At 39.8% G+C, this 123,265-nt stretch overlaps 2 protein-coding genes across 2 annotated transcripts; one reads left to right on the top strand and one right to left on the bottom strand.

The window, feature by feature from the left end:
- Positions 1 to 9,354: 9,354 nt before the first annotated feature.
- SPATA7 (spermatogenesis associated 7) lies at positions 9,355 to 45,025 on the bottom strand (the record flags this gene model as incomplete). The annotated part of the gene is made up of 13 exons (XM_082283470.1): positions 9,355 to 9,743; positions 9,882 to 9,972; positions 10,332 to 10,389; positions 11,754 to 11,831; positions 13,579 to 13,632; positions 14,544 to 14,614; positions 15,063 to 15,129; positions 16,205 to 16,671; positions 23,556 to 23,680; positions 31,860 to 31,907; positions 32,787 to 32,879; positions 33,498 to 33,578; positions 44,836 to 45,025. 13 exons carry the CDS (start codon positions 45,023 to 45,025, stop codon positions 9,355 to 9,357), a joined length of 1,812 nt encoding a protein of 603 aa, XP_082139596.1.
- Positions 45,026 to 63,361: 18,336 nt separating this feature from the next.
- Positions 63,362 to 120,259, top strand: KCNK10 (potassium two pore domain channel subfamily K member 10; the record flags this gene model as incomplete). Its single annotated transcript, XM_082284430.1, has 7 exons — positions 63,362 to 63,413; positions 86,289 to 86,617; positions 96,745 to 96,862; positions 99,484 to 99,644; positions 114,261 to 114,447; positions 117,610 to 117,752; positions 119,648 to 120,259. The coding sequence occupies 7 exons, from the start codon at positions 63,362 to 63,364 to the stop codon at positions 120,257 to 120,259; spliced, it is 1,602 nt and encodes a 533-aa protein (XP_082140556.1).
- Positions 120,260 to 123,265: the final 3,006 nt, after the last annotated feature.

The following is a 123,265-nucleotide window of genomic DNA, read 5'->3' as shown; positions in this document are numbered from 1 at the left end:
CAACTAGCACTGAAGCTATTTTCATTTTAGAATTGGCATTGAGTTAAAAAGGGAGGTGATGCAACCACTTGCTGTACACACCTGATACAGCATGAGGTTTTGTGAGGTGAATACAAGAATTGCACACTGGACATTATAGTTTCACACTGGGCAATTGCATTTCCCTTGTCTTTGCTAAACATCTAGAACACTGTCCACCTAACTACATCTGAAACAATCAGGCTTTTAACTAAAATTTTGTCTTCTAGGTGCACTCAGTTTGAAGGCATTAATCAGCTTAAGGTAAGACAGTTACATACCCTAGATACAGCTGTACTTGTCTGATCTGTTCCCAAGTCCTGGGGAATGTCCTGTGCGATGTTCAGTGTAAGCAAAGCTCTTTTATTAGATATGGCTTCAAAATAAGAAGAGGAAAAGGGGACTGCCAGGGACCCGACGCTCGTGGTAAAGCATTCAGCAGTTTTGATTAGACTTACTATTTATACTGGTTTTAGACCTCAGGCAAAGGTATCTTCAGAAACCCAAATTTCCTCTAAATCCAAATGATTTTAAACTGTAGCTGGTATTTTCCAGCCCCTCTAAAATCCACTTTAGAGACTTCTGGTGGCCAGAGTTGGCTGACAGGGTAGCAACTTGATGCTTGGATTTGGCACATCTGGCTAGAAGCTTTCTTGGGTAAGAGCTCCAGGACTTTGGTACACAAAAAACTTATGGGAGCTGATGAGAGAAGTTTCTAGCTTGACCAGCCCCTAAAGTAGGTCTTGCTCAGCTGTTAGGGCTGTTTAAATGTGGAATGGCTATGGATAGATGAAGGTTACATGAAACTCAGCAATGCTTGGTACCTAGCTGGAAGTTTTACATGTACACAGCTGCTCTGTTTAGGATCAGATGGTGATTTTCTTACACCCGTTCCTTTTCCCTGAGGGATAAATGACAGCATATGAATGTGTGTTCTTCCTCTCCACCATTTTTATGAGCATCCCCTGGATGCTGGACTCTGTATGAAGACAAGCTGCCCAGTGCCACAGAAGCACTGCCAGTTTGCCTCCTGCAGCTGAGGACTGCCTGTGAAGGATCAGACAATTTGTGAGTATGTTGGGAATGTCACGCAGGTCCTGGCAGGAGAATGGTACTGCAGGAGAGGTGGAGGTGAGTGAGGACTGGGGGCTAGGTGGATGCTTGTGAGCTCTAAGGAGGTTATGTCGTATCACTGTGTATCCCATTGTCTCACTCTGGCTCTTGCAAGTTTAAACTTCTGCTCCTGGCTTGTGTTTGAGGGATGGCAGTTCTGTGGCTCCAGTGGAACATAATGCTTAGGAAAATGGTGGTTCTGATACTTCAAATCTAGTTCAGATGTTATTACAATTTAAATTAGCCTAATTAATTAAAGCCAAGTGTAAGTAGGATACAAATGAGCCTGGGACTATTTTGTCACAAAACTTCTTTATCTTTCAGAGGTGCGCAGGGTTGAAGACGTTTTGTAACATTTGACTTCCTGGCGTTCTTTGGGAGCTTTTCTAAAGTATGGATTTCAGGGCACATGCCTGGTTTTGGCCTCTCCACTTGCATAATGACAACACAGATGTGGGAGCTGGAAGGGGTAGAGCTTACAAGAATGCTGTCCCTTTTCTGATCAATCACAGCTCCCAAACTGATTTGCATGACAGTCTTTCAGATGGACACCTAAGCTGAAACCATACATCTGTCATTCCCAACATAGCAAATGTTTTGCTGCTCTGCTTATTCTGTGGATTTAAAATTTCAGCTATAATAAACAAAACAACCAGAAAAGACTTGGAGAGCTTGCAGATGAGTTTCAGGCTGTTATTATTAGCCATTTCTAGGATGACAATCATGTGCCTTACGTAAGTTTAGAAGGACATGAAATCCTTCCACAAGCAGTCCCCAGATTATCATACCAGAGGCAAATGAAGAGTTTTTCACTGATGTTAAGTACCTATGAAGAAAGACTTTGTCAAGCCTGGCTAATACTGATAATCATTGATTTGAAGGAACCGCACACTTTTTGTGTGCATGTGTAGATCTGATTTCTTCTGTCTGCATCTGTGCTATTCACAACTGATTGATGCTGAGAATGTCTTTTCATTGACAAAGTCTTTAGCAAAAGACTTGAGAAAATTAGAAGATTGTTTTTAGTTTGATAATGTGGAAGATAAGTATTCTAGCACATTTATCAGGGTTTACTGAATTTCCTGCATCATAGCAGTAAAGAAATAAATTGTTGTGAAGTGACTGTCTCTCACCCTCCAGAAACAGCAAGTGCTCACCCATATTTGAAAAATTTGAGTTGTCTCCTGAAGACCAGGAACTGTAGGTCTCCAACACTTTCAATTCCATTGTTTGCCGAATGTTTACTTCTTCCCTAAATTAGGAGAAGCAATTTAAGTTGCAACTATAATCTTAGAAATTGTTAGAATTATATATAATCTTAGAAATAGTTCTGCCTCAGTTTTCCTGTTTAAGTCATGCTTTCACTGATGCACTAAAAATACGATATTGTTTTTATTTTTCTAATCCTGTGGTCCTGCAAGCTCTCTTGCAAGGTCTCTTGCAGAAGTAGGCCAGGTCTGATAATCAGCAGAACTGATTAGATTTTCTTCGGCATGACTTTTGGCTTGAAAAAGAATTTTTCTATAGAGAAGAATCAAGTCTATCAAGAGTTGGGATTCGATACAGTTCCTGACAGCAGCTCCAGAAGGATTAAGGAGAAGATCACATGCAGCGCAGTGGCTCAGCCGGTCTGAGACAGCTGGCCTGCTGATCCCACTCGATATCCCCCTGCAATACTGGGGCCAAGGACTTGTTCCTTCCAGAGTGCCCATAGGTGGCTTTTGCTTCCTCTGTCCTGCTGGATGGCTCTTTCAGCCTTATCTGAAAATGTTCCCTACCACATTCTGTAGACAGACTGTGACCCTTGCTGGAGCTCATGGGTTTCTGTCTGAATTAGAAAATCTGTTGTCTGCTTCATAAGGAGAGGGGAAACATTGCAGTATGTTTGTAGTCATGATCAAAATGTAATTAGGAAAGAGGAGGAAAGTGCAATTGTCCACCAAAACCAGAAAGAAATAGAGATGGTTGATGAAGGATTTGTCTTCTTCCCAAGTTCCTCTTACGTTTTAAAGGGCAGAAGGAATTGTTCCATAGCCATCTCAACCAGAACAGCAACAGGAATCCAAATGACAGCTATCAGATGCTGTAGCTTTGATGCACTGCAAAAAAACCCAATCTACCCAAACTATGGAGCACTGCTGAGTGTATGCACTCCCTGCAGTCAGAGTAAATTTAGTGTCATGGTGTTAGGAGGGCTGCCATGCACTTTCAGTGCATTTATGCCATCAAGCTGGAAGTAAGATGTTCCATTTGAGCCTGTTTTCAGGTCAAAAGATCAGCCTTATCCCTCTGCACAGTGCTGATATTTAAATAATGAAAATAAGCAGAACTAAGGGCAATGGACATTCTGGAAATGCTGCACAAATACTACAGGTTGAATTTCCTGATACCTGGGAAGGTAACGTTGGCCACCAGCTGGCCTGTCCTACCACTCACCTGCCCCTCAGCTTTGTTACTGGAGCGTGCCTGAGGCTGCACCATGGGTGTTTTATGGCAGGGCTGTGCTCTCACCTGCCAGCTGCTTCCTCAGGTGAAGGGATGAACAAGGAGCTGGCTGGGGAGATGTGCCCAAGAATGCTTTGGGGAGATCTGATAGCACCATAAAGTGAACTGAACAGAGACTCTGAGATGTTCAAATAGTGAGGAAGAGCCATGGAGAAAACACATCCTATGGAAAGCCACAGCAAGGGCCATTAAAGACTGATGTTTAGGCTGGAACTCCCTGTGTAAGGCTAAAAACTCTCAGGGTGGGAGGGGAGTAGCCATTATGCAAGCTTGTGTCTGGGGAGGGGAAAACCAAGATGAAAGCTTCACTACCTCCTCTTTCTCTTACAATCCACTGTTACTTTAGACGGTTGTGCCCAGCTTTTGGGAAGCCTCATAGCCAGATTTCAAACCTGTGCTATCTGTGTCATCTCTGGTCTCACTTGTGTCAAACGTTGGGAAAAAGCACGGTGCTAAATGCCTCTGAGCTGAATTTCTGATTGGAGAGGCTATACCTCTGAGGTCCTGCAAGGAATTCTCAGGCTGACAGGAGAGCTGATGGCCTTTCATATCTTGCTTCACTTCTTTGGCATGTGAGCATGCTTATGAGTGAGAGAAATGGATACTGGGAAGAGCTGGGGTCATCTCATAGTTGTGTTACTCATCTGGAACCAGGCTCTGGCTGCTGTGAGATGTAAGGTATGCTGCAGCCCTCACACAGATACTGTAAGGGGAGTCCTACAGGCTCGCTGAATTCTTGGGGTAACTGCAGAGAGCTCTGCACCTCGTGCTACAGATCATGCTGCCTGTCCTCTACAAGAATGGGAAAGCACAGCTCTGCTGCCTGACAGGCTGAGGCTGTGTTCAAGTTTCTCAAGTTTCAGAGGCCTCCCTACTCCATTTATGTAGCCTTTCCTTGCCCTTCCCAAGGTCTGATTTCATTCCCCCAATGTGGTAGGGCTGGAAGGACTTCAGGGAAACCTGTGTGTGCTGAAGCCTGTGATCTACAAGAGCAGCAAGGGCACAGCAGCAGCAGCCTGTGTTGGTGCCCTGTGGGCATGTCTGGCATTCCTCCAGCTCAAAACGTGGTGTTGGGTTGAGGACCCACACTTTTTGCAGGCCAGTGTCGTGGTTTCAAAGATGAATGCAAGTGAAGTTTTGTGTGTTGTCACCTGGCTGTCAGGCACACCTCCCACCCTTTACTAGAATTTGCTTAGTGGGTGAGCTCAAAGGTACCATTAGGAGCCCAGCTGCTCTGGAGACTTTCTACAGAGAACAAGAAGTCCCATGCACAGCAGCCACTTCATCCTTAATTTTGGTACCCTTCACTTGAATTAACAATTCTTGTTGCTACTCATCAACTGCCTGACACCCTGGGGTCCTCCTAAGCTTTCTCTGAGGTGACTGAAATGGAAATGAGCTTTGGGTGCTCCACAGCTCAGCTGATGATTTGTCATGCCAGTGGTAGCTGCCGATTCTTCTTTTCCCTTCCCAGTGATGCTTTATCCCTGTGACATGCTCAGCTTCCGCTGGCCCACGACCTGCTACAGGTTTTGAAACTGGATCCCTTGACTGGCTGTGACCCGTGCTGGGGCAATGGCTGGGGCAGATTAATTTACTGCTCACCTGTTTGCGTATCACTTGCTTTACGACTTGGAATAGAAACTGAATGTGGTTGTTTCTGAATGAAGCAGATTTCACTAAAGGAAACAGTAAGATTGGACTGCTCATATGTGGCGTGGTTGTTTTGGAGAGAGAAATGATTTTTGTTAAAACCACTGGTTGCTGTTCTGTTCCTTGTAATCTGTTTCCATACCAGGTGTCAGCTCTTGAGAACAGCAGGGTAAGTGCCTGGGAAGTGCCAGAGGAAAAAAGGCTGATGGCTTTAGAGACATCACACAGCTGCAGTGCCCGCACTTGCTTATCCATGTATGCTCCTGTCTTGGGTGGTCACAATTTATAGAGGGATACTGGACTTTCCCATAGCTTTCTGAAGTAGACCTTGAGTTCCAATTTTGTGGATTTTTTTCCTTCTGCATAAACTTTTAGGTCTCAAATACAAGTGCTATGATACAAAGCTGGAAAAATTGAGGGAGCTCCAAAATATGTTTGAAGGCCAATGTTAGTAAGTGGCACCTAAATCTCTACTCTGCACCTGTGTTCTACCCAACAATAGGTCTCACCTATGGAGAAGATGGTATCAGTAACAATTTCCTTTTTGCCAGTCCTTTCTTCCTATATTCTCTTTAACATTCATTTTCCATTGCTATTTCTCCTTACCCCAGGCTGTGGCCCAGAGCTGCTGCCTCTCCCAGGTGCTCAGACACAGGAACAGTAGCTGTGCACTAAAGGGCATTATTAGAATGTCTTGTTGGCTAGGCACTGTGCTGTCACCACAATGGAACAGCCTGCATTACAGGCTACAAATTAAACTCCTGCGCTTAATTTTTATTTATGCTGATGTTCTAGATCTCTTACTCATAATCCTTGCATAAATCATTGCTGAGGAAAAAAGTAGCCCTTTTTTCCCCACTGATGGAGCCATTTGTACTTGAATCATGAAATGCTGTCAGTTGAGCTGCATCATTCTTAAAACTTCTGTTGCATAGCTATAAAGGACATGAAAGTGTACAGAAATGCAGAGAAACAAGATCTCGAAGTCATTCTGCAGCTAAGCCTAAGTGAAAACTCTGTAGGGGCTCTGTAGACACTGGGTGGATCAAAGATAAAATGGCTAGATGGTGGTTGTTTTCTGGTCAGCCCTAAGAGCTGTAAGCACCTTTTTCTTTCATCCCATTAATCTTTACTTCAAATGACTGAAAGTCCCACTTCGCTTTGTAAATAAACAGAATCCTACCTTTGGAAAAAAGAGCAACGATGCCAAAACTGTAGCTTTAAAGATAAGAGGCTGTTTTGTTACAAAGTAACACTAGCAGGCTTTTGTCCATTTGAAGAAAACATTGATGTTATGATGTATTCTCATTGCCCACATGAATCTGGGCAGAAAAAAAGTCTTTATGTTGCAGACCACAGCCGCTGGCTGCTCCTAAGTTTGTTACATCTGAAGGACTCAGAACAGTAATGGTGTGTGACTGCCTTCTTCTGCTACTGCTTGTGCCAAGACTCAAGTCTAACACGAAGTAAAACGTGGTGAGATAAAAAAATCCAAACCCAACCAAAACCCTCAGAAACAAAACGTCAAAACTTGCAGTGTTGATTAATCTTATCAGTGATGTGCGTCAGGCTTGCATATCAAGGTCTTTAAACAACTTATGTTTTAAGCACCATCTTAAATGTGAATAGAAGAGAGAATGTCTTAAGCCCTGAATTTGCTTTTGGATCTGCAGATAAACTGATCTTATACAGATAACATTTATCTAGAATGTTTTTTCCCCACCATCTGATAGGAGTGGCTGTACAATGAGAGAAATCAGTTCTGTGGACTAGACTGACTGCTCCAGCTGCTGGATACTGGGGTGTGTGATTCTCTGGTTCTTTACCACACATTTCACTGTGGATCCAATAAATGTTCACACTTACGGTTTAGGCAGACAGGTACTTTCTTTGTGAAAGGTCTGTTTTAATGAATTTACTTCCTCTTTTAAGTTGCATCTACCCAGAAAAAAATGTCACTGATGTTGAGACAGTTCATCAACAGGAAATATGGTCAAGGAGCTATTTTTATTTATTTTTGTGTTACTCATATTACAGGAAATGAGTATGTCATTACTTGTGCCTTTCTGTGAGGTTCACTGCTGTGGTATTTTCTTACAGTATTTTTTCATTTACAGAATTTGAATGTGGAATTCTCATTAATCTTTGATCAGACTCATGTTGACAAGAAGCCAAAGTTTGCTGAGTGACGTTTGCTGATGTACAAGTCACAAGTGTAGAGACAGGTAGGGAAAAAACCCCCTAAATTCCCATTATTGACCAAGAATGGAGAAATTGGAGGGCCCCAAGAGTGGGTGAAGTCCTGTCTGAGGAGCAAAAAGGCTTTATACTTGGATACATCTAACCGTGCTCTTCAGCTTTCTAACCAGTCCCTCTGTGTCAGAATTCTTCCTAAAGTACGAACAACAGTTTCCTAGGGCATCCCCTTCTGTTCAGCTCTCCGCGGTAAGGAATACAGAGGGAGTTTCCTTGGGGATGGGAGAAGACCTGTGATCACTTGTGATTGAGGACAAACCCTCTGCACTGTACTGACTCAGCCCTGTGGCCAGATCTTTTCAACAAGACAGGCTCTGATGGGGGGGATGCAGAAGTCCTCACATTATCTCACCTGCTTTGCAGTGAGACAGAGCACTCATGCTGCAGGCCAGATGTACAAGGCAGCCAGCTGAGTGTGGCAGATGAAAGGCTGGTGCCCATCTGCCCAGCCACATGTACATGCCTAACATGAACTCCGGTGCTGTCATTGTCAACAAGTGCAATTTATTATTGTGGAAAAGGCACCCAGGAAGGTGCCTTTTCCTTTCTTTGAGAATTATGTTCTGCACTGCAGTGCTGTGATTGTGCCAGATATGTTGTTTTGCTCTGACTGGCTTCCTCTAGATGCTTTTTGACATTTCTTTTGTCCAAAAGTTTATGCTTCACAAGTGAAGCAGTGGTCTGTATCTGCAGGAGCTACTTGAAGCTGCAATGGGTCACCTGGCCGACAGAGTCACAGTCTTTGGTCAATGCTCACGAGGCACAGGGGAGGTGGGTGGTGGCAGCTGTTATGTATGAACTGGTACAACCTGGGCTTGTCCTTGGAGGAAGAAGGTTAAAAACTGATCCTAGGAGATATTAGGGGACAGGCTTTATCCAGTTCCTAAGACTTCTCCTAGTTCCTCACCTACAGCAAAATGGTATGACTTGCCAGTCTTTCCTCAGAACCTGCTGAGCTCATTCTGCAGTAACTGGAATGTCAGGCAATAGCTGTACTCTGATTAAACAATGAAATTGGGGTTGATTTTGTGCAATGCATGTCCTAACTTCCATTTAAACTTTAACCAGAAAATACATCACCTCTTCTCCATTTGCTGTACAAGGTGCCTGATGTGTCTTCTACTAGATAGTCCTAGCCATCAGTGAGCAACTCAATCCTTTTCCAAAACCAAAGCCTGATGCAGAATGCTATGCTGTGGTTGTCATCAGTACAAGAAATTGAACTTAGTGGTCTCACTCAGTTAAGAACTGAAAATAAAGTACTGCAGTCATTAATCAATGTAGAACTCTTAAATGTTAGTTTTGTTCTTGTGAAATAATTTGATTTTTCATTTGTGGGCTTCTGTGAGTGGCAACACAGTGGAACTGTTTGTCCGTTCTGGAAGAGGACATTTTTTGATGTTAAATTGATGTTGTTTAATTCTTGCAGACTACAAAATCTCAGATCTTTATAGCAGGACCACAACTGCACTATCAATTAATTTATTTAAAACAATAAATATTGCATAATTTATTATGACATCTTTTAAAAATATAAAACTAATTTTAATATTCTCAAGTTTGTTTCAAGTTATACAATTATAGGCAAAATATACAAAATTCTTCTGATAACTGACCCATTATCCTTTAAGGTCTAATTTACACAGAGATTAATTAATGCCCAATTAATAGTATCCTGCTACAGAGATCTTAGCAGTATTTAAACAGAAATAATTGAAAATAAACTGAACCATTTACTACTAGTTGACAAATCGCAGTTCACCACAGAAGGAGCTCTATCCCTGTGTAACAGGTAAGTTTTGGTTACTATTATGAAGAGTTACGTGAAATGTGAAGGGTGCCTGCAAAGTTTTCTTTCAGTTCATCAAGTTCCTTATTGACTTCCAAATCACTGTCACAAGCAATCAAGTTTGAAGCTGCCTCACATGTGGGTGAAGTGTCTGGGTGTTCTTCAAATTCCACACCACAGAAATCAGACTCTGTCCCAGCATCCATCATTTCTGTGGTATCTTCTGAAAAGTCCTCCCTGCTCTGTGTCTCCCTTGACCTTTCGCTGAATGACAGTGATTCACATTTGTTTGGTTCCTGTAATGACAAGTTGATGCTCTCAAGGAATTCTTCACTTTTTGTAGCTTTCCTCAGCCTGTGACCTTTACTGGTAAACTCGAGCTCTTCTATCGTATCAGACTCCTCCAGATCTGAGGCTTCCCGGCTTGCCTGGATCAGCTCTGTCTCGCTGTCCAGGCCTGCATGGATCAGCTCTGTGTCACTGTCCTGGCCTTCATGGATTAGCTCTGTGTCACTGTCCTGGCCTTCATGGATTAGCTCTGTGTCACTGTCCCGGTCTTCATGGATTAGCTCTGTGTCGCTGTCCTGGCTGCAGCCGAGGTCTGATTTCAGCACATCCAACATCTGGCGCATTTTGCCCTAAGGGGTGAAGGAAGAAAGGAGTGACACTTCTCTGGCCCCATGGCACCTGAGCACTGCTCAGACTCAGGGCTTGACTCTGACAGAAGGAAAAGGACGCTGCTTGCAATCAAGTGACTAAATTAAACACTGAGTATCACCAAACTGAATTGACTGTTGTCCATTTGCTGTCACTGTACCGGTGACTCCTGATCTGCCACAATCCATGAGACTGCAAATCTCATTTATGGAGAGAGAGGCTCCCCACTAAGTATTCTGGTTACCTTTACCCTCAAATATTCAGTGCATTTGCCCTGCTCTTTGGAAACATCACCTAAATCATATGCAGAGAGAGAGATGATTATAAGGGCAGCACACACCTCATCCAAGCGGTTCTTATTTTCTTCTATATAGCACTCAAACAGTTGATCCAGAACCCTACAAATAAAAAACCAAATTATTTCACAGGAGAAAACCCAACTTTTACCAGAGCTACATAAAGCAATGACTGTAGTTTTTAATTTTAATTTCTTAGCTGAATGGCACCTCTAAGACTGTTTCAGCTACACTGTAACAAAGAGGGCTACCTGTAGTCAGCAACCCACTGGACACGTGCTCAGCAGGCAGACCTGGCTTTGGGCAGCACATGGCAACCATGGGGTGACTTGTAGCACAACTATGTGTGTGTTTGTTCTGTTGGGCCTATATGCTGGGAGAAATCAGCAATTCAGAGGTGATTCTACTGGCATGCTGAAGTATGCAAAATCTCTTGGATGCACCATAGTGGCTGCTATACACAAGAATAAAGAGAAGGAATAAAATCCAGCTTCAGTAAAAAAAAAATCCAGGGAAAAGTCCTCAGTCCTAAGAGCTCTCTTCCATTGCTTAGGCATAATGAGAAAAAAAATTCTGCAGAGAATATGTTCTGTGACAACTGAAGTACACAGTCACTGGAACAGTGAAAAGTCAAGTGAATTTAACCTATCTTACCTGAAAAATTATTAAAAAAAAGTGCAAGAAGGGTTCTAATGGAAGACAACATTACTGTAAAAAAGAGCCAGAAGGAGACCGCTCTCAAAATTTTTAAAGTTTTTTTTACTTGGTGTACTTAGTATTCTCATTGACAGCCTTGACATAAGAAGAAAAAAATCAGAGGGCACAGAATTGGAAAAACAGCTGGAAATATTATCAACACAAGCAAGATCAGAATATTAAGAAATTAGACTGTCTTGAATGGGAAATTACAAAAATGGGTTAAGAGTCTGTATATATATAGAAATACTGCAAGTTTTTTTGCATAAATTGAGAGTTCTTTATTAGAAAGAACCAGTATGGTATTGGAAAAAAGAAACCTGATTTAGCAGCTGGTGAACCTTTATCTGAAAGAGGATGTAATCCTGGCAACCTATGCTGAAAACTGAATTCATACTGGAAGAAGGACAGAAGGGAGATGAAGGACCTGTTGTGTGAAAGATTAGTAACGCGGTTTATTTAGCAAAACAGATGTGGCAGAGTAAAATGAGTTCTTCTTTAGCATTATTCCATCTAGGGTTCCAGGTCAGTTTCTAACAGAAGCTTTTGTCTCATGGTACACAGCAGCAGATCAAAGTAAATGACCCACAGGTATGTCCTAGTTCCCCTTTCTTACATAAATCAAAAAGGAGGAGGAAACGAAACAAAAGCAAGGGCTAACTGTGTATACGAGTATATAAAGAAATTATTACTAATCACTGCTTCCCTTTCTTATGGAGTCCAGGGCTTTCTGACATAGCACTATAAAATTGAAAACAACTGTAACCTACCTGTTAGAAAATAACCCAAGTCGAAGAATTTCATTTGTTACATCTTCAATGAAAGTTAAATATAAAAGCTCCTCTTCTCTGCAGGGAGAATAGAAACCCCAATGTTAAATGCTTTACCATAGAAACATATATGACACACTGTAGTAGGTCTAATCACCTTCATGGGAACAGCCATTAAGATTTTATAGTTCTTGTATCAGTGGTTATTTTTCATAACGGGTAAGTCTAGCAGGACAAACTAAGACTTTCATTCAATCTAGATAATAATAAAAGACGGCAAAATATCAGACTGTTATAAAGGTGGTCATGGTACTTTGTCTTTATGCTAACTTTCTGTTGTGGTATAAATTAGCACAGAGATCGCAAATGAATCTTGGAGCACGTTCAGAACTGCTTTGCACTCAAAGAAGAAAGGGGAGTTAACTGGGAAGAAAGTGTACAACTGCAGTTTGATGCTCTGGGTAGAGGCTTCCAAAGGAGCTTCTAGAGAATCTGACTGCAGCTGAAAATTGCTAGTCCTAAATGGAAGCTGAGAAGAGTTTAACTGCTTATTTGGCAGCATCCACTCATTTCAACACATCTATCTCCTTGATGTACAAAATCTTGTTAGTGTGAGACGTCACTTTCACCTCTTATCTCTACTTTAATACCTCTAAAAGAGTTGTTGATGCCAAATACTCTAAATCGGACACTCTCCAAAAGTCTGGAGTTCTCCTTGAAAGACAACAATAGAGAAAACCCCAAAATATTTCAGTCCTGTTTTTCTTTCATAGTGATGCCTTTTCCTGGTCTTAAAATCAAGAGTCAAACACGGTTAGAAGGGGAAAAGGGATTTTACCTTGGTATTTATTTTAAGGATCCTTAGGTGCACATGTCCAGGTCATGCGAATTGAAATGCACCCCACCGAAATGCCCACCCCAAAAGATCGGGTATAACATTATAGGTTTTACTAATTAGCATATGTATCAAAGATTCCCCAATGAGAGGCTCAAGTGAGCCCCCCTCCCCAAGGAACCTTCCCCTGGATGGTTCTATCTTAGTTTACAGAATGTGTTCTGGAGAGGACCTTGGGGTCTGGGGCACACTGATCCCTAGCTACAAAGCTTCTAAAATGTTTAGTCTCTCAGCTTGACAAACAAGTCCAAGAATGTAGGCAAAAAGCACTGAGAATACAGAAGTTGCAAAAAAGGTATAACAGGGGTATAAAAGGCAAAAAAATCTTCATGGCATCAATAGCATCTTTTTAAGTCTTCCAAAGCATCCATTCAAATTCTATTGAGTCATTCTCCAGTCTTAATAAACAGAAAATAAAAAATGGAATACAACTTGCATGACTTTCATTACATGAAATTTGTTACCGTGCGTAAAGATTGTAATTTTGGTTTCTTCTATAGTCAAGGAAGTTATCTACAGCTGGTATTTGAGACCTCTATTATAAGCCCTAAGTTGGGGAAAGACAAGCCTGTCCTAAAGCACAAAGAATTGAATGACTTTCCCAAGGCCACTTGATGAAGCGTTAGTAATGTTTCTGATTATAACTCAAAACTCTTCTAATTATCATCAAATTTCAGTGCAGAAATGTGGTAAGAATGCCCTTCAGTTTGGTGTTTCATTTGCCAATATTTGATTCAGATTACAGACCTAAAAAGAAATGGAAACAAACTATAGGCACTGTACAATCTTCTGAAGTTATAATGAATTTTCTTCATTTTTAGATTCACATAAATTTTTTTAAGTATTGTATGTTTCACGTTCATCAGTTTTGAGGAAAGCTTTCTAATTTGATGTTGTTAATGAGTAGAAAAATGGTTTAAGCATACTTACTCGGCCTCAGCAGTCCTCCTTGGTGAACACTTCTGAGGATGCCGTGATGTCTCTCTAATCAGAAAATCAGAGGGCAAGAAAAAGAACAACATTCTAAACCCCTTTTATACTACCTGGCATGTAATTTTCTTCTGGAGCCACAGTGTGCCATTATACCATTCCTTTTGCGAAAAAGGCTATCATAACACCCCTGAACCCTGCTCCAGCAGCAAAATCCCCTGCTTGCACTGAAACCTGAAAGACTATGGTTCAAGAACATTACACCACCTCACTTGACACAGTGCTCAGAAGACCTTGGTGCTACTTAGGTGGTATTCAATCTCTGCTATCCATTAGAGTGCTTTTTCAACTCGGAGTACATTTTTCTCCTCAGATAAAAATGCCTTTGTATGAAAAGGCCAGAGAGCAAATCAGCGACTCATGCATGACACTTAGGTCAGCAATGAGGAGAATCAGCTCGGAGCCTGTGGGTTCTGGCCTGATTTCCAACACTGCTCTTGTATTGTAGCAATCTCAGTATTAAGTTTTCAGAAAAAGATGTGGGAAATGCTCCTGGTTTACAATTCTCACATACCACAGATTCGAAAGGCTGGATGCCTGGAGACACTAAGGGGAAGTACTGATTGGAATACCAATGTGCTGTTAGTTAGAGTACTATATAGTCTGTGAGCCCCAATGTACAGAACTAACAACGGTAATAATGCATCATCGCTCTCATTTCTGACAAAAATACTGATATATTCCAGAGCTCTTTTTTCTTAATTGGCTTCCCAGTGGAACTTATCACAAGCAAATAATGAATTTTGAAGTTGGGAAAGGCCATTGATGTAAAAAACCAAACCTAACATAAGTCCTGTGAGAAGAGACTTAAAAAGTGAAATGGCAGGGAAGACTTATGGCCTAAGGACCAGCTGTATAGAAAGAATGGGCATTTCAAATATTTCCTCCTGCTGTAAATCAGTCACCTTAGGATGGAGTATTGACAACCATCTATTCCTCTCTCAGGCTCATCCAGAGTATATCTTTTAGCTTCAGCCTACAATACAGAGATAAAAATCTTTATTATCAGTGCAAATACACATAAAATTTTTCCATTAAAATTAATCTATTAACTCTCTGTGATTAAGCCCTAGAAATTTTATGTCTTTTCTGAGAACTCTGGGTAAACAGACAAAAGGGACACCTTCTTCTGCTGAAAAGTCATGTACCAGTTATCTGTGGCCTCAGAAGATATTTGATAGTGCACTTACAGAAACAAAACCAAAAAAAATTAAAGAGATCTCTTTATGTACCTCAGAATTTTTTATTTATTGTTTTCACTCGTGTTCTGAAACTCTCTCCTCTTTGGAATGAATTCATGTCATGGCAATAGAGAAAAGAAAACCTAAATCAGCTGTTCACTGCTGTGGCAGTGATGAAGTGTATTACCCCACCATGATGGCAATGGGTGTGGGAAGAGTACCCACTGATAGATATATTATTACCTTTGATGGGATCTTCTGGTGTTCACACATAACTTTTCTCACATACACTTTGTCTGCAGATGGAAAGCTACAAAATTTAGAGAAGTATTAGTTTTCCAAGTAGACTACTTTCAATATATGCAGGATGAGAAAACCAGTTCCACTGTGGAAATTTCTCATCGGTCTGAACAGAACATAGTACCGAACAGTTCAGAAAATTTCTGCCAGAGTTAGGTTCATATAATATCACTAAGTTATAGTTTGTTTTGAAGGATGACCCTAGTCATATACAGGTGATCCAAATTAATTACTTAGCTGCATATTAACAGGGGATAACTAAATTATCTGAAATAATTGTTCAGAATTAAGAACAGAGATGATCCTAAAATTAAAAGTGCACCAGGAAAACAGATGACCCACAGCCAGAAAGTCAACAGTTGCAATACAGAGCCAAAGCTATCATAATTCTAGTCTTAGGAAATTCCCAATTTGTCCTATGAAAAAACTGGAGTTGGACATGCAGGCATGGAGGACACAAAAGGGAGAAGATTTCTCTTTACAAGGTAGTATCACTAAAAACAAAACTAAATCAGAATTGTTCAATTTGCTGAGAAGTTCTATGCAAGAGAAGGACCCTAATTTTGTTTAAAATATTTTATACGGGGTATATCTGAAGGTATTTAAATTCAAGTGATAAAAAAACAATGAAGAGCTGCATTTAAGAGTTAAAAACGGATCTTTGCATGATGTATTCATTAACAAACTGGAAAGTATCAGACTCCAGGGGCAACAGTGGGGAACTACTTGCATGCTCTTACCGGTTAATTCTTTAAGAGATGGAACTATACACCAGAGATAGCATAGGGAAGACAGAGGGAATGATTATCACCAGCAGATGTGAGATTCCACAGTTTGAATTTAGCGGCACTTCAATCTGTATAGATTAAACTAGTTGTTCCAGAAAGAGGACAGTAAAATACTCCAGTGAAAAAAAGGAAAATCACATTCTGTTCTAGCTTTTGCTAAGGTTTATCTAGAATAACTTCAGAATAATTACTCTGGTTTCATACAACTGTAATGAGAGCAAAACATGTTCCTTTTATGAAGATACTGTTATGATAACTAAATTCCAGAGTTACAAAATAAAGTTTCAATCTCTGTACCTGATCATATCAGTCTGTGTTTGAGCTTCCACACGCTGCTTGAGGCGATTTTTCTTCTTCCTTCGAGCAGGAGTATAATACCTGTACTCTGTCAGGAGAGATTTAGCATTTGATATTAAGGTGCGTGGAGTAAAAGGTTTTCGGCTCTTGGTAAAGTATTCAGAGTGCCTCTCTAGAAGATCCCCGCTGCTCACTTTGGGGTTGTTTCCTTGACACCTCTGGGAACAACCAACGCTCACAAAATTATCAATGGAGTGACTGCATGAAAGTCCAGAGTGTTTACTTGGTGGCCTTGACGTACAGACACATGAGTGAGATGCCCTGGATGTATTCCGAGAACACTTTCTGGCATGTTTAACTGGACTGGAGCGAACTGAGCCATGTCCGCCAAAAGGAGATGGTGCTCTTGATAGGTACTCTGCTTGCCCAGCACACGGGAAGAGACTGTCTTCTACTTCCAAGAAACTCTAGAAAAAAATAAAACAAATTTGATTGCTTTGCAAATTACCTACTTTGCTCATGATGGTACTCCCAGCTACTACTGTTACCAACTTGGAGGTATTTTCTATGTAAAAACTTTCAATTTTTGTAAGATCAAACCGGTTTCACAGCAGCCTCAGTGCTAACAGATTTTAAAATCTAGTCACAGCAAATAAGAGAGTAATAAGCAAATGGTTTGCTTCAGTAGCAAAACATTGGTACTCTGTTACAGAATTTTGATGGCTACATCAAACCAAGAGTTTAATCAATACATTTTTAGAAGTCAAGGAATCATTGCACTGAGGCAAATTATTTTACCTGGATATGCCCTGTTCTTACCACCTGGGCAAGTGAAGGATTAGCCATAATTATCCCATGCTTAAAAATTCAACATTATTCCTGAATTGTATTATGACACTGTGGCAAAGGCATGTAAGACAAAAACACAACTAAATCTAAGAGACATCTTAAGGTGGGGTTTTTGGTTGGTTTGGCCATTTGTTTGTTTGTTTTGTTAAATTCGAAAGAACAATTAAATAGAAATTTTATTTCCGTCATAGAGAGAGCCTTGAAAAATTTGCAGTTTCAAAGCATTAATACCTGGACAGGGTATGCACACTAGTAAATGTGCTTTACAATGTGTTTTAAACACCTTACAAAAACAGTTGTTTTATGTGCTTTTCCTACCTAGGATACAGCCACCTACCAAATATTCTGTCAGTCAGTGAAAATTATGTATGACATTTTACCATCTCCAAGGGCGGGCATACTGCAGAACTGGAAGATTAAACCAAAAGCCTATCAGCAAACAAAATTTTGTATAAACCAACTTATTTCATCCACACATATAACTGTGAAATTCAAGTTCTCTTACACACAACTGCATGATGGAGAAGACACGACTCCCATTGTGTGTACTCAAACTATCTAGCACCACAACACTCAGAGACAATGCTTACAGAGCAACAGTGAGGGAGACAAGCTGAGGATAGTGTTATTCTGGAAAATCTCTCTGCTGTACCACACAATCAGCAGGGCAAAGTAACAGCTAAAATATAACAAGTGAGAAAACCCAATTAAAAAACAACAGCTAACTTTCTAAAATTATTATCATACTTTCCTAACACTGGGACAGTTCATATAGGTCCACATCATCAGCAACAAAGTGCTGTAGGATTTAAGAAAATGTATACAAGTAGAGGTGTTTCCTAAGAAGAAAATTCAATTTCTAAGGCTATCTTCAGTTTTTAACAAACTCGAAGTTTAGTTCAGATAGGCTAACACAGAAATTAACTTGTTCATGTACCTCCACCACCTGAACAAAGAACAGGAAGATAAGGAGACACCAGTACAGACCACAAGCTCTGCAGTGACAAAAGGAAGAAAAGGAAGGTGATTTCTGTATGTGTTTCATTCATCTCTATTATGCTTCTATCACACAAGTAAAAATGTGAGCAGAAGCATTACATTACTGAAGTTACTGAAGGAACATCTGCCCTATGGGAAGCCTCAGAAAGAGTGGATCCAGTATAGTATGACTTCATACATATGCTGTGACATGCATTTATTTATAACATACAACCATAATGCCAGTTGAGAAGATTCACAGATTCACCAAGTAGCTTATCCTGATCTCACAATTAATCTATGTGCAAACTACTTTGAGAGACTAACTCTGAAACACAGATCCAGTGCATTTCCAATGGTGCTTCATTGCCTGAGCACAATATAAACCTGGAGAAAATCCTCAAGAATATCTCACTTTCTGAAAATAATCAGCTGATTAAGATACGAATTGAAGGCTAGATGTGTGATTTTCCCCACCACGAAGTGACAATGGACTGAATGCCAACAGAAGTCACAAAAACAACTGTAAAATAAAGTGCCTGTGGGGATTTTGCAAGATAATCAATATTTGTCCTGAGACTTCTGAGATTTCCTACTGGGGGGTGTAAAGAGAGAGAAAAAAAAACAATGATCAAAATCGGAAATCTTTATACATTTACTGAAAATTCATGACATTGTAACCTACTAATAGATAGTGTACCTTGTAAATATACACAGATTTTCTATTATACCACTCAACCCTAATAAAGGTGTTTTTAAAAATTCTGAGCAATAGACTCTTAGCGTTTAAATGCTGCATTTTCTCGTAACACTGCTACTGTTATTGCTTAGAATAGATACAATTTCATTTTTTTTCCTTTCTAACACAGTATTTTAAATTAAAGCTCAATTATGATGAATATACATTTTGCAGTATGCAGTAAATGCTATTTAGAGGAATATTAAAAACGCAGCTATTTTACCATGAAAATTAAGTCACAGATCACACTGCTGTCATACCATGTATTTCCTTCAACAACAATTTTCTCTCACATCAGTAAGACCTATCTACACTATTCTGGTACCCCAAAATAACCAGAGTTGCTGGTGCCTAATACAAAGAGGTATTTTTCAGTTAGCTGAGGCAAAATAAGCTCTTCTTGATGGTGTCTCACATGAGTCAACTTTATTTTACTACTACAGCATAATTAAATGCTGAACTGATAACATGCAGTCACAAAGCCAAACAAATGCCTGTGTTAGCAAGCAGTATAATGAGGCTTACCAGTGTGATTGTTTGCATATAAAGTAGTTGCAGTGGTAGCTCAGCACTACAGAAAACTGATAAGACTGGAAAGTTTCAGAATCCACCTATACAGATGTTTTGAAAAGCTAATTCCATACCCTTCAGTCTATATTATAAGCAGCTTAATTCTTGTAAATACTTTACTCTCAGTGACTAAATCAGTTCATTGAACTGCAATATAAATCAGATTGTAGAAGCATTTGTGAGCATATCATGACTGGTTCCCTGCATTATGCAAAATAATTCAGAAAAGATATGAAGTTACATTAACCAATTATTTATCTACACCTCATGAAAGTGACATGTTCTGCTCCTCAGAAGCAGATGAGTTGATCCTAAAATAAGACAAAGGCACAAGGTTGATATGGCAATATCCTAAGTTCAAGCACTCTTTATATATGAGGAAGCTTAGGGCAGTTCTTCTCTTCTCCTTCTCAAATATTTCGTAAGTAGAACAGACCAAGTAGCTCTCTGGTGACTAGAGAGAACTGCAACCCTAAGCTGCATCTGTGTCAGCTGTGAGATGTACTCATTCAAGTGCTGAGAAAAGAATGTCTTTCAAAGCCCTTATCCTGAGGCAAAACTTTACTACTCAAACAGGAAAGAAGTACAGCCACCAAGTAGATGAAGAAACAGTATCATGAACAAGGAACTATGTTGGACACTTCAAAAAGATTTTAAGGAGTGTCAGAGAATGCAGTTTGTCTGCAATTTGTCACTTGTGAACTTCCAGAAAATTATCTGTACACCTGCATTGCAAGGAAACTGTAAGCAAGTATGCTCACATTCTTCTCTCGTCTGTTATCTGTAAAATCATCAGATGTTTAAGTAGGAAACACACAAAAACCCAGACAAAAACATGCCTACAAATATACAACAGCACACATTAAAATAGATTTAAAATGTATTTATTCTTCAAATAAAATTTTAAAAATTCCATGGTAGTATCTCAGCTTTAAATATTACAACTATCAAGAACTATAATGTAATTTGAAGTAAAAAATCTGGACTTGTATCTTGCTTACCAATATATGTTCCTATTCTGTTGATTCAACCAAGTATAATCTGTTTTCAAAGATACAAATCTACTCAATGATAGATTTCAGCAACCCCCTTAAAAAGTTTCATGAAGTATGTATTTATGCTTCAATTTTATTAGTCATAAAACTGGGGTAAACTGAATAGTACTGTGCAGCAAGCTTGTAGAAAGAGGACCTCTAAATTTTCATGGACTCTGTGGAAAAGAAAATTCAGTAAAAACACATCAAAGCATACTGCTGTCATCTGACGGGCAAAAGTAGTAACACAGAGAAAGAATCCAGATTTCTCTGTAAGCTACTTTCTAGGAGAAGTTTAGTTTCCCAGCTTGAAAGCCACAAAAGTATCAGCTGCCCTATAAAAACCAAACTTTGAAAAGAAAGGTTGCTAAATACCTTTTCACATAAAAGGTCCAAGGCAGCTCTCACTGGGGTCACTGAAGTTACAGTAAGATTAATTTAATCTTGAAATTAACTTGTTCTTGTATGAAAAGGTCTTCCAATAGAATAGTTCATCTACCATCAGAAAATGAGATCAAAGAGATGCTTTATGAACTGCACTGTCAGGATACAGGAGCTGCCATTTTGCAATAAATGCATATGATTCTTTTAACTTGAGACGGCCACTTAAATATTGCTCTAAGTCAGCTGAGCGCCTGCCCTCTCTGTCTGGACAGACCAAAGGTCTTCTATAGGAAGTGACAAGCTGCCATTAGAGAAAATTCATACAAGTATGTGAACAAATTTGACCCTCTATGAATATATTAAGTTTCTATACATCACTATTTTTCAAAATTATGTTCCTGTTACACTCTTTCATTTTGTGCATGTGTGTGTGTGGGTATCAATTCTATAATGTGGTAGGTTCCAACTTTCCTTGAATACTGTGATGTTATTAATAAGGGGTATTACTGAATGTGCATTAATTCAAACTGAAGCAGCCGGGATGGGGTCTGTGGCTCAGACCCAGGAAGCCGTGACAGCTCCAGAGAGAGTGTCCCGCAAGGAACAGTCCCCCAGAGGTCTGCGGCGATCCCTCGGCCGCCGGGGTGCCTTTGCAGGGGGTGCCTGTCTCAGCAGGCTGTCAGCTCTTCAGTGATTCAGCAAGAGTGATTTCAGCTCTTGTGCTGCGAGGCAAACCCCAGGCCGGAGCACGAGGAGACAGACGAGAGGCCCGTACAGCAGTTCCGCATGGGGCAGCTTTATTAGCCTGCTTTATAGCCCGCACCCTGCGAAGGGAGGCCAGGGACGAGCTCTCTGATCCCACAGGGGCAGAGGGCTAGATCTTAGAGGGATACAGGAGTGGGTGTGAGGGGGTAAAAGCCAGTAGGTTACAAAGGATCTGTATAGGTCTCCAAGAGGATCATGGGTCTGTGTCCTCTCTCGCCATAACTGAAAGGTGGCTGCCTTTTCCAAGGGGATTCTGCTGGGAAGTTGTGCAATCTCCCTATTTAAGCAGGCCTCCCTCAAGGGTAGAGGCTGGGCATACCCTACATCAAACAACCAGCACAGCAGGTGATTGTCACTATGAAGCCTGAAAGGAAATCATAATATTCCTAATAAAAACAACTTTCTTTGACGCTCAGAAGATTCTTCTGCTTTGTTTAGTCACTGACATCTCCCATTATGACAGAACTAATTTAAGCACAATACATGTTCAGACTGGTGGTATTGTAAGAGTATAATAAATCTTTAAATATAAAGCATTTGAGTAGGCATTTCAAACAGCCACACGTGTGCTGCACACAAAATTAACAAGAGACTAGAACCAGTTAATGGTGTTTCCCAATCTATATTTCATATGCACAAGCAGATGGCCATAACTTTCATTCTTCAGAAAAAAAAGTATCTCAAAAAACAGGCTGAAAGGGATCTTGAAATGTCAAGGCAACAGCATACTTCAAATAACTAGAAGAGAAATTTAACCTCCTATGAAGCAGCCTTCCAGACTTTTGGCATGCATTAATTTATTTTAAAAAGTTCATTAGCAGCCAGAAATGCCTATAATAGGATTACTTGAACATGAGATATGAAATACCAAGTGCTGTTCAAATCAGAGATCTTAGTCATGGCCAGCTCAATTCAGGTAGAATTTCAGAAAATCTTATTTTGAAAAATGAAGGAAAAAAGCCACAGTCTGTTATAATGCATCCTTCCATTTTAAAGCTGGGAGTTCATGCAGTAGTTAGAGACACATGTTACTTTTTCATTGCAAAATTGTTTTGCAATGAAACAATTCAAGGAACTTTGCCTGCCCCAAGTTTTCAAAAAATAATACGGAAGGACAAAAATAGTATTAATAAAAAATAAAATTTAGATTTTAAATATCACATTTACTCCCTTTTCTTATTCATGCCTGTGCTTTCATCCATAACTAAGAGCCATGTATTGAATTTCGAGGCATTATTTCTCTGCACTGCAATAAGGTCACACTCAGGCTGCCTGCTGCAAAAATCAGTCACAGGGAAAGAAACTGATGATGTTTGCTGTACTACTTGGAAATGTCCTCCAGCTTTACAGATATTTCAACAATGTATGAAACTTATGCTGTTAGAATCACAGAGTTAAATCATTATTCTGTTTTAAGCTGCAATTGCTCATTTACAGCGATGAACAAGAATGTAATTTATTGGGCTATTTACATATTTATTTATTAGTTAGAAATACACATCACATATCTTGATGAATATCCAGCCAAACTAAGTGAGCCTATGCATATAAGCAGAATACATATATACAGAATGGTATATTTGGGTTTAAGCACTATTTTTGCTTTCAAGAAATGCAACTGAAGGGTGTAGTACACTGTTAGATACGAAATGTATTACCAAATAGAACTTTTCATTACGAAAAAAATGGAAGATTCCTGATTCTTCTGCTCGGAAGAGTAGAGGTAACAGAGTTCTGCCTTAGGAAATTGTGCAAAGCTCCAGAGTGACAGGACAGGAATTTCAGCTGAAGTGAAAGCAAGAGAACTCAAGGGTAATTAGAGCTTGTATTTACTGCAAGCACTCTTCATCCAGATACCTGACATCTTTGTCAGAAGGTCAAGACATGCATTCGGTGTTGGGGACATGCCAGGAAGACCCTTGTCTACTTTCTGCTGCTTGAAAGATGCCTCACTGCTTCACAGCAGTGATCAGCTGTTACTATGGGAGGCAAGTATATGATAGTATCTACTAAACAAAATTAAAATACATACCTTTCTAAAAGAGGATGGCAGCAGCCTTCCGCTGCTGGATCGGGAGACAGTTTCACAGATACTCATTTTCTCTTCACACCTGGCTATCTTCTTTTTCAGTTTCTCTCTTCTTTGCTGGTCAGCAACTTAGGGAAGAGACAAAATTGGTCAGATCCAAACTGAAATATTCTTTTTTTCCCTGAGTGATTTGAAAACACTGTTGTGGTTTTCAATTGCTCAGTAAAGTCAGACAATTGAGATACATCCTACTTCCAACACACAGCAGTTACAAAATTTATGCCTACTCTTACAAGAAAAATTATTAATAGCTGAAGCTGAGCCTTAACTTTCCTGAAATTTTCTTACCTCATGACAAACACCAGCATACAGGACTTCCGGTACAAGAACACAAGATCAGTATTGCTAACACAGCATTTTGCTCAAAAACTTACAAGCTTGCTATCAGTTTTTTACAGGTAGAATTCTTTCGACTGTACTTTCATCCAGGATTTCAGAAAAAACCCTGTGTTTATTGTTAACAAATTTGACGTGTAAAAAAATCCACGCTAACAGTATGGAGCCTCCCAAATACAGAAATCCAGGGCAAAACAAGCAAGTTTACATCAAGAACACAAAAAAATGAAGGTCAACTCTGAGAGGGCTACTGTCAGATCAGGAGTGGGGAATTTTTATCAGTCCACACTGGCCTGCAGTCCAAGACCTCATCTGCAGTGCAAAAAGATGAGTCAGGTATTTATGTCATGAGATAAAGAAGCCCAAAAGATGGGTAAATTTTCTGTGTATGAGTTTGCCATCAGTCACCTAAATCTTACATAGTACAGTCCAAAGTTTTTGGATACTGTAAACAGCCAGGTTCAACAGATGAAATACAGAATCATTTAGGTTGGAAAAAGCCTTCAAGATCGAGTCCAACCTTTGACCAATCACCACCTCACCGACTAAACCACAGCACTAAGTGCCACATCGAGTGGCATCTTGAGCACTTCCAGAGATGGTGACTCCACCACCTTCCTGGGCAGGCCATTCCTATGCTTGACAACCCTTTCCATGGAGAAATTCTTCCTGATGTCCAACCTAAATCTCCCCTGGCACAGCTTAAGAGTGTGTCCTCTTGTCCTGTCGCTGGTTGCCTGGCAGAAGAGGCTGACCATCACCTGTCTACAGTCTCCTTTCAGGCAGTTGTAGAGAGTGATAAAGTCCCCCCTGAGCCTCCTTTTCTCCAGGCTAAACAACCCAAGCTCCCTCAGCCACTCCTCACAGGACTTGTGCTTCAGACCCCTCACCAGCCTTACTGCCCTTCTCTGGATCCACTCCAGCGCCTCAATGTCTTCCTTGAAGTGACAGGCCCAGAACTGGACACAGTACCCAAAGTCCACAAAGTTGAAAAATCCAAATGAGGCTGATGAAAAACATTAATAATTTCATTTCCAAATGGGGAAAAATAAGCAAGCACACTTTTGAAGTCTGTATACTAAATGTAAATTTTCTCATTTACTTAACGCAGATCCAAGTGTATGAATCATCTGTTCCATAGAGACAAAGGCCTTTGAGGATTTCTTCTCTGGTTTCATGATATATTTATATCATACTCTGGTAGACCCCAATCTGCACATGCACTACTATATTTAATGCATGGAAATGTTAAAAACTTCAGGGATTGGTGTGGTTCATTCTTCTACACAGCTGAGACCTACAGCAATCTGAGAACATTTAATCAACCTTTAAAATGCACTCGTCTGTGTACATGTACTCTATATACATGTTAATCTCCACAAAATAAGTAAGTGTATTCATTACTTTAAACATTTTAGTTCCCTTTTAAGATAAAAATTAATCTTTCAGATGCAAAATCTTTGCTCTCATTGCTCAGGAAAATCCCTCTTTCTCTTTCTTTCAATTCTTACAACTGATGAGGAAAATACAGAGTAATTTCTTTTATGGTTGCTGATTTATCCATCATATGCTATTAGAGTACTTCCAATATGAAACTGCTTATATTATTGGGAAAATATTAGCTGAATTTAACAAATGCTACCTTATACAACTCTGAATTAAAAATACACATTCTAACAGAATGATAAAATATACTGTACTGTTAAATAATTAAACCACAATGTTTTTCTTTTTATACTGAGTTACTGTGTCTGTTCTAAATTACCATTATTTCTAATTGTGTTTGTCTTAAAAGTTACAGAAAAGCACTCAAAAATGAGCTGCAGGTTAGACGTTTTATATGTTTGAGATAAATAATTATTCCGGGCCAATACAGCGTGTCTGTGTGTGCACATGCATGGAGGCTGTAAAAAGTGACATCTTGCCTACTGCTCAGGTAAAATGGTGATGGCTGATGTGTACTCGTAGCGGGTTGGGTTTGTAACCGGGGAAAAAACCCCAGTAATATACACATCTTACTGCCAAATTATGAATTTTTGGGCTAGATCTGTATGATTAGGAAAAGCTAGGAATTAGCAAAAGCTAGGAATTGTGAAACCAGCAAAGTAAGAGATAGAGAAATCCTTCTCAAAAAGAGTTAATGTGGATGTAAACAGACAGCTGGAGGTGAGCTTGAGGCAGTCAGCAAGTAACACAAAGGCAGAAACAGGCACGCAGACCTACCTCCCCTTACTTCACATGTCCTTTACCCATGCAAGGACTGGAGAATCCAGTCTTGCCCTTTGACTCCAGCCAGATAGAAAATTTGCCTGGAACTTTTAGGCATTAATTACAATACTACAACTGAGAGGAGCTGAAGAAACTTAAGGGTGTCATACATAACCGCTTGTGTTGCAGTGTGAATATATTAAACACAGAAAGAATGAGACCAGCATTCAAGAGACAGGCAATTTTAGAAGGGAGATTTAGCTTTTAATTGAAAACATTGCTCACTGTTTAAGGTATCTTCTGCTTCAAATCCATTACAGATACAGCTTTTTTAGCTTTCAGAGAGGGTCATAAACTAAATTTGAAAAAAGTGCCCTTGGCATACAGTCATAGACTAGTGGGAAGTAAACACAAAATGCATTTGTTAACAAATACTTATAATAGTTTCACTGCAAGTAGCTTTCACTTGAACATTGGCTCCAGGAACATGTCACATACGTAGAGTTAAATACAGAAAAAAAAGTACATCATAGTAAGTATCTTGTGACAAATAAATGCAAAAAGAAAACCTCTGGGTTACTTTTCATCTCCTTAAAAGGGGAAAACAAAATGTTAAGGAATAAAATAAGCCTGTAGATCCAAATAATAAGTCCCTTTAAAAGCCTTATTAGAGACTGAGATTAATTGTATCTCATTAACCACTGTGCTCAAAACCACACAGATTTATAGTATAGTAAGAGAAGATGTACTAGAATATAAGCAAATTAGTGATTCTGTAGATCAGATAAATTCAGTCTGTGAATAGATTCCATAACTTATTGCGTCCACTCCATGAATCCATCTTCTTGATTTTGTTGTCAGTGAAAGGATGCACAAAGACCATAAATTTCAGATGTTAAACTGTAGCACTCCTCATAAAGAAACTCCTATAAAACACTGATCTATCTGTTACAGAAGGAACACTTTTGCCTAAGCAAATACTCTTTGCAGAGTACACCACACTTCAAAGTAGTGATCACTTTATTTCCCTTTTAGAACACTCTCTCTATAGGCATAATTCTTTTTTCCTGAAATCTAGACAGCACTAGCATTTCAAGACATACTTAGAGTTATAAAACACGTCATAAATCTTGAAGAAACAAACTAATCATACATATCACAGTCCTAGTCAGCTTGAAAGCTCTGCACTTAGAAGGACAGTATGATCTGGAATGCCAGTGGTTGTCCTTTGCTCTGAATTTCCGATTGCTAAATTTATCATGTGTCACATCACGGAACAACTGGCAGTTAACCTTCAAGTTATTTCATTTCTGATGTAAATAATCAATGCAGACGATGAAATATTAGGTTAGATTTAAACTGAGTTCAGTGTGCAGAACAGTATCTCAAAGGAATTATCTAACACTCAGCATTTCCCTACTGTGTTTTTATTTAAGCTATTTTTGCAAACACACTTCCAGTTATTAATTCCCTTTTGAATTCTTTTTAGATAAATCATACAAACATCATCTCAGCTGAGCTTGAAGTGCCTGCAGTGACCATAACTAAAGTGTCCAGTATATCAGCTGGTGATATTACTTCTTCTGCAAGCAAGCTCTTCCTTCTCCAAGAATTTTTACCAGCTCTAGTAAAAATTACTAGTTTTCTAGCTCTACACAAATCCCCAGTACACCATGATTTAAGCACCCTGGGTGACATTTCATCAAATGTAAACTGAATTTTGCCATTGGCTGTAAGTCTAAATCTAAATGCCTTAACACAGAAATTTTTATTTTCATAACTCCAAGAGATGATTTTGCAGTCCTTCTTCACATCTGGTATCAGTAGCACGGTTTCATCAAATAAGGGAGGAACCACCGTAAAAAAAGGATGACAAAGTATTTACCAAGGGCTTGATACTAAAGCCTTTCTTGTCTCAAATGGAAAGATATGCCTCTATGAGGGTATGTACTTCAGAAATGTGAGACTACTTGGCAAAGCTACTAATGGCAAAATTTGGTCATTGCTAAGGCTTGGAAATAAAGCCCAACAATGAGACAAGAATCCTTCAAAAGCATTTCACAAGAGGCTAGAAGCACTGGATATCCTAAATCCCTCCACCACTGATGCTCATATGGGGTCCTTATCCAGTAGACACCTCCTATATACTTCTGTCAGCCATATGAAGAACACAGCAGCCTGCCAGCACTTACTGCACAGAACCTGTGGAACGCTGAACCAACCCCGAAGGAAATGTCTAAGCCTGCTCAGGTAAATCTCTATTTGTGTACCCTAGGTCCACTGGGCTTCTAGGTGGCCTTGGGCAGTGATTTTTGTTTCAAGGTACCACTGGGGTAGCCCCCAAGGACAATTTAGACATACTGTACTGAGATAATACTGAAAATAAGTGGAATGCATAATTTTATTCTTATTCTCTGGTATGCTATGGCTGTTTTGTAATCCTGAGTAATGGTGGACAATTGTATAAAAACAACAGTCCTCCCCATCAGCAGAGAGATGGTAAAGCTGGGTAAATTAGATTAAAAATCAGGGACACATTTTCAATAATAATGATCAATAACTACTGAAACATCTACAAAAGGAAATTATGTTTTCTCTATTTCTTGACCTTTACAAGTCAAGACTGCAGGCTTTTCTTGTTTATGTGTTTTATTTGCCACATTCAGTATGGATGTTAAATTCCATATTAGCATAACTGGATGGAACTTTTGGTCTGCTCAACTCATGATGTCAGACTATATGTTCTAAAGTCTTTTCACAACTACAAGCTGTAAAAAATGTATTTTTGATGTGCATATCTAAAATTAATTACCTCTTATAAAAAAACCCAACACCTTTCCAAAGACATACTTCAACTCTGAAAACACAGGCATTAGAATTACCTGAGTGCTTGAATTTAAAGGGCTTATATTAGTTGCTTATAACTTCCATTTTCAGAAATACATACTTAAGGACAAGATATAACAGAAAAAAATAGGGAAATTTTGGGACAGCTTTTCATTGATCTCTGCTTTTTCATAGTCTGAAACGTAGATATGTGTTTACAGGAAAAATTAAGATTTAAATACAGAATTACGTAACAATATGTATTTCTTGATATTTTTGCTTGACCTTAATCCTTTTAAAGAGTAGAAAACCAACACTACTATCACTCTGAATTGTTGCTTCTCCCTATCTCTCACTGCCTTCCCTCCAAGAATTCATGTTCCATCAGGCTAAAACAGATCTGTGGCAGGTAACTTCTCAGAATATTTGTTTTCCTTCTTCTCCGCCTGCCCCAGTATCAAGGAGACCTGCATTCCCAAGCACACTAATCACTGGGTTCAAGCTGTACTATCAATATGCTTTGTGGAAAAACCTCTAAACATATGGGTTGAAAAGTTAGTACTGTTAGAAACCAGGCATGTGTAGCAGCAGCTGTCTTACTTGGCACAGCCTTTGTCAAGTTTTCTGGCACAAGTTTCACAACCGCAGAATTCTAATGGCCACTGGTATCAATCAACATGCTTGGACTAATTCTGAACATAGAAGTTTCACATTTCAAGATGTTTCACATTTTAACAACTATTTTAAGTCAGTAAGTCTGATCTAATACACGGGAACATGCTCACTGCTAGCCCAGGGCCATGGCACCTTGCCTGCTTTGCTGCCAGCTAAGATACCAGGAAAAGAACAGTGGAAACTAAATCCACTTAAGGACAGAACACATTCAGTTGGCCAGGGAGAATGCCAACTACAGTATCATGTTTAATTCTTAAACACTAATGACTGACTCGTGGCAACAACCCCAATGGGAAATACTCACCTGCTATTCTAACAGTACATGAAGCACATTTTCAGGGGATGTTTTTAACTCTATCTGCAGGAATTCTGTTTTGTAACTCTATGCTATTAATAAATCTTATAATTTTAAACTAAATTTACCCCCCTACCCAAAGCTTGAAATAGAGGGGGAACAAAAACCTTATTTGGAATTCAATAAAGATTAAGACAAAGAACACAAAAAGAAAAAAGTAATAATATGCTTCAGTTGAAGCAATGAGAGACAGAGAACTATGATGAGAATAAAGGCGCAAACCTCTCATCCTCAGCGACACTATACAGATACTGCTGATATTCAACTATATTGAAGTTAAAACTGTGCCTGTATAAATCCTGTGTCTCATCTTCAGCAAGAAAGAAGAAATTGTTTTGAAAATATTCTAAAATCCTTTTCCCATTACTTTTCTCCCTCAGCACATTTTCAACGTTCTTACTGTCTGAGCTATTGGCTGTCATCTCCACATAATCTGTTTCACAAAAGGCAGAGGAAGAAAAATGATTCTCCAGTGAATTACCAGAGACTCTACAAATGGTACCTTGCACTGAGCTTAAAACCTGAACATGTAACACTTGGTTGCATGACTATTACAGAACAGAAATCTGTATTTCTTGTTGAATAATGCATAGAACTGCAGGGAAAAAAAGGCAACCACTGTAATTTTAGGTATGAAAAAAAATTGAAATAATTTTTAATTTCACTCTAAAAATCTAGAATTTATAAGGATAGTGCAGAAACGGAACAAGGTATGCCTGGGTAGTCTTAACTTTAAATACCACGAAGTCAGTGAGACCAATAATGATGAATTTGAAAGCAGGTGTTTCCCATGGAATTACCTCTTTGATAACTGCAAAAATTTCAGCCTGCACAGCAGAGTTTCTTATCTGTTTGTAAAGGAATCTCAGTCAGATGGAACAGCATATAAAGGAAATCCTGAGGCAGCTTAACTCAGTCTCAAGTCTTTATGCTGAAGCACTGAAAAAAGTGCTCATGAAATTAAATCTTTCTGTCAAAAGGATGACTGATTTCCTAGTTATTCTGGTAATTTTACAAGGTAGTATGACTTTGTTTTGACTGAATTTGATACTAACCACAAAGTATTCTGTCCTTAAAAGATTTAACTTTCCATCCTAAAAGAAGAATTCAATTTTCTCCAGTACCTCAGTAGTTGTAACTGAATATAAAATGGGAGAACAAGGAACTTTTTCTAACTGCATTGAAGACAGATAGATAACAGAAATACACTTTGTTATTTTAACAAACAGCTGCTATTTATCCCCTTTGACTTATATATTTATTTAGTATTTCATAAATCAATTATTTTAAAGTACTGCACTTTGGCTTAACACTATGAAGAGGGGCTACAGTGCTCATATCTTTTAGCAGTGTTAAGAAATGAGACAACTTGCAGAAAAGTAACTGCAGTTTAATCCAGGCTGTGGGGCTGTGTGCTTGTGTCTAGCTCTGTTTTCTGCAAAATGGAACAAGAAGCTTCAGCCCCAGTCCCCAGGTGCCTACCCTCCTAAAATTCCTCTTTTACCTGTTCTTTTACTTGTTCTCTTCTTGTGAGTTCAAGCTTACATCCTCTCATACAATAGGAGAAAATTCACCCAGCTGCATGCGTGAAAAGGATCCTAAGCAAATGAATTGTCATGCTAAGCACAGCTAATCATTGACAGCCCAGATCCATCTCTCCAGCATTCCATTTGCTGCAGATTCCTACAAGTAGCTGAAGAATAATATGAAAGCTGAATAAACAAGCAGATACATGAATGTTCAATTACGGGTTATGTGCTATTGTTACTCTTCTATGCTGGCTCTTTTGTTTTGCTAAGTTAGTTTTACAGAAGCATTTGCAGAATCAACATAAAACAAAGACTTACACTTGATGCTGGTCAACCTACTTTTGGGCACTGAACAGTCTACAGCTGCTGAAAATAAGAAAAACACCAAATGTCAGTGATTCAGAATTTACTTAGTGTATGTGATATCTAGAAAAATGTAGTAATAAACCAACACAGAACAAAGACTAATTTAATTCTTCTCTATTTTAAAACATGCTAGTTACTGTGTACTTAAAGTATTAGGTTGATACTAATACAGTCACAGGATTGTGAGATAAAGCTGTTTGGATAAAATACATACTTAAAGGAAGAATCATCACTTAAATGAAGACTCCTTTCAAAAGGTTTACCTGCATACCTGAGGATACTGAGTATGCTACATGAGAGATAACATTGTGAGTACTGTATTTTTGAGTATGGACTCTGGCAGTAACATGATTTTCCCAGTTGTGAACACACAGGGCAATTTTCAAAGTCCTTAGAACTCACTACTACTATTCATTGAAAGATGAAAAAAAAAAAGAAATTCTTGAAATAAATATAAAAAATAAAAAAGACATAGTGGTCTGAGTTCAACTAGAAATGTTCTGCCTTCATTCTTAAAATAATTTCTGTATGTTTTCTCTTATGACTATCACGATGACTTTCAGTTCAGCCTATTATTTCATAACGCATTATTTCATCAAAAGCAGAATGAAGCCAATACAGCACAAAGTGCTCTAAAATTAAGGCAGGATCTTTGGTAACACTTAAGGAAAATGTTTTCCTACCGAACTTCCCATCTCAGTAATACAAAAGTATTATTAAGTAGCAGCCACATCTCCTTGTCGACACCAGTTTGGGTTAGAAAAAGGAACAATAGTAACCTTCCTACAATCCAGTTCATTCCTTCTTGGTATGAGCCTATTCTGAGAGACTGACCTAAATCGAGGGGGACACAGTTCATTCATACATGCACATTTTTACCTTTGGCTGAAAGGATTCTGTTATAATGAAACACCATGTGATCTCTGATCAGGTATTGGCCAGTTAGACTTCGAGAGGAGTCAATGCAGAAAGCTGTAAGATTAAAATATACCTGAACGTTAGAGAGGCAAATAAAAGAATACTATATTTTAAACAGTTATTAACTGCAATTCAAAATCACAAACTTTGGAACAGTGTTTGCTTAACTTCTTTGCTCAAAGGCAGTTTTTTTACCAGCTACTATTACATTAAATCATCCTGCCTCCTTTTTTTTCCCCAATGAGCCATTAACACAATAAATAGCTACAAAAGTGGCTGAAATTGGACTATGAAAATGTTAACATAGAAACTTCCCATTTCTTCACTCTATGTTCTTCTGAAAAAAAAAGGTATCTGAGGTGTCAGTATGGCACAGAAGTATACACTAGCCCATGTAAACCACTGACTGTAAAGGATGTATGTTACAGCTAATACAGATGGGACACCTTTATGTATTTATCTTGCTATCAATTTGTAGCCAGCAGTACAGTCAAGGCAAAACTTATTCCTTAAAAGTATTTTCAGTAATGCATACTAAATGTAGGTACTATTAAACTTCTCCAAACAAAAGCTCAATGCAAAAGTTTTTATTAAAACATTTTAATCATAAAATCAATGAATTCACATAAAAGGAACCAGGCTGACCTTCTGGTTAAAGTACATGTTACTTACCATTACTCTTAGTACTTAAGTGTCCTTTAAACGGACTTGCTGGACCACATCTGGGAATGACAACAGGTGAGTATCCACTTGCTTTAACAAAACATCAAACAAAAACCCAAAGTTAGAAAAAAAATACCCCCACATATTTTTACAGACAAGATAAAGTCTTTCTCCAAAGAATTCATGAATGGTTCTAGTCGATCTTTTTCAAAATCTTATTCAGTCATTTTATTATCGCTGAATTACATGTGTAGTTAAATAACAATCTAAACACCAAGATACAATGAGAGTGCTCTCAGTGGTTCACGGAGTTAAACAGCAGAACAGAGCATCAGAACATGCACTGCATGTTGCACAAGACAGTTAATCTGGTGTCTTAAATTTTAATTAGTAGAGATTGCAGCAAAACGAATCATTCATTTAACAATGTTTTAACATTATTTCTCCAAAGACCTTATAAAAAAGCCATACTGTACTAAATTTTTAATAACTAGGACTAGTATAGGAAGCCATAAAAAGTATCATAAGAAAAAAAAGAAAATGAAAATCATTATCCTGTTGTGAAATGACACTAAATCTGGATCAATAGATTCAATCTCTTTTCTTACAAAGCATAAATACCAGGGCAATCTTGAATTACTTTCGTACTTTGAAAAGCCAGCCTTTATACAGTACAGGCTTCTGTGGATTTACAGTATTAGAGGTGGTGTTTGCAATAACAGTGCTCTCACTTCTTTTGCTCTGAAGTTGCCAGACCAGCAGTTGAAAAGGGACAAGGAAAAAAAAGAAAAAACTACAGATTTTTTCAACACTATCCTGCAACTGTTTTAACTTTATACTGTTACCTTTAAAGCCAAAGGACAACATTCCTGCTCATCTGTATCAATTGCAAATGGCTCATTCCCCTCACAGTACAATCCTTCCTTATCTCTATTTGTGATTTAAACATACATAGGGACAAAACAGTGACAATTTTTAAAAAAAATACTAAAATTCCAAACATACAGTAAGAATTTAAGAGATTAGTTAGATTCAGAATGTTTCTACAATGACTGCAAACCTTTGCCAATAAAGGCTTTCTTTCCTGTTAAAGTATTACATTCTCTACCATACACTGTTACATACAAGTGGTATTCACAGTCTAGCTGGATCCACCCCGAAACCTGTGGCTTCCTGAATTTACAATATTCATGTGTTGGAAGAATGCAAGTCTTTGGGAGGACCCGAATGTTAGAGTATAAAATTCAGTTGATAGAATTTTCTCCTAATGATAAAACCTCCCATGCAAATACCTGCAATCTAAATTACAGCAGACATCTGAGAATCAGAAGTGTTTCAGTCATAGTTGCTGTAATAATCTAAATATTTCACTGTTTTCTGTGCTTCAGAGCTAGGCTATAATTCCAGAGGGAAGCACGTCTGGTATTGTTAGGTAAATGCTTACAATGCCACCTCCAACTCACCCTTATGTGACAGAATTCTAGAAAGGTAAGCATGATCACCTTAAAACAAAGAGAGACATTGCTCTAACTACAACTGATTCTCTTCAAGTAAGCTAAATGACTTTGTCCCGGGTTAAACACCATCAGGGACACTCAGAAAACTGTTGCTTTTACTGTCTTCAGCTGGAGACACAACTGTTCAGCACTGCAGAAGACCAGACTTTGAAATGGTCACTTGCTTTGCATCACCAGCAGATGGCACAGTGGAAATTCTACCGGAAAAACTACTGTCTGCTGGTTCTGTCCTTTACATTTAACTTGTATCCGGCTTGCGGGAAAGGAGAAGGGAGGAAAAAACAAGTATTTCATAGGCAAGAAAAACTGTCAGAAAGCACCAGGAGGGACAACTTAAAAATATTTCTTTGCCCTCTATTTTGACTATGGACATGTAGACAGCACAGAAATCACTCCAAATCCACACAGAAAACCCCAACTGACAAAAGTTCCAAAGGCACTACAAACACAACACCATTTGTCAAGATGCCACAGCTTTTGATCAGGCACTTTTGTTCCCTGCACTGTGTTCCCAAATCCCAGCTTCTCCTGCATGTTCTAACTTCTGTGCCAGCAAGGAAAATTTTCAAGTCCCCAGTCCAGAGGGATTTGCAACCCCACCCCTACTAAATGCAAGATAACACATACGAACATGTTGTAATAGAACAGACTCATCAGATTTTAGGATACCCTTGAAATGCCAGGGTTACAGCCCCACTAGTACCTGGGCTCCTTGAAAACTTTCACATCATTAACAAATAACATTTTCTTGCTGTTTAGAATATTTCCTTGTGGGTAAAAGTTTATGCTGAACAGATTTTTTAGTATCTGGTTGGATTCTAAGTGTGCTCTAGCCTGGCAAACTACATTTTCTTACAGCTTCAATTAAATGCTAGTCTTGTGATGAAGAGATAAAGCAGAACTTGTGATGAAAGCTTTTCCTATGGTCTTCCTGTGGTATCCCATGGTGCTTGCTCCTACACTCTCAATCTCAGGCTAAAAAAATGTGACTCAAATGTCTCTGTAACGTGTTCATCACTGAGTGTATTTGAGGCTCTCTCTTTGAACCAGCTGTTTCCACAAAACACGTAGAAAATTTGTCAAAGAAACCAATTTGGCTAAAATAATGCTTAGCACTATTGAAACAGAGATGGCAACAAATAATAACCGATTACAGGTTGTTTCACATACATGTTCCTTCAAATATACCTCTTCTACACTGAGGTCAACTTAAAATACCCTCCCCATACCTTCAGTCTCAAACTGCTCTATAAAATGCCAAATATTTATAATGAAGAAGCATGTCGCTAATGTCAGAGAAGAAACTGGAAGATTTGATATGTGCAGGCTACTTCTACCCTACTGAAGTAAGGTAGAAAGTGTTAATGGTCAAATGTTTCACAACTATAATTTCAGGTTGTCTTTTGACTTGAATGGGTATTTATTTGGATTCAGGCTGTGTTTTCAAAGTTATTTGCACAACAGCACAAACAAACTGAAGGCTTAGATATGTGAAGAGAATTTTAAAGGAGAAGGTGGGATTGTCAGTAATTTACATCTAATCGAATATAAACCAAACAATGGGGGGATAACTAAAAAAAAATCTTTGATATATGATACATGTAACTATCTGATCTAAATATAAATTTCCTTATAGATGTAAGCGGACTGTCCATACTGAATATAAAATCAAGATTCTCACACTAAGTGTTCTCCTAAAGTACAGAGAGCAAAAAAATCAAAACTTCTAAAAATTTATTTGATCTTTAGTTCCTTCTGTGACATTAAGCAACAATGAAGACAAAAAATAAAAAAAGCTTTCTCTAAAATTTTTTCCAGCTGGTATCTAACATCAGTAATAACTACATTATTCCAAAGAGAATTTAAAGATATTTTGTTTAAATTATATTTTTAATTTAAAATACATCCTATCTTAATTTCTAATTTAACAGTATTAAAATAATAAGAAATTGGTGGCTTACTTTTTTCCTGGTTGTTAGTGGATAGGCAGAATTTATGGAAATTATTTTTCTACAAAGCCATTTCAGATTTGGAACATGAATATGTACCAATCTTTCATTACCATGCTCTCCCAGAAAAGATTTTAAACACAAGTATTAGACTTACTGTTTTTATAACAAGCATGTACTTCAGTCATAGCAAAGAAAAATTAAATAAATAAATACATCTATCATGCTACCCTTATCCACCAAGACTTGCTACTTAAAAGATAATCCATAAAAAATACAGAGACCTTAGGCGGGATATTGGATACAGGCATCTAAATCTAGCACTACAAGACATAAAAGCTTCACTTAACTGTGCAGAGACATGTGAACACTGTAATTTCCAAAGGGCAGCTCCCAGACCTTAGCCTGGGTTCAAACAACCCTCAGCCCCAGATGGATTTAGACCTCAGGTCTCCCCAGCTGTTCCAGAGGAATATGCTCATCATTCTGCCAAGACATTAACCCTTTTGTGCAGTGGCTCCAGGACTCTTGCATTCCCAGCTCTATAGTGACCTCCTCTCAGCTGGCAATGCAGAAAGCACCTCTGTCTCTAACAGACTAGAACTACACCATTTGCATGGGATTTGATCCCTCTGAGCCTGATAAGGACCTAAGCTGACAAATCCTTTGCAAACACTCTAGCCAATACAGTGATTTATAAAGGCTTGGTATTCTTGCTTCTTTCACTGCCAACCCATCTTCTTTTTTCCTTCCCTAATATCTCAATGCTCTAAACCAGAAATAGTTAAAGGAACATCTTTGTCCAAGCGGATAATTCAGGCAACAACATGCAGAAGGTTTGTGCTGTGAATTTCATACAAGTCAAGGATGTCTACCACTACTACCCTTATTCTACCAACCAGTTTTATGATCTTTTCAGTGGGCTTCCTCCAATGAATTCACTCTTCTAACTCTACACAACTAACAGTACACTACAGCACTAATGCTGTACACATGCTGAGGAAAGAACAAAAGCAGTTTAAATAATCTCTGTGAAATCCCAAATGACTTTGAGCAGTGATGGAAGCTCCTTTAAGGATCTAATCTAATATGTCTGACAAGACCATACTTAAAGGAATTACATTATGACCCTAAATACATGTTCCTCTCCTTTTGGTACTATGAGAATTTTTAAATGAGAGTATCCATTAATTCTTTATGCTACAAAAAATTGTTGTATATATGAATATAACACAGAAATATACAGAGTAAAGACTGATATCTCAGAGTACATTAAAAGATTAACCTGGTTAAGAAAGTCCATATTGGATTTAAACTTAATTTATTTAAATAAGAAACTAATTTTTCTACTTTTAACTATTTTCCCTTCATATTAGCATGATACACTTAATAAAAACAAAAAAAAATTCTTCTATTAGTAATACTACTAACAAAGTCTGCTTTCCTAGTCCTGTAGCTTACATCTTTGTACCATCCCCCTAAACTCCTTTCAGTGTCCCCAGTTTGCTGCCTTTTCCTTACCTGTGGTCATTCCTCCCCTCAAACACCCCCTACTTGCTCAGCTGTGGCTGACGAGGTGCTATAGAACTACAGTTGATCATCTACTTTAAGCTTCTTTGGTCGCTTATCCTTGGCTGCCTAGTTCTTAACCTCTACTTATGTATCTGGGAATGAACACAGAACACAATGAGTTTCTTTAAAAAATGTGTATTAATTTGTTGGGTTTTCTCCTACCCAGCCACTAGGTAATACTAATGCTCCTAGTTGTTACTCACAGGTAGGTGAAGTTGGCAAATAGATGCAGAATCAGATAGAAGAAAAGGCCAGCAGAGAGCAGACTCCTTCTTGAGGAGAACAGGTTAAAACACTGCAAGTGTCCACTACTTTTCTCCAGCATCTATGCAATCACGAGACACCTTCAAACATGGCTTTAGATTTAGCCACTTACTGAATGCAGACAGCATTCCATTTTATTTGAAAGTTACAGTGAGGCAAAACGAGCATGTCACTAACACACCTGTATTTTCCTTCCTGTTCATGAAAGTGAAACAGAAGCCTCTTGGACCCCTTTCTGGTTTCACTGATAACAGAACTCCTATCAATTCTGCAAGTATAAAGTCTTACATGTGAAGCCAGCTTTAAAAGAATCACAGTTGATTTGTTAATAAACAGCAGAATCCACCAGCAGAAAGAATAGTCATTATTATATTTTCTGAAGCAAACCTCAATGAATAGAGCCAAGACATCACACTACCTTAATTTTGAAATAAAGTCCCAAATGTTCCATCCGAATTTTGCATGGGATCATTTGTGTCAGAGGCAAAATATGATGACAAGGATACACCCCCTGACATGCACTACACATAACTTTCTAAGCCATTAATTAGATGGGTGCTATTTATACACTTACTATGCTGGATTATACAAAAGCTCTTCTTTACACATACTCTCAATGCCTAAGAGTTAGGTCTCTCAGACATTTAGAATTAATAATCTTACAGTATTCGGTATAAATTAAAACCATGCAACCAAAATTGTATTTCAGTTTCAAGAGTCAAACCCTCCTCTGAAAAATTTAAGAAATCTAATGAAATAGAACAGTAGCCTTGAGTCATATTTGATGAAATCATTCTTTAAAAATATTTGTTAAAATTTTTCTAGCTACAAGCTTCAGCAAGGGAAGTTTTGGATGCAAGCTATTGCTCTATTCATACTCCAAAAGCAGAAACAAACAGCTGTGTGTATCAGTAGCACATTTTGTGATATGAACTGCAGGCAGAAGCAAATGAATTTACATCAGTTTGCTACAACTACCTGAAAGGAGGCTGTGATTAGGTGGGTGTTAGACTCTTCTCTCAGGTAACAAGTGACAGGATGAGAGGAAATAGCCTTGTAGTGGTTTGGTCCAAAATACTCATTACTGTTTACCTTCTGTGAGATAAGAATTAGGAGAAACGCAAAGCAGGCACCAAACTTGAAAGAATATAAAGAAGTTTATTAACAGACCTAAAAGAAGAAAAAAAAATACCACACCTTCAGAACTCTTCTCCTCCCCCCACCTTTCTCCCTTCTCCCAGTGACAATGTAAAAAGACAACCCTTGAGATGTTCAGTCTGTTTATCACTTCCATAATAACCTTGTTCAGTCCATTTAGGGAGAGGAGTCTCTCTTGCCCCTGCTATGAAAACATTATCACAACGAGACAGCCGCCCGGGTTGGTTCTCTGCTTGCATGTGAGTCCCTTCCCCCGACTTGCAGCTTTTCCCACAGCTGCTTTCAAGGGTCCACTCTTGAAATTACTGGGGTAAAATTTTAAGGTTGAGCCGTTCAGAAACAAAAGTTCTCTTCACCCATCTCTGGGAGCATTTCATCTCTAAGAACAGAGGCCCTTCTTCCCTGGGAGCAAAGGGTCTTCCTCATCTTCAGCTTTAGGACTATCTCTGGGAGCATCTCTAGAACTGAGGTTTTCTCCTTTTCCATTTGGAGCAAAAGTCCTCATCACTTCCATCTCTCCCTGTTCAAACTTCTCATGAAATTACAGCTGCTTCAGCATCTGCCTATCTCAGCGCAGGGGCTTTTGCTCACAAGTTGAACGCTCCACCCCCTGTTGGGGTGGCTCAGCCTGCTCTCAGGCTGAAACCATCAAATGTCAGTCACCAGAAGAGATCACTGAGGTCTAGGTTACCTCCCCCTGGGTGGCTCCCAATCCTAAATTACCTCCCCCTGTTCCAGAAAGTTCTCCCTTTTGTAGTTATTAATTGGTTCCCTGTTATGACTCCTGCCTCCCTGTTTTCCCCATTTATTCTGAAAAATTATATCTTCCCCTCTGCTTGTACCCCACTGGTTGTTTTCCCTTTCCCTGCCTTACTCCACCCCCCCATAAAGGGGGCTAGCCCGCGTCTCCTCGGGGCTTTTGCTGGTCCCTGGTCCTTCCTGCAAATAAACCTGTTGGAACTCACACCAGAAGCCCCTCCCGCCTTCTTTGCCTCCGGGGTAACGCCAGCCTGATCATCGGCTGCCCGACGTGCTTCCTCTGAGGAGGAGCCAGCGCATGCACCCATCCCACGCTGATTCCACTGAGCCGTGCAGCGAGGGCGCTGTGGAGGCCAACGCTGCGTCCCCTCTGCCCGAGGGCACGCCCGGGCTTGTGCTGACAAGCCCCCGGTTGCATTAACCCCCCACGCCTTCACGAAATTACAACGGCTACTCTGATAGATCATAGCTTTACAACAGAATTTTAGCTTTAAGCATCTCCTCTTTCTTCTCCCTCAGGTTTGCAGCTCTTCACAGCACTAAAAGGGTTAATCTCACCCAGGCCTTGCAGCTGGAATGTCACTTATCGCTGTTGGCCACATGATCTCTGCCGGACAGCGGTGCAGCTTCAGCTGAATCTTGGCTGCACTGGAGAGGGGGAGCCGAGCCGCTCCGGCTGCCCACAGCAGGGCTGGGCGGGGGTTCCGTGGGTGGAACAGGGCCCATCGGCTCCAGGATGGCCGTGGCCTGCTGGCCCCCGCAAGGGGCCCGCAGACACCTGTCCCAGCACCAGAAACGAGACAGAGAGGCTCTGCCCTGGGGTTTGTGTATTCTTTAGTGTGGATCACAGAGGTGGTCACAACTTTAAGTGGCTTAGAGAATTGTCCATATTCAAACTGGGCAGCTGATAGGTTCTGTCAGGTCACAGAGGAAGCTGTAAGCACCCCTTGCAAGAACATCACTTCTGGGACTATGCTTGCTAACCCATGACACGCCTCAAGTTTTGCCAGGGGAGGTTTAGATTACATATTTCGAATTTTTTTTCATGGAAAAGGTAGCAAAGCACTGGAACTGATTGTCTGAAGAAGCTGTGGAGTCACCATCCCTGGTAGTATTCAAATAATGTGTAGATACGACACCAGAGGACACGTTTTAATGGTGAACATGGTGGTGGTGCTGGTTGATGGTTGGACTTGAACATAAAGGTATTTTCCAACCTTAAGAACTATATGATCACTGGCTTGGGCAGAGCCTCTAGAATTAGCAGTGGCACCAGCAGTTTCTGATTTTCTAGAAGGGTCTGTGAGGGATGGTGTTCTAGAAGTGACTGTATGCTGCTACTCAGTAATATGTGAACAACAACCAATTTTCATTACACAGATTGGAAACTTCTGTCTTAAAAGTTGCCATGTTGTACCAACTCCGCTGTGGGAATGGTGCTATCACTCAAGGGTGATAGAACACGAGCACACCCTACACAACAAATGCATGTGCTGGCTTCTACTGCTACACGAAACTCTATATTACATCACCCTATGAACATGAAGTCTGAAAGTGTTTCAATATCTACTGTCAAACTGGTCAAGAGATAAAACATATTTATACCTAAGTGTATAGACACACTTTACATAGATTCTTCTACATATACGGAAAAAACTCTCTAGCTAGTATAATCTGCACCTACGAAGATGTCCCCTCCCTCATCCACCTGCTCCTATTTCTACCTGGAAAGACATTATCAAAACTCTAATGCACAGCCAGCCCCACCCAAAATGGAGAGCAAAGAAACCCTGACCCACTGTGCTTCAGAGTTCAGAGAAAGCTGCAGGACATAATCTGGAGCAAAGAGCCTACTAGCGTTAATGGTCTGAACACTGTTTACTGTAACAGGTATTTCTCCTGAAGCATGCAAGAAATCTTCAATAAAATGGGAGCAGTTAGGCATTTAAGTCATTATACAAATTTAATTTATTTGCTGAATGGAGACAGGATTTTAAGCGCATTAAGTGACTAAAACTCACTTAATAGACTATTTGACTAATGGTTAAATTAAGGATAGGTTTTAAGAGATTTACTGAGTGAACATTTTAATTTGGTAAAAAGTTAAGAACAGTGATTAACATTTCTCAATTTCAGTTAAAATTATTACGTTTCAAATAAAACTTCTAAACGCCCTTCCTTCTTTGAAGATATAACTAGATTATTTTTCATCTTTCTTATTGGTCAAAGAAAACTTCAGCTTCTGAAAACAGAACTGGTGCTACCAAACTAGTAATTTAGTAAACTTAATAAGCTGTTTGTTCAAGTGGCAAAAGAACGAATAAAACCCCTGTAGTTCACAAGTCTCTGTGTTAACACCCTTTCAGCTCTAGTCAGATTAATGCAAGGACTAGTACTTAATGCAAGGACTTCCTACAATGCAGGAAAAAATCTATATAAGATGGTGTTGTCTGCAAACATGTTAAGCATTTTAATTTTCTTTTAAAATCCTGGAAGCCTGTGCAAACTGCCTAAACCTAATAGCAGCCTCCATGCAGCAGTAATGATGAGCTCCCCATTGCTGTAAGGTAAAAGTGGCACAAATGTGTGTCACTGATTAACAGTAAGTGCACGATGCTGTTAGGTATTGCTGTTCAGGTACATGTTCCCACTGGCTGTGGGAATTAAACAGCCCAATGCAGAAGACTGGATTTAAACAACAAAACTGGTTTAAAATTACAGTATTCAGATTATTTGAGGTCATACTATAAATCTGTGAGTATATTAACTGACTCCTGAAATTACTACAGTAAATAACTTCGAAACTTATATCTGGAATAAGGGAAAAACATAACGGATTAATTCTTCAACATTTCTAAGGGGGGGTTAAAAAATCTCAGCCTTATTTGAACTTTGACAAGACTACATGCAAATCCTATATACTCCAATATATTTTTTTAAAAAATTGTATTTGCTCACTGTCCTTACTAGAAAAAACAAGCCCTGATAAAAAACAAGTATAAAATTTTGGTTCTTTCTCTATGATGAGGCTAAGTCTGAACAAGAAACTCTGCATGGCATGCAACCAGGACATGGAATAGGGTATCTCACCTCCTCTGTATTAACGTTTTAGATACAACTCTTTTGAGAAACCATAAATATGATGTGCTCTCCCCCTTTCATGAACTGCAAGCAACCCAATGGCTGCTCTGCCAAGTTTGCTCAGGCACACAGATTTCCAGCTCAGCTCAGTGTATTAGTCTCTCTGCCTGTGCTAATCCTTGCTCTCAGTAGAATCCTTCCTGCGTGCCTGAGAACTCACGCACTGGGCTGTTCAGTCACACACTTCTGCCTCCATTGTAACCTCCTATGCAGACAAGCAATGGCTTCCCAATTTAACAGACACACAGTAATTTTTCCCTACTTTTGAACTTTCTTTTTTTGTTAAACATTAGTCAGTCAAACAAAGCTTGCTACAAGCTGAATGAAATTTAGATCCTGCATCCTATTTATTCTCATTTTATGGTCAACAGACGATCAGCATGCTTTCTGATTGTCTGTAAAAATATTTTGACAACCATAAGAATTGTCAGAAAAAGGATGTATTTGTCATAGAACTGCCTTCACACTATGTAAGACAGCATAAAAATTGGGTGCACAAGATACTAGTTTTTGCTCTGAATTTCATATTCCTACGTAATATTAGAATTTATGTTCGAACTATACTTTGATATCAGACATCTTCTGAAGTGGCATCTGTCACTGTCTCCAAAGATTGGAAACGACACCGAGATGCAACACAACAGCATGTTATCTCAAACGGCTCAGACCTTATGCAGCTCTATGTGATCTTGACATTACAGTGCAGCACTGAATAATTCCTACCATTGTTTTACATTATGCATGTAATCCAGTTCATATCTAAAAATATTTTGGATACTTTCCACGAGCCACAGTTGGCTTATGCAAGCATTTTTGCATGTTTATGCCTCTTTTTGTCAGGAAGAACAAATGCCCCGAGGACTGTTCAGAGCAACAGGGCACCAGGCCACGGATGGTTAAATGTGGGTAAGTTATCACTTTATGAGACCTTTAAGACTTTTGAGTCTTTTCTTTTTCAACTACACTTGCATTAAAATCCCACCAAACCGAAACACTTGTATCTACAGCCAAACGCCATGGGATGTTGTACACACAGGGTACAATCCATAATAATCCATGAATAACAGTTCTGGAGAAAACGAAATCTGATTAAGAAAAAAGCTGGCACAGAAATCGGCCTCGCAAACGCGGCGGCCGATGCCGGCAGCTTGAAGCGCTGCTCGCAGCAGCACTCCATGCCACTACAATAAGGAGGCACCGTGCGATGACGGCTCTAGGACAGACAATTCCAGGCCCCGGCTCTCGGAGGATTACAGCCCGTCACGGGCTGTACGCGTCCCCTTTCACAGCCGCGGCACTCGGCCCTTTCCACGGCCGTCCCACCGCCCCGCTCGCTCCCCACGCGGGGCGGCCGGGCCGGCACAGCTCGGGGCGGCCGCGTGCGACAGGAGCGAGGCGCGATCCCCCCGAGCGCCGCAGCCGGAGCCACGGCGGCTCGGGCGGCCCCCTGCCCTGCAGGCTCCCTGCCGGCTCCTCGCCATCACCACACGCCAGCGGGGAAAGAGGAGGCGCCGCCTGCCTCCAGCCCCGGCCGAGACGGGCCGCGCCCCACACTCCCACGGCCGGCAGGGAGGAGGGAGGCCGGAAGGCAGCGCATCCCGCGGGCCGGCAGCCCCCGCCCCGCCGCGGCCAGCGCTCCCCGCTCCTCCCGGAGCCACCACCGAGTCCCCCGCACCTTGGCTCCGCCTGCCGCCGTTCTCCATCTTCAGCCCCATGATCCCGGCCGGGCCCGAAGAGGCGGCGCCGGCCGGCGCCCGGCTTGGCGGCTGCGGCGGTTCGTCCCGCGCTGCGGGGGGGGCGGGGCGCGGGCCGGGCCCGCCGGGCCCCGCCTTGGCCGCCGCGGCGTTGCCATGGCGGCGGGAGCGCGGCGGGAGCGCGGCGGGAGCGCGGAGGCCTCGCCGCGGGCGGTGCCCGCAGCCGCAGCCCGGGCAGGCGGAGGGGCGGGGCCGCATTGCAGCCCGAGAAGGTTTTGTGCCTCTCGGTGAACAGGCCCTCATTATCTAAGCCTTTTTCTTGTAGACTTGACGGGAAACTGAAGAATAATGAATGCCCCGGAGAAACTTACGGCAAAGTGCTCATATTTCAGGGAACGAGGGACAAAGCGAGAGCCTAGAACGTTCCCAGTGCGTTACACTGAAGAAATTAATTCTCAATGTCTTTGAAAATGAACAGCACCTTAGAAATGAACCACAAAATAAAGTTTTGAAAAGCAGCCTTTGATCCCACCACTGGTTAATGTATGCGCGCCGATGTGCTGGATTGAACTTTCTGAAGAAGCCATAGGATTTATTTACATTTTGTCTGACAGGTTGCTATTTTCCTTAATGTGAAATCTTTGAGGGCTTTTGTACTTTTTGTGTGAAGATTTTTCTCACAGACCGGCCAGGGGTACTGCCGTCCCCTCCATAGCCTGACACGTCACAAGTGGTCCCAGATGGAGGGACGTTCCCCTTCAGTATCTAGAAATGAGTATTAATTACAGGCTAAATACAGTATTTTATGTGATTTACTATGCTTCCTTACATGCTAGGAAAATTAATTTGAATGTAGTTCAAAATCATAGCAAAATCAAGGGAATGTTATTTGAAAACAACTTTTCTCCCATATTTCTGCCTCAGTCAATGCTCCCTCTTGGTCACACAAACATACATGCTGGATGAAACCAGTAGTTTATCTACCCCAGTACTTTGTGTAGACTCTACAAATACTTCAAAAAGCTTTTCAGTAGTATTCTGACTGTTGAATGTTGTGATGTCCCTTTTAATTTTAGATATACACGTTAACTACATGAAGCACTCCTTGGATGTGGCCTTAGTTTCTGTGCTTCATGTTGTAGTGATCATTTTGGCAGTCTAAATCTGTTTTCTGTAAAATCATCCTTAAATGTAGTTGTTGTCAAATTTGCCTGGGAGTGGTCAGGGAAGGAATATATGCCTTGGAAACTCATCGGTCCTCCATCCTCTGGTGGTCCTCTGTCCTTTTGACTGCTTTTCATATAAAAGCATCAGTTGCGGTGGCATTTCAACTACGTCAACCATAAGGTCACAAACACCTCATCTTCTTGTCAAAGCAAAGTAATTTGATAGCATTTTGTCATTTTCTCTTATGTCTCTTGGATCTGAGGTCAATGTCTTGGAAAGTATCTGCCCAGAAAAATCTACAAAACCAAGAAACCACAATCCCAGTATTTGGGTGTGGTGGGTATTTTTTCTTGTGTGTGTTTGTTTGTTTGTTTTAAATTTTGTTTTGTCTTATTTGGGTTTGATTTGTTTTGTTTATTTGTTTTTGTTGTTTTTTCTCTGAAGCAGATTGTGTGTGAAATTAGAGATTTGGGGAAAGGGCTTTAGGAAATTAGTTACCATCATTCTTGTGTTTCAGGGTCTCTGGTTTATACTTTGATACAATTCAGGTCGTTAAATCTGTAGATTTTAGAGGCAGAGATAGTCTTTAAACAGTTTCCATTTCAGATACCTGAAGATACTGGAGAGAATGAAAATAAGTGTGCAAGATTCTCACCTCTACATGGTTGGCTGTAATACTCTCTCCTACAGAGATCATGTCACAGAAAACACTTGTCTCTGTTTGCTTTTTCCTTTAAAAAAAAAAGCTCTTATAGTCACATTTGTATACTTTTTCAAGACTTTTTTTTGTTTGTTTCTTTATCTGAATTCTGAATATCAGGTTCTCAAATTCTCAGTTTGTAGTACTCAACATACAGTGTTAGGCTGTTCCGTACAAACCCATAGGACAGATTTCTCACAGTCTCTTCTTTATTGTTCCTATACTTTTTTCCACTATGTAGATAATTAAAACACACAAATGTAAGCATTTTTAGAAATATTCCCCTGGTTTCTAGGCAACGCTGAGGGAATGTAGAGATTTCCACTTGTTCCTTCTCAGTCATCAGTCACATCATTGTAGAGGTGTCCTGTCTCTGAAATTTTTGACCACAAGTGGCAACACATACCAAAGCTTTGTGTATTTCTAATTGGTCTCACTCACGGGCCTTAGACCTTTGGTGGCCTTTGGCCCCATTTGGTCTGTGAGAGTATATATATTCTGAGTGGAATTAAAAAGTAACCCAGATGTATAATGGTGCTCACATTAAGTCCCACAACATGCACTAAACTAAACTAAAAAAAAGGCCTTAACAAAAATTGAATCACTCCTGGACTTTGATCCACTCATACAAATGCAGAAATAAGTTACACAGATCACTGCAGAGATCTTACCATTGTTGAAGAAGCAGTAACGTCAAAACCTTTAACATTTGTCCTTTCCCAATTTGAAAAGAGGAAACACGGCAATCACTGTTGCTGTCTACCTTTTTCAGCAGGCATTTCCCCCTTTTCCTTAGAATGCCTTACAACAGAATATGGTTTTAAAATGCACCTTCACCGGGAGGGAAGGAAAGCAGCAGGAATATGAGAATCACATTTGCAAGTGTAGGTGGGCATCTGTCCTCACCCTGGCATGGACTGAGGGAATAATTGCCTTCTTGTCTACTATCTCTGTCCTCTGTATCCTCCAATGTAGATACCTAACTGCTGTGAAAATGTACATTTCATAGTATTCAGCAACAAACCAACACAGAGAAAAATATTTCCAAAAGAAAAGGAAATACCCCATAAGATGTCCACTTTCTTTTGCATGGTTAGCCCAGACAGGAGAAGTTTGCTTTCCTCTGAAAAAGACTGTGTGTCTGGCAGGACCTCAAATGTTACCTGCTCACTTGGGACAGAGATCTGTTCATAATGCCAGGACTTTGCTTTTGTAAGATTTTGCTTTCTTGGAAAAAATAGTTTGTGTGTACCCTGAAAAATTAAAATCTGCAGTCCTTTGGAAAGTCTTCGCCTCTTTCTTCTTTCATGCTTCTTTTCCTTACAGCAGTCAAATGAGCATATGTATGCAGGCAGGAAACAGCCCAACAACCAGATCTGCACACCCTATTCACAGAGTATTCTAGAAAAGTCTTAAATTCATCACAATATGTACTCGATCATGGAAATAAATCTCCTGGGTTTACCTTAGTATTTATTTGGCATAAGTTCCCTATCTCAGTGCAGATTGTCACCTGCCTGTGGCTTGGTGTGACAGTGTTCCAAATCCCTTGTTGCAGCTTGCGGAGGGTTGTCACTGAGTTGCAGCAATTCCCACCTGGTGCATTCAGACCAGCAACCTTGCAGTCTGTTCCCCTACAACTATTGGGAAATAAAAACATTTACCTGAAAGATTAGAGGACACGGCATCTTCTAAATGCATTTAAACAGGCTGACTGATCAGTTTTCTTTTGCTACTTAGGAAATTCTTTTGTTGAACCAATGGAAGTAGCTCTCAGACAGCTGGCGTGAGGGGAAGAAAAAGACTTAATAGCTGCTAAAATATGTTGTTTGCTTGTTTTCATTTGTTTTGGTTTTTTTTAAAGGATTACTTTTCCAGGAGGGATGGTAGGTTCTTTTCTGCCTTATTTGCTGCATGTTCTTTGGTCGTATGGTTCTTCAAGTTATTTAAAGTCATGTACAGTCTTGAAATATCATTGCAGCTTTCTAAATGATGGAGAGTTATGTGTTTTGGCAGGGTTGCAGACTCCTTCTCTTTCTTCATCACAATGCATTTAGTTGTTTTGTTATTGTCTGTATGGCAGAAGTAGTCATAGATTTTTGTAAAGCTAGGGCTCCAGTGGGAAAGATGATACAGAAAAATTTCAGAGGAGATGATCCATATCTTAAACACTGTAGTTTTTAATACCTTGTAATTTAGAATGCAATAAGGGAGCTAGCCTAAAATAAAAGGGAATGTGATAAGGAAGATGAGGGCAAACATAGGAATATATAAGAATATAAAGTTTCTGTGAACACAATATTAAACTTCCATAAAATGTATCAGTTTAGAAGAAAAAGTCTCCCTTGCAGCATATATAGAATAACTACTACAAAAACCCCTTCAGAAAGCTGCTGTGCAGATGTACGCTATATAACTAATCATTCTCTTTAGATCTATACAGAGTTTTATAATGCGTCTATCCTGTGATACAAGATTATTTTTAGATGTGTCAAGTAAGAAACCTGTGTAAATTGTATGAGATGTTATTCTCAGATGTAATGCAATATCTAGTAGCTGGGGTGACTCAATATTTGCTTATATTTCTCCTTATAGCGTGTCATTTTCTGTTTATCTACTGTTCCCATGAAAGTTTGCAGACAGAAGGCTTGTAGGTGAAAAGCTGTCCTTTAGTAGGGCTGACTGCTGAGGGCTGTTCTTTTCTCATTACTTTAATAGAACTATTAGGTATTAAAGAATAGACTGGAATAACTAATGAAATAGGAATTTTAAAGGGAAAAAATCCCATGTAAATGTCATAACTCTGTTGTCTAGACCATAAGAAATTATTTATTTTCTAACTGATTTACCTGCTGTGATATATGGAAATGCTTGCTCATGTTAATTAAAGAGAAACAGGATGATTTTTTTTTATATTTCAGTGAAGATCAGAAACTTATGACTCAGATTAGACATATATAAATTATACAACTGCAGTAAATTCAGTGAAGCTATTCCTGCTTAGGCTGGATGGATCACCTATGTCTACCCAGCCCATGTCAGGCAGACAAAGAATGTCAGTGTGGCATTTGGTGTGGCCCGTCCACTTCCTACACAGCTACTACAGCATGCTCAGGCTTGCCTGGCAGTGTGCATGCTTGAACAAATGGGATCCTCCATGCTAAAGAGAGTTCTTTCAGCTTTGTCAAGGTCAAGAAGAGAAATTCTCAAGGGTATCTATAGAATTGCCAACAAAAGAAGGCACAGATATACTATGATTTTCCAAAGCACTTAGACACATTTTCAGTATCTCTGTGAATGTGAAATACAGTTTTACTAGAAATGGGCTTAAATTCCCACTAGGAAGAATTTGGGGGTATTACTTATCCTTTAAAAAGTACAGTAATGTTTATACATTAACTTCATGAAAGCCTGTGTTTAATACAAACTGGAAGATGAAGAAAACAGACTGAGAAAATAGCTGGCATGCCAAGTTTCATAAGTAATAGCAATTTTGGTCACATTAACCACTTCTAAGTATATGTGAAAGAAAGCAATAAGCAAGGAAATGGCCAGAATCAAAATGAAATGTGTGGACTTTAACTATTGCAATGAAATCCTTCAAGAATAGTTTTTCTGTGGAATAATTTCATTAATACATAGAAAAAAGTCTTAGGAAGAATTACCATAAGTACTTTCTGTTATATTCTTTAGGACTTCCTTTCATCTAAAAGTTATGTTCCAAGGAAAACATCTACTACACACTAAACTTGCATGTTTTTACTGACATAATAAGATTTCAGGAATATTCAATGTTCCAATTTAGACAGAACCTGAAATTTACTGGTTTAAAATTTGCTATAAACTCTTTTCTGCCCCCTCTGTCCATTAATATGTTACATGTATCAGAAAAGAAAGCAGCTTCAGTTTGATGGATGTTTCACAGACCCAAGGGCCAGGATGCTCAGCGTCTATTTATAGCTTTGTCAGTGACACTTGTGACCTTGTGTACAGCAATTTAGATGTCTCAGTAGGTTGCAGTCTGAATCACCTTATTTCATAGTTGGTAGTAAAAGTAGAGGCATTTGGATTTTAGTGCATTCGTCTGCATTTTTGAGATGAGTCTTTTCGCACTCTGCTTATCATCAATAGGAGCAGAAATGACATCTATCCTTTGAATAATAAATATCAGAACTGCAGATTACATTATATGGATAAGACCTATACATAGAATAATATTTTTCCCTAAGGTAATGTCACAGAAGCCAGCAGGGCCTGTGATTTTTAATATTAAACATGAATATCTATAATGGAATATAGCAATTCCACACAAGACTAGAAGTTGAATTTACTCTGAGTAAGCAAATCAGTTATACAATGCAGAAAGAAAGAAAAATATGATTAGGATGGGAAGTCTTATGTGTTATAATGGTTTATTTAATGAAAGACAACATCACCATATAAATCTCTTTCATAAGGTGTTTAATCTCTGCTTTAAAAGTTGCATGTATTTCTTCTTGCAGCTCTCCTTAAAAGTTGCTCAAAAATTCAGTTCTTCAGAGGAATGCAAAACCTTTGCACTCATGATCAGTGTATACCCAGTTAATGTTGTGTCTCAGGTGGAATTAGTCTCATGCTCTTCTGTTCACTTTTCTGAAGTTAGGATTTCCCCCAGTTCATGCTTTTCTTCATATATTCTAGTAAGAGCTGTGCTAGAAACTTCTACCTGGTTGATATGAATTTTATTTTCTAAGACTTTTCATGTTCATTTAATATTCCCATGTCTCATTCTCCCTGTGTCATCTGCTTTTCATAATGACAATTCTTCTTTCTCTTCCAAGGTGTGCCTCTGCACTTGGTGCTTCTAATAGCAATTGTGTTCTAATCTGTACCACACAAATCTGCAGTATTAGTAAATACTCTTCAAATTATAATATGCATTGGCAATACGTTTCAGTTTCTGTCATTCTCACATCCCATACATTTGCATAACTAGCTATTTTACAGAATGTACTACGAAAGTATCAAACCTTTTCAATATTGGTTTTCCAGGATCATCACTAATAACTTCAATCCTTGTAGTTTACCTATCAAGAAAATATATTTTTCCTCCCTTTTAGCTAAAAGTGCATCTCAAAACCCTTCAGGTTCTATTTGATTAATAAACCTATTAGGTTTTGTTGCATTTACTGATTACTTCTGCAAGTCCTTTGTTTTTGCTTTCTTTAAAACATATCCTCGAAGGGTGCTGAGGTCAAACCAACAGGCCTGTCCTTACCTGGATAATTTTCCTCCTTTCCAAACTATACTGTATTCACAGTTTTCCAGCTATTTAGTATCACCTTGAGCTTGGTTGCTTGGTTAGGGCAAGTCATGTTCCTCTCCCAAGTTTTCTTTTTTCAGTTATCTCAGAAGTATGGAAGGATTTCTGGAGAATCTTCATTGTGTTATGAAGATTCTTGCTATTTCTGATAGATAGGGACCTTCATCTGTGAAGGGCTAAGACACCTGACAACCATGAGGCAACACACTCTTCAGTAAGTACCCAGTGAACTATACAATAATACCATGGATTAGAAAATATTAGGAGGTTCTTTTCACCTCAGTGGAAATTATGGGAAAAGAATTTCTATTCACTTTACTGGTGGTGTAGTAATTTCATTCTTAATAGTGTGTTCTAATCACATCTCATAAGTATGGGGGTTTAAGAGATAGCAATTTAAGACACAAATTGCTTGACTGATTAAAGCTTAATGCCAGTTTTAAGCAGCCTTAGTTGTTCTTGGTCTTAGTGACATTAGCAATTCTTGAGGTGGCGTAAAATATCTGAAAAGGAAGATGACATAAAACAAAGCACTCATGATCAAAATAAAATGGAAGTGAATACAAGGCTCCTTGTAAGACTTTAGAGTCTATAAAAGAATGTTTAATTTACTGAAAGTAGAGTAAGGCTGCTTTTTTGGGGGTGGTGGGCAGTACCGGTAATTTTCATTTGAAGATTTCACTAGCCATTTCTTTTGCATTCCAGAAGATTTTGAGGAATACATTACTGGTAACTAACTCATGTTTGCTGTGTTATGACTGCTGCAGTGTTACTGATTTGAAAACTCATTTCTCATATGATAAAATGTATAGCTATATTGGTTTACTGTTTTTAGTTCCCATGGCAGCCTCTCCAGCTCTAAAGATGGTATCAGCTGTCAGACTGATATGTATCCAATGGTTGCAACAGCTGGATTTCCTCCTACCACTATGTGTTTGTTTTAATGACATCATCCCTAAAGCCAAAACTGAAATATTACTCATTTTGGAAAACTTCATGACAAACAGCTACAGTCTTAGAGAATATTCATGCACAAAGAACCTAGTCCCTGTATCTCAAAATCTGTTGGTTTGTGTTCATTGCATAAACAAAGAAAAACTTGTTTAAATATACATCCCAAGCCAGTGAAGCAGAACCAGGTTCTATGTGCCATGAATATGCCACAACTCTGAAGGAGAAAAAATATGTTTAAAAGACAAATACTAAATATCACTTCATTTGTTTCAGAGCTTGTCACAGCTTAAGTGATTACTGCTTTCAGTGTTTCTGAGAATTTCCTAGAAGAAATGGGCAAACAATCGGTCCCCAGCATTTCTGCAGTTTACCTTGAGTGAATGTCTTTACCCAATTATGAGAGAAGCAAAAAGCATTATGATGTTTAAAAACACTGAGCATAATGCAAAAAAAAGATTGCTTTCTAATTAGATAAAGTTGAAATAGGTCTTCAGTGAACATACCTGTATTTAATTCAGTTTTGACCACTGCTTCTCAAGACAGTGGATTGAAGACCAAAAAGACAAAGAGCATTATGGGAGTCAGAAAAAGGATGCTGATGTATGACGTTAAATTGATGTATAAATTTCTGTGATTACACAAAATGAAAAATTGAAGAGCCTTTATGATTTACTTTTTTTGGACTGTTAAAAAATCAAGAATGAGATATTTATTATAATTAAAAGATGATGCTATACTGCCAGAAAGTAATATGAAATTGCCAGCATGTTTAACTTATAGAGGTTTGTGGTAATTGAGGGAGAGGGTGGTTTTATGCAAAGATTTGGTATTGAATAAATGGCTGGAATAACAGGTATACTATTTTCAAGCAAAATGATAATTACAGTTATGTGTATGCTTGTTTCTTATACTATTTCTTTAACAACAATATTTTTCAGTATACCAGTCTGGGTTCTTAGATCATAAAATTACCCATTTTTTTCTGATTAAGTGGTTGGGTTTTGAAAAATCTCTTTTTCTCTTTGCACTCTATTCAGAATTCTCATGAAATTAGATGAGGTGCTAGACCATTCTATGTAGCAATTAACTCATCTCTAGATGGCTATAATAATATTTATTCTAAAGGATTTTCATTATTCACTTTAGCTAGTGAACTGTTTTCAGATACTCAGCTGGAAGATGCTAAAGAAAATAGAATTAGCTGCATTATTTTTCTCATTGAAATATCATGTATAGGCACTGGCAAAGGCAAATCATCGATCTATCTAGCAAGGACCTGTAATAGCAAACTTCCATGCCTCTTTATATATTTAGCTGCATCTAATGTTAGTTGAGTCCAATTTATGCAAACAGTTTTATAACCACGGCTGCTCTGAGTTCCAACTCGGCATTCAGAAAACTTGTGCCATAAATAAACACCTGTGCTCTACTTCTGAACTCATTGGCAATGGAGTCCACCATTATAACTTTGTGCAGATAGAGAATTATGATGGTGGCAGAGCCTTCATTCATTTCATCATCTTTCTTTACTCAAAATGCTGGCCAATAGAGTTCTCTGCTAAATTCTTCCCTTCTTTAATTCCACTAGCATGGTTACAGTACTGATGGATTAGGTGATGTGTGCTTAAGAGATCTGCAAGATATTTAGGTGCCTACCTACCTAACTCTGAGTCAATTGTCATTGACTCAGAGTTGCTTGCCTAAGTACCTTTGGGAACTTGTGAAACTATTTCTTTGAGACAATGAAAAAAGAAGAAGGAAAAAAATATCCAGAGTGCTTTCAGACTCCTTATCTGAGTTGTACATGCCTTTTGTAATAAAAGCAGTTTAGATCCAACTGTTCAATAATGTTAAGTCTCTGGGATCTAGATATTGCCTACATCACATTATTTTATATAGTAAGAAGGCAGATTAGAGTTACTAAGTGGGATCTTTATAGACAAATACAATGTAAAGATGTAAAAATACATAGTGGTTTATATTGTTCCTTTTAAACAGAAGATCACAAGGCTTTTCTATGCATTACATACAGAAGTAACTGCAGCTGTTTTAGAGCTGTAGGGATGCATTCCTGAATTACTCCATAAGAGTCTTAAAGGAAGTGTTCATTCAAAATGTAAATGTATAAAGGAGGCTGCCTGCAGACAACCTGCAACTGTTAGCTTAGGAAGCTAATGTACGCTACATTTTTCCATTCTTCAACATGAAGATATGTTATCTTCAAAGATATATTATAGTTCCCAAATCACATAAACTCTTTTCTGCCTTTATATTACCAGAATACAAATGGTCCAGAACCTTATTATAATTATATACAGTGACATATTTCTTTTGATGGGTAGCTGAATGAAATGCATGTCACCTGTTGGTCTGTAGGCTATAGCAGATCTGCTAGCTGTGAGAAGTCACTGCCTATGAGTTGATTCACAGTGAGCTTCTCACTTTGCTGAGAATATGCCATGTGTGAATAACACTGCATTCTCTTGCCATGTTGCATCTAAACTGTTGTAATTCCACTACATCATCTCCCACAAAATACTATGAAACAGTTAATGAAATGGAGAATGGTAGTTGTTTTAGAAGGTGACATTATGCATTAGGATGAATCTAATCTTTTCAGTGCTCTATTTTTACCAAATCCACTATATTCCCCTCATGGGTTTGTATTGGGGGTTTTTTGTTTGGTTGGTTGGTTTTGGGGTTTTTTTTGTGACTCTAGATGCATGTGTATGTACAATTTGTATAGAAACTCAAACTGGGATGCACCTACTGTTAGGCTACACATCTTCAGAAACGTAGCAATAGCTTTTTCCTTGTGAGTATATTAAGACATTCAGTCATGATCTGTTTTCATGATTGTTATACTGCCTGACACACTGTTCCTACTATTAATATTAATGATTTCTTACACTCAGAACACAGCCCTCACTCTTCCTACAACAGAATAATAATTTCTTGATTTTGATTTTGCTTGAAATATCATCCTGTTTCAAAGTAATTTTCCCTTGAGAGTTCCTGCACTGAAGGTGGCAATGGTGTGCAGATACAGGGACACAGGCAATTCCCAGTGTTAACCTTCCAAAAAATGGCTAAACTACTGATTGCAGAAGTTCTACATCTGGCTGAAAAAATGCATGTCCTGGACTATAAGGTTGAGGGAAAACATGGGACAGTGCTGGGAATGAAACTCAATAGAAAGCCTCATCTCATTCCTTATTCCACAGCTCCAATCTCAGTTCCATTGCTTTCACATTTTGGGAACTGCTTCTTACTACTCGAGCTGTGTGAGAAGTATGTTACTGAATTTAGAAAGTAGTAAAGCTCTTCTGAGTACTGTAAAAGTGATGATGATTAATACAAGAGTTGTATTCAGCCCTTCAAATGCTCAGTATAGCTTCTTCCTTCCCTTGCTGTTCAGAGTAGAAAAGAAATAGGTACGACTGAAAGCTATAGGAGGACTGGTCACAGTGAATGGTGTTTGTGCAGACTGTTCCTCCCTACTTTAACTGTTCTATAGCTGCATTAATCCCCACATTTAATAGGCTGCTGATATGATATATTGCATTGCAAAACACTGAAAAGAACAGCTGCTGTTAGTGGAATACTTGATTCTAAGAAATGTGGAAATTTTCAGTCAAAATGGGTGGTAAGACAATGCTTCTGAGACCAGCATTAATGTCTTTGATGTGTATGGCCCCTGACCCTGCCCCACTGGCTGATAAGGCTGCTGTCATGTCTGTGGGAGGAAAGGTCAGAGCCCAGCCAAAGCATTCTTCCCTGTATATTAGTTCTACTGGTCCTGCTGAGTAACAAGAAAATATGCAGGCCAGGCATCAACACGGAAAATAATCGGAACTCTTGCCCAAGATCTTTGTGTCTTAAAAGTGCAAAACTTTGTAGGTTTATTTCTTATATCTGGAGGCTTTAAACAAAGGAACATTAGAGCAACAACCATTTACATAAAACTATGGCGGGGGGGGGGGGGGGGGGGGAGGGCGTTGCCCTGTTTTCCTTTCCTTTCTACTCAAGCAGTGCAATTTTATACTATTCCTTAAATGACCCTTGCATGTGCAGGTGTGGTTTAATATATTTCTTCCACTTCTTTATCCCTTCCACTCATTTGTCCCTCATTCTGTCTTCAAGCTAGGGAGTCTGTCCCACCCATCTATCCTTACCCTTCTCATGTCAAAGCCATCTATTTTTCAACCTTTCATTTGTATTTCAAGTATTGGGGTTTTCCTGTTCCCTTCTGACCTCATCACTAACATGGTTCTCCATACTTCTGTCACGATGCTCCTGATATTGACCGCCCCTCATCCGCTGCCTCTCATTTTCCCTTTCTGGATATTTTGTGTGCTACTCTTCCTCCGTGCCTGCTGCTACGTTCTTTCACAAAGTCTGCATTGCCACTGCACTGGCACTGCATAACCTTGGCAGGCCGGACTCTCACACGGGCCATGGACGCTCATGCCCAGCGGGGCTCGCAGCCCTGTTCCCCTCCCCAGCCAGCGCCGGGCGCTCCCAGCCCCGGTCCCTGGCACCGGTGGGGAACAGTCGGCCAGAGGGTGTTCCTGTCCAGGGTCCTGAAAGCTGTTAGCAGGCTGGGCTGGCTCCTGCCTCCACCCTTCCTTTCGTGGCTCTGCTACTGGCGTGAATGGCAAACAAACGTAGGTATCTCCGAAAGCTAACTCCCAAATTTCCTGTTTAATATGGAGGAAAGTTATCAACTGGCTAAGGTAGAGTTTCATGTACCTATCAAGTAAGAAATCTTAGAAAAATGACATGAGGGAAGAGAATAGTAATAAAATGACTTTGGTGGCTCGTTTTCATTAATCAGGCTTACTATTTTTGTCAGATATCAGCCTTTGATCTTATGAGGATTCTTCAGGGACATCATGGAAAAACTGAGAGCCAGATTGTAATTCTCTCATGAGTATGATTCAGGAGTAATTGAACTGAAGTCAAATTAAACTAATGTGAAACAGATGTAAGTGGGTTCAGACAGACTCAGTACTCTGCAGCTTTAGTTAATATTTTCTTACATGGCAAAAAAAAAAAAATCTACAATATACTAATACACTAATGATGTACGTGTACTTTTTCAGATAGAACAAAAAAGTGAGGGAACTATTACATTATTGTCCCTGCTGGCCATACAAAGAGACTGATATCAAAGGTGTCTGAAAACTGGAGTCTGGGTAATGAGGAATGGGTACCAGAAAAGAGCCAAGGATGGTGAAGGTGATTACAAACTATGAACCAGGTACCCCCTCTCCTCTTCTGGCACTTAGATGATTGATGTGTTAGGATGTGAGAGGAAGGATCATAGTGTATTCCGTTTAGTGTCACTGGCCAAAGGAACTGCAGACAGGCTGTAGTGCCATCCCAGAAAAGGTTATTACTGATGTGTAGTTGCCTCAGACAAATTCACTGTTTTCACTGAAACCATTTCTGCCAATCAGTAAATTTTCTGTTCTGTGGATTAATCCATGAAATAATGAAAACATGGCACTGCATGCTATAATTTGAAAAGTGATAAGAAACTCCATGCATAGGAGACAATAAAAATAACAGGTTGCTTTTCCTTGCACAATCCTGATTCTTAGTTAACTCTGATTGCTAACGACACTAAATCTCCTGAAAACTGTTTGAACAAGAAGTTTTCAGATTATCCTAAAGAGAAGGCCTTAAATGTTCTCCTAGACAGAAAGCTTCCTAGAGAATAAAGAAATTATAAAAGGATTCTGTGCTGTCACCTAATAGTGAATTAATTAATACTATGCAGAATTAATACTGCTTAATTAATACTACTGCAGAATGGGTCAACAGAATATAAAGAACATGATGCAATTCACTTGGGTTGGTCTCTTGGTTTCAGTGTAAATAACAGCACTCCTGTGGCAATTTAAGTAGGTATAAGAAGTATTTATTAATCTGTTTTTCTATAGCTTTCTTTGAATTACACCAAATTCACTTCCAAATCACTCATGCCATATTACTAATGAACAGTAAAAGGGAACTTAGCATTTTATTCTTTTCTCAATGAGATGGCTTGTAATAGAAGTCCTCTTTTCTATTGTGTTGTGACTGTCACAGGCCCTGTCCTGTAAGGCACTGATTCTCAACTAACTTCAGCTCTGAGGACATTGAGTCTGAACGATAAACCCTAAATGAGAAGGAAGAATTTAGGAGGACCAGTCAAATCTTGAAAATTCTCATCCAGGTACTAAAATAGAATGATTATGCTACATTTAGTTTTTTTTTTTTTTCTTGGTGATCTTTCATTTAAACATTAAACATTACTGAATCCACTTAGGTTATAAAAGTTGACAGAGTAACAGCTTGAAACACTATAGCTTCAAGGCACCAGTTCTCCCTGTCATAAGAATATGACATCACTGAGGGGTGAAAGGCCTTTTATTTGCATCAGATAATAGTTGCGTTTCTATGCAGCAGCTGTGCTGTCAGTAAAAGATGCCAAATCTATCTCTGGAGTCACCCCATTGATTTTAAATGAGTTACTTTGGGAATAAATTGGCCCGCTCGATAAAACTACAGGTTTGAGGCATTGAAATAATTGAGCAAGTTTTCCATGATCATAACATGATAAAAAAAGATTGCAGAACAATTACATGATGTCATGCATTTATGTACCTGATAGACCACAATTGATTTGCCACAAGGTTTTTCAGTCATATAGCTAGAGCAAGTATGTAGAGCTTACAGACACTTTTTGGGAATATGGGAACATTAAGGGGATACAAGACACATGAATATGGCATTGTGTCATTTTTATCTATTTAGTGTTACAATAAGTCAAACAAATATGAGACATCTCCATAATGTCATTTCCATGAAAATTCCTCTTCTTTAGACAGTAGCAATCAGGATGTGTTTTTGGTAATGAACTACCTGAAGAATTCACCTCCAGACTATAGACTTCTTGCATGTTTTAGCAGGAATTTAATGCTGTTGGCTTATCAGTGGACTGTTTCAGTTTGATTATCTTACGTGAATTCTCAATGGACAGGTGTCTGTGGCAGAATACACACTTTATCAGTTAACTGCTGATAGTTGTGGCAGAAGGACAGGGTGACACAATTGAATAATATTTGTCTATATGTTAGGTTTTCCCTGGTAATGTACAAGGAAGAGGGCATTAAGCTGGAAACTTTTGAATGCTAAGGAAAAGTTATTTACACGCATATATATAAAATACTTGTGTGTGTATAAATACATGAATAGTTCTTTATTGATACATATTTGATAACTGATCTTGTTGGGGGTTCAGAAAGCTTCTTTGAAGCCTTTTAGGTTACTGTAACCATGATTCAAGTGATTACACTGCACTATTAGCAAAGCCTACCCTCACTTTTGTTCCCATTCAGTTTGCATAAGTAATGTCAACAGAAATCCCAAAGCGTGTTCAGAATGCATCATGGTTTGCTTGCAAAGGAAATACCTTGTTCTCCTGATGTCATCATTGCAATAATCTCAAATTCAAGTCTGACTGAGCAGGCTCATTATCATTCTCACCATGTCCTCCCTTAGAGCAGCTTCTCCCGCCTCCTTCTGTACAGCACAAAACAAGAGCGACAGGGGTGCTTGGATTAGGGGAAGGAGAGACTCCCAGCACCTCCCCCGAGAAAACTTGCTACATTACTTCTATCTAGCTTCTTCAAACTACATGCTGCTTTAGAGGACCTTGCACACCAGCACTAAATGAACTGTGGATTCCTCAGTACTGATTTCCTCTTCCTGTTTAGGGTTGAACAAAGATGGGGAAAAAGCATTGCTTTAATTTCAGAATGTGGATGTGAATAGAGTGTGCCAACCTCCACAGTAAGAGTTTCCTGAGGAGAGCCACACATTTTGGACTGCTTTGTTTTTGTTTTTGTTTTTCCTTCACCAGGGCAGATTTCTCCTTTTGGTCTTACAAGGTTAGCAACAGATAGGAAAGAGAGATAGAAAAAGGGCAGTTAGGAAAAAACTACAGGGCAAAAAGCAGGGCACAAATTATCACAGGCACTGGGTTTAGATCACAACCACGTTTCCTGAAAATTCAGGTCTAGGGACCTCTGGACTGATTCTGGTATGGGTCTCTGACCATGACATATGAGAATTTGTGGATGTCTCCACTAAACCATCCCTCGTGGATGATCCCCTTCACACAAAGAGTTGATTTCCAATGTGGAAGAGAATAGGCAGGACAGGGTTAAACTCACAGAGTTTTCCTTCAGGCCCCCAGAGGGGCTGGGGTTTTGTTTTGCTGGCTAAGGGAGGGGAGCTGGGGCATGTATTGTAACTGGAACTGGAGACCTTTCTGGTGTTACTAGCCTGTTTACGGTTTGAGGGAAAGCGTGGAGAACGAGGAAGAGAAGGGAGAATGCAGATTTGGAAAGAAGCAATTGCCTGGTAATTGCACAAGTGTCCTCTGTTTACCCGAAGGCTCCTGAAAGCTTAGGGGGGCTTCGAGGGGACTCCAGCCTCCTGCCCCCTCCCCGCAGCTTGGCCACATCTTACAGTCCCGCTGTGCCAGGCATTGCCTTGACTCGAAGTGTCTGTCCCTGTCCACAGTGCGGATCGGGGACAGAAAGGGGAGCAAGGGTCCCCTGGCTTTCGGGGTACCCGGTCCTGGTCCCCAGAGCCTGCGGGGGCTCAGACGATCCCCTGCCCTTCCCCTCCCCCTGCGCTGCAGAGCCTCTGGATGCTGCCGTACTCCTGCCATGTGCTGCTGCCGCCGCTGCTGCTCCTGCTGCTCGTAGCTTAGTCGAGCGTGTCTCCGGCTTCAAACTCCGCGAAACAAGCCTGCACCCCCTCTCGGGAAGGATACCTAGTGAGTACCAGCCCCAGCCTGCCCCCTCCCTGGGCGCCCCGCCACTGCCGCTTACAAAGGGACTCGCAGGCTCTCCCCACCCCCTTTTTATGCCAGTGCAGAGAGGGGCTCCGTGAATTCCCTCTAAAGCTATAGGGTGGCTCCCTCCTCCTCCTTCTCCCTGCTCCGGCTCTCCTGGGCGAGCCCGGCTGCTGCTGCATAGAGCCGGGGGGTCCCCAGCCTCGCCCCGCCTCGCCCCAGCCATGCTGCTGCGGCTCACGCCCCATGGCTGAGTTTTGCTACCTCTCTAGTGCCCGGGGCTGAACTGAGGTGGGCTCATTTTCGGGGGGTGGCTGAGGCTAGGGAGCGTGTGCACGTATGGGAGGTGTCTCTGGGGGCGTGGGGGGCTGGACGACTCCCCGATCCGTGCAAGCCTGCGGTGTCGCCAGCCCCGGTCCCCCTCGGGTGGGCGCAGCAGAGGGGCCGCGCTGCAGCGGGGACCCCGCCACTCTGACATCTGCAGGTGGACGGGGCGAGACAGCTGTAGGATCCTCCCCAGGAGCCAGCAGCACCCTGGACCCGCTGCCTATCTCAATCTGCTCCGTTCCCGCTCCTCCAGATTCTCTCCAGTCCTCAGTCGATCCCTTATACCCCTCTCTGTGCTGGGGTGCCTACAAACCCCTCCACTCCACTCCCTTGCCCGCCCCTCCCCACCTTCTTCGATTTATTTGTGTATTTCTTTCCTTGGCAACCACCAGTTCCCCTCTGTCAAACAGCGCAGGCTCCCTATAATTTGAAATTAATTTATTTGACTGCAGCATCGAGACAGGAAGGTTGCAAATTTATTTAATTCTTTTTACTCCCTTTGCAAAAAGGAAGCGATGAAATTTCCAATTGAGACTCCAAGAAAACAGGTGAACTGGGATCCTCAAGGTTGGTGATTCTCTATTACTATCACTGCTATCGTAATTACAATTATTATAATTCCTTCTGTTGATTGACTCGTAGGAGACTATGTGAGTCCAAATGGGAGGAGGCGTTGGATGTTTGTCTGCTTTCCATGTGCACTGCTCAGTCTTTCTTGCTCAATCCTATAGGAATGCATTAGAAAATGCTACTAGATATGGGGTTGGGTGGCTGCATGGCTAAAACCTCTTCTAGGTCTAAGTTTTACAGTTTTATATTTGATATCTCTCTTGCCTCCCCCCCCTCCCTTTTTCTTGAGTATTTTCATGGCAAACTTGGCTGGGATGGCAGTGATCTCTGGCTCAGAGCATTGTTTGTTTTATCAGTGGCTCCTTTGTTGTTTCTAGTGATCATTGTCTCTGCTAAATGGGTGGTACAGGAGTGGACACAGATGTGACTGCTTGTTCAGGGCTCCTGGAAGGCACTTGTTTGTTGGCAGGAGCAGAATGCCGCTGCAATATAACCTTTAGTGTGGACAGACCTTTATTGTGGATGGCATAAAATGACACAATAAATAAGGGAGCCCAAAGGGACCTTTACACTCTTTATTCTGTCCTGTTAACAACTGATCAGCCCAAGTGGATAGTCTGATGAACTATATAGGTATGTTTGGGTCAATCTTAGGGAATGTGTTTGTGTGGTGGTGGAAGGAAATTTACGCCAGTGCAGTGGTTTTCAAAAAGATGATCCAAGTAGTATTTAAAAATAAACCATAGTCAAATACTCTGCCTGACATGGGGAGGAGGTTCATCTGCATCCTACAGAAGTGACTGAAAAAACCCCATTGGTAATTTGTATACTGGTGTGTCATATTTCTGTGCATTGCTACAGGAGCAGAACAACTTGAAGCCATTGCTCAGGTTTGCAGCAGAACTGCTGGCAGCCAGTTGCTGTGCAGCAGTGCTTGCAGAAAGTATGAAGTGATAGCATGGGCTTTGATTATTCCTCTTTATTCCACAGGTTTGGTTTTAGTGGTCAATTTGCCTGTCATCATCCCTGCCCTCACATTTACAAAATGAAAGATTAGAAACAATTTCTCATGGTATGGAAGGAATACAGCAGAACAATTTGCTGTATACACAATTCAGCTTTAGTGTAAGCCTTAGTACATTTTTAATTAGGTGAAGACTGAAATTGACACATCAGCCTCCTCCACCCTCATCTTCCCAATGAACACATGGATAGTGGTGCTAACAGAAATTTGGTTATTTAAATAACAGTATCTTCCTTAGATTAGGGTCAAAATTCTTTGTGGTGAAAACTTGCTCTACCCAGCTGCTTTTCTAAATGTGTGTTCGCTGCAGCTTAATTTAAATCTATTTTATGAATTGCAAAATGTCTTTTAATGCAAAAAGCTCTTTCCTTCCTTCCTCTGACAAGGCATACAGAGGATGTACGGATGACATTCTGTGTGCAGCTCCTTTGCTTGGCAGTCAGCTTTAAAGCATATGGATCCAACAGGTGGTTGGCCAAAATTTATTGATGTGACAAAACCGTAGACTACTGTAGCAGTTAAAAGACCTCAAACCCAGCAGGTTTCCTCTCCACCAAGCTGAATGCTTGCCAAAAACTTCAGAATCCTGCCAGTTATTTCCCCTCAGTGTATTTGTTAGGCAGGCAGAGATGATACTGGTGTGTAGCCAAGGAGGAAGCAAAAAATTTTATTTTATAATTTTCCAAGAGACTGAGAAAATAGATAAAATTTGGTGGAAAAAAAAAGAAGGCAATTTGGCAAGGAAAAGCTGTCTAAGCCCCAATCCTTTAACCAATAGAGAAACAGTGCAGTGACATTGTACTCACATAGTCCCACTGAAGAATTGTGTGTGTAGAAGACAGATCAGAGTTCTATTATTTTTGAAACAAAAATATATTTATGTAGATATAAATGTTAGCAATGATCTATGTGAAATAACTAAAAGCTCTAAAATGAATTTGATGTACAATCACATTTCTTCTCTGCACGTACGTGTGAAGAATTATGTCATGTTTTGCATCCTATGTGGTATCTCTGGAGTTAAGAGCTGAAGTAGCTTTTCTCGGATACAAAGATCAACATGTAGAAAGTTGGTGGTAGAGGGATGCAAAGAGTCCCAAGTATTAGAAACACGGCTTATGTCCAGGTAGTATTCACACTCTAATACCAGACTAATTTCAAAGTGTATTTTGTGGTTATGCCTGTTCTGGTTGTCAGCCAGAGAACATGCAGTTTCCCTAGTTTTGTCTGGTAGGAATTCTGATAACTTGTGCTAACAGTAGTTGGAATAGATCAACTGATGCTCCTGGCAAGCAAGCTAACAGCCCAAGGACATAAGTGAGAGCTATGGTATCTCAAAGACTGCTTGGACCTGATTATTCCAGGCAATATTTTCTAGAAATTATACCCATTTCTAAAGGCTGGGACCCTTTTTGTGGAGATATGGCTGGCTTTTAATTGATAATGTTGCTGGTTTGATCTCAGGTCAGAATGATAGTCATTGAAATAAATTAATGCTCAACTCCATAATGCTGACTGAACTATAAATATTTATATAGATAAATAGATTAGAGGCTGCTGGCACAGAACTGGTTTTCTCAGGTCACATCAGCAAAGATCAATATACCATAGAAAGACTTTGTGGAAAGAAGAGGTTTAAAAGAGTGGAAGTGACATGAAGGATGGTCTGACAGACAGCTAATGGGGGACTGATTTCTTAGCCATTAAACTGGTTCAAGCAGGGCTTGGAGGCTGAGCTGTGATTTTAGCATGTTGTGTGTAATCTTCATGTGTCTTGGGCATAAAGTATATCTCTGTGTTACATGTAAATGCTGAGTGTGTTTTCTAGATAAACCAAATATTTCATAAATCTGGAAGTGTATAGGCTCCAGATTCCTATGGTGAAATTCCCATACTATCCCAGGCAATCAAACTATATTAACCCCTTAACAGATTAAACTCGATCACAAAAGTCATTGGGACTTGGCCCTGACAATCCAATGTGAAATATACCCTAGAATTTGATATATATTGATTAAAATCCATACAATTTATATACAGTGAATGAATAGGGTAAGAAATGACTGAAAAAACCCCAAGCAAGAATCTTTTAGGGAGCACTGGACACGTTGAGTAGGGGTACAGGATGTCTTAGTACCCGGCCTTATATTTTAAAAAACAAGATTGCTATTTTGTGTTACTGGTGGAATCAGTATGTGTATACTCCATCAGAAAATATTTGATCTGCTGCCTATCTCTGATTGTCACTTCTCACATTTGGTGCAATTCAGGTAAAGCAGTAATAACTGAAACTAGTGAATGACCAGATTTCTAGTTTTATACCTCATACAACCTCTCATCTATACTTTCCAGAATATAAGATTGGATTTTTAGCAGCATATGAAGACATTAATTCTCATAATTGTTGTTCATATCTTTCCTTTCTTGCAGCCCTCCTGCTGTTTGTTACACCCACCTGTTGTCTGTGCTTGAATTAGCTCATAATGTCTTTGCACATATATTTTTATATAGTATGTAAAACAGAGTGTGTCCCTTATCCTGTCTGAGACATCTGGATGTTACAGCAATATCAACTTTTTTCCTCAAAATTATCTGCTTAAAATTTATATTTCTTTGTAGAAAAAAAAAAGATGAGACAGTTTCAAATATGCTTAGAAATTATCCCCAAGTGTGACTGTCTTTTAGGGTAAGGGTGAGATGTCTTTTCAAGGGAATGATGTATGTCTTAGTGATGCTCTTAGCAGGGAGCAAATGGAATTCAATCTTGTTTGTTCCTTTGTGCCTGCAGTTTCTGCTGTCATTGCAGTGATATGGATTGTCAGAGCCTTTTGGATATCCAGGTCAATGTTTACCTCAACACTGATGTTTTGGAACTGAAGTTTTCATTCAAGTTCCTGCATCCTTTCACAAATGCACTGTTTGGAGTTTGAAACTCTAAAATTGTGTATTTTTTACCATCCGTACATTTAATGTGGGAGTTAATGTTTTGTGGGGAATTCAAACTGTGGTTGAGAGTTTGGAGTTCCTCTTCAAATTTTGCTACTGACTTACTGTTTAACCTTCAGGAAGCCACTTACCCTTTCTTGTCCTCCCTTTTTCCTAGACTGCAAAACAGGCATATTAATACTTCCCTAATGCACAAGGGTGTTGTGAAGTATAATTAACTTGTTTAGAGCAATCTAAAATCTGCTATTGAAAGAAGAACATATGCATTGCAATTAAATGCTAAAACAATTAGGAGGGAGCAAAACAGCCTATCATCATGCACAGATCACATCAATTAAGAAATAAGGTTGTCTCTGCACTTTACAACTAGAGGAAGCTAGTATCACTTACACTTTCATTGAACATTCAGTTGAGTTTTGCATTAGAAGTATCTAAACACCTTTGATATTCCCCAGCTTCTGCTTCAGAGAGGCTCAAGTTCTTCCCTAGGTCCTTTGTCACTTGCCTTGGATTTTCTCACTTCACCTGAGACACCTCAAGCAGCATTGGACACCTGTGTGTGGGACAATGAGCTGAGTCTCAAATGCCTTCATGCAGGTATCAGGATTGGACCATCCCTTGATGACTGAAAAATCTTCAACATCAGCACTCAGTACAAATTAAACTGACGTTGCTGGTGAAGTGTTACAAATGGCTGCAGTACCTGCTTTTTCTGTTATTTTGTTCAAAGAGATCAATGCAGACGGTGAACTTGGTTAGAAAGGCATAGATGAGTAGAATAAAGGTGTTAATTTCTGTCCTCTCGTTTTCAAGAATATTTATGAAAAGGAGAAGAACGGAACTGTGAGATAGACAATGTGTTTCTGCACTAGTAAGTCATTTGTTATTAGCTCAGTAGAGGAAGACTGTTCTGGGATGCTGTAAGATGTGAAAAAGTAGCTGTGATCCCTGCAAATGACCCATGGTCAGAGACTATTGACCCTGTGCTAATTGTGTCACAAAGTTGTTGGCTACTTACCCACCCATCTGGAACTCTGCTGTGCTTAGTACGCATGGGTTGTAGAACACTGCAGAGAGTTTATTTAAAAGAGATATTTGAAGGAGGATATAAATTGGACAAACAGGAGGACACTCCTGGAAGTGCATGGTGTAGGCACAATAGTGCCAAATACAATAAGGTGGAAAATTTGAAGAGTTTGGAAAACAAATAGAAGAGAATCAAAAAAATCAGAACTTTACTAAAGGCTTTGTGGAGCCTGCAGGGAAGACAGATGGGTACTGTGGGCACCAGTATAGAAACAGATAGAAAGATAAAATTGAATTAGGCAGAGAGAAAGAAAGACAGCAGAGAGCTATTAGTTTTGTCATTGTTGTCTTTAGGATGCCCTGGTAATGGTAAAACTAAGGATTCAGAAAAGTGAAATTAGTAGTAGGAAAGTGGCAGAGCAAAAGACTTGACAGCAGCTTTCTTAGAGTAGTGGAGAAAGACTGAACTCTAGTCAAGGTAAGAAAGACAGAGGGTAGGGTATCATTAAGATGTCATCTTGTACTGTGAGGAAAAGGGAATGAAAAAATCAGAGGCAATAGGAAGCTGTGAGACTAAGATAGGAAGAGCAATAGAACTGTCATCAGTGAGAGAGGTTAGGACAGGATTATGATTTCTGTGAAAAATACCAATGCTCTTTTTTTTTGCCAAGTGTGTACAAGAGTAATCTGTTAATGGCTTTTGGACAGAAAAGTCTCTTGGGCAGCTCTTAGAAAAGCTGATGCTACCTGAGGTGATGAAGTTTGCTCTTGGGATAAAGATATATGATACCAGTCGTAATTGGGCGGGTTTTGGTTCAGCTTTTGGCATTTATGTGGATTTATGTAGCTAGTGAGTGGACTGTATCAACTTCAGGCAGAAGAGTGCATATAGATAGCAATACAGTTTAACTCTTATCCTCTTGATTTAATCCAGAGCTAGGACTTTTACCACTCACTTCAGTGTCAGCAACATGCAATTCTTCATTTTAAAAGTACTGTGTTGCTGCTGCAGGCTTTACTGTATTAAGAGCAAGAGAGTACCTGAAATCACTGGGAAAACAGAGGCCCTAGATTTTGTGCTCTAAATAGGGTGAGCACCTAGAGTGAAATGGGAAGGGAAAAATGAAGAGGTCGATATAAGGAAGGGGCAAGCAACTAGTATTCAACAGGTAGAGTATTACAGAACTCAGTGTGATGCAAGTGCCTAACCTTTATTTTATGGTAATCTCAGTGTAATAGCATAGGCCAAAGCAGAAAATATGAATGCTGAACAGTTGTCTATTTTTTTATATAGAAGTTCTATGCAGAAGAAGTGACATTCAGCAAAAGGCTAAATAATACCTTTTTTAAATACCTTTTTCATAGGAATATCTCTGGTCTTTGTTTTCTGTAAGGAATTAAAAACATCTTGGGGCCTGGCCTTTGTCAAACAGAGGCTGCCTATATCCCAGTTCCTGAGACATTGGTTATACTTCTGTTGTTTGTGTGTAATGTAATGGGGAACGTGCTCTAAGATGAACCTCTTGACTTTCATAAATGATGTACCATGCAGTTCTCGCTGGTTACCCCAATGAGATAGAACAACAGGTGAGAACAGCATGTATTCTATAGCCTTGTACTTCAGGGTAGTAGTTCATAGACCACTATTATTCTCCAAACATACTTTCTTGTCTGCTTTTCTCACAATCAAATATCAACTCAGATTATTCAAACAAAATTATACTTTAAAATTGAACTATGAATCTCTTAGCATGTTAATGTGTCACAGAATTTAGGGTCTGTTTCCTTGGTTTGGGAATCCTGAAATCAAGAATTCAGGTTTCATCTTTTTCTTTAATTCCTAATACAATTCTTAGGCTATTACAAATCTTACTATTGGCAAAATGTCTCAGGTACATGTGTATTATGTGTTATCCAGTTGTCCTAAAGTATGAGCATAGGAGAACATTGGTGCAATTTTGAGGTTAGGGTAGAAATTTCAATGTGGGTGTATCGTGGTGTTGGAAGTTAAAATGAAAGCTAGTAGGGTGATAGAATCTGTTATTAAAACTGTATAAGGGAATAAAAAGGTGGAAGTGAATACACAAGCCTGGCTTAATTTTATTTTTATGTTTTTAAATGGAAAGGGAACATCCTGCTGGAAGCTGGAGTTGTGACAAGAGGCGTGAGATATATATGAAAGGGCTTGAAACTTGAAACTCTGGAGTCCTGAATAGGAGTAGTAATCAGTTGCAAAGCCTGGGTGTGGTTCAGTTTTTTCTTTTAAATCCAGACATACTTAGGTCTAGCATTTTCTGTGAGTTTGCTATTTCAAATTTAAGAAAGCATGTGAAAAGAAATAAAGACCTAACAAAGAGAGACAAGATAAGTTGCTTCAGGAAATATGGATTACAAAAGAGTGGGTCAGATCTGCTGACAGAAGTGCAGAAAATGCAGAATGAACAGAGTGTACCTGTGGTAAAGCTGAAAATGCTGTGAAAAGAAAATAAATGTGTGGACATAAAGATGAGTTTGGCTGCCTTCGCCTAGAATTCACTGTTTTCAAGCACATGATGTTCTTTCTGCCTTTTAGAAGTAAGCATGTATCCTAGTTAATATTTTAAAAATCCCTGAAATATCTTTGTGTTCTCTATTTGTTCCTCAGGCATGTATCAAGGTCTTCCTCTGCGAGCAAAACTAAATCACGTTATAAATAATCTCATGGACATATTACAAAATATTTTTATCTCATGAATTAAGTATCTGTCCTAGATGATGATCTGTTTATTTGCCTAGTCTTTCATTGGAGAAACATGCTTAATGTTTCTTCCATTTGTTCCTCTATTCTGTCCCCAAATGGATGCATTTAATAGATCTTTAAATTGCTTCAGTTCTTTTCCTGGTAATCTGTGCATTATGCATGACTGTGTGACACTTACTTTGCCGAAGACAATAAACTGTTTTGCTAGCAGGGAATAACAAAAGACAACACCCTAAAAAATCTTAGAAAGCAGTACAAGTTATTATGGTATCACTGTCCTACAGGTTCATCAGCATGCTTTAAGCATCAGGCTTTGGGTACCTAGGTTTGTTAGAGCCATATGTTCATGTCTCAGCAGGACTGACTCATCTTTTCTTCCCTAGGAAGAAAAAACAACATGCCACTGACTTCACTGGATGAGGATTTTGGATTTTGGCACCTTAAACTTGTGCCACTGAGTTTCTGAAGATTCAGTGATATGTTGTTGAAGGGTGTTTGGATTATTTCTTACTTGATACTCTAATATAATAATATTAGCATGATTTGAAAACAGAAAATACATCCTGACAGCTTGTCCAGGGCTTTTAACCTCTCAAATTTCAGCTTTTCATCTTAGAGAAACAAAAGACAGTCACTAGCTACTGTGTGTGAAAAACCTAATTGATGAAAGAATTATGAAGGAAATGGTACTGCAGAAGCTCCCAGCTGAAATGCAGGAAGAAGCTCTCACATCTCAAAGGTGTTCTTCTAGGTTAACCCAGATCTATCACTGATTACTTAAATGTTAACACTGCTAAGTTTGGATTACACAAGAAAGTACTGAGCAGAGAGGCCTTGAGTAGTGGCAGTGATGACAACTCCAGAAGCAACTCCAGAGTCACCTCTTCATGATGCTACAGCCTAATTTGTCTTCACAGGTAACAGAGTCTGTTTATTGGGTTACAATGATATATGACATGTAGCTTTTGTGACCTGAATTTCTCATTGCTACCAGACATTTTTTGTTGATTCGGTTTTCTAAAATTAGGCATCTGCTGACATTTAAGGGGCTTTAAGGTAGCTGAGATACTTGTATAGGCCTGGTATATATAACAATGGACCTAAGGGAGACTTCTACCCTTCTGGAGCAACAGCTAAGGCCAATTAGGATATCCTATAACCTCTCACTTGGTAGGGTATGATATGGACGGGCAACTGAATTACACCATTTGAGTGTGACTTAGTTGGAGAATAAAACAGCTAAATATAAGTAGGTATCTGAAATTCTAAGGTATACTAAGTTTCTAAGGACCTGCTTTGGTTAAGGAAGATATACCCAAGTATGGTTATGGAGCCAGGAGAATTGTCAGTAAACATCTGGTTTAGGGTCAGCAGAATCATTCTCTAGGCTGCACTGAACAATTTGACCACATCTGTATTGACAGATTAATGGGTTGTATTCCAAGTTGCAGTAAAGGAAAGAAATGAGACAAGGGTTGTTTCTCCTGAGTTACACACTGAAAGTGTAAAAGAAAAATATTTATATTAGAAAGAATTTAGAGTAAGAGAATATAAAAATGCCTATGCTGTATAAATGCATTTCAAACAGCAACTTTCTTGTCCTTGTGAAAGATCTTTTCTGCACAGATTAATTTTTTTTCTACCTATATGTATTCTTCATCCTGTTCCAGAATAGGTTTTTAAAGTATTGGAAGGCTTTCACTCACTTTAACTAAGACTATTAATGTGTATAAGAACTTAAGACCATGAAATAGATTGGATCCTCAGGTTATGCAAATAGTACAGCTTCAGTGAACTAAAAACAGCCCAAGCAATGTGCTTCTTATGATTTCTGACCATTATCACACGGAAAGATCCACTTTTATTGCTGTTGCACAGAAAATTTGAGAAATTATCGCTTAATTGAAATGGTAGATTGTTAATGAGATTTGCTTGAATTCAAAGTATTTTTCTATAGATCCTAATCCGTAGTCAGACTGGGGGAGACACCATAGCCTGATGTCCAGTCTTTACTAAGGTCAGTGGGGCTGCTAAAGTCCCCTTCTCATGACTGAGGTGATCAAGAAATTCCATCACTCCAGCGTAAGGCTGTACCTCTGTCAGACAGCCAGCATCAATCACATTTCAAATGTAAGTTAGATAGCTTCCTTCTAGGAGGGCCGGCATGAATCTTTGCTTTGTTGTCTCTTCCACATTGTTTTACTGCTAGGTTTCTTTCAATAAGAATGTCCTTCCCTTTGTACACAGGCCTTCTTATGCTAAATTCCAAGACTTAGGTTTCCTTGACTATTTGGTCTGGCCATGAGACCACTGGCTGAATTTCTTTTCTGAATCTGTGGGATAGGATATTTGGAAGATCGCAGCAAAACCCCTGAACCTACATCATCCTGTGGGTAATTTGAAGGGGAACACACTGAAAACTTGTGGTGGGAGAATCAGACTCTTCCTAAATGTTGCTGGAAACCTGGGACACTTCCTGTTGAGGAAAACTAGACAACTTGTTTCATCCAGAGCACATGATTCAATGAAAAATTTTGGTTTAGTCTGTAAAAAGAAGATTATGGATAAATAGCAGCATCACTGTTCAACCTGTCTGGTGTTCACTGAAGGGTGAAATCCGCAGAGAACCAGAGAGCAGCTATTTATTCCTTGGTGCTTGTACCATACTGACAAAAAAATCAGTTTTTCTGTATGTCACCTAATGAGAAAAAACAATGGTATGGTCATTTCTTCTGACAGCAACTCTTTTTCATAAAGTCATCTCTACACCTCAAGATCTTGACCCAAAAGCACTTGCTTCCTATTTGGCAGAGCAGAGACCTGCGTGAACTAGAACTCTCAATTTTAGCAGGAACAAGAATTACCAATCTATTGCTAGGGAAACAAGTTTTAGCATGATCTATTGGTTTTAGTCTTATTTCAGGAAGAGAAAGGTGAGAATTTTTCATGGGTTTCTCTGTATTCAGTTTCTCTATAAATAGCCTCATAAAGCTGATGATAGCACTGCTGCCAATGAGTGTGTTGGAACAAACACAGTCACCAGTCTTGAAGCAGGAGGGTTCCATATTTGGGACTTGCCCCTGTCAATCACTTCTAATCTCCCCTCAGTATGCTTCCTGCTCCTCACTGTAATGCTCTTCTGCTCTATTTTTTATTCTCCCAATACCTGAAGTTCATTGATGAGCCCTGTCACACATGAACGTGGGCTCAGGTATCGGAGGCAATGGGAAGGGTAGTGCCGAGAAGAGGAACTGAACAGGGAGTTATGGGTGTGCTACCTCCCACGCTGCCAGCACGGTTGGAGAGAAGTGAGGGACAAGAGCAGATGGATGGATTTGGAGGAAGGCAGGGTGGAAGAGAGGTCAGGAGAGAGAGAAGGCAAAGCAAGGAGAACAAAATTCAAACTGCCCTCCAGCAGTGAGTGTACAATCTCACTCCAGCACAAGACAAACCTCTATCAAGTGTTCGCCCGGACTTGGCAGCTCTGTAAGTAGTGCTACAAATGGTGTCAGCAGCCGTGCATCTTCGTGCTAATGCCAGTGTTAGCTAGGAACCCCCCTGAGTACTGCTGTCCTGAAGCCAAACTAGAAAAAAACCCTGATGCTTTCAGCTATTCCTGGAGTTCATGTCCTGCCTTAGCACATCCATTCTATTGACCAGTGAGCTGTCACGTATGCATTAGAATAGCGCAGTGCCTGGGAGAGGGAGGAGGGAGGGGAAAGTATCCCAGCATCCCATGATTGTGACTTTTGCAGAGAATTTTTTTAATGTCAGTGGGTAAGTCCTGGCAGATACCTGCTCAAGCCAGCCTCGGGCTTCCTGTTGTTTCCCTGACATTTGCATAGCCTCAGTAACAGGATCTCTAAGGCTGTGTTTGCAAGAAAGTAACTCTTGGGCAGTCCATTTTAAGTTCACAGGCACGCTCAGACTGCAGTTCTGACTGAGGAGAGCCTGGGTCAGAATCTGGAAGTTCTTGTAAATAATCATCCAGAGCAGCTTACATGTGATTATCATATTTTTCCTTTATAACCAACAAAAGAAAGGAATCTTATTTATGGCTGTCTATTAATCTTGTAACAGATAGACCAGCATTCTGTAATGTACAGTGGAAAAGAGCATGTCCCCTAAAAGAACTTGAAAATTTGCTAATACATTGATGACAAATCGTTGTACCTTCTTGATGTGCGTGTGACAAAGAGCTTGTTTATTCAATTTTTGAAATTACTTTTGAATTTAATTAATTTGCTAAGTTCTCTATGGTGGTGTTTCCATGAGAGAAACTGTGAACACATACAGTATTGTTTCTCTGCAGTGTCACAGGGGTTTATCTATTATTTGTGAAACGCTATGAGATTTGGCACAACTGATACAAAAAGGAATGGTGAGGTGTGATTGCCTATCTTACACTGACGGGGAGGAAAAGGATTTCAAGAGCATTTTCCTGCTGGGGCTTGAGACTAGAATGTCAAGATGAATTTTCTTTCTTCCTTTAATATACCTTTAACATTTCATTATTTTTTTACAGATCCTAGGTGTTGAATACAACAACATTAGGCATTTTTCTCTGTTACCCTTCACTGGTAGCTTTTCTTCTTGGATTCACAGGGGTATGCAGGACATGGATAACACTGACAATTTCTGGCAGATGATTTTATGACCTGTTCTTAGATACTTCCAATAAAGGACATTTCAATATACTGATGGCTGTTCCCATGCTTAGTTCTCCTTGTAGGTAGACTTTTCCCTAATACATATTCCCCTACTTCCTTGGTACAGCTTAATCAGTTATTTCTTGCGCTGTTCTTAAGAGATCTAGGAAAGAATTCATCACCCTCTTTAGTTACTCAGTGTCTTATTTTCATTTATGAGATTACACTTTACCTTTTTACATATAATCTAAACAGCATTTTAATTTATATTAAGAAAATACTTTGGAAGGCTGCAATGGAAATTGATGTGGGACGTTGAAAAGATGACTGCGTTGACTATTAATAAGGACATATACAAAAACTAATTTAGGAACAAACTTATTGGTGGAGTGAGATTTTCTGGGGTTTTTATGGTTAAGGGCGCTTAGATTTAGCCCTTCAGACTTTATATTTTCCTAGGCTTCCATTGTCAGTTTCCCCTTTCCCTGCTTTGAAAGCTCCTGTGAGATGCTTGAACTGCCATTCTTCTGTGTTTTAAAACATTTACAATCAGAAATGGTGCTGTCTTTCAGAAGTAAGTATGAAAATGGTATTCTGACCCTCCTGTCTCACTACACTTTCTTGACTAAAATTAAATTAGCTGAGACATATATTTTTCTATCTCTTTAGGGACACTAGGTTCAGAATTGCTAAATTGTAGAATAGCAGAGAGTTTTACAAAAGCCTCACAAAGCAGAGGGACATGGCATAGCTCAGGGGAATGATAATTGCATAGACTTTTTAATCTTTTACATACTTGTTAAACTGATTACAACTAGATTAAGAAATAATCCAACTTGTCAGGTTTACCCAGCACCCGATTTCAGGTCATTTAGCAAATACAAGAAGATTGGGATTTTCTTATACTATTTTAGAATTGTCAGAGACATCCCATTGAATTGCTGCTTCATTGGCTACATATGCATGCACTTCCTGCCAGCATGAAATATTTAATCAATTTGACATTTAGCTTTATGTGAAAATGTATGCTGCTGGCATCCATTTTTCTTAAATGTGTGTAGAAAGTGAGTGAAATAAAATGCTTACGTTTGAGAAGGGAAAATTAGAATGAAAGGTGATAAAAAGTGAAAAAATCAAATCCACTCAAGAAGACAAATGAATGTTTGTGTTCCAAATTGACCCAGTTCAAGTAGAGAGTGACAAAAAAATGCATTATTGTTGGAAGGATGTTTGCTGTCCTGGTAGCTAACTCCTGTTCACCACTGTAGTTTAAATCCTGATTTATACATTGATATACTTAGCGCATGGACTGATGACTTTTTCACCAAATCCATATGCAAGTGACTGGTGAGACTCAGAGGAAAAACAGTGCTGAACAATACAGTCTGAGTTGTGTCCTCATCTTTATTGCAAAATCTTTATTGCATCTGTGCAAACTGTCTGTGGTGGGTTCACCTTGGCTGGCTACCTGATGCCCACCCAGCCTCTCTTACTCCTCCCTCCTCAACAGGAGAGGGGGAGAAAATAAGATTGGAAATGTTTGTGAGTTGAGATAAAGCCAGGGAGATCAGTTAGAGATTGCCATCACAGGCAAACAAGACTTGACTTGGGGAAATTTTATTTGATTTATAGCTGATTAAAATAGATTTGGGTGGCAAGAAATGAAGATGAAGGTTAAAATACTTTCCCCTGCTTTACTTTTTCCTAGCCCAGCTTAGTTGCTTCATTCCTGACTCTTCTTTTTCCTCCCCACCTCACCTGGTGCAGATGAGGAATGGTTGTTTTTGGTGGGTCTAGCTCCTCTAGACTGCACCTTTCTCCTTATACTTTTTCCTTGCTCCTGCATGAGTCCATACCATGGGCTGTGGTCCTTTAGCATAAACCTCCTCCAGCATGGTGTCTCCACAGGTAGCAGTACTTCAGGAAATATCAGCCTGCCCTGGACTAGGATCCTCCACATGCTGCAGTGTGAATATCTGCTCTGGTGTGATCCTCTCAGTGAAGAGAAATTTTCCAAGGAAATACCAACTCCATTATGATCTCTTCCAAAACTCACAGGCTGGAGGAGAGTATCTCCTACAGCTCCTGGAGCACCTCTTTCTCCTTCACTGACTTTGGTTTTTAGGATTGTTTCTCACACTTTTTCATCATTCTTCAAAGTCTGCACAATATATTCCCTTTCTAAAGTATGCTTTCACAGAAGTGCTGCCAGTTTCACTGATGGGCTCAGCTGTGTCCTGTGGTGGGTCCACTGGAATCAGCAGTGTGTCCAGAAAGGGGCAGCCCCAGGCCTTCCACAGAGACCACCAGTGTAGCCACCCTGCTCCTATCACCTTGCCACCTAAACGAAATACACTGTCATGTAGACCAGATAGCCAAGTACTTGTTTCTGTCAGGCACTTGCTGCACAGGTAAATGGGAGCAGCAATACTCTGGTAGTATGGGCAGTAGAAACTGGAGAAGATTCCCATAAGATTTGTTCTTTGGAAAAAACTGTTTCAGATAGGAGTGACATTGTCCTTCAGTCCAAGGTGAAATTCATTCTAATTACTTACTGCATAACTAAGTTCTTGTCTGACACTAAAGAAGCTCTTTGGGAAGAGAGAAGAGGCTTAGGTTCTCCTTAATTCTGATGATTGACAGTGCCACCAGTATCACCACTATATGAAGACTCTCATTATTGGGAAGCTCTTTCTAAAAAGACACCTTAACTCAGACCATACTGATTTCTTAATTTCTACCATGTTCCAATTTAAGATTTTTTTTTTTGCCTAAAATGTAGTTTTCTAATGAAAAAGAATGAAAGACATTATAAAACAGTGCCTTTTTGTTTTCTCATAACAACTATGTTCCAGATTAATTAAATAGCTGGGGTATTCCAAGAGCTATTAATTAGTATTTTTCAATTATAACTGATGCAGCAGAATTATGTAGATTTTTGTGGAAGCTTACTGAGAATCATTATTTTGAGTACTAGATGGGAATATATGACAAATGGTACAGAAATTGCAGAATCCTTCTGGTACAACATACTTCCCAAAGCTGCTGCCAGGGATGGCAATGGTCAGATATAATTCCCTCTGATACATATTGTTGACATTTCTCTCCCCACCGAGAGAACTCAGTATTATGAACTTTTATTTCACTAACATTACCCTATAATAGGAAGCAAACATGCCTTTATTCCTTAAGCAGTTTTGTAACCTAACATACTCCTCCCTTCTCGCCACCCCACTCAGGGAAAGGGGCAACTAGGAGAAATCAGTGCTACTTTTGTTCTAACAGCACATCCAATCTATTTTGTTTAATGTGTATTGCCCTTTCTGCCTTTACCTGTCTCTCATACTAGATGGAATGCCTTGCTGCTGATGACTGCATTTGCAGCAGACAGCTGAGATGTTGCTGAAGTCAGCAGCCCTAATGCTGCATTAGAGAATCCTCTTCAGGGAAAACAGAGTTAGATTTAACCCAGGGGGTGCTGCTGCAGTGAAAAGCTCTATGCTCTGAGGCACTCTGTGTTTTCCTAACAAACAGTATGTCAAGCTTTGCTTTCATGAACAGTAAATGCAATAGTAATGCTTCTCACTTCAGTGGCAATTCACAGCAAAGCGCCGTACAAACAGTAGGGTGAAATTCCCCTTGTGTGGCAGGCTTGAGATGACTTTCACTGCTCAGTTTGTGTGCCTTGGGGATAGGCAGAAGGACCAGGGCCAAACTGGTGTAAAACATGTCAACACTGATAGCAGTTTTCTTGATCCATGGCTGTATGAATCCTGTGGTCCCCAGACAGCAATTCTTATTATTCTTATTCCTCAGTCCAGAACTACTGCCACAGGGATACTAGTGTTCTGCACCATATGTAATCGTAGCCTGCAGGCAGGATTGTTCTCCCATTTCTTGATCACAGCTGTAATGTCACCTGTTAATTAGCCCACATCATGCAAAGATGCTGCACAAACACAAAGGCAAACACAATCATTGTCTACTGGGATTTTTGTTCTAAAAGCCAGACTTTCTAAGTCAGCATCTGATTTTTGAATGCCCAGTTTTAAAAATTCAACATTCATTCTGCTGGTTAAATGGATGCTCTCTGCAAAACCTGTTAAAAAGCATAACAGAAAGAGACGAAGAATGGCAGGTGAGGGGGCATGGAATAAAAAGCAAATGAGGTAGTGGAAATGATTTACCATATCCTCAAAACACAAAATGTTGATGGTTTAATGATATTTTGGTTACAGAAAAACAGAAACTTGAATGTTTCATTACTTCCACCTGCTTCCTGTTAGACCATCCAATTCCCTTGATTCACAGATCTGTATGCATTTTCTGTTTGTGACATATTCATGAGAAGTTCATATAGATGAAAGCTTAATACACAGATTGCCTCCACTATTTCTCTAACATACGTCTTATACTTGCTGTGACTTCCCAGGCAGAGCCCTGCTATCCTAGCTCAAGCAGTCCTTATCTGAAAGAACTTGGGGAGTCTGTGGGAAAGATTTGAGACTGGAAGCAAATGCTAGATAACCACATCCCCCAGGAACTTCTGTCTGGAGATGAGCCACAGCCTTGGAGTGAAAGATTATATGTTATCCATTAGTGGGCTGCTCAGCCTCTCATCCACCAGCACCCCCAAGTCCTTCTTGTCAGGGCTGCTCTGAACTGTTCATCGCCAGCCTGTGTTGATACCAGGGGTTGCCCCAACCCAGCTGCAACACTTTGTAATTGGCCTTGTTAAACCTCATGAGATTCTCATGGAGTCACGTCTTGAGCTTCTTCAGGTCCCTCTGGATGATACCTCGTCCTTCAGGTGTGTCAGCCACACACTCAGTTTGGTGTCATCTGCAAATCTGCTGAGGCTGCACTTGATTCCTTTGTCTATGTCATTAATGAAGATATTAAATAACACAGGTCCTAGTATGAACCCCTGAGGGACACCACTTGTCACTGAGGTCATTCGGGACTGATCTGTTGACCATTACCCTCTGCAAGTGACCCAACCAATTTCTTATCCATTTAACAGTCCACCAATGGTATCCATCTTTTTCCAGCCTAGATGAGAAGGATGTTGTGTGACAAAGGCTTTACAGAAGTCCAGGTAAATAACATCTGTAGCCTTTCCCTTGTCCACTGGTGGAGTCACCCCATCAGAGAAGGCCGCTGGGTTGGTCAGGCAGGACTTGCCCTTGGTGAAAACTGTGCTGGCTGTCGCAAATCACTTCTCTGTCCTTTACGTGCCTTATCATAGCTCCTAAGAGGATCTGTTCCATGATCTCCGAACAGAGGTGATGCTGACAGGTCAGTAGTACCCAGTACCTTCCCTTCTACCCTTTTTAAAGATGAGTATAATGTTTCCTTTTTTACAGTCACCTGGGACTTCTTTTGACTGCCATGACTTTCCAAGTACCATGGAGAATAGCTTGGCAACTACATTGGCCAATTCCCTCTGAACTCTGGGATGGGTCTCATCAGGTCTCATAGACTTAGGTACATTCAGGTTTCTCAGGTGGTCATGAACCTGATCCTTAGCACCTAAGAAAAAACCACACACCTTGCTCTCCCAGTCTCCATCCAGCTGTCCATCCACTTGAGAGGTGTGAAAAGAGAGGCTGTCACTGAAGAATGAGGTAAAAAAATTGTTGAGTACTTCAGCCTTCTCCTCATGTGTTGTTACCAGTTTACCAGTGTTGTTTATCAGGGCGCTAAACCTTGTTTGACCTTCCTTTTCTGGTTAACATACCAGTAGAAGCCCTTCTTGTGATTATTGGCACCCCTTGTGAGGTTCAGTTCCGGCTTTTCCTTGGCCTGCATTACCCCATCCCTTTATTTCTATAGTCTTCCCAGGTTACATGTCCTTGTCTCCACTGTCTATGCATTTTTCTCTTTACTTGTAGTTTGACCAGCAGTTCCCTACTCAGCCACAGCTATACCAGTCTCTTGTCTTCCTTGTCCAATATCTTGCTCCTGGGGATTGCCATGCTGCCTTCCTGGAGGAACACCCCATTATTCCTTTCAGATATTTTCCTGGTGTTTCCCTGTGGCTTCTGTTAGGAGTCCCTGGCTCATCTCCGTAAGACTGCAGGTGTGGTCCAGGGTGGCTAGCACAGCTCAGAGTCACTGCAAAGAACACTCACTAGCACCCTGTCCCTCTATCTATTTTCATATCTTCTCACATCTTGCCAGGCACAAGCCTGATACTGCCCCTCTACCCCCTCACATCTAGTTCAAAGCCCTGCCAGTGAGCCCCACTAGTTCCTGAGCAAAGGCTCTCTACCACCACTGAAAAAGGTGAATCCTGTCAGATACCAGCATGCCTGGTGCTGTGTAGAACCATGCCATTGTCAAAACCCCCAAAATTTTGACAATGATGCCAGCTGTGGAGCCATAGACTCAGTTTGTCCATTTCTTCCCATGTTGCCACCTTCAACTGTAACTATAGAGGAGAACATAACCCATACCTCAGCTTCCCTTACCAAACATATGAAGGCCCTGAAGTCCTTTTTAATCACCCTCAGACTGTGTGCTGCCATTTCCTCTGCCCCTTATGTGGCACATCGGGAACGGGCAGCAGTCTGAGGGCCGTGCCAGCCTGGGAAGTGTTTTGGTGATGTCTGTGACCCAGTCCCCAGGATGCAGCAGCCCCTGCCGTGGACTAGGCCTGGCCAGCACACTGGGCCCTCTGCTCCCTGTAGGAGAGAATTGCCTACAACTTTAACCTGTTCAGCTTTACCCCATCATCTTGATGGTGAGTGAGCGTATTGCTTCCTTAATTCTCATCAGTATTAGCAGAAACCTGAGGTATTTAAGCTTCTCACACATCAGTGGGAGCCCTGGCTGTGCTGTTTACCAGTACAAGCACAGGTAATGCGGAGATGTCAGATGTGAACAACTGTACAGATCCTAACATTGCAATTTCATTTGTAACATCAATATCTTCAGTTGCTTCATTTTGAAGCAAACCATCAGGAACTTACCTTTCTTTGCTCTCTGGCATCCTTGTACTGGGATAATGCCTGTTTTGAAACACTGGAGTGTTCCTTTGAGGGTTCCTGTACCTATGAGATTATGGTGCATGCATATGAATGGATATCTATCATTGCTTTCACTGAGGCAGATTAGGTGTTCTTTGATATGATTTAACAAACACATATGGATGAAACTCTGTTTGGGGAAAAGCCTGTTACAACAGCAGCTTGTTTTGAAAAAACATGAACAAATGAAGTAGGGATTGTTCTGCATTTATTGTAAACATGTCCTCTTCTCTTTTGCTCTATGTTTGTCCTAAACTATGGTCTAAACCATCTCTACAAATGCAAGAATTTATGTAGTCCTTTATATTTTTAAACTGTATACCTCTGCACATTGTTGAATTGCCAATGTAGTCCATCCTTTGATTTTAGTAAAACTACTTCTTAAACTTCTGAAAGTTTATGTAGCGCTTATTTTCAGACATGGACTCTTCCAGGGCACTTGTGCTAGAAAAGTAAGCAGTATTTTCTCTTTATGCAGTTGATGAAACCATGGTTTAAAGGCAAATGGCAGCATTTTTGTGAGAGTACAGCTTCACAAAGATAGCGTTCCAATTAGAAATCAGGATTTCTGACTTCCTACCACGTGCTTAAGTCACTAACCCCAGTGTCTTGTTGTAAAGAGTGGGATAGCTCCTAGATGGAGTATCTGCACTGTTCTTCCAATACCTCGCTCCTGCTTAAAATCTCTGCAGTATTGACTGCAGTTGTGCCTTGTGCATCAGCTTTGTAAGAAGACCATTTCTGTTATACATCAGTTGCTTAAGTAGCTGCTTTAGGACAGTCTTTCTGTGAATTTGTTTATATAATATAAAATACTTTAGGATCAACAGTTCTACATTCACTTAGGGTAGCTATTACTAAAAGCAGAAAATGAAAAACTAAGACAGTTCTTCTCTTCTTTTTAGAGATAAGCAAGCTGAGCACAGTAATACACTAAGTTGTTTAAGTGACAAAATATTTATAAGAATGTTTTATGTTCTCTACCATAGATTTCCCATCTTGTTCTTAGATCAGTACAACGCATTTTCCTTAGAAGACAAAATCAAACAGGCCATGATTTTACTGTAATGCTGTTACTAACACTTTGCCAGAAACATTATTTGAATGAGAAACAACATTTATGCTAGCAGAGAGGAAAAGAAAACCCACAAATTCTTTCTAATGATACCAGCTCTTGACTTCCATCTTCTTGACTTACCATTTGTGGCATATCAAAGGCAGGCATTGCTTTCCACTGAGAGGCTTACCTAGTCTACACTGGACTATACTAGTTGTGGTAAGGTGGATACCTGTTTCGAAATATCATAGCATTCTTTCATGTGAGTTCTGCTCTCTTCTTACCATGTGAGACTTGGATCCTGATGCTGAGTAATCTCAAGTGTGAAAATTCAGCCCTCAGGCTTCCAGATTTTGTGTTGGTTCACAATGTACACAGTAGTTATGGGCTCTAACTAATGCAAATTGATTGAATTCCATGGAATCTATGGAAGCTATGTTACACTGAGTTACATCAGCTGGGCCACTTCTGTGAGTACTTAAATTTAGTTCAGTAAGATGTTGTGACTCAGGTTTGAGATACTTGCCTATAGAGAAAGGGAAGTTCTAACTGCTTCATACAACTTCAATATTTTATGTTTCTTCTGCATACTTTTCTGATGTTTCCTGCTGAAACTCACTGCATTTATTACAACAATACTTTCAGGAGACATAGAGAATAAATATACTGATATCTTACAAGAAATGTGACTTCTTTTTAATACTGTTACTCTTCTTCTTATTGTCACTTAAAGTTCTTAATATTTACATGAAATATATCTGGAGGTAAGAGAAAGTTGGATGTCACTCCATCTTGGCTAAATAACTGTTGGGAACCGTAATGATCTTTTGATGGTCGAACTGAGCAGCTGTGCCACAGGGTGTTGCAAAACTGAGATACATAAAAAAGGAATCAACCACAAAGGTTTTTGCTCTGATCCTAGATCCTTTATAATCTATTTGGTATCTGGAGTCTCTAAATCATTTTTGAAACAAAATATTAACTGTAAGTATAAAGCAACTGTAGATTTCTGCAGTTGATTGATTATCAAGTAAACTGGAAGCTCTATCCTCCATGCAGTGTTTCAGAGATGTATTACTTGGAGGAAAATGTGGCTGTAGTAGAAGCCGGAGTTCTGAAATTATTCAGTATCGTAAAATGGTTTCTGTTGGGGAGGAGCTGCAGCCCCTTTCAGACTCAAAGTATAATCATGTTGTATGTTTAAATTTTAGACAATGGGGTTACCGTGCCACTCTGATGGGATGTTGTAAATCTTTCTGCTTTAATTTCTAAGCAAAACAGCAAAGACACATTGTGAATAAATTCAGAGAATGCTCCTAAAGTCACGGTATTTTAACTGTAATGTGATTTAGGTCTGATATGCAATAAATTAATCTGGTTTCAAAGAAATTACAGGCCAGTGGCAGCTGCACCATGGTAAGATTACACAGGAATTTTGTTTAAAATAAATCCAGCATCTTCAATTCCTACATGTGGTACCATTATACCAGTGTATGCTGAGGAACCCAGCCTCATCCTGCCATTGGTAACTCTAGCAACAGAGTGGGGAAGTGTGATGATGAGACACCTGAATTATTTGGAGATGACCCAAACTTGATTTAGATGCCTAGGTGTCTTGACATAGTGGTCAGGCTGTTAAGTCCAACTGGAGGTCAGGACTTGTTAGCTCTGATGTATTGCTAAGCTCATCTGGACTATACAGTGTCTCAGTCCCAAGGTGAGAGGTCCACAGTTGCACTTGGCAGGTAACTTTGACCTCAGACATCTCATATACTCTGGCTGACACATGATTTATGCTAAAATTTGTGAAGCTTCCAGGCTCTAAGAATGTTTTCACAAGTGATGGTTTTGTGAATCCAGGTAAATAGTACGGGCCAGTTTATGTTAGTGAGCCAAACAGCTCTGCGGTTTGCAGAGCATTTCCTGTTTCTGTCAATACCAGGTCAGGTAGTGGTCAGTGTTCATTAACAGTTCAATTTCTTAGCAATATTAATACTATTAGTATTATGATTTAAGGATGTAAATCACTACCAGGGTCTTTCACCAAACACCACCATGTGTAATTTATATCCTAGCTAGTTAAAACTTTCATGTTCATTTTGCATAAATGGTTTTCTGCATATTTGTGAAATTTTTGCATATGTAACTGGCCTATCCAGTTCTAGAGGTAATGGTTGAAGTTCTAGAGGTAATGGACAAAGCAAACCCTTGAGGTGTCCATTGTGTATGGATGGACAAAGCAGACATGGAACCTTCCAGATGAGAAGAATCACATCTCTGTGAAGAACATGATTTATGTAAAAGTCTTGAAAGTATTACTTCGGAAAGTTTTTTATGAAAATCAAGGTCATACCCTAAGAGATTTGATTTTGAGTAAGATTTTTTACTTTGTGTTTCAGTGGCTGTTCCCTCACCAGTGCCAGCTTGTGAGCCTGAGCCCAAAACTAACGGGCATCACCCATCTCCACAACGCTCCATTTCCCCCCGAGCCACTGTTGTTGCTGCCATGGAAGCCCCTTCTCAAGGCCGGCAGAAAGTCATGAACTGGAGAACAGTGGTGGCCATCTTTATCGTGGTGGTAGTTTACCTGGTGGCAGGAGGACTCGTCTTCCGTGCCTTGGAGCAGCCCTTCGAAAGCAGGCAGAAGAACACGATCGCATCAGAGAAGGCTGACTTTCTTCGGGAGCACGTCTGTGTAACCGAGCTAGAGCTGGAGACACTGATTCAGGTAGGCCATGTGAAGAAGACAGTACTTCTTGGAAGTTAGGAGAAACAGCTCGGTGGTTTATTGACCAGCTGAGTTGGTGGGGAACAGAATTGTTCACAGAGGCCTTGGAACGGGCAGCGTGAAGAGCAGGCTCTTTCCCAGTCATTTTACGGTCCGAGAAGCAGAAACTATGTCTCCAAAATATTGTAAATATAGAACCATAGAATCATAGAATAAGCTTGATTTGGAAGGGACCCATCAGGATCATCGAGTCCAACTCCTGACCCTATGCATGACACCCTAAGAGTCACACCATGTGCCTGAGAGCATTATCCAAATACTTCTTGGACTCTTATCAAGCTTGGTGTTGTGGCCAGTTCTCTGGGAGCCTATTCCAGTGTCCAACCACCCTCTGGGTGAAAAGCTTTCTCCTGATATCCAACCTACACCTCTCCCGACTCAGATTCAGGCCAGATTTCTTGAGTCCTGTCACTGCTCATGAGAATGAAGAGTTTGGTACTTGTATTCAGTAGAATAATGAAAGATGTGTGCAAAGAATAGCAGAACTTAATATCTGGAAAAAATTTCTGAGAGAGGTGACAGATTTGCAAGACATTTGCCATCATCTCTACAAATTTTCAAGAGGTGTTAAGTTCTTAATTCTTTCTTCAAAATTAAACACAGCAACCAGGAGGGCACACAGAACATGACAGGTGGGATTTTTGAAATAAATATTCAGCCAAGAATTCTGAACTTACTGATATATTAACTTACAGGTTTACTGTTGTAATTTTTAAATAAATGAAGGAGGATGAGGTATAAAAATCAAAATAGACAGTAATTGTCATTTAAAAGCTTTGGAATTTTTAGTCTGATCTAGTATGCGAAGTTTTAGAATCAATTTTGAAGGAAATGATTATCAAGTATACAAGGATGAATGGAAAATGTAATAATATGGAAGAAAGGTCTGTAAAGGATAAATGTATCTCTCATTGATTAAAACTCTAGGCAAGGAAAGTGTTACGGATCTTGCAAGACTTCAGTAGAGTATCTTCTTGGATTTCGCGTAGAGGCCTATCAGTTAGCCGGGGGAAAACAAAGATTAGATAAGAAATGTGACGTACCTAAGGAATATATTTGAACTTTAGCCTCACATTTCAGATCTGAATTTGTGTCAGCCTTTCAAGAGCACAGTGTTGGGGTGTTGCACCAGAGCTCTATTGTTGATTTCAGGCTGTTTGGAAGAACATACAGCTATCCCCTGAATTCTTGTGTCCACCTACTCAGCTGTGTTAAAAAACCCTTTCTGTAAGTGAATCAAATTTATGAACTTATTTCTTTTAATAAGTTGTTCCAATATCTCATTGATGTGATAGAAAAGGCCTTCTCCTACTTTTCAGCCTAAACTTCTTTGCATATAGATGTGGTCTCTCCCGGCTTGTGCTCTGTATTCACAGAAGGCAGGTCATCGGTTCTTAGTCAAAAATGGTGTAGCTGTACCTGTACCTTTGGGCAGCCTGGTGCTATAGCTAAGAAGCCAAATCTGCTTTAGCAAGAAGTAATATTGCACTGATGTAACTACACAGGTTATGGATCAGGGATGGCTTGGATCACATCCTTGATCAGTCTACGAAAGGCAGGTGAACATGTTAGGTCAGCAGGGTCCAGGGATGTTGGTTCAGATGTGTTTCTCTTAGTGTTGCAGAGATCTGTATTTCCCTCTACTCCTTAGAGTATAATGATTAAAGGATATTTTGAAAACGCTAAAAGCAAGAAGCTTTATTCCCTTGGTGGGATTTTCACCAGTAAAAGAGATACAAAATGCATTCTTTCCAAGCAGACAGCAGAGCTCATATAAGATACAACAAGCAAAGCACCTCAGCAGATTGTGGGGTTCTGCATACCAACTGTAGTAGTAAGATTTCTTATTCTCTAGCCTAAGCTATGTACCAACACTGATAATTTTACACAATATTTTCCCCTCTTTCAGTTCAAAAATGGTGACACTAAAATAAAGAACAGACATACTGTGTCATTAGTAGACAGATATTCTGGACAAATCTTATCATCTTCTGAGGTTTCAGTATGTCCTCAGGTATTACACTGGGTAACTGGAAGTTATTGTGCAAAAGTAAATTAAAATGGGTTTAGCAGCTTAGGATGTGAATGTCTTAGGGCCAAGTGATGTGAAATATTGAAACAGATTTGTCAATAAAGAAGTTTCTTTGGATTCTTCTGTATATCTGGGGGTTGGGCATGCTGATACAGAAAACTCTGATGGTAACTGACTTGTGCGGAAGAACAGCGAACGAACTTGCTTGAAGATAATGTCAGGGAGTTAATGTTGTCCTTTCATGACTTCATGTCGACTGTCTCAGAAGTGACATCCCCCTGGCTGGCACAATGCATTTCTGCATTGCACCAAATGCTGCATCTCCCTTTACAGCTGTGAGTTCAGACTGATGTGGCAATCTCCATGGGTCCTGGCTGCTGCGCTGTGCAGTCTATGGCTAAAGGAACTATTAATAATTAATATTACTTGACTACCTGAAAGCCCTCAGACTAACACAGATCATACTCTGCAGAATGACTGTGTTGATTCACCTCTGTGCTTTGGAGAATATGGAAAAATAGAAAAAGGGAGACTTTAGAACTAACTTGTTTTATTTTACTGTGGGGACGGCTCTGGAAAAATCTTTTAAGAAGACCAAAGGAGTATCGTGGTCCTTACAAGACCAATGATGACGAAATGTATACCTTTTCCTAAATTTCAGTCTTTCAAAGGGTTCTGCTTCGGAAAACCTGTAATGAAGATTTACAGCACTGTATGAGGAAGCCCTTAAAATTTAGTGGGGATGAGATATCCTTTCCATCTTTATCTACAAAAACCCATTGCAAATATTAGCACTGGTAGCACGAATGTGAATTGCTGAGTCCAGACTTAGAAGTTCAGTCATAGACTTCAGAAGAAATACAGTGATGAAAGCAGTGCAAATTCTTAGGAAGATTCAAAGTATTTTAAATTTTTTTTTTATTTTGGTTCAGGTCTGTCTCGTACTAACACAATGACAGGTAATTTTTTCATAACAATGTCAAGGGTTTCACAGTGCAGTCAAAATTTTCTAAAGCCACCTGAAGCGGAAGTTCTTAACTTCAAATTTTTAAAATCCATTTCTGCATCTGAAGATATTTGTTGCAGTGAAGCCAGTACACTGTTTAAGGCTGGAGGTGATCTAGAGCTTGGCAAAATAGCGAATACCAGATTAAGAAAATGACAACATTGTGTGTTCTATCTCAACGCTCCTGAGTTTTCAGAGTTAAAGAAGAATGAAAGCCAGAACATGCTAAAAGACAATGAAACTTCAGGTGCTTTTAGTACATTTAGCTGCTTTGTACCTATTAAATCAAATAGAAGCTAGTAGGACTCAAGTTACTGGACAAAGAGTTGAAAAGAAAAATAACATTGGTAGATATATCTGCTAACATACTACAATCCTTTTCTTTTTGTTTTTATGTGTTATAAAATAATCTTATTAGTAGCTGGCATCAAAACCAAGTCATCCTGTCTTTGTAGTAACGCACACAGAGAGTGTGTGATGGGTAGGTTATGCTTCTCAGGAAGATCAGATTTTATCTACCATTAGGAGAGACAGGAAGACCATCTTTGTGTTTTGGTAAAGTAATTCCTATGGACTAATTAGGGCATTCATACTCTGTTTCTATATATCCTGTGCACTGTATATGAGTAAAAGCTTCCCTAATGAGTCCTGCTTTCTTAATGAACCCTGCAAAATTATGCAAGATGGAGTAGCTTGCTACTTAAGAAGTTACTTATGTTATTGTCAGACTGCTTTCTTCTTCCTTGTCCATCAGGGTTTAATTTAGGAATGTGAGTGATTATAGCATATATAAAAAAAAAATCACCCACCTGGTAACTAAGTCATATTATCAATGTCCACTAATGACTACAGCAACTCATTAGAGCTAGACTGCAAGCTGAAAAGGAAGCAGAGCTGGAAATAAGCTAGTCAGGCTTTAGTGGCTAATTATGTTAGTAAAAATTCATATTTTGGATAGGCACTTCGAATTAGTGTTCTAAAGCCGTTTTGCCCTGAAGGTAAGTAAGAAGGGGAATATCCTGCAGAGGTGTTTAATTTTGCTGCTGCTTGCTTGGTTCATTAGTGTCGTAAGCCAGCTTCTCTTTCCAGCCTGTTTCTATGTAAAATGAAAAGGATTTTCATGTGCTAGAAGAAATCTCTAGATAGAGCAGGAAAAAAGTAGTACTTTGAATTAACTATGGAGAAGACTTGCATGTTGCTGAGGACAAGTCTGTTTGAATTGTGAAGAAAATCAGTGGTAAGTATCTGGTTATTGAACCTTCTGTCTGTACCTCTGGAGGTTATCTTGTCCCAGCTTCCCATCTGCCCCTATCTTTATTTTACCCTATTCCTCCTAAAAGGAAATGAAAAAAGGATTTAGTTGTCTTGGGTCGTGTCCTGGTTGGTGCAGGCACCCTGGTTTGTAACTTCAGTCCAGAGCTGCTCCAGCTGTGTAGGAGACAGACTGAGTCTAGGATGCTGCACAAATCTGCAGCTGTTCTGTAGCTATGCTGCTTCCAGAACTTAGGTGACATATTTGCAGAAGCCTTTTGGACTTAGTTCTCTGTGCAACCCTCAGACACAGTGCATACCTGGCAATCAAATCACTCTTAAGTGTAGGTCAATAACTGGCTGATTGTCCCTGGCTAAAGTCCTTTATGAGATAGACAGAAATATTCAAGGAATAGGCTTTGAAAGTTTGTTACTTTTGATTAAACCTGAAAAAAATTGCTGGCCTTGGTCCTTAGAAAATGCTTTTGTGGAAAAGTGAATAAATGGGAATTTATAATGAGGATCCCTAATCACTAGGGGTATAAGGGGTGGTGAGAATAAGTAGAGATGTAGGGAGTATAGAAAAAAGTTATTAATGAATTAGTTACTAAAAGCTGCTTGCTAATGAAAAGCATCCTAATAATCCTAATAGAGAAACATTACAGCATGAAAGGCAATTGAAGCAACTTTTTGTATGCTTGATAGGAATCTGCTTGGAAAAAGAATTGTAGAGGGAGATAATAATTATTGGATTAGTATGATTTGTGGAGAGGAATTAATAGAACCAGGCAAAAAATGACAAGAATTTTCTTTTCCTATCAAATTCATATCCTTGGTAACACCTAGGGCAGGTATATCTTTGACTGTCTCAGCACTCGAGAGAGATATTATACTTGGCCTTGAAAAAGATTTGTCTTCTTCATGCTTGGGATCTTACTGGAGAAATTACAGAAACATGAGCAATGAATGAGATGAAAACCTTTCTTCACAGAGAAACCAGAAACAGTCAGTTTTGTGCCCCTCTCCTCATCAGCTGCACTGGCTTCCAGCTATCTTGTTGCTTATGGGCGTAACTCTAGACTTTTTCTTGATATAATCCTCGTATTTAGTGATCTAAATTATGTAAGAATGTACCTCATACACTAGTGAAAACCAGCATATACTCACTCACACCCTAAGGAGGATGAGATGTGTGCCTATCCAGGCACAGAGAGAACCACCTACCCCCCAGGGGACAGGGACTGGCAGCTGTGGCCCCCACCAGTGCCAGCCAGGGAGGATGGCAGGCTGCGGGCAGCCAGGGGCATTGCCTAGCCCAGACTATCAGGTGCTTCCAGTTGACAAGTTGAGGCTGGGCTGGGACTTCAGCCCGCAGGTCAGGCCCCAGCTTGAGAGAGCTTGTGGCTGGGCAGGGCAGAGCTGGGGCAAGCTGGAGCCCAGCGCTTGTTTGGTGTTGCTGGGGCAGAGATGGTGAAACCCCAGTAGTTTCTGTTTGGCATGCAAGGAGAGTATCATTGTCTTTATCCACAGAGAAGAGATACTGTTGTGTTCTTGTGTCATGGGGAAGAACCCTTGACACCTGATGAGACAAATTAGTGCACCTTTCTCTGGACTTTGAGTCCTATAGGCAGCCCAGTGTGGGGTCATCCTTCATAGTATTTAATTACTGCTGTCTGAATATCAGCAAGTGGAATTAATGAGGTCTGTTTCAGACTGGGATGGAGTTTGATTGCGCTCTGGGAGTACAGGATCCAATTGTCCCAGTATCACCACAAATGCTGGGCTTCTGCTGAGGAATTTGCCTTTGGTCCCATGCAGACCATGTCACCAGACCTGTCTTTTTCGTTACAGAAGGACTGTAGTGTGCTAATACTAAAGGGGCTGAGAGTAAAATCACATCTATGCAATGATAGGGAGCAAACCAGAAAGTTGTGATGAGAAATACATGTTTTTAAAAACAAATAATGTTGAGTACTTGTATTTATTTTGGTAGTTTTGTCATTCTCTTGGCTCCTAACAGCCTTTTGGCTTTAGCATACATCCATTACTTGAACATCAAGGAAGGCAATTTCAGCCCTTTGAGGTATTTTGAGTTATTACTTTCTCTGAATAGGTGGTATTTTAAAAAAAAATTGCCCTAGGTTGGTAGTTATTGTTTAAAGAAGATTGCTCTTTCAATTAATAAAGTATACTGAAAAAACATTATGTACTTGAGAAGGAAAAAGGGATCAGGAAAGGAGTAAGTGTGGAACAGCTCTGGGTACTTTCATGACCTGTTACTTTCAACAATACTTCAACTATAAAGTAGCTGAAACTACTAGTTTAAAATACGTTAAATATGTGAGGTTTGTTGTAGGGTATGCCCAGCCACTGCCCTGGAGGGACGTCTGCTTAGATAAGGAAGATTGCTCAATCTCCCAGCAGGACCCCCCGGGAAGGCAGCTACTCTGAAGTTACGGCGAGAAGAAGACAGACCCAGAATCCTCTGGGAGACCCTGTGCAGATCCTTTGTAACCCATTGGCCTTTACCCTCTGACACCCACCCCCGTATCCCTATAAAGCCAGCCTTCTGCCCCTGCAAGGGCAGAGAGTTGCTGGTCCCTAGCTCCCCTTCGCCGGAGTACGGACCAATAAAGCTGCCTCGTGAGGAACAGCTACACGAGCCTTTCGTCTCTCTCTCTGGTCTGGCTTGGCCTGGAGGTTGCCCTGCAGAGCTGAGCTGGAATCACGAGCTGACAATCACTAAAGAGCTGACAGCTTCTGCGCGGGCCCTCCTGCCAGCAGCTGAGGGAAGACACCGGGCCTTGGGAAGATGATCCTCCACGAGACCATCTCTCCGGACCGTCACAGCTTCCTTGGTCAGAGTTACTGACCCCACACCCACTGCCATAGTTTGTTAACATAGTGTTTTGCACTCTGGAAGTTAGTTTTTTCCCTAGTGTGAGATAATCCAATGATGCGTCTCTTCAGGTCATTGCTGCAAAGCCTATCTGAATTTTCAGATTGGAAACTTGTAAAATTTTGTGGCCTGTGTGAACTGGGAAAGTCTTGCCGGTAATAGTGTCCTCGTTTGAAATTTGTGCCAGTTTTCATCTAGCAGGATAGCTCTGTGTAGGTGGAGTTGTGGTGGTAGTAGTAAGGCATCCTTTTCTCATGCATGAGCTGAAATTGGTTAAGTGCTGTTAGCTGAACGCTGCTGGCTGCTTTTGTCTTGCTACTCTCTTTTTGTCCTCCATCACTGTATGCAAAATACTACGTATTAAAAGATGGCATTGGAATAGTTGGATATTTATAAATGAATGATGTCAGTCAAGCTTTAAAGAAAAAATGAATTTGTTCTGGATGAGAAGGGAACCTGAGAATCTCAAAGCTATCTAAGGCAACAGGACACTCCTTCACTTCAGGGGTTAGTGCTTGGCCCTAAAAGACTTGCTAAACTGTATAAACTCAAGTGTGATTTGAGTGTAACTAGCTTGCTGACATTCACACACTCACGGGGAGGGCAGACAGCATTCCTTGGCAGAAGTATGGTGCCAGGGTAGCTGACAGTGTGTCATGGCCTATTTAAATGGGCAACCTGTCTGTTATGCTGATTTATGCTGTTCTGCATAAACCAACAAAGATCTCTGCTTTCACACGACCTGCAATATGCCAGCAACTGGTATAGAAGCCCTTTCAAAGGGTTTGGTCGGAAGCACATCCTTTCTCTATATCCCTGTTTCTTGAGGTATGGACTTGTGCTGAGGAACCCTGGCTTTCTGCCCACATGAAATGAAACCAGTCCAGCCTGGAACTTGCTCATGCTATAGTTTCACAATCAGCTTAGCCTGGCATTTAGCAGCTCTACTTTTATAAAAGGCTGTCCCATACTGATCTCTTTAGGTGTAGCTGTCTCTGTTCTTGCCCATATGCCTCTCCTCCTGCTCCTTTCCCTTTTTGTGAGGCAATGTGATGAATAACTGAAAGCTGGGAAGCAGATTAGCTGAAGCTAGCCCGGGCTAAAAAAGCAGTAGAGGAACATTTATGACCATGAAGTCAGTTGGAAATACAGGCAAAAAATGAAAGTGGAAGAAAAATGGAAGAAAAGAAAAAATGGGGTAGATAAGCCATTGGGATTAACGAGAAGAAAAGTGTATCCTGAAGGCTAGGGAGAGAAGTGATGTTAAATGGATGTGTTTAAAAGTCAGTGCTAAACCCACAAGAGAATGTGAGGTTATAGAGAAGATCAAGAGAGAACTCATAGACATGAACAAGTAAGAAGTGGGGCAATGGTAAAATAGAATGGCTAACCTTGCTTTGCACATGGACTGTATAGGAAAAGGTGAAATAGAAAACCACAGTGACAATTCATAGATCATAAATCCGAGGGAAAAGAGAACTAGTTAAAGAAATGGAATAAGAAAAGTCAAAACAAACCTGTGTTGATAGGTGGATATTCCGTGTTGAGCAAAGCCAAAGAAAAAGAGGATGCAAGAGGCAGCACTTTGCTTCACTTGTTGAGCCCAGCAACTGGGCTCACTGAAACTACCACGACTAAAGATTGGTGGCAATATTTAGGAGGAGGAGCAAATAGCAGAGCGTGAAGGAGAAAGTCTGGCAGTAGTGTGAGCAGCTGGTAACAGCAACATGAGGTTGGACCAGAATGGGAGAAAAGCAAAGAGCTGGAAATGTTAGGAGGCAGAAAGAGAGAAACTTGGTTCCTTTGCACTGGTTTTATGGAAATTAAACTCAATTGGGAACATTCGAAAAGCAGAAAGGCAGTCATTTCAGCTGCTGTTTTAGAATGAGGTCTGAATTTCTCTATTGTGAAGAATAGCTTGCGTGAGATCTAAAAACAACTTGAAAATATGTGCTGAAGGGTATCTCAAAAGTCAGCTTAGAGCAATTCAGGTGAATATGCCAGATGCTGATGGGAGATTTATTTTTGTGCTTTCTAGGCTGATTTACTAAGCTCTATCTTCCTTTGGACTGTGAGGCTATAATGAAAAATGAATATGTATGTCCCCATGATACAATGTGGTGCATTTTTAGAAATTCCCAACAAATATTCAGGAGGCTGATATGTCTGCCTGGTTTGACTCAGTACTATATGGTACACAGGACAGTGACTAGGAAGCAGTATATCTACCTCAGCTTCTGTTCAGGATACAGTTAATTCAAGCACTATCAGCGAGTCTCTGTATCATGCTGTATTTGTGGACATGAGATCGGCAAGTCGGAAGTTTGAGCTGATCACCGAGTTTTTTCATGATGTTTCTATAGCTATCTTATTTGTTCATTTCAGATGGGGTATATATATGCCATATTTTTTTCAGTAGTTAGCATAAAATATAAATGACTTAATCAATTACTAATTGTCTGGGAATATAAATCCTTGGCTGACTCTCTTAATAAACTTCATAAACATTATTTTTATTTACCACCTTTCTAGCTGCTTCTAACATGACCTGTCTCCATTGAGGAATTTTTCCTGTGGCAGTAGTCACTACGAGAAGGGTATTTATGGATGAATTTGTGGTGTCAGCCCTCTACTTCTCAATTGCTTTGTATCTTTTGTCATTTGTTTATGCATTGTATCTTTGTTCCACCTTAATGAATATTCAGTTCAGTTGTTTATTCAACTTACATGTGCAAAAGATGCTACTATACTTTGAGCACATATTAAAAAGATTAGATCAAAGCTGTTTCCATGGTCCTAGGAATTTCCCTTTGGAGCCTATACCAACTTGCATAGGATACTAAGGCATGTGTGAGGCTGAGTCTTTGTTTTCTTTGCAGCACGCTGTTGAGGCTGATAACGCAGGAGTCAGTCCCATTGGAAATTCCTCTAACAACAGCAGCCACTGGGACCTTGGAGGTGCCTTTTTCTTTGCTGGAACTGTCATCACAACTATAGGTATGTTTATGTTTTAAAATACATAGTCACGCTGAGACATGGATAATGAAATAAATTTGAGGAAGGTAGACAACAAAGAAAAAAGTAGCTGAAGTGTGTTTCTCTGTTAGCAGAAGACATGACCCCAGCATGTGTCAAGGACACCGAGTCTCTGGGTGTCAGAAGCTGTTTACACAATTAGGGTAGAATAGCAATGCTGAGCTGAAAACAGGTAAGACTGATGCAGGCTTTATAACCCTGTTCTTGATGTAGATGCAGATGGTCTCAATTTTCACTAAAAAGATCATGAAGCTGTACCCAATGAAATATTCTATGGTTGTTGGGAATTTGGATTTTAATATTATAGATGAATTTGCCCAGAAGTGTAACTTTCTTCCTAAGAACATAAATTAATTTTGGCTTATGCTCTGAAGTTTGATAGAAGCAATTCTTCTCATACCTTACTCCTTGCAACTGGAAATGTATTCTCATACCTATTATGACCTTTTTAAAATTCGTACTTGCTTTCATACTAACAATTGGAAAGAATTCCACAAATGATATACTCTGTAAAAAACCCCCCAATTTTACTTTTCCATTCTAGAATTCATAGCCTTGAATTATTGACACATTTCCCTGTGTTAAATGGGTATACTAAACTGCTCCCTTCACTTTTCTTGAACCACTAATTTTAGTAAGATCCTTATTCAGGCCCTAATCATCTCTCCCCGTGCATTGTGTCCAATGTATTTAGTCTCTTGATCTCTGAATGTTGGCCTTGGATATGCTAAGACTTTTAATCTCTCCTCTCTGAGCCAGTTCCTCTCTTGAGGAATGTTCAACAAGCTCGCATTTCAGAAGACAGTCTGAAGGAAAAAGAAAATAAACTAATAACGTTGATAAAATGAATCTGCTGACAATTATACAGTACTTTTATAATTTTAAGCTTGATTTCAGTGCTGTCATAGTAATCAGATCAAGGGATCTAATTATTTGGAAATCACTGGCAAATTGTTGATTTTTATTTGCATTGTCTTTGAGTATTATTCTGCTTTAAATATTGTATAAAGTGCTTCTCCACATTACAGCTGTGATGCACACACTGGTGTACAGACAAATAACTTGACAATCACATAACCCTTCAATAAAGTGTGAGAATCTGACTAAATTCTGTAGGCTTTTTATATAACAAAAACAAAAAAAATCCTGTGGCAGTTAAAAGACTTGCTGTGGGGATCATCTCTAACAGTGGAGTCTGTGCCTTTGGCTCTGTCTTTTCTTTGTTGTCAAAGTGAGGGGGAAAGAGTGATAGTATAGAGTGTACAATCTGTGTTCCTCTATATTAAGCTACATTACCATGTATTTTTAATAGTAGCATAAAACCAGCGGGTGGCAAGAAAGAAAACATTTCTGATTCCAAAGTAAGAAAACCCTCCCTTAATATTTGTTTACTCAATAGACCCAAGTGACAAGCTTTTAAATCACTCATTAAAGTAAATGCCACTATATAGGCATAGTTTATGCAGGCGTATTCATTGACATCTGCTATTTAAAAAACTTATTGAAAAGACCTTGGATTTTTGCCCATATTTGTTCTAACTTCTCCATGAAAGAAATTTTTATAGGCTGCATAAAATCTGGGTATTGTGTCAGAGCATGCAAATGGTTTTCGTTTATCCACCAGAGGCTTGTTAGGGCTCCTCTTAAGCAGAAACTCAGCAGATGGCCTCGTCAACCTCAGTCCAGTGGCCATTGGAGCCTGGACTTTCTTGGAATTTTAGGAGAAATCTGGGATGATGGATGCAGCTGTGAAAAGGACAGTAGGTTATGGGACATGCATTATTGTATGTCAGCATAGTTCTTTCACCATCCCATGACAGAGGGATATAGCCAGTGCCAGTGTTGCCAACCCAACAGGAACAGGACCTTACACTTTCGTAGATTTCCTCCTCTCTGGATGCTTTATTGCATCTGTTATTTGTGATTATGTGATAACTTTTAATATTTAAGTAATTATGTATAGTTAAAATCAAAATCTCTATGACATTTCAATTAAGATACCTGATCTTAAATAAAATGGTGCAAATATTACTGTCAATTCTTGGTTTTTTTCTCTTTAGCATTTTAACAGAAATACCATGGCTACTAGAGTCATAATGCTTTACTGAAAAAAGAGTTCAGGGGCAGATTTGCATAGTGTGGGTACAGTTTGGAGGCTGCAGTGTAACTAGTCAGTATGATGAGGGGCTGAGGAAAGTATGAGCTAACCACTGAAAATGAGCCTTGTCAGGTGAATCACACACACTCCTGTCAGGAAACCATTGGCACAGGCCAAGGAGAGCTGCAGCATGCAGGCACCAGGCCATCATGGAGGGATTTTTGTGCCGTGATATCAGCTTTAATTAAGCGAACAGCAATTTTAGATAGGCTGAATCTACAGAAAATATGGGTAATTGAGGCTTCAAGAAAAATGGAATAAAAGAGGGTGGCTTGCCCAGGAAATGACATCATGCCATTGAAACTATAAATAGGAATTACAGAACAAAGGTATGCCTGCAGCAAGAGCAGTTTTTTTAAACCTATTAGTTTTCTAAAAAGCTGTGTATAAGTTCTGAGAGTCTGACAATTGTTTTTCTCCTCAGGTTATGGGAAGATGGCCCCAAGCACTGTTGGTGGCAAGGTTTTCTGCATTTTGTATGCCCTATTTGGGATTCCACTGTTTGGCTTCTTGCTGGCTGGGATTGGAGACCAACTTGGAACCATCTTTGGGAAGGGTATTGCAAGGGTGGAAAAAGTTTTCAGAGTAAGTTCACTGACAGTTTTTTGCTTGTGTTGTATAGCCTGCTCTTAATTTGGTTGCTATTACATGTGGCATTTTGTACATGTTGGACACCATGAAACATTTACATGTTTAGTTGAGATGACAGTTAATGTCTGTAAGTGTCTCTAGTCAGTGGAGAGAAACAGACTTCTCTAGATGATGATACAGGGGTTATAGATCCGACTCAGAATTTCCTTATTGAGGGTATTGCTGGGGAATGTATCTCCTAAGTTAGTGTCCTTACAAAGAATGGTTGTAAAACAGTCTTCAAAACACCACAAGTTGCTTTAGATAGGCACATCTATTCACTGAAAATAGAGAGAAGGTAATGGTTCCCTGAAGGAATAGGGTTGTGGAGTAGGTCCTGACTGTACTGCTGATAAAGCCTAAAAGACTTGGAAAGCAGGGTTGCTGCTGTGAGAGTGAAACTGGGAAGAGAGATGGTTGAGTGACATGCCCTCACTGCAAGGGGACAGCTGTGTTGGAATAGATCTGCAGCTCTACTACAAAAACTGCTGTAATGCCACTGGCTGAAATCATGATCATTACCTGCCCTGCCTACCATGAACACATCCTACCCTAAATTTTTGTGTAGACTTTTGCATATGTAATTTCCCTTTATGTTGCCAGTACCCTCTGCTTTTGAGTCTGAAATGCTGTAAGCAGTTCCTTCGCAAGCAGTGCCACAGACCTGGCAAATGCTGTTTTGCTAACTTGCTAATGGTTCACTTCAGGGATTCTCTCTTTGAGGCAGAACTTCTAGAGGTGACCTGTGTGATGCTTCCCTTGGAGGTGGCATAACTGAAGGTAAGTCTTTCCAGGGATGGAGTGGATGAGAAGCTGCCCAAGCTGGTTAGTTTAATAGACATCTATTTCTAAAACATTCCCACAGGTGAGAGCAAATTAGTTGTAACTGTTTTTGAAAGGAAGTAATTAAGTATTAGACTGAAGTATAAGCACTTTTCATTTTGATTAAATGACTTTGAAGTGTCCCAGACCAGACATAAATAGTATCTCACAATAGATGTAGTAAAAAGGGACTAGTGATTATGGGTGAGTAAGCATGTACATGCCTGTTTGGAGAGCACTTCAGAAAGCTTATATTTCCATTTAATGAAAATAATGTTATTGAAAGGTGTCTCAGTTTAGTTTGGCAAAAACGCAACTAAGGTCCCTAATTTCTTTTTTGCCTACTTTTTTATTCTACCTGCTTCACTTCAGTGGAATCTCTGAACATTCCAGCCTGCTTCTGCGCAAGAAAAATGACAATCTTGAAGTTGTGATATGAATTGAGAGTCAGAAAATCTTTAATTAATTGTCAGCTAAGTATTGTATTTCTGAGTGACATGGACAAGACCATTAAACTGTCAGTATGATAGTTTATGATTAAAACAATCAGAGAATCACAGAATAACTGGGGCTGGAAGGGACCTCTTGAGATCACCTGGTCCAGCCTCCCTGCTAAAGCATAATACATACTCGAAGTATTTTAAGATTCACAGATGAATGCTGATCCTAATGTTTCATATATTTGGCACATAATGTGAGTTCTTTTGGTATTTAAAGTATTCCTTCATTTTCTTGAGTTAATGCAGCTGCTTCTTGCTTACAGCCATCTAAAGCATTTGTTTTCCTCCTTGGTATTTTGTCAGCTTCCAAAGGAATTTAGAGATTGTGGTCTTCTTGTTTAGCCAAGATGTGTATTCATTCCTTTTATTTTGATTGTCATAAATCCATTACATTCTATTACATCTATTATTTTGTGATTTGGTGAACAGGGTTATACATAATTTCCTTCGTTATTCTTAGTAATGAGTTTCACCTATTTGAAATATTTCTGATATAGTTTAGAATTTACATGTATCTTAGTAACTAGTCTTAATACCAGTGGTTTCAATTTAAGTGATTATTTACGTAACATTTGATATATGCAGAATATAATAATAATTATAAATTTAGTAATTATTTATTATATTTACACTGTTAGGCTTCATAAATGTTTGTACCTAATCAGATGAAGCCTCAAGTAGAGTAACAGTTCTTGATTTAACCCTGAGCACTGAGCAAAATTTAATTAAATGTACAACTCTTGTTTCTTGTTTTGTAACCGTCTCCGTAATGAACTGAAATGCAGCATGTTCGTGGGTGTAAAACAGCCTGTTACCACCTTAAAAGAGAGGACATAAAAATTAGGAGAATAGTTAGCAAGAACCTAAAAGAAACAAACATAGGCTAAAAAGACGCTGAAAACAATAAAAGGTTGGGTGGTGTGCCTGAAAAATCTTCTGGAGGTAGCTGAGAAGTCACTGAGTGTGCGTCTGTGCTCTAGTGAGAGTACAAATTAGCTACCTGTCTTATTTGTCCTGGGAGGAAACTCAGCATTTGTGTAATGCATGGAGTTTCCATGTTCATATGCCTCAGTGCTCTGCTTCTGTATGTATCCACTTGCCTCTGTTTATCCAGTTCACTCTTAGGAATGTTGCACAGCTGGTGTCAGGGCAGCCAAGAGTTCCTGAAGTCCTTGCAACTTCGTCATTTTCTGTACAGGTGGAAGGGACTTGAAGGCAGCATGATCTTGCATTGTCGTTAGGACCATTTTTGAAGCTAGGTAAGAGGCAGTATGCACGCACTGGCAGGTGGGAAGGAGAGGAAGGATCTTCTGTTGTCACCACACTCCTTTCACCCAAAGCATTTCCTTAACAGGTCTCTTGCTCCATCCAACAGTGTATCTGTGAGCATGGAGCCCACGCCGCACTAGGGACAGCTTGCCTCTGGCATTCCTCAGCATAGCTGGAAAGATGAAAGGAGGATTCCTCCCAGAGGAGTTGTGCTGGTGCATTTCTGCTGCTTCTGACATGACCTGTGCAGAGCCCCACCAAACCTACCTTAATTAACACCATAAATTAGATCTTAGGAATCCCACATTTAACTACTGCAGTAATCAGCCCACACATTCTGTGGGAATTTTAAGAACAATTTGACCTACATAAAGTGAGAAAGAGATCTGCTCTTATCAAGTACACACTACCCCAACAGTAGTGACAGAATATTTCAGCAGAGGAGCTGCATGCATGCCACCACTCATCTTCTAATCCAAAATGTTACCATTATTTCAGTGTGCAACTAGCCAGGAAAACAACTACTCATTTATGAGTAGGTAGGGCTGGAGGTATTTCATTACAAAATAATGCTTTGTAAAAAATAGAACTTTTCATGTACCATTTTAGGAAACTGAGGCACTGGCAGGATGATGCTATCCCAAACACCATGCATTGACTAGTTTATGCCATCTGTCCTACTGGAATGATTATATTTGGTACAAGTAAATAAGCATCAAACAGGTCAGAGACGTAAACCAAAGCTTCCCCCACAAAGGCCTGTCTTCTCCACTCCTGGTTATTCCTGTATGTTCCATCTTCAATAATCTAGGGCAGAACCTGGGTCCCAGTCTGTTTTTGTATGCATGCAGGTGTGATTCCCCAGAAAATGAATATGTGCAAGGCCACCAGATTCAATATATACACTGGTCACAAGCATCCAATTTCTGGGTCCAGTGATGAATCAGCCCTCCCAGACTACCTTGGAAAAGCACGTATACACTCAAAATTTAATTTAAAAGTTGATAATTCTTACAAATAGCTTTTTTGCCCAGTGAAACTTTCCAGACACAACAGAAATAAAATATGCATTTCAAAAAGTAGTATTTTTATCTTACATACATGAGGGATCTTATGAACCACCTGTGAATGTTTCTATAATAAACAGTAAAACAAAGCCCCATTATTTTCGCTTGCTCTGTACACACAGTGTCTGTAAGCATCTAAAGATAGAAAGCACTCCATAGGCAGAGTACACTGTCATAGAACACAGCAGCTGCTATTATCATGAGTTAAATATAGGCTAATTTGGATAGTTTTTTTCAAACCTTGAACGAGTGTTTAGATTCTCACCAGAAGTAGATGGGTTTAGCATAAGCTGAATGATCTTCCCTTATCTTGCAGTTTAGTACAGATGCAGGCATTCAGCCTGGGAACAATGTGCGTCTGAGAGCACTCCAGGATTTTCTGGCTTCTGAGGTGAAGCCACTGGGAGCAGTTCCTGGGCTTGGTTGCTGCTTTCACTCCTCTGGTTTCCAGCAGGATGCTGAGGACAGGTCTGGCAACACAGCTGGGTAGACTGTGAATTGCAATACCAGGATGTGAGTGAGCAGCCAGAGACATGGGTGGTGGCAAGGCCACCACTGAAAATACCCTACTTTGTGCAGAAAGGCAATGCCTCTGTAAACAGTGTGTGCTTCACTGAACCAGGGGCCTGTCAGAACAGACACATCTGCTACCTGTCTTTCAGGTTTTCAGCTTGGAGAACATGTTTTGTTCTAGTTTCCAGAGACATGCTATGAAAGTGATGCGCACTTAGTATTTTTGTGAAAGATAGCAGTACAGATCACCTAACTTTAGAACTGTCCTAAGAAAAGTAGTTCTTTGTTGGCAGATGGGGATGAGGCTGGGGTAGGAGTAAGGGTTTCTTTTAGCAACTGTCAAAGCTCTACTTTTCCTAAACTTTATTGTTTGTCTTTCTGAATACATCTGATCAACTCTAGCTACTCTTTCACTAAAGATTCAGCTTCTTTTTAGAGAATTTTGGCTCCTCTGATCTCTTACTGTAAAAGTGACAGGAATCGTTTTTACTAATTCCTTCCCTGAAAATGAATGGAAAACAGAATCTGGGAAAGAAACTTTGTATAAGAGAATAACTGTGTAGAGGAGGAACACCTAAAAATACAGTCTTTTTTCATAGTCTCCCCTCTGTCCATGGATTTGCTCTGTTCTCTCTCTCCCCTTGATCTCTCTCCTCCTCTTCATTTCCTTGGATTACAGCAAAACTGTAGCATTTTACCTGACACTAGTGCAGGACTGGTAACTGAGACGTCAACAGTTTGCTGTTCAAAGAATTTAGTTGAGGTTGCCTTGAAGTTCCACATTTACCTCTTCCCTAAGGCTTCCCATAGCCCAAGGCCCCTGTCTGCTTCCCCCCAGAGAGCCCCCACCCTGTACTTTGTTTCTAGCCCCATAGCAGCATCAATTCGCATTTTTTTCAGCTGAACCGAACTTTCAGATGAGAAGCCAGAAATTCAAATCCAGATCACTACTTAGGCAAACCAGTGAAATCATTCTGGACTTGCACTCATGTTACTGAATTCAAAATCTGGGACATGGTTAATCCATAAATGTATTATAACCAAAGTGATACCTTAGCTAGTACAATCCTCTTTGTAGTTCTGAATACATGGCTGGACACCTGCATTTCTGAGTAGATTAAGTTAATGGAAGACTGATGGAAAAGTTTCCTCTCCATTTTCTGGTGTGTAATGAAAATACACAAAAATCAAGACAATCTCTTTTATTTTGTTCAATTACATTGCATTACTAGCCAGCATCAGTGTGTTACTACATCAGCTGCTAAAAACCCACCGAGGATATTAACACTTTAGCTTTTCTTTTTTAATATAGTGTTAGTCACTGCAATTTTCTGTAAGGAAAAAGGTACAATTGAAAAAAAAAAAAATTATATTCACTTACGAACTTCCACCGAGTAACCTGTCCCATGCAGTGATCCATCTGCCATCTGCTGGCATCCTGGACAGAGCCGTCAGGACAGGGTGTGAAATTCAACCTACTGTTGCACGTTCACAGTATTATTCTAAGATTATACAAGGTTTATGAGTTGAAAGTTCAGTGTTCAGAGCTTAGCCTAACAATTCGCAAAGTCATTTCCACCAAAACTAAATGGCAAAGAAATATAAAAAACCAGTGATGAGAAAGGTGATTTACAAATCCAGAACAAATGCATGTAAACAATCTCAGCTCATGATCTGTTCTTTTGTCTGTCACACCTTAAAGGTCCCTCTAAGAGTCACATTTCCCTGAGCAGGGTTAAAATAGAGGTGCTTATAGACAACAAAGGATTGGTTTCTGTATGTAGATACTTATGTGGGGTTTATTTTAAGTAGGTGTGCACCTGAATGTACATTTCAAATTGGACTGTCTTGAAGTTTAGGAATGATTTAGAATAAAACCTACTTCCAGTTCTGAATTTTGCAGTTAGTTAACACTAGGTTTATGGATACACACATAGCCAAATGCTAACAGAAGGGATTTGCAGCCAGTGTGCTTTTCTTCATAATCCCAATAAATCATATTTGGCTAAAAATTAACTTTACAATGTAAGAGTAATAAAAAAATCTGGATACACTCTAGTGCTTGCTACCAGTACATCCATAGTGCCTCACAGATATGGTGAGCATTTTAATTTCACTTTTGGTTTCTCTGTTTTAAATCTGAAGACATGCTTTTTGTAAATTATGATAAAAGTGAAATTAAGGAATGCAGGTACTGTAAGAATCCACAAATTGCAGCAACTCTGTAGGCTCTATACAAAGAACATAGCAGAAAAAGCAGCTTGTAAGAGCAATACACAGCAGCTGGCATGCTGGGCATGGATGCACCAGTCAGCAAATGCTCTGCCTATCTTTATTTCAGCTTGTCTTCCCCATCAAACTTTATTTGGACCAAAAGTTACTGTCTTTAAAAACACAGTCAGTGCTGAGATGTTAGACTCTGGGATCATTTGTCTCTAGCAGTTTAAGGCTGATGTGCACCCCTCAGGAAAACAGACTTTGGTACAATGACTTATTAAGCATATGGAGACTCGAGCAGTTCATGTCCCACCATGCTGGAGTGGGTTGTAAACCAGTTCTGATGGGTGAACTTCTGCCTCCATCCTCTTGAAAAGGAGTCTCATTATGCAGAAACAGCCGGGCATGGCATGGAAGAATGTTTCAATCCTTTCAAAAAATGTTGTTTGACAACCGTTCTACTCAAAATGCTTGTGCACTCCTGAAATCCTGGACTTCATTGTCCAGATGTGTGCTCCAGCTTTGGAAAACTCTGGTTGCATTCTTGTCTAGTTCATCAGTAACGTATATGTTACAAAGAGAACTGTTAATCTCTGTAGTCTACAAATGTTTTCCTTTGCTCCTTCCTCCCCGGGCTCCCTCAGTGCCCTCCTTTACAAGCATAGTTCTAATTGCTTTTCCTGGATGTAAAGCAGTCCAGACACAGAGCCATCTGGACACTTCACTGGAGTATGTCTAGCAATGGCAGAAGTGTGACTGTAGACTCTTATGAAGCTGAAGAATGAAAGGCAGGAATAGTAACTTTACAATGCCAGTCTCTGAAATACTTTTCTCCTTGACATACTGCAAGCCACATCTTTTATTAGGTTTCTAATTGGTGTTTTAATCATGGTGGTGGAAAGACAGCAGGAAGTTTTATTTTAGCTTTTGATCACCTTGGTGTAGTAGTTCTCATGCTCCAGTGCCAATCGAAGATACAGGCAAATGGTAATCCTGTGGGTGAAGAACACAACTGATTGTGACTTCATTACAGGCAGTGACTCCTCATCATCCAGAGCCAAATTTGTCTCTGAATTCTGTTTTAGGTTAAAACCATTGTCTCACATATGTTGGGTTTATTTGGATCACATACCCCCTCCATTATATTTGAGCTGCAGAAAAGTATCTTTTTCTGCACAGACCTAGGATAGTAAGCTAGTACTAAAAAATTCATTAAAACACCTATGGATCCCAGCTTTTGACATTTTAGGCCCTCTAATTGAGTATTTAATTTAGTTAGTGATGCTTACAGCTATTCAACTTCAAGGAAAGCAACTCAAGTGTAGCAGAAATTTTGCTAATTTTGTTCTTATCCTCTGGTCTTTGATGGTGAGTATGTTATACCAGGAATTGCAAGGTAAAATCCATTCAGGTGCAAGGAAGCCATGTGGAACAATCATTATTAACCCATTCTTGCACTCCCTGGGTGGAGGAATATAGGTGTGTCTTGGGGTGACTTTATGATGTGTATCCCATATCGCTGTCATATGCCCAGAAATTAATTCTTGTGCCTTTCTATTCCTCTAAACTGAGCCTGAGAGGAGGAAGGAAAAGCTGAGCAAAACTTTCTCAAAGCAGTTTGCAGCTTGTTCAAGGTCACACAGAGATAGCGACTTTTTTTTTCCAGCCAGCTTTCAGCCAGTTGTTCAGTTTCTTATTCTCTGGAGAGACACTGAAAGTTGAACTTTTTTCCTTCCCTGGAATTTCAGATTTTCTCCCTTTTCTGCTGGGCTGCTTCAATATCAGAGCATATCAGGAGGACTTTCCACCGAGCACAGAGGGCCTGGCCCTGGGCCAAGCCGCAGCTCCGAGGAGACCACAGGGAGGACTCGAACATTTTCCCAGGTTTTTTTCTTCACAGCAAAAGATTTTATTATTTAGCATTATTTTCCTTTTCCTGTGTGTTTGTTAAAGAAACAGTTTTTATCTCTTTTACTTTCCTTCGAGGAAAATTTATTTTTCCTGAACCTGGTGGGGGGAGGGGTGGTTGTGCCTTCTCTCAGAGGATATATTTCTAAATTTGGCCAACCCGGAACAAGGTGTAGCTCAGAAGGGATTGAAGGAGGGAAGGAAGGAGCAACACATTACCAGTGCATTACAAATTCGGCCTCTGTAAAATTGCTGAAGTCTATGCCACCAACCTCTGTTGTCCTTTGTTTGCTCCAGTGTTTGAGAGAAACATATGTATACATGGATTCCTCTTATTCAATTTGTTTTTGTTTTGTTTTTTTTTTCCCCTTGGGCTGAATATAGGTCAGCCATAACAGAGGTTTGGGATCGTAATTGTTATTTTTGTAATAAGCAACATGCAGAAATTAGCTGGTGCATATCAGAAAGCCCTATGTGTGCTTTCTAGAGAGAGGAAGAAGCTTGGAAAGGGGTATATCAAGCCTAGAAAATTTCTGAGGCAGTGTTTCTGTATTTTCATGACATGGTACTCGCATTATGACTGCAGCAAGATCATGAGTAGAGATTTACAAAAATGACATTAGAGAAAGCTGCTGCTCTGTCAGAAGCTTGTTGCATATTCCATCTGGGTCTAGACGAACACCCCACAGACATGTGGTTTTATGGGGAAAAACAATGATGTAAAAAAAATAAGGAAGAAATCCTTCTTTACTCTGACCTGTGTCTTGTATGAGTTCAGGATTATCTCTCCCAAGCTTAGTAATAAATGTGAGTGCTTACAGCTTTTAATGTCTGTCTCCCCTCTGGTACTGACTACAGTTAAAAAGCAGAGGATGGATTCTACACCTTCTCGTGCAGCCATAGCAGCATTCTTTATAAAACATGAGAACTAAAATAACACTGAGGCATCACGAGGTTAGAGTGTAGGGAAAGCCCATATCTAGTAGACTGGTTCAAACCCCTTTTCATAACCCATGGAGGTGTCTGAAATGTCATCTATATTTTAAAATATATTATAATTCTGCTGCTTGTTTTCAAAGGGTGTTGTCTTCTTCACTGATGTGGTGAGTAGGCCCTGGCTGGCAGTAAGCACCCACACAGCCGTTTGCTCACTTACCTACAATGATAGGGAGAACATGGGAAGAACATAGAATGTTCTCTGAGAAGCCTCATGGGTCAAAATAAAGACAGCAAAATCACTTAACATGTACTCTCACAGGCAAAACAAACTTGACTTGTGGAATTTAAATTAATTTATTGACAATTAGCATAAACATTTAATTACTGAGTTGAGTGCTCAGAAACAAAACCCCCACAAACATACAAAATTCCTTTCCTCCCCATTTTTCAAGCTCAGCTTCACTCTCAGGCTTACTTCACTCCAGACACCTCTCCTCCACCCATGTTGTTACTGTGGGTTACACTCGGTCCCTCCAGTGCAGCAACAAGTGGCACAGGGGTTGGGGGCAGAACACAGTGGTTTCTCTGCTGTTCTTAACCCTTTTCTTCTGGTCCTTCTCTGGCCCGCCATGGGCTGCAGACCCTCCAGTATCTGTGCTGCCATGGAGCAGCTCCCACTCACCTGACCTTGTTATTCCCTTGTTCTCTCCTCTATTCCCTTGTCTTCTGCCTGTCTGGCATTCCTGCCCTTTCTTAAACACGCTTTCCTAGAGGTGCCACTGTGTCATCTCAGTGGCTCAGCAGTGCCCTGTGGTGGGTCTGTTGGAGCCAGCAGTGCCAGAGAACAGAGAAGAACAAAAGATTGTTGTATTGTTCTTAGGTGTTATGTCCAAGACAGCGATATTTAAAATACATTTACCTTCAGTAGTCTCATTTAGAACGTGAAGGAGCTAGGACAGCTTATGACAAAATCCACAGTGACTGTTACAGGCAGCGAAGACGTTGGTGTGACCAAATTGCTGATGACCAAGGGGCTCTGTGAGCCAGTGCTGTGCCAGTCTTTCCATACAGCCTGATGAGAAGGGCATCACACCTTACTGAGGTATGTGCCAGGCTCTGGACCAGGACTGGCTTGCATTTGGCTGAGAGACAAGCAGTGTTAACCTATGACTGTCTGCACTATCTACACTAGCTTTGCAAACATATTTTGCCTAAGGACATATCTAATGTTTGTGAGCTGATGTATGTGATATTCTGGTTTATGGCTTGAGTATGAAGACTGTCATTCCTGGTGTTAAAATATTTTGGTCTGGAGGAAGTGATTTAGAAGACAAGCTGTTTAATTAGTGCATGGGCAGAGACAATCTGTTATGAGAATAGTTGGCAGCATGGGGAAGGGCACAAAGTTAAGAGTAGGTGAAGGGAACAAAAGAAATATTAAAGAAATGTGGTTTTTTTGAAATGTGTTTTTTCTGCTCTTTTGGAGAGATGAGGACAGCATTTTCCATGCAGGCATATTACACTGACTCTAAAAATATGCCATTGGTCATATAGCCAAAAAGGTAACCAGCTTGCCCGGAGCCTTGGGGACATTTGTCAGGAATTCAGAAAAGGAAAAGTTTGGAAGATGGAAAAACCATCTGAGCTTACTGTGAAGCAGCAAGTGTTCCAGTGCTATTTTTGGTTTAGTAGTACTGTATACTGGGGGAGTTTTTTATGAAATGAGAGGTGGCACTACCGAATCTTGGAAAAGGCTTATATGAAATATGCTGTTCATGGAAATAGATATGTTCCACGTATTTAGCATTTAGTCTAGTCTGATAAATGACGGTAGCTTCTTTTGATCCCATACTTAATGTCTCCTGCTCCCTTTTCATAGGAATGTATATCAACCCTGTGGTCTCAGTTTGCAAACTCAAAAACATTGTTTGGTGCTTTTGTTGTCAACCATCAGGTCAGAAAAACTGTACCTCAGTTAATTCACCTGAAGAAAGCAGAAGACATAAAATAATCCACTACATTGGCTTTGCTCTTTTGGCCAGAGAGAGAAAAAAGAAAGTAAAAAACCCAAGGTTTATTTTAACTCATGAAATGATTAGGTAAGACCAAAACTACTAAACCCCCTGTATATATAATAGAAAAAGGGGAAAAAACAAAGCTGCAGTTATTGATGGAAAAGATGGATAATAACTAAATTCCACTGATAAGGGTGTTTTCATTAGTCTGTCTGTACTTACCCCTCTTGGCACTAGAGCAGATTGACAGTAGGTTGTTTGAATTAATGTAAGCAAGATGATATCAGTAATGTTGCCAGTTTAGCACTTAGCCACCTTAAGAATAAAATCAGCACTGTCATTGGAAAATGGAAGTGACCCCGATGGGTGCACAGAAAACTCTGTTCTTAGATTCCTTCTTTGATGTTTTCCAGATTAGTTCTAGGTGGATTTAAATTGGTCTCATTAGCAGGGACTAATTTATTTATAGTTGAAGAATGTCTTACAAATTACCTGCTTCATCACTGTGGAGAGAAATTGTTGGTAAACAAACTTAAAAAGAGAAAGAGTGGAAAATATCTCTTTTAAAGGTGTTTTAACTTTACTTGAACAGCTATAAGATTAGCTGCCTTTCTTGGGGGAAGGTGTTTGTTACTATTACTTTTTGACACCTATAGAAAATTCTGTATTCATCCCACAAAATGGGTTTAGATGATGTCTTACCCTGGCAGAAGTTGCTCAGCTATTTGACTGTGTTTGGCTCCAGGCTGAAAATACTCTTTAAAAGAGAAATTTGTATGAAGTTATTCAGACTTCTCAACCTTTAGTATTATATAGAGTGATTATTTATTTATTCGTTTATTTATTTGTTTTAAAAATGACTTGGTGTAACACTGCAGTGAATTACATTTTTTAGTGTGTCATTATTACAAGGTACATATTCCATTAGTAAGCACATTTATGCATTAACATTTTTTTTATCTGTAGCAGTTATACTCTACTGTGAGTTTCCTCTGGATGCATATCTAACTGTAAAAAGACCCCCCTTTTCACTTCTATCCTGCATTTCATGTGTTACTGTTCATTAAGTAATTCTTTTTCTGAGTCCTGCTTTTGTGCTCTTTTCAGCAGCTCTAAAAATGCTGTGCCTGATTCACCATTGCTTTCTGCCTTCATTTGTACCCTCAGCTGCTCTGCTTTTGTGTGAGTGACAAAGGTGCACAATAACCATGAGTCAGGCCTTTTACAGATTTTCTCATTAACATTGTTACCATTTTTACTTAAAAAAACCCGACAACCTTTGGCTGAGTTTATCACCCATGAACAAGGGGATGTCCTGAACATTTGGTACTGAATTGCAGGCCATTCATTTTGTTCCTGTTTCTCTCATGAGACAAGACAATTCTGACATGTACTGAAATGCATTTTAATTTTGCTCTGTGGGAACTGGAGGAAGGATTACTGGGCATAACTTTGATGCTTGGCAGCTCCAAATTACTTTTTGTCCAAGGATTCCCAAGTTGTCTCCTAACTCACTGTAGCAAGGTTTCTGACACTTCATTTTTGCATATCAGGAAAATGAAGCATTTAGTAGAAGTAAACAAGTCACGTTGCTCAAGCTAGAAAATAAACATCAATTTGGTTAAGACCTCATTCTCAATGATAAAAGGCAAGGGTGCCAATCTAGGACACTCTGTAGTAACATCCATGTGATCAGTTCTTTTCCCTTCACCACTCATACAATAAGTCTGAAATCCTGCCATTGTGAATGTGTGTCCATACCTCTTAAAGAAGATAGATCATTCTTTGGTATTTTAGCAAAATACTCAAAATAGCTCTTTGGAAAAAGAGGAAATAAGAAGTTAATTTGGGTTTTATATTTTTGTGTTGTTTTTCCCCTTGGTACTTGGAAGTTTCTTCCATGTCTTATATTTGGCATTATGTTACTAATCTTACTGGACTATTTCTGTTCATCCAGACACAGAAAACAGTGCACACACACACACAGACAAAAAAAAAAAAAAAAGCCCTAAGTGTAGGAATCATCTTAAACAGTATCAGAATTAAAAGTATCTATGAAACATGACATTTATGCTGCTACCTGGTTCTGAATGCATCTCAGATCAGAGGAGTACTTAACGAGGGTCTGACACTGCACGTCTAAAAGAAATGCTCATGTTTTTGGGGAAGCACAGTATTGCTCACAAGCTGGTTAGATATTAACCAGTCAGGTAATATCCCTTCTGATATTACAAAGATAACTTCTGAGATCTTATTTCCTGTCTAGGCAATGCCTTAATCTGAAATGAGATCTCATTTCTGGGTTAAGGGAGATGCTTGATTTGGAAAACTAATTTGCAAATATGACTTACAGTGACCTCCACGTTGCTTTTCCAGGATAAATAGAGAATTTACACTGCCACTGAAATTAATCCACAGTAAGATTTCTAGTAATTTACAGGTTTTTCATGAAACTTTATTGGATGCTGAGTTTATTCACAGCAGACAAAATCTGAAATAAATCTGCCAGAGTCAATTGTGTTAATCCAGGCTTGCATTAATATTAATAGAAACAAAATCTAAGTATACATTAACTATATTGAGAGTTTATATGATTTAGGAGTGTAAAATATTACAGTTACACTCAGTATATTTTTATTCAGTTTATAGCAGCCAGTAACACATACTCTTTGTTCAAGAGCTTTCCAGTGTGGATTTACATAGGTAATTTTTTCTCAGGCTGTTTGGTATTTGACATAAATCCTTTATTTCTGGAGTAAACCAATAATATAGTTTTCTATTTTTGAAAAGGAGATTTAACCTTCATGTTTGTGAATGAAAGCTGGAAATCCTGAGTCTAGAAAAGCCAGAGCATGAATTATTGCTACATAAAATTGCAGCTTTTCAGTGGGAGGAAAAGGGCTTTATTTTCATTTTAATCTTGGTCCTGTTTGTTGAATGCTTGGTGCTGTGAGGCAGTGTGGGTGTACACACACACGTGGAGGTGTGAATGTGCACTTTTTCTTACACATTGAATCTGAACTGGAGTGTATTGGTGCCCTTCAGGAGTGTTTTTACAGGTGGTGTTTGTGGTAGATTAGTCACTGCCTGGTGCATGGAAAATGGGAATCACGATAATCTGGGGCCAGACATGGAAGTTTACTATTACTTGGGCAGGACTCTCACTAAGAGGGAGAGAGACGGTTGTATTCCACCTAACAAACTCAAAAAGGCAGAAAGAGAATAGCAGGGGACGCCAGCATAATCAGCATGTCATTCACAAAGTATACAGCTCCAGAAATCCACTCAAACATTTTCTTTCCTGTTATTTCCTTTTTCTAGAAAAAGCAAGTGAGTCAAACAAAGATCCGGGTGATCTCCACCATTGTCTTCATCCTGGCAGGCTGCATTGTCTTTGTGACCATTCCTGCATTTATCTTCAAATACATCGAGGGATGGACAGCCTTGGAGTCCATCTACTTTGTAGTTGTTACTCTGACCACTGTTGGCTTCGGTGACTTTGTAGCAGGTGAGCAGCTTTGAGCCAATGTGCACAAGGGCCTTGGCTCTTAGCATTTGTTTTCTGTTACAGAGAGGAGGCTCTTCACAATGAGTTATATTCCAGTTAAATGATGCCAGGTGTTTCTGTTGGGATTAGTGTGCAGTAGGACACCAGGTTGATTTAAGGCCAGGTGCCTTGCCATTTGTAGATTGCAAGCCTTCAGCAATGTAAATAATGGGAGCCTGCAAAGTCATGATTATCCTTTATTGTGCAATGAATTATGCATAAGTCAAATTACTTTCCCATTGAATTAAAGATTTGTATTAGTCCATTAGTGCTCAGTCTGAAGCTGACTGCAGAAGCAAGTAGCCCAAATGATGAATGGAGGACTGAGCCATAGGTCTGTAGAATTCTCTGGTCAGATACAGTAGTGAGCCACTACTACAGGAGCTGCAGCATTTCAGAACCTGCATTTTGTTCCCTAACCTTGGCAGAAATTTTGACATTGCAGTTGCCCTGTTAAGGAAAACTCTTGTACGAGAGAAGGACTAATGGGGTATGTATCTCAGTGCTTGGAAGAGACTCTCTAAGATTAATACAGTACCAGCAAGAACTATAAATATCTACCCATATACAATTTCCAAAGAGGGAGTTGAGATAGTTGGCTGGAGAGATGAGAGATACATTTTTTTTTTCACACAACTGCTTCGATAAAAAAAACGTGGTTAAAATACATGGACTCTTTTCCATCAGTGCATGACCTCTACTCCTCATTCCTGTTAGTGGTCCTAATTAAATGCATTAAGTTGCCTGTGTTAAAAACAGTCAAATTGTGTTTCTTAGTCCCTATAAAATGAATGAGTTAAAAACACCAAATAAAATCACAAAATTTTCTTTGCTCAAGTAGTGTAGACAAGTTTTTTTGTAGAGAAGACTCTAATCCTCCTTTTTTATGACATACTGGCATAGAAGACATGAATTATTGAGGAAAAAATAAAGTCACTGAACAAAGAAAGACCCAGATATTAAAAAAAACAGTTTTACGAGCATTCAGGTACAGAAGTGATTGTGTGACCTTTGTCCATTTTAGCCACTTAGATCTCTAGAGGAACACTCTACTGATATTCTTTGGGGTATCACAGTATGAAATGAAAATATTCTACAGTATTTTTCTTAATAATACCACACCAGTATTGTTTAATAATATAATAGTAAAAAAGCTCTGAATATTAAATTGTTCTATATGCACATGATTAGGAGAATATAATCCACAGCTGGGTGGCTACTAACAAGCAGGATTTTTCAAAAATCAAATGGAAGACTCTGAATAAGAAAACTTCAGAGGCATTTTCATGATAAGAGTTTAAGGCAGGTGATCACCAGGAGATTTGGGCTTTATTTCTGGTTTTGAGAGATATTTTCTGCCCCTTTTATTTTCTGTCACTTTAATCTCTCAGTATCTCTGTTCCTTCAACATCAAATCAAAAATACTATATCTTAATGGGTAAAACAGTGTCAATGCAGCTATGCTGGCTTATTCCACCTAGAACAAATCCCAGCTCTTGGGAAACTGGGAGGTTTTTGTACTACTGTTGGAAATAAAATTGTGCATGGAGCCTGAAAAAACCTCTGTTTTTTCAGGCTCCATGCACAGTTTTTATCTGATAGGCTGAAAAAAGTGGTCTCACACTTTCTCAGTCACCTGATTACTCTGCAAGATAGATCTAGACAATCTGTTTCCTAGTGAGCTTCCTCAGGGACACATATGATCAGGAGAGGCTTCTTGTACCATAGCAACAGCAGTCCCTGCCTCCCATTGTTTCAGACTCTTAAAAGACTGGAAAAAAAGAGTGTGATTCATGCAGTCTATGGGGAGAGATTAACATCAAAACCAATACTGGGGTCCCTGCCAATTCTCAAATGTCTGACCTTCCACGAGGGTGTTCAAACACTGTAACTACACTCATATTGAGTCTTGATAAAATTAAAGAGTGGTAGAAATGTCTCAGATTGCGAAAAACAAAGGTGAAAATGCTGAACTGTATTGTGATTTTAACAGGGGGAAACTCTAACATCTCTCTTCAGTCATACAGAGGTGTAGGTGTCTAGCTCTTGTCTAACCAAGGCTGGAGTCCAGGAGATATGCAGACCCCTGCCTGAGTCTCCTGGTAGGCTTGCTCTTCAGGCAGGGATTTACACAGGTACCACCAAGGTGGTGTTCACGTACACCGAGGGATATGGTGGTGCCCATGGGGCTCTGCAGACTCTGCTGCTCACTCTCTTCCGCTTAGGGCTGTGCCTGCCTCTCACTGGCTCTCATTTTGCAGTGCACATAGCACTGTGATGGGACTGAGAGTATCAAAAGTGAGGTTGTGGTTGCTTTCTTTTGTAAAAAATTTCTGTATTTTACTCTGTAGTAGGCAGCAACCTGGCTGCTACTGCACTTATTTGAGGCTCTTCGTAGTGCAGTAGGTTTGCCAAATGTCTCACATTCTTGCTTTGCCAGCTCATCCTGAGACTTGCATGAAGACCGATGTAGGATATTTGTTGCTTGGTTTGATCCATATCTCCTATGAAGTCACAGGCCAGAGAAGGCGTGATATCTAAGCAGACTGTATAGCCTTATTTTCAGGGCTAATGCATGGTTGGCTTCCTGTCAGATACCCTGATTTGGAAGACAAAGCGATGTTTCTTTTTTCTGCACATGTGTCTCTCAGTCATGTAGCTAAAACCAAAACATTCTGGAAACTCTATAACCTCACGGGGTTGATCTGTAAATTTTCTCACCTAAGAGGCTGCAGGCAGTTCATAATATGGAAGATTAGTGGTATTAGACTTTTTTCTTGGACATGTATTTGTGCTGTTGCAAGTACTATCAAAGTAGAATTTCAGTGTTGCTTCAGTGTACGAGCAATACAAAGGAAAGCATTTACTGGGTGCTCTGGCAGGTCACATAGCAACAGAACAACAGGTAATTTTGAAGACTTTTAATTGAAAACAGATGGGGTTTTAATCTAAAAGGGTGTCAGATGGGGTTCCTCCCATCTGATGGGCTTCTTGTCTTATTATCAGAACTACAGTGCTATTGACGAGTTAAGAAATACTTTTAGACATTTCTCAGAATTGCAGATGTTTTGTAATAATTTTGGCACCTCATGATTCGTAAGCATAAGTATATGCTTATTTCAGGAGGAAATGCTGACATCAAATACATGGAGTGGTATAAACCCTTAGTGTGGTTCTGGATCCTTGTTGGCCTTGCCTACTTTGCTGCCGTCCTGAGTATGATTGGAGACTGGTTAAGAGTCCTGTCCAAGAAGACACAAGAAGAGGTATGACTAGTAATTTCTCAGCGGTTTGTCATTTTACAAGAGAGATTTAAGTGCCTGATTCCTGCTTGTCTAAATAAGGGTGCTGCTCTGCATGGCTGATGTTCAATATTCCTTGTGGTTTACTTCACTGTCTACCTTTGGTATACAGTTAGCTCTAATCTTTAGCTCCTTCACAAAGGAAGGGATAAAAACAACGGAAGCAACCAAGGTTGTTACACCTCTGTCAGTACTCAAAAATACATAGAACACATCAGTAGGATTACAATTATGGAATGAGACGCCAGCCTTTACTCTGAAACTAGCTTTGAAATTGTACTAAAAATTTCAGTGTTCTCTCCTTAAAAATGAGGAGATTTTCCTGTCTTTTCCTATGCCAGGGAATATGGTTCTGAATATAAGTTTAGATTCAGGTCCCTTACTCTGTGTACTCTGTTTTTAAAAGTTGAAGAAACTGAGTAGTCAGCATCAAGGAGAGCATGACTAAATTCACTCAGAACATGCTCTCCGTGATTCAAAGAGGATACTGCTAATGCTTCACTCAAATAAGTGTGGAAAATAGAAAGGGAGTTTCCATGACTCTAGAGCTGAAGCCTGTGGTGGAGGCTGTTAGTGATATCATTTCAAATTTTAAGGCAATCTCTGTATTACTAGCAAAGCTTACCTGGCAAAGAGCAGGCAAAGACAAAGTTTGGCAGGGGGGTAGTGCTGTTTCTAATTTTTGAGGGCATCTACAGCACCCAAGGCCTGGTGCACCCCTATGCATCTCCATTAATAAAGGAGACTGCAGAAGGTTTGGCTATTGCGTTCATCATCATCAGGCACCCAGAGCTGGGAATCTGGTCTCCCACATGGATGCAAGATGCCTTCTGCCACAGTGCTAAATGGACACCTGTGCATCAGGCCTGCAGGAAAAAAGATAACTCCTTGTGGGTTATTGGATGCAAAAACTTGAGTTCAGGCTGCAGCAGCACAAACCATTGACCGTGGTGGGCTCCTGCAGACACTGTACTCCTGAATCTGTTCTCCTTTAGCTGAAGTTTGAAAAAGGCCTGTTTTAACTACAATGTTGCTTGGTCATTTATCTTGGTGTTTCTCATTTTGGAAGGCTTATATATTCAATACAGCCGTCACTTGGTGCTTTATTCTTAGCCATTATTCCAGCCTCCAGTGAAAAGGAGTAAAACAGAGAAAGACAGTGGAACATTCAAGGATATGCTCATAGTGCCCACACAGAATGTGTGCTGAAAACTCCTCCAGATGGCTTGAGAGTGTGGTATTTGGACAGTTGTGGAATGGAAACCTCCATTAAAGACAGCTACATTTCTCTCTGAGAATGAACCCTAGACTGGAGGAATCAGAGGGCCACTTGAAATTATCTAACGTGTATTTAACATTAACTGCTCTGTGACTCTGTGGCCCTGAATAGAACCTTCAGTGGGACTAAACAGCTGCATCCATGAGCAGTAAAGGAAAACACATTACTGTACTGCTGCCCTGGTTGTTGTGCTGTTCCAAAGCATACTGGTTTAACTGTATGTGATTAACTTTGCCCACTCTTGACCATCTACTGCTGACATTATGAGTCAGGAATTTTGTTCTTAATCAAGGATGGATTAGCATGAACCTGTCCCATCATGTAACACAGCTATAAAATGTGGGGGGTGGTAAAGTGGCACAGGCAGATGAGTTCTATGTCACGTAAGATCAGTTGGTATGTTTAGAGTTTGCCCAGTGTAACCACTTTGCTACTGGAGCTTGGGTCCAGATGGATGCAGTGGAGATGGGACCACTCCCCAGTTTCATGCCAGAGAAGAAACTGCTTGTGCTGCTGTTCTACAGGAAAGATTTTGCTTTTTTTTTTTTTTAATTAATTTCTCTTTCCTCATGTTGTAAAGGTTGGAGAAATAAAAGCTCATGCAGCAGAGTGGAAAGCAAATGTGACAGCTGAGTTCAGAGAGACACGGAGGCGGCTCAGCGTGGAGATCCATGACAAACTTCAGCGGGCAGCCACCATCCGGAGCATGGAGCGCAGGCGCCTGGGCCTGGACCAGCGAGCCCACTCCTTAGACATGCTCTCTCCAGAGAAGCGCTCTGTCTTTGCTACCTTGGAAACAGGACGCTTCAAGGCCTCCTCTCAGGAAAGCATCAACAACAGGCCTAACAACCTGCGCCTTAAAGGGTCCGATAAGCTCAACAAGCACGGGCAGGGGGCATCCGAGGACAACATCATTAACAAGTTTGGATCGTCTGCCAAGATGACCAAAAGGAAAAACAAAGACCTCAAAAAGACCATGCCTGAGGATATGCATAAAATTTATGAGACCTTCAGAAACTATTCCTTGGATGAAGAAAAAAAGGAAGAGGAGACAGAGAAGGTGTGTAATTCCAAGAACTCTTCTAGCACTTCAGTCCTGACCAAGTGTATCCAGCAGCACTCAGACCTGGAAAATGGAGTGATTCCCAATGAAGCCAAAGAAAGGGAGCATAAAAACAAAGTGTTACTGTAAGACAAAAGTTAAATGTAGAAGATGCTTGACTTGAATGAACAATGTTGGTGGTTTTATATACATATATATTGAGACACGTGCCTTATACAGACTCCTTACTCAGTCTGAATTATATAGCATCGAAGAATATTTCACTGTGCCATAAAGACTCAAGCTTGCTCTGCCAAAACAAATCAGGAACACAGCACTGCAGAATGGCAACAGAAAGCTACGCACATGGAAATTTCAGCCTGTATAAGATTACCAGGGCAAGACACAAAGGAAGGGATTGAACCATGGCAGTATCACCAGAATGCTCCTACCATGGTGTGCTATTAGACAAAGGGCAGCTATGCAAGAAGAGCCTATGAAAGGGATGAAAAACAGTGTATCTTTGTCATGGAGTATGCATCCATAAAGCCTTCCCCTGGTGATTAAAAAGAGGAGAAATGAGTGGAGAGAACTAGAAACCTTCAGTAAGGCTTAGTTTACATTTTGGCACGTGATCCAAGCTAGATTTTTTTTTTTTCCGTATTTTTGAGTCAGATGCATTACCTTTTCTAAATGCCAAAAGAATGTCCATGGACACAGCCAGCAGCTGGGTGCTGGTTTGAAAATCAACACAGACATAAGTAAGGGTTGGATTGCTCTTTTCATTAAAAAAAAAAAAAAAAAGAAAGAAAAAAAAGAAAAAACTCTGTGGGTATTTATCTTAAGCAGTGAAAAAAAAAAGAAAAAAGAAAAGAAACAAATGGATTTTTTTTCTCATGTAGGAAAATTCAATGTAAAGTCACAGAAAGAAAGTGCATACGAAGAAAATATAACATCTCATGATATTGTTTAAAAGAAGAGAAACATCAATTTAATATTTGGCTAGATGTATAAAACAGTGGGCCAACTTTTTTTCTTTTTTTTTAATAATTTCTCATTCACACTTTCTACCACTGGAAAAAACCCTTCTATTTAATGCTGTAAGACTATAAGGACAGAAGGGAAGCTATAGCTTTTGCATGTCAGCAAACTGCTGTTCTCTAGCTGAATCTGAATTTTTAAAAATAGACATAAGAGCTTACATGTGATTCAAATGAGGGCTCCCATAGAATCTCAGGGCTCTCTGCCCCCTTTTGCTGGGTTTGGTTTAGACATAAGCTGCTGTCATAATCTCAGAAAAAAAAAGAAATTTAGGAAGAAAAATATTGTGGTAATCTTTTAAGTGCTTATAGCTTTAAGTGCCATTAATGCTATCATATTTTGTAACTTTTTAAACAAGTATTTGCAATTATTTGGTTTATTTCCTTTCAGGTACTATCTGTGTTGGACATTTGATATTCCTTTTATTGATAAAAAGTAAACATGAGCTCTCTGCATTTCTAGAGTAAAGTGAAATGTAACTAAACTGGGGGCATTTTTAAAAAATCTTCTGTGCTGTCTGGGCATATGGATATAAAAAACAGAATTGTGTCTAGACTTCACAGGAAATATTCAAAGAAAAGGCTGCAAAATAATTAACGGGAATTGCAAAACATACTAAATTTTTTATAGCATCATTGGGCTACTGGGTGGGCCATTACAGATAGAAGATTTTGCATGCTGGAAATGAGAAACACATGATTGTACCAGCAATGCTTTCTCTAAGCTTTCACAAAACCCTAAATATTCTTGCAATTTGAACTGTAGGCTTTTATGTAAGGTAAGCATGGATGTTGATTGCAGAGATTCCTGCAAGCTAGTCAAACATACAGACATGCACATGCAGACACGGACTTTTGGAATTGCATGCCGATGTCTACATACACAAAAATGCATGTGTCATTCTGTGACAGTTTCTGAGATTTTATGCACAATGAGACAACTCAAAATCAAACTGGCCACCAGAATACATGATTGCCATGGCTATGAATGGAAGCATGGCAGTGCGAATGCAAATTTTGAGTATACATATTTGCATATCTAATGACTCTGCTGGATTTCCAGGAGTGAGCCAAATTCCACTAGTGCAGAGGAGGAAAGAAGTTCTTAATTTGTTTTGTCTGCTGGTTCACTTCTCTTGAAATGTCTTATCATCATTTTAATTTCATTATCTGTCTGAAAATCAAGGATGGAAAAGCAATGTTTGAAAAATTTCAGGTCATTTGGGATTGCTCTAACTCAATAAGATCCAAGAGAAATTGAATTCTGCTTACTTCACCAGTGAATCGTACGGTGCAGGGCTGCACTCTGGCTTTACCTTACCAGAGGCAGGGCAGTAAGCCCAGTCCCCAGGGAAAGTTCCACCTGACTCAAGAACTGCCGTGGCTTCTGGAGACTTTTGTGCCAGGCAGCCCTGTGCTTGGCTTCGCAAACACGCAGATGGCAGCTTGTGACCATCCTCAGTCCCATCCTCCTCAAGCCACAGGCAGACACCAGCAAGGTGCAGGTCTCCTCAAGCACTGGAGTTCTTTAGCCTGCCTGTTACTGCTGATTTTGGGCAGGCCTTGAGTGCCACATATGAACAAATCTTCTGAAGTCTCATCCATGAGCATCACTAATTCTGTAGTGCCAGGATGGATGAAGCATATCTGGATGTACCAAGGCTGTTCAGATCTGGCGTTTTACTGGCAGGAGGTTAGGAGTGAAAGCTACAATTTAGATTTGCGTTTGAATTCCAGAAAAGGTTCAGAAGTGCTCAGACATATGATTTGGGTCTGAGAATTAAAGTAATGCCCTGTTACATCATCCTGCGCTTTGCATCTATGAAGGATCTGGCACCCAAAAGCATCTCACCTGACTCTGAAAGCATGCAATACATTCAGTTTGTGCAAATAATTCTCCTTGGTTACCAAATGCCAAGATCAACATCATGCATGCAGTGTTCTCTGTTTGTCAGATGAGTTCTTCTCACAAGAAATGCTTGCCTGCAATAGAAAAGTTCTGCACAGTCACACAGACATCTGTAAGGATATGGGAGATGCATTTTCTGTATGTGAAATATAAGGTTTAGTCATAGCCAGGGGTCTGTCTTGTAGGAATTGTCTGTGTGAGCAGGGA

The sequence above is a fragment of the Coloeus monedula genome (genome assembly GCF_965178545.1).
Source record: "Coloeus monedula genome assembly, chromosome: 6".
Lineage (NCBI taxonomy): Eukaryota > Metazoa > Chordata > Aves > Passeriformes > Corvidae > Coloeus > Coloeus monedula.
This window is presented reverse-complemented; position numbering and strand designations above follow the sequence as displayed.